Source organism: Anolis carolinensis, chromosome 2, assembly GCF_035594765.1.
Source record: "Anolis carolinensis isolate JA03-04 chromosome 2, rAnoCar3.1.pri, whole genome shotgun sequence".
NCBI classification, from domain to species: Eukaryota; Metazoa; Chordata; class Lepidosauria; order Squamata; family Dactyloidae; genus Anolis; species Anolis carolinensis.
The window spans coordinates 214,259,856-214,370,345 of record NC_085842.1 but is presented as its reverse complement, the minus strand read 5'-3'; the positions used below and the strand labels follow the sequence as shown (position 1 = coordinate 214,370,345).

Here is a 110,490-nt window from a genome sequence, read left to right as displayed (position 1 = left end):
ACACAATGTCATGCAAATTAACACTTCATGGTTTTGAACTTGTGCAGAATTGTGTCAGGATCCTGCAGAGCTGATTCTCAACCGAAGGACAAAATGCTATGAACGATTCATTGAATTTTCTTTATTTTTAAATAAAAATACAGTGTATGCTTGTTAGCACAGAGATCAACATAACTGATCCTCAAGCATATGACAGCTTAGCTATACCAAACCAGATGTGACATTAAATGTGTGTTTGCATTTAAATAGTGGGAATCCTGTTGCTGACATATACAGTCATTAACAGGATATACACAGATGTTGCGCCTGCATTTGTCCTTTGCGGAAGGAGCTATCAAGAACCTTTTTCATGTAACGGGTCTCAGCTGATGAAACATAACCCCATGGTAATTCAATGGTCTGGGAAGGGCAGGGGTATACAAACATCATTCGGTTGCATTTCTGCAACCAGATGTATAAAGACGAAGTAATCCTTCCAAGCTCTCTTTCAAAGCTCACTATTATTGCGGATCACTTAAGGCAGGCAAAATGGAATTAAAGCCATGGGCATCCCACTACCAGTCTGCCTCCTCCTCATGATTGTCCCATTTTTAGCTATTAATGGATAAAACCTTTCAACAATTCCCAACTCTACAATGTTTCCATCACTTACCTTGGTTCGATGGGTCCCTGTGACATCTGTGTCAGTATGCTAGCAATATAGTGAACAGTGGCAGCAGGGGATGGGTCAGGATTATCCCCCTCTTGCTATTCCAAAGCTGTCATTTTTTTTATTTATTCCATATTTTATATTATTCTTGCCTCTTTTCACCCAAAGCTGAAAGCTCTAAAATAAAAAAAATGGAACTGGGGTTTTGTGGATAGGTGAGTTTATGAGGGTATGCAAACATACGATTGTGGGACCACAAATTGGCATAGCAGCACAATCATACAATTGAAGAGAGGTGTGATGCTGAAGGTATTCAATCTGATGTGTAGCCTAGCCACTATCAATGAAAGCACAACTGTAGTGGAATAGTGGAGTTTGTGTGATAAAGTCCTAAAACTCATTTTCATCTGAAAGGCGCACTGTGTCTGTACAACCAAAATCAGCCCAGAGCACCTGCCTTCCTCTCCTCTGGTGTTAATCTCCTCTCAACGTAATTTGCATTGTTGTCAGTCAGGTTGGGGGATACTGCAAAAGGGTCAGAAAATTGTATTTTCCAATGAGGATACAGGCATGCGCCCACCTACCGGGATATTATCAATAAGACTTACCATTGAATAGGCATGTAGAGAACCCTCTTGTAGGCTACTACACAAGAACCAAGCCAAGTTTGGGAAAACATGGCTGCTTACCCTCCTTATTTTTCGGAAGAGCCTGAAAACTTGGCTCTTCCAACAGGCTTTTGGCAACTGATTTCCTTAGTTTGAGATTGCCCTGTTTGTCCATTTTATTTTAATAGCATTTTTACTCCTTGCCGTATATAGTCTTAGGTGTATGCAGGCCTGTAGCGAGGGGGGGGGGGGGTCTTAGGGGTTCAGACCCCCCCCCCCGAAATTTTTCAGGTTATAAAAAAAACCCTGGTTTACTCATGAATTTTAACTGGTTAACCAAATCCCCATGCTAAATCTATGAGACGCAAAACATTAAGAGTCCCTCCAGGCACTATCTCAAGCAGATATTGACAGGTTTGTAGCGGGGGTGGGGGGTGCTAGGGGTTCAACCCCCCCCCCCAAATTTTCAAACCCGCCCCCCGAAATTTTTTTCTGGCTACAGCCCTGGGTGTATGTCTCCTCCAGCACCTTAATGGGATAATAGTCCCTGGTACCTACCTCTTTCCTAATCTGTACTGTATAAAACTATTTGCACTTTTCTGGCCCACTACCCTTTTTAGGAGCCAACCCAGGTTTTTACCAAAGTGTGCTTATTGTTTATTGGCATGTGTGATTTTATTTGTTTATGATTTGTTTTTATTGCTGAGTTTTATATTATTGCCTGGGCTTGGCCCCATGTAAGCCGCCCCGAGTCCCCTAGGGGAGATGGGGCGGGGTATAATAATAATAATAATAATAATAATAATAATAATAATAATAATAATATTCCCCCTGTGTTCCAGTAAGTGCACCATCTATACATCCCTTCTTTCACATCCTCCTGCATGTGGGTTACAAACAGGGGCTACATGGCTTCCTTGGGAAGGGAGGAAGGCTTGGTCCAAAGACTGCCAGGTGCTGATCTCTCCTCTGAAAGTCTCCACTATTCAGATTTCCATACATTTTCCTATGTGGACAACAACTTGTAGTCGTCCCCCCCCAGCCATGATGGCTCAAAGACTCTAGAGCAGTGGTTCCCAAACTTATTTGACCTGCCCTTTCCAGAAAAAATATGACTCAGCACCCCCTGGAAAGGGGGGCATGGCTTAGAGGGGTGGGCGTGGCTCCTGCTCAAGAGGGCAGGCTGAGCCTCTCCCCTAGTCCAAGATGCAGGGCTGCGAGGGGAGGTGGGCGGGGCCACAAATGGGCGGCCAGGACTGGGATGGGAGGAGTTAGGAGCTCTGAGGCAGGGCTGAGCTTCTATCCCTGTCCTGCAGCGCCTGCCAAGACAGAGGAGGCAGGGCTAGAGGAGGGGGCAGGGCCTCTTCCTTAACCTCTATACCCCGTCCCTGTGTTCTAACAAGCGCCTCAGGGGAGGTATACAGAGGCTCAGCCCTGTCTTGCGCTCTTGGGAAGAGGCCCCGCCCCCCACCCCTAGCCTCGTCCTTTAGTCCTAAAAGGCCTCTCAGGAGAGGTATAGAGGCTCAGCCCTGTCTCGGGCTTTTAGAAGGAGGCCCCGCCCCCTTCCCTAGCTCCGCCCTCTGTGTCCCAACAAGCGCCTCAGGAGAGGTATAGATTCTAAGCCCTGTTTCGGGCTCTTGGGAAGAAGCCACGCCCACTCCTCTAGCTCCACCCCCTATGTGTCCTAACAGGCGCCTCAGGTGTTCAGCCCTGTCTCCAGCACTTGGGAAGAGGCCCTGCCCCTCCTCTGGCCCCGCCCCCATGTTCTAATAGGTACCATCACCGCCCCCCTGGATCGCTCCAGCGCCCACCAGGGGCGGTAGCACCCTCTTTGGGAATCACTCCTCTAGAGACTGTAGGGTAGGCATGGGGAAACTTTTTTGCCTTGGGACCACATTGCCGGGTCAGGAGGGAGGGAGGGAGGTCGGGCACATGCTGGGTGAGGGTGATTCAGGGAATGTCGTGTATGTAGCGTACCTAGATTTCAGTAAGGCCTTCGACAAAGTCCCTCACGACCTTCTGGCAAACAAACTAGTAAAATGTGGGCTAGACAAAACTACAGTTAGGTGGATCTGTAATTGGCTAAGCGAACGAACCCAAAGGGTGCTCACCAATGCGTCGTCTCCATCTTGGAAAGAAGTCACGAGTGGAGTGCCGCAGGGTTCTGTCCTGGGCCCGGTTCTGTTCAACATCTTTATTAACGACTTAGACGAAGGGTTAGAAGGCACGATCATCAAGTTTGCAGATGACACCAAACTGGGAGGGATAGCTAACACTCCAGAAGAAAGGAGCAGAATTCAAAATGATCTTGACAGACTAGAGAGATGGGCCGAAACTAACAAAATGAAGTTCCACAGGGATAAATGCAAGATACTTAACTTCAGCAGAAAAAATGGAATGCAAAGATACAGAATGGGGGACGATGCCTGGCTAGACAGCAGTACATGTGAAAAAGATCTTGGAATCCTCGTGGACAACAAGTTAAACATGAGCCAACAATGTGATGCGGCAGCTAAGAAAGCCAATGGGATTCTGGCCTGCATCAATAGGGGAATAGCGTCTAGATCCAGGGAAGTCATGCTCCCCCTCTATTCTGCCTTGGTCATACTGCGTCCAATTCTGGGCACCGCAGTTGAAGGGAGATATTGACAAGCTGGAATGTGTTCAGAGGAGGGCAACTAAGATGATCAAAGGTCTGGAGAACAAGCCCTATGAGGAGCAGCTTAAAGAACTGGGCATGTTTAGCCTGCAGAAGAGAAGGCTGAGAGGAGACATGATAGCCATGCACAATATGTGAGGGGAAGTCATAGGGAGGAGGGAGCAAGCTTGTTTTCAGACTAGGACACGGAACAATGGCTTCAAACTACAGGAAAGGAGATTCCACCTGAACATCAGAAAGAACTTCCTCACTGTGAGAACTGTTTGGCAGTGGAACTCTCTCCCCCGGACTGTGGTGGAGGCTCCTTCTTTGGAGGCTTTTAAACAGAAGCTGGATGGCCATCTGTCGGGGGTGCTTTGAATGCGATTTCCTGGCAGGGGGTTGGACTGGATGGCCTGTGAGGTCTCTTCCAACTCTATTATTCTATGATTCTAGGAGGGAGAAGGCCAGGAAAGGGCAGGGCAGGATCTGGGTCATCCTCAGGTTGTTCTTCCGGCATAAGGACAGGGCTGCTCACCCCATCCTTATACTGGGAGGAAGGCAAGACAAGCAGCAACTGCCCTGATTCTTCCTTCCGATTCTCGGGCTGTCCTTTCGGCATTATGCCAGGAGTAAGGCAAGACAGGAGGTGGCTCCAGAGGACTCTCAGACACCATGCGCCTTCCTTAGGTCTTCCTCCTGGCATAAAGATGGGGCTACTCGCACTGTCCTTATGCTGAGAAGAGGGAGAGACGTGCAGATGCTGAGAGCACGCCAGAGGATTCTCAGCTGCTGCGTGCCCTCCTCCCTCATCTTCTTGGTATAAGGATGTGGCAGGCCACCTTATCCCTATGCCAAGAGGACAAGCAAAATGAGGAGGGCCTGAGGTAAGCACCCAGGGGGCCGGTTTCAGCTTAGTTTGCTCATGCCTGCTGTAGGGGCTTTCAAAAATGCACTCAATTTTTCTCCTGATGTGTATATGTGCCTTCAGTGTCGATTTATGGTAACCCTGTGAACTTCGTTGGGTTTTCTTAGGCAAAGAATATTCAGAGATGGTGTTATCAGCTCCTTCCTCTAAAATATTGCCTGATACTCATCCACAAATTTGATCTTATGACCACATATGCGGATTATCTTGGCTTGAGTCAAGGTAGAGGACTTTCTCAGGTGATCACTCAGATTTTGTTTTGTTTTGTTTTTTGCAAGTTGGCCGAGCACCAAAATCAAATTATTTGATTATTACCATAGGTGGTGACTGAACAATTCATGTAACCAATACTATCAACAAGCCACGGGGTTTTTCCCGCAGACCACTAAGAAATATTCCCTGAATAAACGATTAGAGAAAATATGGCACCGTTTCAAAACTGGATATTTCTAAGATCATGTTTGGGCAGCTAAGTTGCTGTCCGGGTTTGAGGTTAGGACCTATTACATTTAAATTTCCAGTTCTAATTTGCTTTTGCTTTGCTTTTGGGAGTCACTGGACTTTTCAGGAATGCTGAATTTCAAGAACCAGTGCTATGGCAACTCTATTCTTCCGAAAATCAAAACATACAGGAGTAAACCAGGAAACAGGAATAAGACAAAACAAAGAAGAAAATACCAGTTTTAGAACAGCTTGTGTACTATTGCACATTTAGTAAATGAGGTGCTTTAGCAAAAGATGTGGTAATTAGGTAAGACGTGAAGAGGGCTTAGCACCTCCAAAATATTAAACATCTGCACCACAATAAGCCAGAATCTATGATTTACAACCTGTATAAATTATGAACATTTGCATTATTTCCATAAAGCAGTAGTTCTCAACCTGTGGGTTCCCAGATGTTTTGGCCTTCAACTCCCAGAAATCCTAACAGCTGCTAAACTGGCTGGCATTTCTGGAAGTTGTAGATCAAAACATCAGGGACCCACAGATTGCCTTAAAGTTATTTAATGCAAAGCTTTTAAAGCTATGAGTTGTAAGTCCCATTTGGAGTCCCTTAACTGAATGTGTAGGCTGTGAAATATTTGTTTAGCTTACCATCTAGTGGCTATTTGAGACATTTACATGAATCAATTAGCAACAATTTGCCAAAATGCTTCAGCTGAACTCCATTAAAAGGGAAAATCAGCCTAAAAAATCAAGATGAATTTGCCTGCAGGGAGAGAAGGGTTAATACCACGTGTTTGGATTTTTTTTGGTGGGGGAGGAGGAAATAATATGGATTGCATTGCATGTATGTGAACAGATCATGATAGGAACAAGAGGGAGATGGGTGTGGGTCAATTTCAGGCGCATAGACCGCTCTATCACCTGAGATCCTTTAAGTTGCTGGTACGATCTCCAAAACACTTCAGTGTGGTGCCCCATCTGAGGAGGAAAAAAAGGAGAGTGGTGGAAACTCCTTTCTTGAAAACGTTTTTAAAAAAATTTTATAAAGAATTTTATTAAATTTTTTATACTACATCAAAAGAGTGAGAACAACCAAGGTATAGAAAAGTAGGAAGAAGAGAGAAAGATAAAAGTCTACAATCTATAAAAATATACCCACAAAAAAAGATGTGACTTCCATTCCATCTTCTTGGATAATATTTTCTTATTATTCAATAATATTTTTTCTTACTAAAGAAAAAAATAGTAAAATTGTCTCTCGTAATCTTCATTTTCTCCAATTATCCAGATAGCCCTGAAGATCATCCCAATTTGTTCTTTTCATTATCTTGCCTGTATTTTTCTTCAACAAAAAAGTCAATTCGTCCATATCCCTTATTTCTCTTATCTTCTCCACCCACTCCTCAATTGGTGGGGCTGATGCCTCTTTCCATTCTCTAGCGAAAACAATTCTGGCGGAAGTTGTAATATAAGTAAAAAGTTTATCTTCTTGTTGAGTCAATTGTAAGTCTAAATCTGTAAATCCTAATAGATAGTACTCTGGTTTTCTTATAAAGTTTCTCTTTAAAACCTTTTGTGATTCTTCATGAATCTTCGTCCAAAACTGTTGCTTCTTTACAAGACCAACACATGTGATAGAAGGAACCAACTTGTTCTTTACATTTCCAACATTTATCAGAAACTGTTTTGTACATTTTAGCTAATTGTTTCGGTTTAGTATACCATCTGTGGAACATTTTTATCCAGTTCTCTTTCAAATCCGTTGCATATGTATATTTTAATTTTTTGTTCCACATTTGTTCCCATTCTTTCATTTGGACTGGTCTTCTTAAATTGCTCCTTTCTTGAAAACTTGGCCATCTGTCAGGGATACTTTTATTATGCATTTCCTGCATGGCAGAGGATGGACTAGATGGCCCATGTGGTAACTTCCATCTCTATTATTCTATGATTTCATAGAATAACCTGGTGGCACAGCGGTTTAAACCACTGAGCTTGCTGACTGAAAGGTTGGCAGTTTGAATCCGGGGACGGGGTAAGCTCCCACTGTTAGCCCCAGCTTCTGCATGTTCGGAAACATGCAAATGTGAGTAGCTCAATAGGTATCTCTTTTGCGGTAAGGTAACAGTGCTCCATGCAGTCATGCCGGCCACATGACCTAGGAGGTGTCTATGGACAATACTGGCTCTTCGCCTTAGAAATTGAGATGAGCACCAACCCCCAGAATTGGATAGGACTAGACTTAATGACAGGGGAAAACCTTTACCTTTAGATATGATTTTACTTGTTTTTTTTAGTGACCAGCCAAGTTATATTCACAAGTGATTGTTGCCCTCTACTGGACAATGACACAACGTACAACTTGACATGGCTTTGATATGCAAACTACTTATACAACATGCATACCCAGGGTCCAGGGAATATATGTTGTTGATCTACAACGCTCATCAGCCGAGCTAGGATATCCAGCAGTGAAGAATGTTAGGGGATGCAATCCAATGTCATCTAGCAGACCACATCTTTCCCACTATTATCTTAGTAAAGGTAAAGGTTTCCCCTGACGTTAAGTCCAGTCATGTCTGACTCTGGGGGTTGGTGCTCATCTCCATTTCTAAGCCGAAGAGCCGGTGTTGTCCATAGACTCCTCCAAGGTCATGTGGCCAGCATGACTGCATGGAGCGCCATTACCTTCCCGCTGGAGCGGTACCTATTGATCTACTCACATTGGCATATTTGCGAACTGCTAGGCTGGCAGAAGCTGGAGCTAACAGCGGGTGCTCACTCCACTCCTGGGATTTGAACCTGGGACCTTTCAGTCTGCAAGTTCAGCAGCTCAGTGCTTTAACACACCGCCACTGGGGCTCTACTATCTTATGTGCACATAAAAACTTAGTTCTAGTTCTGGACCAGCATTTTTGTGTGTGTCAGGAGCGACTTGAGAAACTGCAAGTCACTTCTGGTGTGAGAGAATTGGTCGTTTGCAAGGACGTTGCCCAGGGGATGCCTGGATGTTTGATGTTTTACTATCCTGTGGGAGGCTTCTCTCATGCCCCTGCATGGGGAGCTGGAGCTGACAGAGGGAGCTCTGTCCTTGAGTCCGGGAGAGGGGGTGAGCTGGACCAGCATAATATCATAAATCATATCATAATTCTGGACCAGCATAATATCACATCACATCATATCAATGTGGATAAGTACAAACCTAATATATCCTCAAATATTTTCTAATATATTTACAGTAAAGTCTCACTTATCCAACATAAACGGGCCGGCAGAACGTTGGATAAGCGAATATGTTGGATAATAAGGAGAGATTAAGAAAAAGCCTATTAAACATCAATATAGGTTATGTTTTTACAAATTAATCATGAAAACATCATGTTATACAACAAATTTGACAGAAAAAGTAGTTCATTATACATTAATGCTATGTGGTAATTACTGTATTTACGAATTTAGCACCAAAATATCATGATATATTGAAAACATTGACTACAAAAATGTGTTGGATAATCCAGAACGTTGGATAAGCAAGTGTTGAATAAGTGAGACTCTACTGTACTTTGTAATTTCCAGGTGAGTATATGGCCTAAGAAAACGCTATTAAATTCAAAAGGCTGCCATGTGTTGGCAGGTGACTTGAAGGCATATAAACAAATGCAATTATTGTATCTAGCTAGTAGGTAAAACACATGTAAACTCATATATCAATGCATTCAATGTGCTGCATATTTTATGTGATGCTATATAGCACCAGATGTAATATATTTTCTTTGTTTAATAGCCAATTAACATATTTTGCAAAAACTGGCTACCAGTATTTAAAACACTTTAAAATCAGGACAGTAAATAAAGAGCAACAACACCCAAAATACAGGGGAATTCCATACAGGAAACAATCAAGGCCAGCTAACACCTCCCAACAAAGGATTCCCCCAGACAGGAAGCAGGCTTTGAAGTTGCAAGGCCATTCAATGCTAGTCAAGGTGGCTAACTGCACCATTCACACTTGACTCAAACAGACAAGAGTCTGGATATTCCGTAGATATATAAATCCCACTTGCCTAGTTTCCAATAGACCTCACAACCTCTGAGGATGCCTGCCAGAGATGTGGGTGAAGTGTCAGGAGAGAATGCTTCTGCAACATGGTCATACAGCCCAGAAAGCTCACAGCAACCCAGTGATTCTGGCCATGAAAGCCTTTGACAACACATTTATTTAGTTGTTGTGTGCCTGCAAGTATTTCCTACCTATCATGGGGTTTTCTCGGGCTGAGAGTATTTGATTTGTCCATGATCACCCAGTGCATTCTGCCCTATATTCAAAGCTCTCGGTGTAAGTTACTTTTATCTTTGTTGTAGCCAATGTTTTGGAAATTAAGCTAAGCACAATTGTATTGATTCAGTAACTAAAAAGATAGGTAGGAAGAGAAAGAACTCAAAAATTGAAATATACCTGTGGCTAGTTATTGAATGGAGCCCCTGTGGTGCAGTGGGTTAAACTGCTAAGCTGCTGAATTTGCTGACCAAAAGGTAACTGGTTCAAATCCTGGGAGCGAGTTGAGCTCCTGCTGTTAGTCTCAGCTTCTGCCAACCTAGCAGTTCGAAAACATGCACATGTGAGTAGGTACCACTTCGGTGGGAAGGGAACGGCACTCCATGCAGTCATGCCGGCCACATGACCTTGGAGGTGTCTACGGACAACGCCAGTTCTTCGGCTTAGAAATGGAGATGAGCACCAACCCCCAGAGTCGGACATGACTAGACTTAATGCCAGGGGAAAAACCTTTACCTTACTTTAGTTATTGAATAGGAGAATATGGATGGGGCACAGATTTTGGGAGGAGTGGAAAGTATGTAGGAAAAACCTGCCCCTCTCCATTTGTTTTGTGAATGGGAGCATTAGTCAATTGAAGACAGCAGTTTATTTAATAGCATGCTGTTCCAGATATTCAGCATTCAGACTGAGTAATCAGGCACCAAAGCAATCACAATCCCTTTCTTTCCACACCAGCCTAATTCAAAGGCAGCTGGAAAGGCTGGCTGATAAGAGTAAAATAAGATCATAATGAACAGACTTTTAAAGATAACAGAAGCGATCAAGACAAGAAAAAAGGTAGTCACGGGAGAATAATAGAAGAAAGCTTCAACAGGGTTGGCCTACATATTACAGGTAGCTACTAGCTAGGTATCTCGCTTGGGATAACTCAATGAGCTTCAAACATGGGGAAATCCATCAAAAGAGGAGAATGAAACTCACCTGAGGCCCCATATACACCCATATAAAGGACTTTGAACTGGATTATCTGGCAATGTAGACTCATATAATCCAGTTCAAAGCAGATAATGTAGGTTAGGTTTTCCCCTGAGTCCAGATGTGTCCGACTGGGGATTGGTGCTCATCTCCATTTCTAAGCCGAAGAGCCGGCATTGTCCGTAGACACCTCCAAGGTCATGTGGCTGGCATGACTGCATAGAGTGCCGTTACCGTCCAGCCGGAGCAGTACCTATCGATCTACTCACATTTGCATGTTTTTGAATTGCTAGGTTGGCAGAAGTTGGGGCTAACAGCGGGTGCTCACTCCACTCCCCGGATTTGAACCTCCAACCTTTAGATCCTCAAGTTCAGCAGCTCAGCGCTTTAATACGCTGTGCCACCAGAGGCCCCGTATAATGATTTGATAATCAGGATTATATGGCAGTGTAGAAGGGCCTGAGTCTCCTCCAAACCCTTGAAACTAATATGTGCAGGGATTCCTCTCCTTCCTCAATTGCCCTGTGTAGTTGCTTCCCTTTCTATAAATCAAATGGAAAAGGCAAAAATGGGTAGGCAATATGGTATTCCTGTGTGCTGGGAAAAAATCTGGGTTGTAAAACACATGCAACATTAATCGGAGGAATTAAGATTTTAAGCCAGGACCTGTTTGCTTTATCTCCGAAAGGCACATGGGAAAAAGAACTCCCTGTTAAGAGTTATGTCTAAGAGCATTATCGCATCATAACAGAGAGTTATAGAGATGCAATACTCCCACGGATGCTTCAGTCTTATTGTGAGAAATTGTCATTCTCTAGGCATCACTAGAGTGGCTGCGGTGGCTCAGTGGGTTCAACCGTAAAGCTGTAGCACTTGTTAACCGGAAGCTTGGCGGTTCAAATCTGCGAGACAGGGTGAGCTCCTGTTGTTAGCCCCAGCTTCTACCAACCTAGCCATTCAAAAACATGCAAATGTGAGTAGATCAATAGGTACCACTATGGCAAGAAGGTAATGGCATTCCATGCAGTCATGCTGGCCACATGACGTAGGAGGCGTCTATGGACAACGCTGGTTCTTCATCTTAAAAATGGAGTTGAACACCACCCCACAGAATCAGACTCAGCTAGACTCAATGTCAAGGGGAAACCTTTAGTTTTACATGGGTATTGCTACATTGGAGAATTGTTGAACATTTTTTCCATACACTGGAGACACTCCATTAATAATCCCGTCTTCTTGGAACAATTCAATAAGCAGTTCAGGTGTGGGTTTCTCATAGCATTTTCTTCCATGAATGATCCATTAGTGGACATGTGTGGATTCCCAAGGAAATCTTTGGTAGAGAAGCCCCAGACCACTTGATTTTGGCTTTTTATGTAGAGGACACAATTTTATGATGCCATAATGTATAATGAGACATGAACATCCATGGATTTTGGTTTCTGCAGGAGATTCTGGAGCAACCTTTTATCTACTTTTAAGCACAACATCACTTTGCTCAATAGGTGGAAACTCAGCAAATATGTTTCAACCCATCAAGGCATCGCTATGCCTTGGAGCATCACCATCTCATTGGCCCCATCTACACTGCCATATAATGCAATTTGAACTCCATTATATGGTCAATGTAGACTCATATAATGCAGATTGAATTTATTGAACTGGATTTTATGAGTCTACACTGCCATATAATCCAGCAGCTGTGGTGGCGCAGTCAGTTAAACCCTTGTGCCAGCTGAACTGCTGACCCAAAGGTTGGGTTGCTATCCTGAAGGATGCCGGTTCGAATCCATGAGATGGGGAGCGCTCCCGTCTGTCAGCTCTAGCTTTCCATGCGGGGACATGAGGGAAGCCTCCCAGCAGGATGGTAACATATCCGGGCGTCCTCTGGGCAACATCTCGGTAGACGGCCAATTCTCTCTCATCAGAAGCGACTTGCAGTATGTTTTCAAGTCCCTTCTGACACAATAAAAAAAAATCCTGGTCAATGCAGTTAACTTGCATTCTGAAACTGCATTATATGGCTGTGTAAATGGGCCATTAGAGGATGTCTTTATTGGTTTTCTTGCTGCTTCTGTTATTACTTCTTCAGCTGTAAGGTGAGCAGGCAAGTGGGGGTGTGGTTTCTGAATCCAGATGATCTACTTTGAACTGGATTATATGGCTGTGTAGACTCATATAATCCAGTTCCAAGAAGGTAATCTGGATTCAGAGACTGGATTATATAGCAGTGTAGATCTAGCCTAAATATATATAAGGAGGACCTTTATTTATTTATTTATTTGCAGTGTTTATATTCCGCCCTTCTCACCTCAAAGAGGACTCAGGGCAGCTCACACAACATACTGTATATACTTGAGTATAAGCCTAGTTTTTCAGTCCTTTTTTTAAGACTGAAAAAGCCCCCCTCGGCTTATACTCGGGTGAGGGTCCTGGTTGGTTTATATTTGGGTCAGCTTATACTTAGAATATATGGCACATTTATTATTTTTCTCTATTATTATTGATATTATTGCATTTATTATTTTTCTTTATTATTGTTGCTACTATTACATTTATTTTACTTTTTATTATTATTATTATTACATGTATTATTTCACTCTGATCTTATTATTATTGCGTTTATTATTTTACTCTATTTATTATTACTTGTATTATTTTCCTGAATTTATTATTATTATTATTATTACATGTATTATTTTACGCTATTATTATTAAAAGGATACATAAGCACATTTACATTGAAGAAGATGAGAATAATGATTTGATCAGAGTTGGACAGTCTTATCTTAAATTTGAGCTTTATGTAAATATTCAAAAACATTTAACCTACTGATGGCTCAGTTAATGTAATTTTATTGTTATCTATTTTTATTTCTGAAATTTACCACCCTCAGCTTATACTGGAGTCAGTGTTTTCCCAGGTTTTTTTGTGGTAAAATTAAGTGCCTTGGCTTATATTCGGGTCGGCTTATACTCGAGTATATACAGTATATATGTGGCAAACATTCAATGCCATTTATGCACTGACAAGACAGACAATTGTATATAGATAGAGATATATAGCACTTTTAACTTCCTCCATGTTTACAAGTCTCACTTAGTGCCGCTCATCCTTATGTTTTATTGCTGTGTTTTAACTTTGTCTTATTAATGGTTTGATTTTAATCGTATATTTTAATTTTTCATTTGTGCATTTTCGGTATTTGATGTTTTTGTATGTATACTTGTTTTGCATTTGTAAGCCGCCCTGAGTCCCTCCAGGAAGATAGAGGCAGGGTACAAGAATAAAATAATAATAATAATAATAATTATTATTATTATTATTATTATTATTTAGGCTTTTCCCATCTTTGGCATCTCAGAGGCTTGTGCTTGGTTCCGGCTATAGGGGTACTGTCACTCCATCTCCCTGCCAAAGAGCTTTGTTTATAAACTTCCTCCTTGATCGAATTGCCAGCATTTTCTGGCATTTCCTTATGGGTGCCTTAATATCTCCCCACTTTAAAGTGGTATCTATTTATCTACTCACATTTTGCTTTCGAACTGCTAGGTAGGCAGAAAGTGGTCTAAAGGCCAGGAGCTCACTCTGACTCGGGCTTTGAACTGTCAACCTTTCGATTGATAAGTTTTACTCCTGGCCTTTAGCCCAGCTTCCTCCAATCTAGTGGTTTGAAAGCAAAAAATGTGAATAGATACATAAGTACCGCTTAAAAGCGGGGGAGGTATTTTAAAGGAAAAATGCCAGTGATTCAACAAAAAAGCACACACACACCCGCCCGCCCCTGTGGCCGGGTGAGAAGGGCGGAATATAAATATTGTAAATAAATAAATAATAAATAAAATGTTAGTATGGAAGGGGATCTTGTAGTATTTTAATTTCTAGAGAATGAAGTTGGTAGCATAAGCTTTTGTAAAGTAGTGGTGCATCTACTCACTGTACAATTAATGGACTTTGATTCTTCTTTATCTGCCATGGATCTATGCTATGGAATCCTGGGAGCTATAGTTTTACAAGGTTTCTAGCCGTCTCTGACAAAGAAAGCTAGTGCCGTCACAAATTACAAATCCCATTATTCCATAGCATTGAGCCATAGCAGTTAAAGTGGTGCCAGTCTGCATTAATTCTGCATCTTTAATCTACTTCACAAGATGCATTTTAAAATGTCAGTTTCTCTTTCCCCTTTATTGTTCAGCTTGCTTCAGTTGCTACAAACCCAATTCAAAATATAAAAGTGGTTTGTGCTCAACGCAAATTTTGCCCTTCCCCAAAGGCTCAGGCAAAAGCAAACATGCAGTCACAGAGTATATGCACTCTTCCTCTTTAATAACTTTAGCCTTCTTGCCCACATTCTGATCTAACTTAGTCACATGCGTTCCAGTTTCTACCTGTGGAATATTTTTCTGTTCTTTTAAAAGTTTTATTTTGCTGCAGAGCATATTTCCTCTCAAGGGTCATTAAGAGCAGTTAAAAAACAGAAATCACTCAACCTCACCTTTTCGCTGCATGTGTTTAGTGTGTTGTTGGCCATGCAATATATTGCACTCTTTTAAGGAGTGTTAATTTTTTATAGCTCGGTGGGTTGTTTCCTGATCAGTAAGAGCTGACCTTTACTCAGGACTGGAATCATGTCACCATCATACTGTGCCATATAAAGGTTGCTATGCTCATGAACCAGTCCTAGAACAAACAACACCTTCTTGAACCCTGACTTGGCATCACCTGTAACGGCAAACCTTCCACTTCTGTTTTCATATCCCTCCCTTCCCTCCCTCATAAAATTGTACCGAGAACAAGTTTGGCAGCTGAAACAGTGGCTTAGTTTCTCTGTACACACAGCGGTTTCGGTTGAATTATCCAGCTTATTTTAGCCAGGTCCTGAGAAGAGGAAAAGCAACAGACGCGGCAAGTGTGTCCACAGCAGGACAGGCAAAAAGCAGACAAATGTACAGGTAAATGTTTCTTACTCTTTAATATCCGTAGCCACATCCATTTCAGGGTTCGGGGAAGCTTCTTTTAAGGCATCCTCAGTTCTCCTGAAAAAAGGAAATGGGTCATGAAATACAAAAACTCTTTACTACGTTGTGATCTTCTTTGGCGGTGTGTAAAATAAGAATGGCAGCACTGCTACTGTGCAATTTTTGCTGGTTTTGTGCGGCTGGAAGAAAGCATGAACTCAGTGGGTAGCGCAGGAGTCAAAAGCTCGTTCCTTTTAATACTGCGGAAGTAGGCAGAATTCTTTTAAAAAATGAAGAGAATTGGACAGGCACCCTATCAGGTCTAAGTTTAGTCTTAAACATTATGCAGTCACAAACAACAAGCTTCCTTGACCCCTCATAATATAATAATTTATTTGTTTGACCAGTCATATGACCATTTCAAAGTGCAACATAAATAAAAACAAGGCAAAAAGGATGGGAGGACAGGCAGCTAACCATCTGTTTGCCGACAAAATCTTATTTTCCTGATTCTTCTTTCAGGAAATGTGCTCTTTTCTTGATAGCTTTTAGGATAAAAAGACTTACTCTAATTATTTGTCCTTGCAGAAGATCATTTCTGTTGGGGGACCTAAAATTAGATAGTAATGGATGTAAATAACTGTGTCGAAGTTCGGCATATGCTGGGCAGTCAATCAAAAAATGTTCAATATCTTCCACTATTTGATCTCCCCAGACACAAAATCTCCCATTTCTTGGGATGTTACAGTAGTGACCAGTTTCATCATAATACCGAGTTGTTCAAACCTGGCCCTGGTATATATTCTTCTTAAGGGTAACGGAACTGGAATAGTCAAATAGTGTTCTAAATGAGTATTCATTTTGTGGGAGGCTAAAAACGCTTCCTTGACCCAACAGGAGCAAGGAGTCTTTCAGAATAAGAGGGAGAGAAAGTGCATTTTGGATTCCTGTCTATTTCTCTGTCTTAGGGGCAGAAGCCCCTATTTATATATTTGGTGGTTTAGTGGAGCACCCTTTCTGGATCACACATTTCCTACTGAGAGCTCAGGACACCTAAAAATTTTATAGCAACATAATTTGAAACCACAAATTACAGTACTACATTATGCACAATGCAGCGATTAAAAATAGTGGAGTGGTTTTTGAACATATTTCTGTTTCCAAAGGATTAAACAGGGTTGCCTTCTTTCACCTCTTTTCTTTGCTCTGGCTACGGAAGCTCTTGCTAACTTGCTCCAAACTCACCCAAAGATTATGAATGTAGATATCAACAGTCTATTTTTAAAAACTACATCTTCGCCCCGGTGGCGAAGTGCGTTAAAGCACTGAGCTGGAGACCGAAAGGTCCCAGGTTCAAACCCCGGGAGCGGCGTGAGTGGCCGCTGTTAGCTCCAGCTCCTGCCAACCTAGCAGTTTGAAAACATGCCAATGTGAGTAGATCAATAGGTACCGCTCCGGCGGGAAGGTAAGGGCGCTCCATGCAGTCATGCCGGCCACATGACCTTGGAGGTGTCTACAGACAACGCAAGCTCTTTGGCTTAGAAATGGAGATGAGCACCAACCCCCAGAGTCAGACATGACTGGACTTAACGTCAGGGGAAAACCTTTACCTTTACCTTTTTTACATCTCTTTGCTAGGGCAGTTTCCAGAGAGTAAGTAATCAGATGAGGTTTAAATATAATTTTTAAATGCTGTAAAGTGGATGTCTCAAATTTCAATTTAAGTAAAACGAAAGTATTAGCACTAACTATGTCATCCAGAGATAAACCCACCCTACATTCTGAATATAATCCATGGTATTATAGTCGATATAGTACTTCTGTAATAAAATCCATTACATTGAATTAGAGACATCTCAAGCTTTTTAAATATAACAACAAACCTTTGCAAGTGCAGGAAGAGTTGAAATTATCTTTGCAGGGTAAAATAGCTCTCTTCTCTCGAAACCGACTTAGGATTTCTTTTTTATATAATTGTTTTCATTTAAATAAAATAATACAAGACCTACAGTATATATAAACAAACTAACCAATTAACAAAAATAAAGTTAAAAACACTTTTTCTAGAATAAAAAAATTACTTCAACTGTCAAACGTTACCTTCATTCAACCTACATTATCTAATGCAGTGATTCCCAACCTGTGGTCCATAGACCACCAGTGGTCCCCAAGAGCTAAAATATGGTCCACAGCCTCACTCTAACTACACCATTGCAAGGAGAGTGACTGGTTTCACGAAACCCTTTTATAGTGCCGAGGCAACTGAGATGTCGGGAGGGGAGAAGCTGACTATGCACAAAAGGCGCGACAACAAGCCTCCTGACTGTGGCTTCTCCTCCTCCCCCTCCTCCTCCCCCCTGAGTGGAGCCATTCCATGTAGGGCCTGGAAGCGGGAGCACCTTGGTGTCTTTGTTTTTAGGCCTGTCCCTGGGGTTATTTGGGGTGCTGATTCAGAAAATTGCATTGGATTGACCACATGAGCTCCAGATTATTAAATATGGTTTTCTGTGGGAGAGCAGATGGCGACTACTGGGTGGCATATGTTCTGTATGAGAAACTAGAGCTGATGTGGTCTATCCAATGCAATTTTCTGAATTGGCACCCCAAATAACCAAACTGAATCTAAATTTGACCAAAAACTGATTTGTAACCCTTTTGGTACTAATGTTGGAGAGTGGTCCCTGGTCAAAGTGCACCCTGGTCAAAGTGGTCCCTGGTCAAGTGGTCCCTGGTCAAAAAAAAAAAAAAGGTTGGGAACCACTGATCTAATCTGAGGGCTTTACATTCTTTGTCTGATGGTTATAGTCTTGACACCCATTAACCAAAAACAACCATTGATACATCCTTTTCTCCACATAGTAACACTCTTCTCGTCCAAAAAAATCATGATGGAGGTCTAACCCCATCTTTGGTGGAGGAACACAATGAAGGGTCCCAGTCTTTCTTTAAGTTGGTTAGAGACCTCTCCTTGATTAACACAATAAGTGTATCAATTTCTGCAAGTTCACCTATTTTCATAAGCAAACCGTCTTGTGTCGGAATCACTGAGTCTTTTTATCTTTGAGCATAGATCATTCTTGCTACTGTTGTCATGCATAGAAATATCCTTCCACATTTTCCTTTCTTAAAAAAAGCTTTGTGTGGTGAGCACAATAAGGACTTTCTTATAAAATAAGGATTTTCTTATACTTATTCCACACTTGTAATTGTGACCTCCTTATTAAAATTAGAGTCTGAACGAATAAATGCCTTTGGCTGTTTCCTTAAAGAAAAAGACTGGGGGTTGGTTGCTTCCCTAAGGCAATGTTTCTCAAACTGTGCTCCTCCAGATGTTTTGGACTTCAGCTCCCACAATTCCTAATAGCTGGTACACTGGCTGGGATTTCTGGCAGCTGAAGTCCAAAACATCTGGAGGAACACAGTTTGGGAAATACTGCTCTCAGTGGTTCTCAACTTGTGGGTCCCCAGGTGTTTTGGCCTACAACTCCCAGAAATCCCAGCCAGTTTACCAGGGGGTTGAAGGCCAAAACATCTGGGGGCCCACAGGTTGAGAACCACTGCTCTAAGGGAAAGAAGGTTGTGAGGTATTTATAACGACTGCACCAATTTGTAAAGGACTAAGAACGACTAAGGTTCTTTCAGGCAGGGGAATCTTTTTATCCCACCACTGCCACCAATTTGCAAAGATGCAACCACCAAAGACTCAGAGAGGAGACCTTTTGAATTTTTTCCCCTTCTTCTTCTTATTCACTTTAGATGGTAACACAACTTGGTTTATAATATATGCAACAGAGGCTTAGATGTTGGAGGAACAATAACAAGTTTATTTAGGCACAGAGCTTAGTGGTTACAATGTTGTTTCTCAAAGGCACTTTTATTAACAGTTACAATACTAGAATGAGGTGAGTCAATCTCCCTAAAGTGTCATTTCTTTTACTTAAAGTAGTTAGAACTTTTTCCTCTGCTACTTTTAAACCGCAGTCACCCTGTGATATACGATCACAGATTCTCTGTTCCTTACCAGGACACAGACTACATTAAATAAGTCACCAAACTTATTTTAAACTGACTCAAAAATGAACAATTGAGTCTCCTTGATCCCCTCAACCTAGGATCAATCTTCCCTGTGCCTCATCAGAGCACAGACTGACTCCCCTTTTTTAAAACTCTGCACTTCTTCAACAAAACAGCAGTTGGCTCTGCCTACTTCTCCATGGCAACCAGCCTCTGAGTGCTGAGATGCAATAACTGTAATACTTCCCCTTTTAAAACACAAACACACAATTAAACATATCATCTGTAAACCAAAAAATCATACTTCATTACAAAGGTCTACTACCAGAGTGCCACTTCTAAGAAAGTCCTGCCATATTTAGAAGACATGTATTTTTTATAAATAGTTATAGAGATCCCTAGAAGCTTAGGGATTGCTTGATGGCTAGGTAGAGACAGGTGGGTCTTGCAAAATGCATATTCTCTGGTACTACTAATCTTTTTGTTTTGTTTTTCAGATGCAGAAGAACATTGGATGTGTTCTACAGTGGTCATGGGGCGACAGATAAGCCTGTCTAGCACTCCATCCCAGCATCCAGTTAAACACAGTCATAAATTTTCAGGTTATAGGGAGTAGTAGCTGCATGGCGGGTTCCTACTTTGGGAGGTAAATAAAGGGCTTCCTGAGAGCAGCAGCAGTATTTTTACAACTCTCTGTCTCCCTTGCCTGGACCCACCAGCATGCGGACCCCAACGCCCATGATTGTGGGCATTGTGCTTGGCCCCTGTGGGCTTGTCCTAAACCTGACCAGCACCCTAGCTCAGACCTGGAGGACGGTCAGCCTCATCCCCGGGGAGACACAGGACCTGATCCAGCACCAAGGCATCTGGCAGTTCTGCAATGAGTACCAGAGCAGCCACATGAACAACTGCTTTAACATTAAGGACACACTGGGATACTTCTCCCAGCTGCCTGTGCAAGTGGCCAAGGGACTCATGCCTGCCTCACTGGTGGTCACCGCTCTGGGTCTAGTGGTGGCTTCGCTGGGAGTGCGCTGTTGGCAAGACCAACCCCATCACTTGCTGGGTGGGCTGGGTGGGCTGCTGCTCTTCATTTCTGGACTGCTGAGCCTTATTGCCATCTCTTGGTACAACCATGAGCTCTACGATCTGCCTGCCCCCACAGGCAGCACATTGGCCGTGGGCTACTGCCTGGTCCTAGGGTACCTCGCTAGCTGCATGGAAATTATTGGGGGTCTCGCTCTGACTGTGAGCTTTGGCCAGTGTTGCAAAGAATGCAAACTGAAGAAAGCTACTAAAGACACCACTTACCCACCAAGCAACCAGCAGGGCCCAGCAAGCGTGGCAGCCATTAGCTCCCCCTCCATCATAGATGGCAGAAACACGCGCATCTCAAGCTGGAATACAGCACATAACTACCACAGCAATTTCCTGGATGTAATGGAAGATGAAGTGGGCAGTCAGAGTCCCAGCAGGTTTCCCTGTGACTCAGATCTGTAGCCCTAAACCGGGAAATTTCTACAAATGGAAGGCAAGGTATGAGCTGCCTGTGCCTGAACAGAACAGCAGCCAGGAATGATCACCTGAAAGTGTGACATTTTCCTACTTCTACAAACAAAAACAAATATTTCCTGAAATATTTGTTTGACAGTGAATTTAGCTGCCTGAGAGGATAATCGTGGATTCTTCATCTTCGGAAGTCTTTAAACAAAGTTTGGATGGCTATTTTGTGGATGCTTTCGTTGGATATTCCTTTCCTGTATTAGACTGGAAGGCTCTTCAGTTTCCATGATTTTATTTTTGATTATATGTGATTATAATTGGAGAGTGGTGCAGTGGGTTAAACCCTTGTGCTGGCAGGACTGCTGACCGACAGGTTGGCGGTTTGACTCTGGGGAGAGCGGGTGAGCTCCCTCTGTCAGCTCCAGCTCCCCATGTGGGGATATGAGAGAAGCCTCCCATGGGATGGTAAAACATCAAACATCTGGGTGTCCCCCTGGGCAACATTTTAGCAGAAGCCAATTCTTTCACACCAGAAGTGACTTGCAGTTTCTCAAGTTGCTCATGACACAAAAAAAGTGGTTGGAACAGCTGGAGCACTGAGATTCTTGATGCATCTATTTAAAGCATTTCCCAATCAATATTGTTATGTCATTAAGATGTTTAAAATTACTACAATAAAAATATGAAGAGTTTTCTTTATCAAATTGTGTAGCCAGCTATTTGAGAGTGTTACAGCATAAGCCCCTCAAAGCACCAAATCACATCTGATCTTGAAAGCTAAGCAGGATTAGCACTGATAAGTACTTGCAAGAGAATCACCAACAAATCCCAAATGCTACAGGTTATAGATCAGAGGAAGGAATTTGTAAGACTACTTCTGAGTATTACTTGCCTTAAAAAAACCTTAAGAAGTTCCCAGGATTGCCATAAGTCAGTGGTGGGGAACAGACTGTGCTCTAGAACCATGAGATGCAAAGCCAACCTTAAGAAATGGGGCCACCAAGTGGGGTCCACGACATGCGAGGGCGGAGAAGAGCAAACCACAGACTACTTACTACAATGCAGTCTGAGCCCTGCCACATGCACAATGGAGGACCTTCTTACAGCGACACCAGAGGCACTACTACTGGTCGAAGGCCATTTAGTATCATGCCAAGTTTTTAACTTTGTTTGTGTTTTTAAATACTTTACAACTGTACCCTCGGTTCGCATTTGATACGATAAAAATAAGTGGTGGGGAGCCTTATTTGCCATTTGGATATATATAACATCATTTGTAGGCTAATAAATAACTTTATTGATTATAAACAAAAATAATTATAAAGTTAGATATTATTATTATTATTATTATTATTATTATTATTATTATTATTATTATTATATTATGACACAGCAAACAAGATAGATATGCTGGATTTCGTATCACAAAATCACAAGTCGAACACTTCCCAAGTGTCTAGGACTGTGTGATGTATTTTCGGATGATGCGTGCAGATCCCAGAAGGGTGGCCTTTTGCAGTTGGCAGATCGTGATTTTGTCAATGTCTATTGTTTCCAAATGCCGGCTGAGATCTTTTGGCACGGCACCCAATGTGCCGATCACCACCGGGACAACCTGCACTGGTTTCTGCCAGAGTCTTTGAAGTTCAATCTTGAGGTCCTGAGAGCAGCTGAGTTTTTCCTGTTGTTTTTTGTCAATGCGACTGTCACCTGGGATGGCGACATCAATGATCCAAACCTTTTTCTTTTCCACAACTGTGATGTCTGGTGTGTTGTGTTCCAGAACTTTGTCAGTCTGGATTCGGAAGTCCCACAGTATCTTTGCGTGCTCATTTTCCAATACTTTTGCAGGTTTGTGATCCCATCAGTTCTTTGCTGCTGGCAGGTGGTACTTGAGGCATAAGTTCCAATGAATCATTTGGGCCACATAGTTGTGCCTCTGTTTGTAGTCTGTCTGTGCAATTTTCTTACAGCAGCTGAGGATATGATCAATGGTTTCGTCGGTTTCCCTGCACAGTCTGTATTTTGGGTCATCAGCTGATTTTTCAATCTTGGCCTTAATTGCATTTGTTCTGATGGCTTGCTCCTGGGCTGCAAGGATCATCATCATCATCATCATCATCATCATCATCATTATTATTATTATTATTATTATTATTATTATTATTATTATTAAAATCAAATGAAAGTTCCAAAGACCACATGACACAGGCAGCTGCCTGTGTGCAAATAAACAAGAGCAGAAGTTATTAGAACCCTATTATTCACTGGGAGAGAGAAGGAGAGGGAAGTCGTGGTCCCACTGAGTTCTGCTTTGGTCAGACCTCATCTGGAATACTGTAAACAGTTCCGGGAACCGCAATTTAAGAAGGATATTGACAAGCTAGAACGTGCTCAGAGAAGGGTGACTAAAATTAAACCAAGCCCTATGAGGAATGTTTTTTGGAACTGAGTATGTTTAGCTTGGAGAAAAGAAGGCTGAGAAGAGACAGATAACACTTCTAAAACTTGAGGTCTTTCCTCTATATTATTCTTAGTTTGAGATACCATTTTTGCAAAGATTGTTAAAGGCACCAAATCCGAATTAGTAATTGGTTAGTTTTGGGCTGTAAATGGCCCCTATGCTGGACATTTCCCAACCCTGCCATAAGCCATAAGACTTGTAGGTGCACACACACAGTCTAATACACTTTTCACATATATTGAATTACAATTACAGCATCCCTAGCTGGCCATCCCTAGCGTGTAAACATGAAGGAGAGAGCACCTTCCATTTGATGAAATCCTAAGGCTATTTAATGGTTTTTATGGCCAAACAGAGATTCAAACCTATTCTCCAGATTCATAACCCAACAATCCAAGCAATGTGCCATGCTGGCTTCATATAATAGAACCCTTTCATGTAATTTCATTACATCGTTGTGACACAAATGGATTTTCTTTCTCCAAACAGACTCTGGGAATTTGAAATATTTTCGAGGGGTTGGTCCTCCTGTGGCTCCAGACAAAGTATAATAACCTTAAGATTGTTTCTCAGGGTGTGACTCAGGACATGAATTGTTTTATTTGCAGGGCACATAGTGCAATATATGAAAAACAAATGTATTCTTTGTATATGGGACAAAACCAGTATTTTGCAACTCCTTGAATCCTACTCTTACAAACAATGCATACTTTCAGCTAGCCCTCCAAGTATTATATATTGTACTATCTCCACACTCATTTTCTCAGATACAGTCTACAGAAATCATGAATTAGGTTGGAATACATGCAATATTACTTTACGTAAGAAAACCGGCTGGAGGGACTACTGCAAAGCCAGCCTTGAGTACTGTAAGAGGAGAGATTAATACCGAAACGCTCCTCCTATCATATTTCCCCGAAAATATGACAGTGTCTTACATTAATTTTTGCTCCCAAAGATGTGCTTGGTCTTATTTTCAGGGGATGTCTTATTTTTCTATGAAGAATAATTCTATTGTTGAACAAAAGAAATTAACATTTATCATGTATTGTACAGTGAGTGTCAACACAAACCAGCATAACCAGACAAACTGTGAATCCTATCAAGAATTTCTTGTTACTACAGTAGAGTCTCACTTATCCAACATTCGCTTATCCAATGTTCTGGATTATCCAACGCATTTTTGTAGTCAATGTTTTCAATACATTGTGATATTTTGGTGCTAAATTCGTAAATACAGTAATTACTACATAGCATTACTGCGTATTGAACTACTTTTTGTCAAATTTGTTGTATAAAATGATGTTTTGATGCTTAATTTGTAAAATCATAACCTAATCTGATGTTTAATAAACTTTTCCTTGATCCCTCCTTATTATCCAACATATTCACTTATCCAATGTTCTGCCGGCCCGTTTATGTTGGATAAGCGAGACTCTACTGTAGCATTATTTCCATGTACAACAATCTATGGTATGTACATTTACCAATCCTGCATGCTCTGGTCTTCTGTTTGGCCGGCATGCTTCCAAACAAAAACGTTGCCGAGTCTTACTTTTGGGGGAGGCCTTTATATTTAGCAATTCAGCAAAACCTCTACTAGGTCTTATTTTCAGGGTATGTCTTATTTTCAGGGAAACAATATGTGCCAATACACTACATAACTGTGCTTCAAGATTGGCTCCCTATTTGCTAAGGCAATATCTGTACTACACAATCATTTCAACTCTCTTTTCCTTTGGAATTGACTTTTGCTGGATGGATAGAATTCTATGAGGGCTCTCTGTTCAGTTTTTTGCAGAACTCCTCAGAATTCCCTTGAAAGAATAAATAGTCAAGGTAATCTGATAGTATGTGTAAAGAAGTGTGTTTTTATTTTAGTTTACAGATGTCATGTTTAACTGCATTTTAAAAGTCATGTTTAACTGTGTTTTAAAAAGGTGAGTATTAGCGTTACCAGTGCGTGGGGGATAGTAGCCAGCTCAGCATTCTGAGGCAGGTTGCCATAGTGACGAGGGCGGAGCCAACCGCCGTTTGGAGAAAAAGGAGGGAATGTTTTAAAAAGCGGTTAGTCTGTGTTCTGTTGAAGCACAGGGAAGGCTGATTCTCAGTTGGAGAATCAGGGAGAGTCAAATGTTTAATTTTGAGTCAATTTAAAATAAGTTTGGGGACTTATTTTATGTAATCAGAGGGATTACAGGGAAGACTGATCCTCAGTGTAGGGATCAGGGGGGCTCAAATGTTTGATTTTGAGTCAAGTTTAAAATAAGTTTGGTGACTTATTTTAAGGTAGTCTGTTTCCAGATAAGGAACAGATAGTCTGTGATTGAAATTCACAGGGTGACTGCAGGTTAAAGCAGTAAAGGAGGAAGTAGTATTTTAAAGTTTGAAACACCTCATTCTAGCTTTGGAACTGTTAACCAACTCTCTCAGTAGCCAGTGGCTACATCTTCTATAGTGGTGGCAAGAGTTGATAATCCTCTTAGTGGTGGCCGCATTATAAACATCCATACATCTGGTGGCAGCTTTTAAATAAAACATCTTTAATAACTGGTGGCAGCGGATATAAAATATATAATAAATATAATTAATCAATTGAAACTCCTCCACATCTCCACAATTGGTGTCAGTGGTGGGATTTTAAAAAAGATTTCTCCCCCTTCCTGACATCTTTGCAATTTGGTGGCAGAGGTGGGATTTAAAGATTCCCCCTGCCTGAAAGAGCCTCAGTTGTTCTTAGTTCTTTACAGTATGCTCTATATTGGCCCTTAGAGGATTGAATAGTGAGTTTTAACCATGTGTGTGTGGATGCCTTCTTTAAAGAAGGCATGTAATTTGGTATATGCCAAAGAACTCAGCTCATTGGTACCCATGCCTTTGGTGTGAGTGAGTGTAAATTTCTTTGCCACCATTTAATGTATGCATGGGGAAGCTAGAGAGGGCTGTCACAAAGGATTTCACAACAGCAGCAGCACCGTTTAGATTCATCAAGTATTTTGTGTGCGTATTTTTCTGGCTCAATACAAAAATAAGGACATTCAGACATGACAAAGATGTATAAATTTCCTTCCCTCTTTCACCTTGAGTCCCTTCCGCAGGTTTATTTATTTATTTATGTATAGTATTTATATTCCTCCCTTCTTACCCCGAAGGGGACTCAGGGCGGATCACAATGTACATATACATGGCAAACATTCAATGCTATTAGACATACAACATACAGACAGAGAGAGACACAATTTAACATTTTCCAGCTTCTGGTTTCATGAGAGTATGTTCAATTCCGGCCACATAGGGAGCTGCTGCTTCATCATCCACTGTGAAACTTGAGTCCTTGATGCTGAGTGTTCTGCATCCAACAAGCTTGGAAACAGAAGTATTTTAGATTTTCAGATTCTGAAATATCTGTATTTGCACACACACACACATAATATTTTGAGGACAGGACTCAAATCTAACCAGAAACCCATTTGCTTGAAATTACATAGGCTGAAGGTAATTTTATACAATATATTAAATAATGTTGTGCATGAAAGAAAATGTATGCACACTTAGAAACATCAGAACACAAAAGTGTCACCATGTTATGAATGGAAATGCAGTGAAATACAGTGTAAATTAAGGGGCTTAACTACCCTGCAGGCACCAGATCCCATCTGCTCTTTGGAAACTAAGCATGGTGAAGTTTGGTTAGCACTTCAACGAGAGACCATCAGGAACCCCAGGTACTCAGATGAAGACAATGGCAAACCACTTCTGTATATTTCTTGCCTATGGGCTTACCATTAATTGACTTGTATGTGCATAAGCTAGGTGAAGGTAAAAGTTTTCCCCTGACATTAAGTCGAGTTGTGTCCGACTCTGGGGGTTGGTGCTCATCTCCATTTCTAAGCCGAAGGGCCAGAATTGTCTGTAGTCACCTCCAAGGTCATGTGGCTGGCATGACTGCATGGAGTGCATGTATACACACTGCAATGTAATAACCATGGAAGAGAAGTGTCAATTAGGCAGATAACCAGATGTTTCTGGACAGTGACTTAATAATAATTTACTTTATTTATATTCTGCTCTATTTCCCCGAGGGGACTCAGGGCAGATTACAGAACTCACATATGGTAAGGATTCAGTGCCATTATACAATTAACAAGGACAGACAATACACCAACAGAGACAAAGGCACTTTCCATCTTATTGTCGGGATCTTGGAGGCTGTGCTCGACTCTGCTGTCATTCCATCTTCCATGCTGAGTAGCTTTGCCATTCTTCTACGTCCTCCCGATTGATGTCCTTAAGGGTGCCTTTTTAATTAACTCCCTGCTAAAAGCAATACCTATATATCTACTCGCATTCCTGCTTTTGATCAGCTAGGTGGGCAGGTGAGCTGGGGTGATGGTGGGTGCTCACCCCAACCTGGGCTTGAAATACTGACCTTTCGATCAGCAGGGTTTCCTGCAGCTTAGTGGTTTACCCCGCTGTGCTAAGCGTGCACTTAGTGTTTATTATCCTTGGCTGGGTTGACTACAGCTGATGGCACTTGTAACTCAACATCTGGTAGATTGCATGGCTTCCAACCCTCTCTTGAATTAAAACATGAGGCCAGTCCTTTCAACCCAGAGAAATAGACTGTGGAGTTTTTTTTTTAATCCCCAAGGATTGCAGCTCTTAATCGGCTTTAGATGTTTTAATTAAAACAAAATGTTACAGTGACCATTATTCTTCCGTTGCTATTAGATGAGTTTGCTGTTGACAGCATTATGAAGTCTTGAATGCAGAAGACACCCCTCCCCAAGTTCTGCTTCAGACCAAATTATCACCACTAGGGGAAAAAAGAAGCGACAAAAAATACGCAATTAATAATTTATTAAGTTATTTTACAAATCTGTGCCTGGGATTGTCTTCAGAGGAGGTGATAGTTCCTGTGGGAGAGAGAAAGGTCAAAGTTTAGGGACATCACTAACTAGACCACTATTTTCCTTGCACCACAAATAGAAAACAATCCGTATCAACCATCTAGCTAAATTCTTCAATGAAGATTTGTTGCTAAGAAAAATGGCCTGATTTAGCCCACTTTTTGCCATCCCCCAACATTTTAGTACTTCACTGGATCTGATTTTCAAGGTGACTAAACATTGTAGTTTTGCTAGATCTTCATTTCAGGGCATGTGGACTAATATTACCGTATATACTCGAGTATAAGCCGACCCGAATATAAGCCGAGGCACCTAATTTTACCACAAAAAAACTGGGATAACTTATTGACTCGAGTATAAGCTGAGGGTGGGAAATGCAGTCGCTATGGGTAAATTTCAAAATAAAAATAGATACCAATAAAATTTCATTAATGGAGGCATCAGTAGGTTAAATGTTTTTGAAGATTTACCGTATTTCAAAGAAAAATAAAACTAGCTCTATAAGTTAAAAAGTAGGGGCAACAAAAACAATATGGTATCAACAATAAACTAATAATAATAATAATAAAAACTTCATTTGGATCCCACCCTATCTCCCCATGGGGACTCAGGCTGGCTTCCAACATAGTAACAGGCAAACATTCAATGCTTATATAAACAATGCAGAGCTAGATATAGATCTATAATTATAGATACTAATTTCACATATGCATTTCCCCCTGAAACATTTGTAAATCCCCTGTGTGTGTGTGTGTTTGTGTGTGTGTGTGTGCATTTTCCCTACAATATTTGTAAGCCATATATATATATATATATATATATATATATATATATATATATATATTCATATCTATCTAGACATGTCTATATATATTTGTGTGTTCATTTCCCCCCTGTAATATTTGCAAGCCCTATATATAGGTAGGTAAGAATATATTCATATCTATCCAGACATCTCTCTTTATATAGATATTTGCAGAGACTTGCAAACATATGAGGGTAAATTCATATACAAAAATAATGTATATGTATGGCTACAGATACACAGGTACATGGATCTATATGTATAAAGGATTTGCAAAGACCTGCAAACATATGAGGGGAAATTCATATATAAAATTAATGTATATAGATAGATACATGTATACATAGAGATGGCAAAAGCTTGCAAGGGGTTAATGCCTATATATCTGTAGGAGAGTTTAACAAATATTTCAGGGGAAAATGCTTTCATAAGATTAATGAATATATATTTTTCTTCTTCCTGACTTGCAAGGGTGTCTCTCTTTTCAAAACATTCCCTTGATTAAGAGGAGGGAAGCTTTGCAAAAGAAAACACACTGATAAGTAAAAAGAGAGAAATAGATCACATATTGCAAGCAATAGCCTGCAGGCTCTGTTGCTGGCCTTGACCTTGACCCGATTATAAGCCGGGGGAGGCTTTTTCAGCTCATAAATAAGAGCTGAAAAACTCGGCTTATCTTTGAGTATATACAGTAAATACTTTTGATTACAGAGTTTGCAAAGTGTAGTCCTCCAACTGCAATACTTAGTATTCCTCACCATTGGCTGTGCTGGCTAATGGACTAAGCTGTAGTCCATCTGTACTTTGTGGATCCCTACTTAAATAGGAAGTGATAATATGTATGCAAGAACTTAAGATTTTCAGAAGTATACACACTTGGAGATGGAAGATAAGAACAAGGGCTGAATGAGATGCCCTCACCTGCTCTGGATTATATGCTGCATTAATACAGGTTTCATCTTCGACGAAGTTATCTCCCTCTGGTTCATTATCCTTTTGGTAACTGGTCAGTCTTCTACAAGATCCTGTACTTGAAGTCCTATGTAGAAGCAAAATAAGATACAGGACATATATGCTGGTTGCAGCTCAAATACTAGGTTGAAGCTGGTGTTGTAAAGCTATAATGTTTGCTGTAGTGCCAGGTACATCACTAACATGCAACTTCAACCATGTATTGGCACTTCCATTGTTAAGAACCCTTCTAACCGCACAAATTGCCAAAAGTCCTCACTGAACTCGTTTGTGCTCAGAGCTGCAAATACAAGTGTGTAATTATGCACCCAGCATGAAAGCCGTAACATTCTACAAACCTATTTTTGCCATTCAAGCTCAAAGCTCAGCCAAAGTTAGAATTAGCAGAAGTATTTGAATAGGCAACATTCCTTTCAGAATTAGGTTTTAAAGTAGGAGAGTGTTCTTGCTCTTAAGTAGACTGAAAACTGGGAAGGCTTCTGTTGGAAATAGCAACCTCTCAAGCCTCTCACTATTTGTTAATGTATATATTTGCTAACCTGTATTCCTGCCAACCTAGCAGTTCGAAAACATGCAAATGTGAGTAGATCAATATGTACCGCTCCGGCGGGAAGGTAACGGCGCTCCATGCAGTCATGCTGGCCACATTACCTTGGAGGTGTCAACCGACAACGCCAGCTCTTAGGCTTAGAAATGGAGATGAGCACCAACCCCCAGAGTCAGACATGATTGCACTTAACATCGGGGGAAACTTTTACCTTTACCTATTCTATGTGTATGTTGATTTGCCAGTTTGAATTACCTCTTTGGTGTGGGAAGAGTTATAGACATATGATTGTACTGAGCATGTGCAGACTCAAGACTCCATTTTGTATTCAGTATCTGTTTAGACTTCAATGGGAGAGGTCTTGCATCAGACCTCTGTGGAGGTGGATGCATATATGTGTTTGGACTTCAATGAAAGCAGGTTGCTATTTTGCACTTCAATAGAGAAGTATGCTGTTTAGAGACTTTAATAGATATGGTATGATTTATGGACTTCAATGAGTACAACTATACTTAAAGACTGTGGACTATTGATTAAAAATTATTTCCGGTGTACACAACAGAGAGAAGCTACATCCTATCTGTAACTGAACTTCAGTAAGAAAGGTATAGAACCTTCTATAGAAGGCTATGACCTGTTTGTAGAAGCTGTAAAAAGATCCTCGAGTATCTCAATCCCTAGAGGCTGTCGCACAAGCTACCTACCAGGCCTAAATGAAGAATCGCTAAATCAGCTACAGGAATATCTCAGACTATTTCAAGAGAATCCATACAGCGATGAGACTATAGTAGCAGGCCAAAATTATCTACAGCTATAGCTAATGCTAAGAAAGACCACTGGATAGAGCTGCTTGAGAATCTTAATATATCCAAGAGCAGCCAAAGAGCCTGGCAATTGCTGAGATGCCTGGATAGTGACCCTCTGGTCAACTATGGACATGCAAACGTAACACCAGATGAGATAGATCACCATCTAATTCATAATAATAATAATAATAATAATAATAATAATAATAATAATAATAATAATAACAACAACAACTTTATTCTTACACCCTGCCCCATCTCCCTGAAGGGACTCGGGGCGGCTTACATGGGACCTTGCCCAGACACAACAATATAAAAGCAAAAGCAAATTACTCAACAAGAAAACATCAACATTGATAAAAACAATAATAAAAGGTCAACATACAAAATAAAATGTTAAAAACATGAGTTGAATTCACGGATCTGGGCCAAAGTGCAAAATATGTCAAAGTCATCAAGAAGGGATAGTTACGTAGCTGATGTAGTCAATAAAGTGCTAAGTATAATACTGAGAATGGAAAAACCAACCACAGCAGAGTAAAGATGAAAATGAACAGGGTGCCAGAACTTGAAACCCACCAGGTGTCATCTCTTCTAAACCTGAAAAAACTCAGAGAAGCTATCAAGTGATGTAAAAATGTAATTCCCCTTTCTTTGTTTGTTAGCCAATGTAACTCTAGGTTATTTGTGGATCCAATGAAATCTGTATGTCCATGTATTTCTTTGTGTAAAAATGTAAACTTTCTGATACAGTGTTCCCTCATTTATTGCTAGGGTTAGGTTCCAGGACCACCTGCAATAAGTGAAAATCCACAAAGTAGGGACACTATATTTATTTTAATATTTATACATTATTTTAGTAGTTATACACTATTTTAAATCTTTATCAACCAATCATGTGCAGATAAACCACCTCCTTCTCCTCCTGTTGCCGCTTGGGCTCCTTTTCTCTCCCTTTGGCTTCTCCTTCCTCCCTTCCTTAGGCTGAAAATTGTAATTTTTTATGATTTATAATAGTTTTTTAGAGTGTATTGAAAAATCACAAAACAGCGAATCTGCGAAAAGTGAACCGCAAAGTAGTGAGGGAACACTGTATACGCTGTCACACTGATATTGCAATAAAAAGAACCTTTGTTCAAAAAGTATTCATGACAGCATCACATGTTTCTGGCTTCTGTTTTAAGAAATTACAGCAATAGTAGTTTTTCTTCAAGATTCTTCCTAGTCCTTCAAAGGTTAAATATAGGAAAACAGGTTCATTCATTGCAAGACAGCACATAAAAAATCCCTGTTGACATCCAAGTGTTCCCAAGTATGTTCAGAGTCCACACTGACAAAATGATAAAATCAGAACTTACCTTTGGCGGATTCGTTGCCTTCTCAAGTAGATATAGACCCCTGCTGCAGCCATTGCAAGCAGCAAGACAGCAAAAATGGCCAAAACAACAGAGCCAGCTGTATGCCTCCTTTCCTCTTCCTCACAGTAGTCTCCGCTGTACCCCAACATGCAGTTACACTTCGCCCCGTTGCCTTCCACAATGCAGTCTCCCCTCATATTGCAGGTCTCACTGTTGCAAGGCTCTAGATCGCTCTGCATGTTTCCCTGCACCAGAGAAGGACTTTTCCATTTCTGTGTTGTCAATGATGTGGTCTTGCGTGCTTTACTTGGATGGAACGCATGCGTTATTGTCATAATAGCACGTGTTGTAGTGGTACTTTTTTGTTTTGTCACTTTTGGTTGTATGTACACCTTTCTAGTGATAGGTTTCTGAGTGACGGTAGTTTTGGTAGGTGCCAATGTTCTTCTATTGCCAATAAACTTGTTGGTTTGCAACACTGTCGCCCAGGATAAGGTTGTGGTCAGGGGTTCCTTCTTGACAATGTAGTTGCCTGCAGGCAGAATAGCATGAATTTAGATCACTTACAGAGCACACCATGATGACTGGCCTGATAGTCCATTGAAAACCAACACAGCTGCAAGAAGAATCTACTGTTAAAAAGTTACATTATGTACTTAAGGCAGCATTCAGATAAGCTTTAAGAATAGTTTTACCATGCAAAAATTTCTACTGACCCAAATGAGTATGTTTCATTCCAGATTCATACCTGTAATGGTACTTACATCTATCTACTACAGCAATTCTCATCACTGACTTGGACTGTTTCCTCTAAGGAAATTTTGAGAAAGGCAACTTGATAGTTCTGAGATATCTGGCTCCTGTGTGTAATATTACAAGTGCTAGAATTCCTTTGGAAGAGATCATGACATATTAGGTAAAGGTAAAGATTTTCCTCTGACATTAAGTCTAGTTGTGTCCGACTCTGGGGGTTGGTGCTCATCTCCATTTCTAAGCCAAGGAGCCGGCGTTGTCCATAGACACCTCCAAGGTCATGTGGCTGACATGACTGCATGGAGCACCATTACCTTTTTGCTGGAGCAGTACCTATTGATCTACTCACATTTGCATGTTTTCGAATTGCTAGGGTGGAAGAAGTTGGGGCTAACAGTGGGAGCTCACCCTGTCCCCCGGATTCAAACCGGTTTTGGTCAGCAAGCTCAGCGGTTTAATCTACTGCACCATCCGGGGGGGGGGGGGCTCCATGACATACTAGTTTTGTAATATGCACCATGGGCATCAGTTTCTTTTATTAAAGAAATTTGTTTGCAGTGCAGTTTTTCTGCATTAGGAGAACATGCTGCTTCAGTCCTCTTAAAACCTCAACCCTAACTGTCAGAGCTCTATGCAATGGGGAGAAATTTTCGGTGAAATAGTGGCTGATCTTAACATATCTGACTCTCTAGCCATTGTTATTTATTTACTCCATTTTATCCTGCCTTTCTCACCCCAAAGGGGACTCAAAGCGGCCTTACAAAAAGGCAGTCATTTTATGCCACAAACATACTACAGTAAAATAAACAAATACATTAAAACCAAAAAATTAAAACATCAATATTAAAATCACGTTGTCCGAAATCATGATCCAAGGCCGTTCCATTAGTCATGTTTGAAATAAATAGATAAACAGGTAAGCTGGGACGGAACCGTTTAAAAAAGTGGTTCTCAACCTGTGGGTCCCCAGATGTTTTGGCCTTCAACTCCCAGAAATCCTAACAGCTGGTAAACTGGCTGGGATATCTGGGAGTTGTAGGCCTGAACACCTGGGGACCTACAGGTTGAGAACCATTGGTTTAGGACTTTATAGGCGAAAGCCAGCACTTTAAATCCTGCTCAGTAGCAGACTGGCAGCCAGTGGAGCTGATGTAGCAAGGGGCTTGTGTGTACCCCCGCTCCGGTGAGAAATTTGGCTGCCGTTGGTCCGTTGAACTACTTGAAGCTGGTGGATTAGGGTTGTATGTGTATGAAATGTAAATCAAGTGTTTCTGCTGTTTTGCAAGAGTGTGTGTTTCAGCAATGAAACAGTTAACAGCAGGCTAGTTTGACTGACAGCTTGTTGTGACTGCTATAACCTATCAGGCATGGTTTCCGGCTTTGGAGGTCAGAACTTCCTTCGGACTGAGGAATGTGTTTTCTTATCTCTGTGTGTGTTGAGCTGTGTTTGCCGACCGAAGAGGCTATAGAAGAATGCCAGCTCAGAGCGATGGCTTTTGCTATGCTTTTTAAAATATGTATTATAAATATTGAATAAACGTTTGGACTTTAGACTAGAAATGTCTTTGAGTCTGACATTGAACAGGAATTGGTGTGGCAGTCGATAGCAACCAATACATCAGGGTGCTGGTGTGCAGAGGATCAATGGTGTTTGAAGAAACCCACCCGGCACGCACCCTGATCCTTACACGCTGACAGAAGCTTCCAAACAGTCTTCAATGGCAACCCCACATAGCTATTATATTATATCCTTCATCTATTATATGTGCTCTTTAGCAAGACTATGCTCCCAAACAACAATTTACTACTTTGGATCCACATGCAGGTTTTTTCAATAGGATTACTCACAATCTGTTTCATCAGAGCCATCAGGGCAATCAACATTACGATCACAGATTTGGGCCTTTGCAATACATTTGCTGCTGGACTTGCAGAGATGAAGCCAGCCTGGGCATTTGAAGGTTTTGGTGCAAGAAGTGCCATGTTCTAGGATGTACCCAGTGGTGCACCTGCATCTTCTCCCTTGTGGAACTGGCAAACAGATATGACTGCATCCTCCATTCTTCTCTGAGCAGCCATTTTTACCTAAAAGTAGCAAGAAGATGATGTTATATGCCTCGAGCTAATCTACCATTCCTCAAAATAGGATGGGCTAAGGAAATCCTTAGTGGTACAGTGAACTTGTGTCAGGCTATCATCGCACATCTCCCTTACCGCACTCCATTTTAACAGTCTAGACTAGGCCCAAATAATAGATAAAAGATAATATTTTCAGGAAGTTCTCAACCTAGCAAAACTGTAGGAGGATAACTTATCAGCCAAATTAAGTGACATGCTCCCATCAGGGACTGAGGTTGCAAGTCCATTCTTATTTTTGCATTAAGTTAAAAACAGACTTGAATTACGGGCTACATGAACACCAGATGGTGAAATTATTTCACAGTGTAGTCCAAATGTGTTTGAGTCCCCAGATAAATATATAGGTATGTGAATTTTAGGATAGATACCAAACACACGAGATTTCATCTGATATCAGAAGTTAAGCAGGATCAGTCCTGATTAATACTCAGATGAGAGATTACCAACAAATACCAGGTGTTATTTCAGAAAAACTTGCAAAACTACATCTAAGTATTCCTTGTTTTAAAAGATCCTATTAAATCCTTGTTATTGCCATATGTCAACAGGCGACTTGAAGGCATATGCACACACATGAACTTTACCTTGCTGGCTTAACTTGCTGTAAATCTTTATATCCACAAGTTTTTGGTTAACTTGAAACCACCAGCTTTCTTCAGAGTCCAGTTTACTGTGCCACACCCTTGTTGCACCTGTTAGGGAGAGAAAGGCCATTTATTCCTGTGTATGGAATTGCCATGTTTTATGTTATGGTATCTACTAGACTTTCTCAAGCCTAGCAACCTGCTATTTATTTGTATTTCTGGATCAAATGGATATATTATACCATACTGAGTCCCAACAGGGACACTCCACAGAAACTGTTTCAGTGTTCCCCATAAGAGCTTTGGAAATAAGGTATCATCCAAACCCCTGGAATGCTGGCCATCTAAGTGTTTTAGTGAGCCCATAATCCTTGAAATTTGACAGTTTCATTTCATTCACATGAGCTGTCAGGGATTGCAGTCAAACATTGCTGCGGTGGTGCAATGGGTTAAACCCTTGTGCTGCTGAACTGCTGACCTGAAGGTTGGCAGTTTGAATCCATGGGACGGGGTGAGCTCCTGCTGTTAGCCCAAGCTCTTGCTAACCTAGCAGTTCGAAAACATGCAAATGTGAGTAGATAAATAGGTACTACTTCAGCAGGAAAAGGCAAAAAGATGCTCCAAGCACTCATGTCGGCCAAGCAACCAGGAGATCACAATGCAGGCTTCTGGGCTTGGAAATGGAGAAGAATACCACCCCTAGAATCAGATGAGCACTGCCTCCAGAGCCGGAAATGAAAGAAGAAGCCTTTGCCTTTGACTGTGTATGTGTGTCTCATTGTAACAAGGCATTAAATGCTTGCCTGGGTTTGTTTATATACTGGAATCAGCTCTGACTCTCCTTGGGGAGAAGAGCAGAATATAAATAAAGTGTTATTGTTATTATTGGATATCAACTACTGTCTGCATAGTCAATGGCCAGGAATTCTGGGAGTTGGAGTTCAAAACATCTGCAGGGCACTAGGTTGGGAGACAATGGCCTATCACCACTAATAATAATAATAATAATATTACTTTTATTCTTATACCCCACCTCATCTCCCCAAACTCGGGGCGGCTTACATGGGGCCAAGCCCGAACAGAGTGATGCTCCTGCCTTAAAATGTTTTGATAGAGTTAGCATATTGCAAGCCTGCTTACTGTTGTGTGCGACTGTTGTCCAAATGATGATTCCTTCCCGTACTGTGAAGAGTGTAAGACCGTGCAGGCGTCTCCGAAGGAGGCTGTATTGGGATCCATCCATACGAATGCTTTCTATAGTACCTTTTGCTAGAGGAAGTAGAGAATGTGAGCCAAGTTATGGTAGGAATATGGTGTAGTTAGATAATACTTTCCCAATTGCTTCTTAGCAGCTAGAACAAAAATATCCTTGACATTAAATCTCACAGCACATTAAAGACTAATATTTGTAGAGAGATTTGGACTGCAGAGAAATAAGTCTTCCCTTTGCCCATTTCCATTGACTGTTCTCTCAACTAGAAGCCATCTTTTTATATATTTTATCTAGATCAGTGGTTCCCAACCTTTGGGCCTCCAGGTGTTTTGGACTTCAGCTCCCCACAGTTCCTAACAGTTGGTAAGATGGCTGGGATTTTGGGAGTTGAAATCCAAAACACCTGGACGCCCAAAGGTTGGGAATCACTGATCTAGATGCAATTGAATTTTCCAATAGAAACATAAACATTTGACACTATGGGCTAGACCAGATCTTGGTAGTAATCATGTTTATGTTGATGGGCCGGGCTGTGGCGCATGGGCTGGGCTGTGGCGCAGCTGGCTAGTAACCAGCTGCAATAAATCACTACTGACCGAGAGGTCATGAGTTTGAAGCCCGGGTTGGATTAAGCCCCCAACCATTAAATAGCCCAGCTTGCTGTTGACCTATGCAGCCCCGAAAGACAGTTGCATCTGTCAATTAGGGAAATTTAGGTACACTTTATGCGGGAGGCTAATTTAACTAATGTACAACATCATAAAACTGCCAACAAAACATGAGGAAAGGAATGAGGAAGTACAGCCACTAGTGGACAGTGAAGCAACAGCTCCCCCTATGGCCGAAATCGTGAAGCTGGAAAAAAAATGTTAAATGCCTCTGTGTCTGTCTATATATGTTGTTTGTCTGTTGCCAATGAATGTTTGCCATATATGTGTTCATTGTAATCCGCCCTGACATTTCTTTCAGAGGATGTAGTCACAACTTAACCACTGTCAAACCATCCAAAGGAGATTTTAAAGCCAGCACATTAAGAAATTAGGAAGGTATTTTCACCATCAGTGAGAAATTAAATTGTAAGACACATCCAGATGTTTTAGACCAGGCTTGGCAGCCAGAAGCCAGAAAAGAGCTTTTATTCTGAAAGTGTATGAAAGATATTTTTTCAAACAGGACTAGATGGTCGAGTCTTAATTCCAGCTATCAGCAGGTAAGGCTCAACAGTCAACAACACAGGCAGAAAAGTCTGTAGCTTATGTAGTCAATGGAATAACAGAAAAATATGTTAGTTGGTGGCTTATTTCTGTTTCCCAAAAAAAATTGATATTCAGGTCAGCACAGTATGGGGGAAAAGGTGTTGGAGTGTACCTTCCTTTCCACTGTAACCTCTTCCGGACAAAGCTCTCTAAGGCTTAACCAGTATACAGTTTGAATTTGCGTCATCTCAGACTGAATAAAAATTAAGCAGGATGTAATTCAGTTGGGCCCCTGGTGGCGGCACAGTATGTTAAAGCGCTGAGCTGCTGAACTTGCAGACCGAAAGGTTCCAGGTTCAAATCCCGGGAGCGGAATGAGCGCCTGCTGTTAACTCCAGCTCCTGCCAACCTAGCAGTTCGAAAACATGCAAATGTGAGTAGATAAATAGGTACGGCTCCGGTGGGAAGGTAACGGCGCTCCATGCAGTTATGCCGGCCACATGACCTTGGAGGTGTCTACGGACAACGCTGGCTCTTTGGTTTAGAAATGGAGATGAGCACCAACCCCCAGAGTCGGTCACGACTGGACTTAACGTCAGGGGAAAACCTTTACCTTTTAATTCAGTTAGTCCCCTGGTGGCACAGTAGAGCCCACGGTGGCGCAGTGGATTAAACCGCTGAGCTGCTGAACATGTTGACCGAAAGGTCGACGGTTTGAGTCCGGGGAGTGGGGTGAGCTTCCACTGTTAGCTGCAGCTTCTGCCAAACTAGCAGTTTGAAAACATGCAAATGTGAGTAGAACAATAGGTATTGCTCTGGTGGGAAAGTAATGGCGCTCCATGCAGTCATGCCGGCCACATGACCTTGGAGGTGTCTACGGACAACGCCGGCTCTTTGGCTTAGAAATGGAGATGAGCACCAACCTCGAGAGTCGGACACGACTAGACTTAATATCGGGGGAAACCTTTACCTTTACTAATTCAGTTAGAATGGATGATCATACCATTCAGATGCTAGGAACATGGCCTACTTACTTTCGTCTGCCCAGTACAGCCGGACTCCCTCGTCCAGTATTGTCAAGCCAACAGGAGTCTGGGCTCTCTTCCAGAGGACTCTCCTTCCACTTCCATCCATAGAAGCACATTCAATCATGGGTCCAGGCATACCGTGCTCTGTACCCAAGTCAGCAAAGCACATCACTGCAGATGGGGGATGCAGCACCACAGAGGTTGGCTGGGAAAGCCCTTCACCAATCACCATATGTACATATCTGCCATCTGATGTTGCTACGTGGATGGCGGGGCGGGTGTTGTCAATCCAATAGATGTTGCCACTGATCCAGTCTAAGGCTAGAGATATCACAGTGCCCCCAACAGGCAGGATTGTCTTCAAGGAATTTCTCCCAGCATCCTTAATAGCCAAGACTTTTATAAAGCCACTCGCAGACTCTGAGAAGAAAAGAGCTGCATCGCGTACAGAGTAGTCCATGGCTCTCATGCGTGTGATGTTGATCAAGGGAAGAGAGTTGTGATCAGGTAGACCTATCTGCCCCATTACAGAGGGCAATTTCTTAAGGTAGACCTAGAATTAGGTAGAGAATGAATACTTCAATTAGAGTTCTAGTATATAAGTGGCTATATCACTAACTGACCATTCAATAGGCAATTCACCTAGCAGTCTTTAGAGGACAGATTTTGTCAGAGAAGCCTTCAGAGTATGAGTCTAGTGAGCATTTGTAGCGTTGAAGACTGAACTTTTTCTCACATACTGCACAAATTCTCTTTGCACTCCTTGGTTAATGCAGCTATTTTATAATATATGGATTAGTGGATTAAACCACTAATCTGTTGAACCTGCTGACTAAAAGGTTGGTGGTTTGAATCCGGGGAGGGGGTGAGCTCCCACTGTTAGCCCCAGCTTCTGCCAACCCAGCAGTTCAAAAATATGCAAATGTGAGTAGATCAATAGGTACCACTCCTTTTGTCGGGAAGGCAATAAGAGGTGTCTGCGGACAACGCCGGCTCTTCGGCTTAGAAATGAAGATGAGCACCAACCCCCAGAGTCAGACACGACTAGACTTAATGTTAGGGGAAAACCTTTATAATATACACTTTCTCTTCATAAAGAGAAGTATTATTATTATTATTATTTATTTAATACATTTGTATCCCATCCTCCTCACACACACACACACACACACACACCCCTGGGGGGGGGGGGGGGCGACTCAGGGCGGCTGAGTCTGTCCATTATTATTATTATTATTATTATTATTATTATTGACACAAAGGCATAGTATGACATAGCAAATGAGAGATATATGCTGGTTTTTGTATCACAAAATCACAAGTCGAACACTTCCCAAGTGTTTAGGAGTGTGTGATGTATTATTATTATTATTATTATTATTATTATTATTATTATTATTATTATTGTATCTATAAGAATGTATAGGCATTAAATTTAGTTAACAGAGTTTAACTGTTATGATTGAGCCTCATGGCTCTGTTACTGACAGACGTGGGCGTAAGACTCCTCGGGAGTCAGATACTCTCGAGGAGCGAGAGAGAAAAAGACTGCGAGACATATTTGCAGCACCATCTGACGAAGAATCTTTCGAAGGGTTTACGGAGAGAATGGAGGAGGGGCTGGTTAGCTCAGAGGAGGATGAGATGGATTGGACTCGGGTAAGGGAGGAATTGGGTGCCACTGGCCATGATGGGACAGAAGATGAATGGGGACCTTCAGGATTAGACCCATGGCTTAGCTGGAGGGATGGGACGGGATCCACAGCTGGAGATGCTGTTGGGCGTAGTCAGAGGTGTTCCAGCTCTGACGAGGAAAGTGATGAGGAAACGCCCGGGTTAAGGAGGACAGCTGACAGTGATGAAGATTTGTAACTGGCATAAAATGGGGCTTGGGAGCAATTGCAAATTGCGTCGGGCAAGGTAATCTGGGCAAACGCTTGGGATCCGTGTGTGTGTGGGACGCTTCCCTGAAGACTTGTGTGCTTTCCTGTGCTGAGACGTAAGTTGATTGGAATCCAAGGTCAGACGGCGGGAGGGATTGTGTGGGCATTTGTTTGTGCAAACCTGTGCTTACTCTTATTAGCTTGACCTTCCGTCGTCTTTCTGACGGACGCCATCTCCTGCTTTGAGAACCCGGACTGAACTGACCACGGCTTGTCTTCCCCCCTTCTTGGACTTGGAAAAACTACAAACGTCTGCTTCTGGCTTTGATCTACGGAACGGAACTGGTCTACTCTACTTCTGCAATCCTTGGCTGAATTGCTCGTGTTGGAGATCCTGTCTACTGTGTGTGTGTGGGAGCGACGCAAGTTACTCTAAGCACAGTGCTGGCAGCAGAGAGGAATCTGCTGCCAATTAGTTGCATTCTTTGTATCTTTTGTTCCTTGGCTTTTGTTCTGTTAATACCTAGGCTGAAGCAAGCAGTTTGTTTTTACCCGGATTAAACTCCGGTTTAATCCGGTTTATCTTTTGAACATTTACTTTTGTCCCTTTTTGCTACTAAAGGCAAAAACTGCCTGGCCCTTGTGTTTTTACGGGCATTTTTGAGTTCTGTAATCTAATAAACTCTGTTACTTTGAATCTTGTGGCGTTCTGTCTTTGACAGATTGCCCGACGCCCATAAAAAGTTTATTGCAGCAATAAACCCGTCAGGAAGACGATGGATGAGTTAAGAGCCAAAGTAGACCAATTGCAAACGGCCTTTACCGTAAGCCAAACAGCTTTTGCTGTGAAAGGACAGGTTTTGACTCCTGAACGCTTTGACGGAACCAGGTGCAAGTTGCCAACCTTTTTGGCACAAGTGGAGCTTTATTTTTCACAGCTCAGTGTTCATGCTTTTCCTACTGACTCTAGTAAGGTGGCTTTTATTTTGAGTTTGTTGACCGGTCCCGCAGGACAATGGGCCACTAATTTAATTTTGGGAAATGACCCAGTCAAGGACAATTTGAATAATTTCAAAAAGTTGTTAACTGATACTTTTGGGGATCCTCTCCGCACGGAGAACGCTGGGTGGGCTCTGTATCGGTTGAAACAGGGAAAGGGGACTGTTTTGGATTACTTAAATAAGTTTAACCTGTATCGCCACCAGCTGGATTGGGGGGAAAATGCATTCATGCTTTTATTTACTGCCGGGTTAAGTGATATGCTCCAGGATGAATTAGCACGCTTGGAGCCGGCTGAAAGCTGGGACGCCTTAGTAGCTAAGGTGCTGCGTTTAGACGCAAGGTTCGAGGCTCGTAAACACTCAAAAGCAATGTGTGCGCCACCCATGCATGTAACCAGGGCACCTGTGGTGATGGGGGAAGAGCCCATGGAGCTTGGGGTCTTTAAAAAACTGTCTACAGAGGAAAAGAGCCGTAGGAGGCAGCTGGGCTTGTGTTTGTACTGTGGGAATGCTGGGCATTTTGCCAAAAATTGTAATGTGAAACCTTCCCAGCTTTCGGGAAAAGGCCAGCCCTAGTGCGACGTGAGTCCAACGCACTAGGGCTCCTCAAACAGTCAACTGAGGGGAGGAAGCATGTTTTCGTACCCATTACATTATCTGTTGGGGGAAGGGAACTTGTTTCTACTCTGGCACTGCTGGACTCAGGAGCTACGGTCTCCTATATAGATATTGAGTTTGCTAAGAAGCATGGCATTCCTAGAGTGCGCAAGGCATGCGACGTGTGGGTGGAGGGAGCAGATGGGAGACTGCTGGAGACTGGGGTGGTTAACCAGGAAACCTCAGCAGTAACGTGGGAGGTGCAGGGAGTAACGGGAACGTTTGTGTGGGATATTACGAGCTTGCCTAGATATGATGTGATCCTGGGGATGGATTGGCTAGCTGTAGTAAACCCACAAGTGGATTGGGCAACACGTAAAGTGATCTTAAAGAGGCAGGATTGTTGCACTTTAAACGTTACTCATGCTGATATGGAGGGAGTGCCTGCTGAGTATGGGGAGTTCTCTGATGTATTTTGTAAAAGAGAAGCGGACAAATTACCACCGCACAGGCCATATGATTGCGCCATCAAGCTGGCAGAAGGTGCGAAACTGCCAGCAGGGAGGCTGTATGCCTTGACTGTACCGGAAAGGCAAGCTTTGCGGGAGTTTTTAGATGAAAATTTAGCCAAGGGGTTTATTCGCCCATCTAGTTCTCCAACTGCGGCACCAGTATTCTTTGTAGCCAAAAAGACTGGGGAACTTAGGTTGGTCTGCGACTATCGGATCCTAAACAAATACACCATTCGGGATAGGTACCCGCTCCCTTTAATCTCGGAACTGTTATCAAGGGTGCAAGGGGCTAAGGTCTTTACCAAGCTTGACCTGCGGGGGGCCTATAACTTAATCCGTATACGGGAAGGGGATGAATGGAAGACGGCATTTAACACGTGTTTCGGATGCCACGAGTTCCGAGTCATGCCTTTTGGGCTTTGTAATGCTCCTGCGGTCTTCCAGAGGTTCATGAACGATGTGTTCAGGGACCTAATTGACCAATTTTTAGTGATTTATTTGGATGATATCTTGATTTTTTCTAAGGACGAGAAAGAACATCGTCAACATGTCAAGCAGGTTCTGCACCGACTGCGGGCTAATGGGCTTTTCGCCAAGGCTTCCAAATGCGTCTTTCATGTGCCTGAAGTGGAGTTCCTAGGTCATGTAGTGTCAGGTAGGGAACTTAAAATGGACCCACATAAGGTTGACGCCGTCAACTCATGGCAGGAGCTGAAAACTAAGAAGGATGTACAAAGGTTCTTAGGTTTCGCTAATTACTACCGGGAGTTTATTCCGAATTTTGCAAAGCTCACGGTACCTTTGACGCAGCTTCTGCGCAAGAAACAGCCATTTGTGTGGGGGCGGGAAGCTCACGAGGCGTTTCTACAACTTAAGTCTAGTTTTCAATCGGACAACATACTAACCCATCCTGATGTTGACAAACCGTTCGTGGTAGAAGCGGACGCTTCTAGCTACGCGTTGGGGGCTGTATTGTCTCAGAAGGACTCCTCAGGGACCTTGCGTCCCTGTGGATTTTACTCGCGGCAACTAACACCCTTCGAGCAGAACTATACCATATGGGAGAAGGAGTTGTTGGCGATTAAGGTGGCGTTTGAGGTGTGGCGGCACTGGCTTGAAGGGGCACGGCACCAGATCGTGGTCAGATCTGATCACAAGAACTTAGAGCACTTGCAAACAGCAAAGAAGTTAAACCAGCGTCAAATCCGATGGGCTTTGTTTTTCTCCAGGTTTAACTTCAAGGTGCAGTTCGTAGAGGGGAAGGCAAACTTGCGGGCCGATGCTTTATCCCGCAAGCCGGAGTTTAAGACCAATGAGCAGGTTGTATGTCAGACCATCTTGCCTACTGCCTCTCTGTGTGTTGTAGATAATGAGCTCGGGTTACATGACCAGATCCTTGCGGCTCAGAGGGATGATGTGTGGACACAGGAGCAACTGATGCTGCTCTCAGCAGGTAACCGTACCATACTGCCGCATCTACAAGATCAAGACGGAGTATTGGTACGCAGGGGGCAGGTCTACGTACCAGTGGGGGCCCTCAGGTTGGAGGTGATTAGAGCCCACCATGACGAACCCATGGCTGGGCACTTTGGCAGATTCAAGACCGTGCAGCTCATTACCAGGAGCTATTGGTGGCCAAAGATGCGGCAAGACATTCTGCGCTTTTGTGACAGCTGCGCCGTTTGCCAGCAGAGTAAGACGCCTGTTGGGCGCCCTAGAGGGTTGTTGTCGTCTTTACCTGTTCCGGACAGGCCATGGCAAGTCATTTCCATGGATTTCATTTCAGATTTGCCTAAGTCTGGGGGTTATACTTGTATTTGGGTGGTGGTGGATTTATTTAGTAAACTGGCTCATTTTATTCCTTGTTCAACCATTCCGGCGGCCCCTACGTTGGCCTTACTATTTACTAAGCACATCTATCGTTTGCACGGAGCACCCGAGGTGATTATTTCAGATAGGGCTCCGCAATTTGTGTCACGCTTTTGGAAACATTTCCATGAGTGTTTGGGGACTAAGTTAAACGTTTCTTCAGCTTTCCATCCGCAAACGGATGGACAGTCGGAACGGGTTAATGGGCTCTTAGAGCAATATCTGCGTTGTTTTTGTTTAGACCAACCCACGGCTTGGGTGAAGTGGCTACCGGTGGCGGAATTTGCTTACAACAATGCGGTGCACACATCTAGTCAGCATACGCCGTTTGAGCTAACTTATGGTTTTCACCCACGGGGAGGTGTGGCGCCGTCGACCAATGTGGTCTCTTCGGACCCTGTGTACCGCTCTACGGAAATGGCTGCATTGCATGATGTTGCCCGTCGCTTACTGCTGGAAGCTAAGGCAACGCAGAAGACTCAGGCTGACCGCCACAGGCAGGCAGGGGAGGAGTTGGAAGAAGGGGATTTGGTGTGGTTATCTTCCAAACATATTAAACAGGCTGGGGGAAAGTTTGCGCCTCGGTATTTGGGTCCCTTTCCTATCGTTAAAAAGATTTCTTCCGTTGCGTTTCGTTTGCGTTTACCGTCTAGTTTAAAGGTCCATCCAGTCTTTCATCGTTCACTGTTGAAACTTGATACCTCTAGTCGTCGTGGTGCTATAGCGGAGGGTATCACTGCCACTTCTCCGCCATCGGGGGAGGAGGCCTTTGTGAGAGGGGATAGTGTTATGATTGAGCCTCATGGCTCTGTTACTGACAGACGTGGGCGTAAGACTCCTCGGGAGTCAGATACTCTCGAGGAGCGAGAGAGAAAAAGACTGCGAGACATATTTGCAGCACCATCTGACGAAGAATCTTTCGAAGGGTTTACGGAGAGAATGGAGGAGGGGCTGGTTAGCTCAGAGGAGGATGAGATGGATTGGACTCGGGTAAGGGAGGAATTGGGTGCCACTGGCCATGATGGGACAGAAGATGAATGGGGACCTTCAGGATTAGACCCATGGCTTAGCTGGAGGGATGGGACGGGATCCACAGCTGGAGATGCTGTTGGGCGTAGTCAGAGGTGTTCCAGCTCTGACGAGGAAAGTGATGAGGAAACGCCCGGGTTAAGGAGGACAGCTGACAGTGATGAAGATTTGTAACTGGCATAAAATGGGGCTTGGGAGCAATTGCAAATTGCGTCGGGCAAGGTAATCTGGGCAAACGCTTGGGATCCGTGTGTGTGTGGGACGCTTCCCTGAAGACTTGTGTGCTTTCCTGTGCTGAGACGTAAGTTGATTGGAATCCAAGGTCAGACGGCGGGAGGGATTGTGTGGGCATTTGTTTGTGCAAACCTGTGCTTACTCTTATTAGCTTGACCTTCCGTCGTCTTTCTGACGGACGCCATCTCCTGCTTTGAGAACCCGGACTGAACTGACCACGGCTTGTCTTCCCCCCTTCTTGGACTTGGAAAAACTACAAACGTCTGCTTCTGGCTTTGATCTACGGAACGGAACTGGTCTACTCTACTTCTGCAATCCTTGGCTGAATTGCTCGTGTTGGAGATCCTGTCTACTGTGTGTGTGTGGGAGCGACGCAAGTTACTCTAAGCACAGTGCTGGCAGCAGAGAGGAATCTGCTGCCAATTAGTTGCATTCTTTGTATCTTTTGTTCCTTGGCTTTTGTTCTGTTAATACCTAGGCTGAAGCAAGCAGTTTGTTTTTACCCGGATTAAACTCCGGTTTAATCCGGTTTATCTTTTGAACATTTACTTTTGTCCCTTTTTGCTACTAAAGGCAAAAACTGCCTGGCCCTTGTGTTTTTACGGGCATTTTTGAGTTCTGTAATCTAATAAACTCTGTTACTTTGAATCTTGTGGCGTTCTGTCTTTGACATTAACTGGGAAATACTAGAGATGTGCGATCCATGAAAAATGGTTCAAAAGTGATTACAAAAATGAGGGTTGCTGGCGTTTTGTTTCAAAAGTATAGTTAATGAAAATTCGTTACTAAAACGAGAGTAACGAAATTTCATTACTATTTCATTATAGTAATTGCACATAATTACTATAATTGGGGAAACTTCAGGGGCTCCTTTCTCCCTTATTTTTAAAGCTATTGGGGTGAAACTCGCTACAATGGTAGAACATATTTACCACTCTTAGCCCATCAAATTCCATCTTAACAACTTAACTCTAAAACAATACCTGAGTAATATTGGCTTGTGCAACCAGCAACAAGTATGCTGACTCCTTTAGAGGAATGCAGGTCTTTCCATCACCTGAAAGCACAAGTCCAATCGGACAGTGGCAACTTGCTTGCTTGTTTGGATTCAAGAGGCACAAGTGTGAACAGCTGGCATCTACACAAGGATTGATGGCTGCTGGCTGGAGGACTTCATGTATAACCTGAAATCCAAATTTCCTATGGTTTAAAAGCTTTGACAGAACTAGGAGGTCATCTCTGTGTTTACGCATAATATATACATTTGTTTCAAGAATATAGTTAGATCTGTTCTTTTTTTCTCAAGAATTAACAAAAGTATGGAAAATATTGTTTTCACAAAGCAGGTCTACTGCATCCACTATTCCATATATAAGCCCCACTTGCCTAGTTTCCAACAGACATCACAACCTATGAGAATGCCTGCCATAGGTGAAACATCAGGAGAGAATTATTCTGGAACACAGCCATACAGCCTGGAAAACTCACAGCAACCTTAGTGTAGGGGTTTTTTTTTATGTCTTTGATTTGTGAGTTGGAAAGTCAACTTTTAATATGTTTAGGTGGGGAGCAACAGGGCAGTTGGAGTAGAGTAGTGCTTGACTTGTTTGAATGAGAATGTTGCAATTGGTCACCTTGATTAGCATTGAATAGCCTTGCAATTTCAAAGCCTGGCTGCTTCCTACCTGGGGGAATCCTTTGTTGAAAAGGCTGGGTCAACATACTTTCAAGTAGTATTTTAAAGAATGGCTGGCTTAGTTGGAACAACTGGGAGTGAGAGAATGCATACAGTATTAAATAAGGGGATTTGTGTAAGTGTATACATTAGGTATACCAGTTGTGTCACTATCAATGGTAAGGTACTCTGTATCCAATTGCCGGCAGTGGTAATTGGTGGCTTTCATTTCAGCCAACAGTGAATTTGCTTTGGATATTAAGACAGAACTTTAAGGAACTATCCAAGGTCTTGAATGCTATCATCAAAATAGGTTTGCCATTTTAGATATCTTCTTTAATGAATAAAAACCAGAATGGGTTAACTCTGACATTAAAAGTTTACATTAAAAGTTGCTAAACAGAGTAGTCTCAGGTCAGGAAGGGGCAGAGAAATTGGCTCGCGGGTCATTCTTCCCAAGCCACAGACCTCTAGCTAGGATAGCGACAAGCTCTTGCTTCAGTGGCTAATTCATATCTAACTTGGGTATTATTATTTACAGCCAAGTCGGCTGTGCTTATTGCAACCCTGTGAATGAGAGTCCTCAAAGTCACACTGTTATTGACAACTCGGCTCAGGTCTTGCAGGCTCAGAGTCAAGGCTTTCATGGTTGAATCAATCATGATCCCTTGTAATGTGATCTTTTCCTAAAGTCTTCCACTTGGCCAAGCACAATTGTCTTTTCCTGTGAGTTTAATACTCCTACACTAAAAAAGTGAAGACAGTACCTTTAGCCCATATGGCTGCCCATGGCGCTTGATAATGACTGTTCTGTTTTTGCCCGTTCTTTTGTCTATTTTCTGTACTCTCCTGGTTATCATGTCTGACCAATAAATGTCATCTTCAAAGACAGTCAGTGAGAAAGGACTACGGATCTCAGGTAAATCAAAGACCTAGGGAAAACAATTCACAGCGTATGATGAAGATCATCAACTAACAACAGCTTAAAACGTTTAAGGGGTGTTTCTTCCCTCACTTGTCCTGTCAACTCTGGTCAGGCCGAGGGTTTTATGTCACAAAAAGACAACTACATAAGAAAACCCCCAAAAGCAAGATCAGGTTCTTAGGCCATAAGAAGAAGTTGCTTCTTTCTAAACAAAGAACTTAGCACTTGCCTGATTTCTAGTGTAGATTAGTGTTGTGCAATTGTATGAAATTGCTGTTTATTTTTTTAGTTTCATTCATTTTGTCTAATTTTCGTATTTGTCCCCATTTCCGAAAACGGGAGAATTTTTGTCTCACTTAGGAAAAATAAAAAAATTTCATGTCATTGGGAGCAATGGGAGGGCTTCCGAGGCTCGCACCCCACTCAGATTTAGGGCTAGAGGGGTGAAAATTGCCACACATTGAGTGCATATGGATCCCTTTTAGCCCACAAACTTTTAAAACGTTTGGGTCTTCCCCCGATTTCTAGCAATTTTTTCTTTTTATGAACAAAATTCCCTTTTCCTTCCAGGTGTCCCAGCCCTCTTAACTTCTGCAGCAACATGAGGAAATGATTACAGGCATTGAGGCCATGTGGTCTGAAAATCAAAGCAAGCACGATAACCGTGTGGCTTTCATTTTTGTGTCGCCTTACATTTCGTACGAAAATGTCGTCATTCGTTTCATGTCAACAAACGGTTGACACGAAACGATTGCATGAAGGAAACAAAAGAAACAATCTCTAGTGTGCGCACATCCTTAGTGTGGATAAGCTAACAGAGATACAATACCTTCACGCCAGTGCCATCCAAAAAGGCTGATCCAATGCAATGAAATTTGTCATCAGACCAGAAGATTCTCCAACTCAAGAAGTCAAGGGTGATGCCAGTGGGCCAGCCAAGTCCTCCATCAATTAGTATTTCTCTGCTGCTTCCATCCATCCCAGCTTGTTGTATTTTGGAATCACTCCCAATTTCACACCAGTACATCAAACTGGAAAAGGCAATATTAGTATTGGAAAATTAAACAGATCACATTAGCACTGCAATGGACAAATAGTTTCTTGAATGTACGCCAAGGTTCATATATTACATCTGACTGCTCTTTTAATCTACATGTCAGATTATCATTCATTGGCAGAAATAGCATGTTCCATTATACAAGTCTGGGAGAGCTTTGTTGCTAGATCAACCTGACGTGTTGTTAATGCTTGTTCCGACCATTTGTCTCTCATAATTTTTGAGGATTGCACATAGATTCTTTGGACATCTCCAGTCCAGAAATTAAGCGATTTTGCTCGATTTTGGATGATTCTATACATGAGGAGCCATTTCCCTAAGTGAAGTGATCTTAAATGAGGCAAAACTGCAGCCACAGCCATAAGAAAATGGAGGGAGACTATTGGGAAAAGTATGACCTGTTAAATATGTTGTCGAAGGCTTTCATGACCAGAATCACTGGGTTGTTGTGAGTTTTCCGGGCTGTATGGCCATGTAATAATGCTGTGTTCCCACCTCTGCAGGAGTCTACCTTATATCATGCAACTTTGGACAACTCTACATAGGGACCACCAAACACGAATCAAGGAACATGAAAGGCACTGCAGAATAACTCAACCAGAGAAGTCAGCACAGCAGAGTACTTGATGAACCAACCTGGACACAGCATATTATTTGAGAACACAGAAATGCTGGACCACTCCGACAACCATCATGTCAGGTTACACAGAGAAGCCACTGAAATCCACAATCATGTGGACAATTTCAATAGAAAGGAGAAAACCATGAAAATGAACAAAATCTGGCTACCAAGATTTTAAAAACTCTAAAATCAGAACAGTAAATAAAGAACAAGACTCAAAAAGCAGGGGAATTCCAGACAAGAATCAATTAGGGCCAGCTAACAGCTCCCAAAAAAGGATTCCCCCAGGCAGCTACCAGCCAGGCCTTGAAACTGCAGACCATTAAAATGCTAATCAAGGTGGCAAATTGCAACATTAACACATCCCTCAAGCAGACAAGAGTTCTTTCCCCCAAGCTGGACATTACACAGATACATAAACCTCCCCCCTGCTTAGTTTCCAACAGACCTCACAACCTCTGAGGATTCTTGCCATAAATGAGGATGAAACTTCATGTATTCTGCCTAACAAACGACGCATTACTTATCAATCCAGTTACAAGTAGATTTGAAGTAGTTTCTCTGAGCAGATAACACAGAGCATCTTTCTTATAATCAACAATCTAAAGTCTAAAGCATCTCGGAGAGTCTTAATGGCATCTGTACAATCTGAGAGTCTAATGACGTCTCATGGCATCTTCTGTTGTCTAAAATGGAGTCTCGGGTCTGAATAGTCTCAGATCTGGGTCACATGGTCTCCAGTCCCTCCCACAACATAGAGTTAAGGTATAACTGCATACCAACACACACATATACAATACAGTAAGCAATCTGAATTATATACATAACAAATAACAAGTATAGGAGGCTTGTAGAAGGTTGCTATTTCCAACAAAATGAGGCAAAACTGCAGCCATAGCCATAAGAAAATGGAGGGAGAGTGGTTTTGCAAGCAAACATCCTTTAAAATTTACAAATTTTTAAAAGGGAAGTTGTTTAGGGGATACATGCAAACCTTGAAAATAAGACCCTCCTTTAATACATATTACTGTCCAGTAAAGTAGAGTGCAATTCCAAGTAGTCCTCTATCTAATAGACCTAGATCTGACATTAGCAGACAATTCCAAAAGGCCAGATCTTTTACACATGACATCCATAAGAGTCTTACCCATCTAGTGGATGTAGAGCCAGTGAACGTGGCTGATCAAGGTAATCAAGAACCACAGTGTGTTCCGGATTCCCCTTCCAGGTACCATTTAGTTGCGTGGCCAAGATCTGCCCTGCTGTCCCATCAGTCCAGTAAAGATTCCGACCTATCCAGTCCACTGCTATGCTGTCAGATTTGATTCCTACAGGAAACAAAGGTGAGCTGACTATGATCTACGTACTAATACAATACTTGTAGCAATGGTTGGGAGATACTAGGGTCAAGACACAGTGGCAATGAGAGCATAATAAAAGAACACCAAAGACGTTTCCTTCACTAAATCAAGTGGCAAGACTTGCTGGTGAAAGGAAGACTCCCAATAGCAGGTTTCCAAGAACTGATCCACTAGCCCAGTTTTACTACAAGCCATTTGCCTTTTACCTCTCTTTAATGACAGAAAAGCCTCCACACAACTAGTTAAAAGTCAGTTAACAAAGTTAGGTAATACTTTAAATACCAAATGGAATTCTCCCAAATAAGTCTTCTGAAGAATCTTTAAGAAAAGCCAAGATGTCATAGAAGAGTGTTCATTAAGTTATATTGAAATCTTGTTCCCACCTATTTGTCTGTATCAGAGCTTGGGAACATATGGGCCTCAAGATGTTGCTGAAATGCCCTCCCATTATCCCTGATCATTAACATGCTGGCTGGGACTAAATTGTGTGCTGAATATCATCCTGGTCTACAGAACATCATAGAGCAGTGGTTCTCACCCTGTGGGTCCCCAGATGTTTTGACCTTCAACTCCCAGAAATCCTAACAGCTGGTAAACTGGCTGGGATTTCTGGGAGTTGTAGCCCAAAACACCTGGGGACCCAGAAGTTGAGAACACCTGTCACAGAGAAAGTTTCTGAGTAAGGGCAGCTCATGAAGGGAAAGCACTCCTAGTCCAGGTTTCTTTGAAATTCATGATGAGCACCTGAGTAAAGCTCATGAAAGCAGGACAGCCTGGTGTGTTGATGAATGGACATGTCAATACTGGCCAGTAACATGAAGTGAGCACTGATCAAAACTGTATATTTTACCTTGCTACATCAGATAATCTCTCAGAGGAGCATGTGGAAAGGTTTTTCTAATATCTCAACTAATGCAGGTAGAATTTGTTTTTTTTTACTTTCTGATTTATCCACTATTACATTTGAAGTGGAAGTAGATTTGCTAAACTCTGAAGTAATAGACTTTGGAAATGTGTTGTTGAAGGCTTTCATAGCCAAAATCACAGGGTTGTTGTGTGTTTTCTGGGCTGTATGGCTATGTTCCAGAAGTATTCTCTCCTGACGTTTCACCCACATCTATGGCAGGTATCTTCAGAGGTTGTCAGGTACCTGCCATAGATGTGGGTGAAACATCAGGAGAGAATACTTCTGGAACATGGCCATACAGCCCGGAAAACACACAACAACCCAGACCTTGGGAAGTTTTGTTTTGGACTACAGCTTCCAAAATATCCTAGGGAGCACACAACAATTGAAACCAGATTCAGATTTAGAGCTCGACGGGTAGACTCTTTCATCAAGATTTCCATACAGGTTTGGGTCAAGCTGGTCTTATTCCAAGCCACTTTGTTCTCCTCAGAGTGCCCGAACACAAGAAGATTGATGAAGACTCACCTTTTACTAGAGTCCCCCTTTGCTTGGATTTTGTGTTCATCCATTTAATGCTTTCTGCATTAAGGTCCATCCAGAAAATCTTCTGCTCCACCAAATCATAGTCAATGGAGAAGATAATAAAGTTCTTGTCAGCTGTCAATATGACATTCTCTTTCATGTTCCTTAATCCATACAGGATCAGGTCATACTGAATGGCAACTAGCAGCATTGGCTCAGAGCCTACAAAGACAAGACCATTGTTATGTTATTGTTTCACATCTTTTCAGCACTTTCCTGAATAAAATGCTGGCATGGGACTGAAGACACTGCTAGTTATGATGGTGGTATATTTGCAATTCTAACCTCCCATCATGTGAACCAATTCATAATTAACAATACAGAAAGTTAGCAATCCAGGGAATAATTTACCCCTTGCCATTTTCTATTTATTATTACTTGCCGTGCTCAGATTACACAAACCAACAAGTATTTTTCATCAGATATTTTAAGTCATTCTTATAGCTTTTTTTTGCGCTGAATTCAGATATGTGTTTATTTTTTCTCTATCACATGTAGTTTTTGCGATGAGGCTAATAAATAAAATAATTAATGCATTTACACACTGATATCAGATTCTATTGATATCAGTGTGTAAATGTATTAATTATTCAATTAGCCTCATCATAAAAATTACACATGATTGAGAAAAATTATACTCAGGTCTGAATTCAGAGCAGAAATCTCTAAGAATAATTTAAAATTATATCTGATGAAAAATACTTGTTGGCTTGTGGTTAATTAGATTGTATTGATATCAGTGTGTAGATGAATTAATGATTTGATTAGCCTCATTGCAAAAACTACATGTGATATAGAAAAAATAAACACAGATCTGAATTCAGCACAAAAAATTATTTATGGATGACCTAAAATTATATGTGATGAAAAATATTTGTTGGCTTGTGTTACACGAATATGGTGTAAATTGTGCAGACTTTACAGTAAAAAGGTAAAGGTTTTCCCTTGACATTAAGTCCAGTTGTGTCTGACTCTGGGGCTTGGTGCCATCTCCATTTCTAAGCCGAAGAGCCAGCGTTGTCCATAGACACCTCCAAGGTCATGTGGCACAGAGCGCCATTAACTTCCCTCCGGAGCAGTACCTATTGATCTACTCACATTTGTATGTTTTTGAACTGCTAAGTTGGCAGAAAGCTGGGGCAAATAGCAGGGGCTCACTCCGCTCCCCAGATTCAAACCGCCAACCTTTTGGTCAGCAAGTTCAGCAGCTCAGTGGCTTAACCCGCTGTGCCACGTCGTCTGCTATAATGTATCAGTCATCATAGTTTTAAAAGTTGACATGATGGAAAAAATTAAGATTGTGCTACTGTAATTTCTGATGATTGCAAAAAGTTTAATTTTGTTGGCTTGTGTTATATCTAGATGTTTTAAGAGGGGTTGAAAAAAATATAATATAATGCTACCTCTGTAATAAACAGTGCTAATACTTTCATCAGACCAGATTTCTTCATTTACCTGGATTATAATCGTAAAACTGAAAGATTGCTTTCAGCAGTAAGAGGGTTCAAGTTATGTGATAAGGGACTCATCACACTAGAGTTTGGATCCACTTTAAATCCACTTTAGGGAAGGGCCTTTAAACAACTCAGCCAGACAGGCCCTAGGCCTCACCAAACTCCAGAATTCTGCAGGAGGCAGAAACCGGATTTAAAGTGGATCCATGCTCTGGTGTGATGAGGCAGCAAGAGTCCTTCCACATCTAAGAGCTTGAACTGTTCTGCAAATCTCCACTAGTTTGGCAGCACTGAAGCAAAGGGATTTCCTGTTCAAAAGACTATGAGTGTAAAAGCCTTTCATCCCACCTTCCTTCCTTCAGACAACTTGATTCACCTCATTTTCAGTCATACTGACGGATCTCTCCTGAAAATGTCAAGCTATCCACCTACAGATGCTCACCAATCACTTTGCATGTGTGGCCATCTGGTTCCAACAAGTAGCCGGGATGACAAGTGCAATGGTAGCCACCAATGGTATTGATACAGGTCTGGCTGCACTTCTCTTCTTCCAGTTCTTTACATTCATTGATATCTTTGCAGGAGCGCCTGTCACTTCTTAACCTGAACCCCTCGTGGCAAGCACATTTCTGAGAGAAAGACAAAGCATGACAAGAATAGTTTGGCTCTTAAGATTAGAGTCAAGGATAAGTCATTGTCCCCTTTGCATCTGGTTTCCCCCCACCCCATAGAGTGGCTTCCAAGGAACGTGATTTGCCTTCAGATAGTCACTATTGAAGGTTGAGGTCTGCTCTGCTACTAGTTCTACCAACCAAAAGACAGACTCCTAGTGGGATAAGGTAAAAGAAACAGATGTGGGGGCAGGGGAATAATAATAATAATAATACACCACTTTAATTATATTCCTGTAGAGCAGTGGTTCTCAAGCTGTGGGTCCACAGGTGTTTTGGCCTACAATTCCCAGAAATCCCAGACAGTTTACCAGCTGTTAGGATTTCTGGGAGTTGAAGGCCAAAACATCTAGGGACCCACAAGTTGAGAATGGCTGTAGAGTTTCCTAAGATCTACAGAGATATTTGCAGCAACACCTCAGCAAGCAAGAGTCCAAAAGTGGCAGGTTAAAACCCAGAATCTCAATCAGTGGCCGAGACTGGATGAGAAATTCCCTCCTGGGCACACAAAAGAATGGGTGACTTGGAAGGCACTGAACAGACTGCGCTCTGGCACCACAAGATGCAGAGCCAACCTTAAGAAATGGGGCTACCAATTGGAATCCATGACATGCGAGGGTGGAGAAGAGCAAACCACAGACTACCTATTACAATGCAGCCTGAGCCCTGCAACATGCACAATGCAGAACCTTCTTACAGCAACACCAGAGGCGCTCTGACACAATAAATAATTAAAATTATATTCTGCTTTATCTCCATGGAGGGACTCAGAGCAGATCTCAGTACATGTATAAGGCAACCATTCAATGCCATTTACAATATGACATACAATACACAGACACGGTAAAGCCCTTCCCTTTAACTTTACTCCTTTTAACTTGAGGATGTCCGGCTTTCTGAATTATAAGTTGCATCTAACAAAATTCATTATTTAGGCTTAAAGGGCGAGGATCTTGCATTTGACCAGAAGAGGGCAAGAAAACTATTGGGAATGGAGTTCTGAATGTTCATCTTCCTATCTTCATGCTGTTCAGCCCACTGAGAATTCTGCTACGGAGTGCAAACACACAATGGTATGTGTGTTATTGTGTAGCAACTCAGAATTGTATTTTTTTTCAGGGGGTACAAATTATTGCTATCTTCCATTTGTAATCCTTCTATAATTTTACTGCCACTTTTGGCTTTTTTTGCTATAAAAACGCTGTTGCTAGAGCCACAAAAAATACCCACAAAAAAGTGTAAGCAAGCCAATGTTCTATGCTGCAATTTAACGGCTCAGGTCCAGGCTATTTGACTGACCGTACCTTCTTCTACAACCCTGCCCAAGCCCTGAGATCTTCAGGAGAGGTCCTTCTCTCAGTCTCACCTCCATCTTAAGTTTGGTTGGTGGGAACAAGAGAGTGCAACTTCCTTCTCGGTGGCTGTCTGTTGAATCTGGAACTCCCTTCTTCCCAGGGAATTCTGTCCTTCTAGCATCAGGCTAAAACCTTTCTTTTAAAGAAGGGGTTTTAAAAGATCAAGCCAAGGAGTGAATCATAGAATCATAGAGTTGGAAGAGACCTCATGGGCCATCCAGTCCAACCCCCTGCCAAGAAGCAGGAAAACCACATTCAAAGCACCCCCGACAGATGGCCATCCAGCCTCTGCTTAAAAGTCTCCAAAGAAGGAGCCTCCACCACATTCCGGGGCAGAGTGTTCCACTGCTGAACAGCTCTCACAGTGAGGAAGTTCTTCCTGATGTTCAGGTGGAATCTCCTTTCCTGTAGTTTGAAGCCATTGTTCCACGTCCTAGTCTCCAGGGCAGCAGAAAACAAGCTTGCTCCCTCCCCTCTATGACTTCCCCTCACATATTGATACATGGCCCTCATCATGTCTCCTCTCAGCCTTCTCTTCTGCAGGCTAAACATGCCCAGCTCTTTAAGCCGCTCCTCATAGGGCTTGTTCTCCAGACCCTTGATCATTTTAGTCGCCCTCTTCTGGACACATTCCAGCTTGTCAACATCTCCCTTTGCCCAAAACACCTGTGGACACACAGATTGAGCCACTGGTCTATACACTATACCAGGGGTCCTCAGACTTTTTAAGTGGAGGGCCGCTTCATGATCCCTTAGATTGTTGAGGGGCCGAATGATCATTTGGAAAAAAAAATGAACAAATTCCTATGCTCACTGCACAGGTCTTATTTGTAGTGCAAAAAAAACCCAGAAAAAAACAAAACCCAGCAACAATTACTTATTTATTTATTTTTTAAAAATAGTTTTTATTAGGTTTCCAACTAAAACTTAATTAGGTTTTATTAGGTTTCCAACTAAAACTAAAACTACATTTATACCCCACCCTCTCTCACCCCGAAGGGGACTCAGAGCGGCTTACAAGTTGTATGTACATACAATATATTATATTATTAGCATAGCACAATATTAGCATTATATATTACTATATTGTACTATACCATTATACTGTAATATTATTAGTAATATTACATTTAATATACAATATATAATTAATATTATTATATTATACAATATTACTATATTGTATTATTATTATTAGCCGCCCTGAGTCCCCTATTGGGTGAGAAGGGCAGGGTAGAAATACTGTAATAAATAAATAAATAAATAAATACTATATTGTATTACATTATAGTATCATTATCAATATTATATGTATACACAATATATTATATTATTACCATATCATTCATTTACAATATTAGTAAATGAAGGAACACTACAATATTTAAAAATAAAAATAATTTTAACCAACATACTGTAAATTTATCAGGATTTCAGTGGGAAGTGTGGGCCTGCTTCTGGCCAATGAGATAATCAAGTAGGATTGTTGTTGTTGTGCCTTCAAGTCATTTCGGACTTTGGGCAAGCCTAAGTCTAAAACTGAGGGCGGGGGCCAGGTCAATGGCCTTGGAGGGCCGCATCCGGCCCCCGGGCCTTAGTTTGGGGACCCCTGCACTATACAGTAGAGTCTCACTTATCCAACATTCGCTTATCCAACATTCTGGAATATCCAATGCAGTCTGCCTTTTAGTACTCAATCTTTTTGTAATCAATGTTTTCAATACATTGTGATACTTTGGTGCTAAATTTGTAAATACAGTAATTACTACATAGCATTACTGCGTATTGAACTACTTTTCTGTCAAATTTGTTGTATAACATAATGTTTTGGTGCTCAATTTGTAAAATCATAACCTAATTTGATGTTTAATAGGTTTTTCCTTAATCCCTTCATATTATCCAACGTTCTGCCAGCCTGTTTATGATGGATAAGTGAGACTCTACTGTACTTCTATTTATGCAGGCCAAAATCTCATTGGTTTGTTTTGCTGCTGCATTACATTGTAGGCTCATGTTTAACTTGTTCCCCACAAGGACTTCAAGATCTTTTTCACACATACTGCTATTGAGCCAGGCGCCCCTCATCCTATATCTTTGCATTTCATTTTTTTCTGCGTAAGTGGAGTATCTTGCATTTGTCCTTGTTAAACTTAATTTTCTTAGTTTTGGCCCATCTCTCTAATTTGTTAAGATCATTTTGAATTCTGCTCCTGTCTTCTGGCGTATTAGCTAGGCTTCCCAATTTGATGTGTGGTTTTAGCCTTAAATACATTTTAACCACTTTTAAGAATTTTAACTGTTTGTTTTAATGCCATTGATATTTAATTCTACTTTAATATTTGTATATGTTTAGGTTTTAAATTGTATTGGTTTTATTGTAAGCCCCTTTGAGTCTCTTGTTGTAGATAGAAAAAGTGGGATATAAATAAACATAATAGTAATAATAATAATTAACCAACAGCATTAAAGCTGAATCTTGAAGCTCATGATAACTTTTGAGTGCTCCCAGTCAAAGCAAGATGGAACAATGTGGGTGGAACCCTGAAAGGAGCCGATCACCAATTACTTTTATACTTAGATAGAGTTATAGGCAGAGGGGGTTTTGAGTATTGTTCTTTACTTACAGACCCAGTGGGAGACTGGTAGCAGATCTGTGAGCATCGCTTTTGGCATTTTGCAGCACACATGCCGCCTTCATCCAGTCCACCTGGGCAGTCAGATTTCCCATCGCAGACTAGTGTGTGACTTATACAGATTTCACCACACTGGAATTCAGAGCCCTGGCACTTCCTGTTCCTGCCTGTGGGCGACACCAATGAGAACATCCAAGATTGTAACAACATCTGGAACAAAATGAAGTACTGTATATATTCGAATATAAGCCGACCCGAATGTAAGCCGAGGCATCTAATTTTACCACAAAAAAACTGGGAAATCATTGACTCAAGTATAAGCCGAGGGTGGGAAATTTCAGAAATAAAAATAGATACCAAAAATTACATTGAGGCATCAGTAGGTTAAATGTTTTTGAATATTTACATCAAGCTCTAATTTAAGATAAGACTGTCTAGCTATGATTAAATCATTATTCTCATCTTCTTCAATGTAAATGCCCTTATGTATCCTTTTAATAATAATAGAGTAAAATAATACATGTAATAATAATAATAAATACAGGAAAATAATACAGTAGACTCTCGCTTATCCAACGTTCTGGATTATCCAATGCATTTTTGTAGTCAATGTTTTCAATATATCGTGATATTTTGGTGCTAAATTCATAAATACAGTAATTACTACATAGCATTACTGCGTATTGAACTACTTTTTCTGCCAAATTTCTTGTCTAACATGATGTTTTGGTGCTTAATTTGTAAAATCATAACCTAATTTGATGTTTAATAGGCTTTTCCTTAATGCCTCCTTATTATCCAACATATTTGCTTATCCAACATTCTGCCGGCCTGTTTATGTTGGATAAGTGAGACTCTACTGTACATGTAATAATAAATAAAGTAGAATAATAAATGTAATAATAATAATAATAAAAATAGAGTAAAATAAATGTAATAGTAGCAACAATAATAGAGTACAATAATAAATGTAATAATAATAGAGTAAAATAATAAATGTAATAATACCAATAATAATAGAGAAAAATAATAAATGTACCATATATTCTCGAATATAAGCTGACCCAAATATAAGCCAACCAGGATCCTCACCTGAGTCTAAGCCGAGGGGGGCTTTTTTAGTCCTAAAAAAAAGGCTGAAAAACTAGGCTTATACTTGAGTATATACAGTACATCTTCCCAACTCTTAACCAGCCAGAAATAACTGGCCACCTTCTCTTCACATACTTTAAAACATAAGTTGACAGGCATAATAGGGCTTCAGGGATAGTGAGTGGAAGTAACTTATTAAGGTTAGGTAAAGGTTTCCCCTTGACATTTATTCTAGTCGTGCCCGACTCTGGGGGTTGGTACTCATTTCTCTATTTCTAAGAGCCAGCGTTGTCCGTAGACACCTCCAAGGTCATGTGGCCAGCATGACTGCATGGAGCGCCATTACCTTCCCGCCAGAGCAGTACTTATTGATCTACTCACATTTTGCATGTTTTCGAACCACTAGGTTAGCAGAAGCTGGGGCTGACAGTGGGAGCTCACCCCACTCCCCAGATTCAAACCACTGACCTTTTGGTCAGCAAATCTGCTGCACAGCGGTTTAACCCGCTGCGCCACCGGGGGCTCATTACACAATAGTTATTCACAATTCACTGCTTTTATTTCATAGTTTGGGATGATAGGTTGGGTAAGTGCAAAAAATATAAAATATTATTTTGCAAATTGTGCTATGAAATTACATGACAGCAAGGGCAGGCATCACCAAGACCTCCATGTGCTGTTGACTGGCAATTCCCACCATCCCTCTAATGGACTATGCCGACTGGGGCTCTACAGGAGCAGGACAACTTATTTGAGGTTGCTGTTGCTTCCAAGAACTGGGTATTACTTTACTGATAATAAAAGGAGGCTTCCTAGGTAGGGTGCAGATAGTACCCTAGAATGAGTCTCAATTACACTAAGAAATTTGAGTCTGAATAAGTTAATGGTTAAAATAAGTGGAAGGAACACTCATCATGCAGATCTTGAAGACAAGACAAGAAAGGGTAAGACAATATAAGAAGACAAAAGAAATCAATGCATATCCCGAAGGAAAATCTTCCAGTCTGGTTAGAGAAGATAGCATAGTTGGATGTGTCCCCTTTTCTTCCTTCCTATACTAAATAATATGATACCACCCGTTTGTCTTTGATGATGCAATAGACTGCTGAGTAGAACTGTCTAACATGGCTCCATAACATTCATACTATATGCTCTCTTGCTCCCCATCTCCCCTTTATTTCCAACCTCTTTTCCTGTTCATTTGAATTATTTTTCTTTTTTGAAAACAAAATAAAATTTATTTGCTTAAAAAATTAAACCTAAAATCAAATAACCAGTAGTAAGCAACAGTAAATATTTTGTTACTGTGAGTTTTCTGGGCTGTATGGCCATGATCCAGAAGCATTATCTCCTGAAGTTTCACCCACATCTGTGGCAGGCATCCTCAGAGGTTGAGAGGTCTGTTGGAAACTAGGCAAATGAGGTTTATATATCTGAAGAATGTCCACAGATGGGTGGGAGAAAGCTCCTGTCTGTTGGATGCAAGCGTGAATGTTGCAAACTTGATTAGCATTGAACAGCCTTGCAGCTTCAAAGCCTGGCTGCTTCCTGCCTAGGGGAATTTTTGTTTGGTGGCTGTTGGTAAATAAAGTAAATAAAGAACAACACTCAGAAAACAGGGGAATTCCAGACAGGAAACAATTAGGGCAAGCTAACACTTCCTAACAAAAAATTCTCCCAGGCAGGAAGCAGCAAGGCTTTGAAGCTGCAAGGCTATTCAGTGCTAATCAACAATCACATTTGCCTCAAACAGACCAGAGTTCTTTCCCCCTCACTGGACTTTCCACAGATATATAAATCCCATTTGCCTAGTTTCCAACAGACCTCACAACCTCTGAGGATGCCTGCCATAGATGCCTGCCACACCTGTTTCGACAGGCTTTTGAGTTCTGTTGTTGATGTTTTAAAAGGTGCTTTTAGGATGTTTTTTTAATATGTTTTTTAAGATGTTTTTTAAAGATGTTTTTTAAAGATGTTTTTAAGGTTTTTTTAAAATTGTTGATTTTAGCCGGTTCTTGTAAGCCGCTCTGAGCCCTAGGGGAGTGGCGGCATATAAGTTTGAAAAATAAATAAATAAAAATAAATAGATGTGGGTGAAACGTCAGGAGAGAATGCTTCTGGAATATGGCCATCCACAGCAACTCAGTGATACCGGCCATGAAAGCCTTCGACAACACAATAGCAAATATTCTTAGGAAAAAAATTTCACTAAGAAATTATCTCATTCCCATGTACTTTCTACTGCTTTTTTGGCCTTAAGAGTTAAGGGGAAAGGACACTCACCTGGATTTTAAATATATATTCTGTTTTTTTTATTTCTTTTCAGAATAGAATATCTGCCTTGCCAGCACCAATGGTTTTAGCAACCGTGAATCAAGGCAAGACATTTCCCTCGTTGCTTTTAAATGCAGAACACTGCCAGGGAGGTGAAACTTATTCTGCATTGGAACCTTTTTGTGCCCATAGAAACTCTTGCTAGGCAAACTATTGAAAAGGGAAGAGCTTACAGTTAAACTCGTCACTCTTGTCTCTGCAATCTGGCTGTCCATCACAGTGCCAAAGGCCAGGGATACACTCTATTAAACTGTTGCATCGCCACTGGTTGGCACTACATTCTTGCTTCAGCAACTTGCAGTCCTGCAAGGAAACAACATTCAAAAAAGTAAGAATTACATTTTCTTCTTTGCAGTCTCTTGCCTAGCAGGAATGGCTAAACAAATTAGAAATAGTCCCCAAAGCATTCAAATAAATTTGAGGATCTTGTCCCAGGAAAGAGTGGGTTTGCAAGGGGATTAGATTAGCAGAACAGCAATTACTGTAATTACACAGTTATTGTATTATAATCTCAAATTTGATCCCACGATACTGCCTACCTGGAAATCTTAGATTTCGTTAAGTTTCTAGCCCTTGCAACTAAGCAGCAGGGATCCGGACAAATTATGTAGACAGTGTATAAAGCCTCTGCAAAATAGCCAAGTAGACTTTCCAGTGACTAGTATCTCAGTTTCCTGGAACAGTTTGTGTCACTTGGTGCAATCATACATGGTACCATCCCCATTGATATGGTTTTGTACCAGACCATATCCCAATAGTAAAGGTAAAGCTTTCTCCCTGACATTAAGTCTAGTTGTGTCTGAGTCTGGGAGTTGGTGCTCATCATTTCTAAGCGAAAGAGCTAGTGTTGTCCGTAAACACCTTCAAGGCCATGTGGTTGACATGACTGCATGGAGTGCAGTTACCTTCCCGCCAGAGCAGTACCTATTGATCTACCCACATTTGCATGTTTTCGAACTGCTAGGTTCGCAGAAGCTGAGGCTAACAGTGGGAGCTCACCTCGCTCTTTGGATTCAAACTGCCGACCTATCGATCAGCAAGTTCAGCAGCTCAGTGGTTTAACCCACCACGCCAGCAGGGGCTCTGCCAAATCCCAATATTGCAGTTAAAATACCAGAAGATTTGACAAAAATTGGGACTATAAAAAAATTCATCAGCAGCTATACCAGCATGTGCTTGTACTGTGCAGATGAAACCATGCGATTCAAAATATAATTGTAACTGGCCAAACTGTATGTGAATTATAATGTTCAATAATTAGCACAATTCTGGGTATAGTGATAACAGTACATGTAAGATGGGCTTATAAAGATATTTGTATTTATATCTCCAGAGATATATTTTATTTTTAAAAATAATTTCTTCTGAAACGTTGTACAAATTTTTTTGCTGACAGCATTATAATGTCACCTTGGTGACATTATTCCCCTTGTGACGCACTGCCCTGGATGGAATTTATCTCTCTCTCTTTTTCCACACTGAACAGGATTATACAGAAGCAATAATATTATTCAACTTTAGCATCAAATCCATAATTTACCTTATTTATACTTTGCTTTCCTTCACACAAGAACAGCCAAATATTATATGAATCACTTCACAATATTAGTAATAAAGGTAAAGGTTTTCCCCTGACATTAAGTCTAGTTGTGTCCGACTCTTGGTTGGCGCTCATCTCCATTTCTAAGCCAAAGAGCCGGCGTTGTCCATAAACACCTCCAAGGTCATGTGGCCGGCATGACTGCATGGAGCGCTGTTACCTTCCCGCTGGAGTGGTGCCTATTGATCTACTCACATTTGCATGATTTTAAACTGCTAGGTTGGTAGAAGCTGGGGCTAACTTTGTGTTTTTAAATGCATTACAACTGTACCCTCGGATCACTTCTGACACAGTAAATAAATTGATACCTGTTCATCAGATTCATCTCTGCAGTCCACATCCCCATCACAAAGCCACTCCTTTAGGATACACTCGCCACTTCTAGGGCACTTGGCTTCATCCGAAGGGCACAGGTGTATTTGCGGGAGGGGACAGTCAGCTTCATCCGAGTGGTCTTTGCAGTCATGGTCTCCATCACAGTGCAGAGAGTAAGAAATGCATTGTCCACTCTTACACTGGAAATCCTGATCGGTACACTCTGCATGAACTGAACACATGACACCATATTTTAAGCCTTCATAACAATACATCAGAGGCAGACTTCACTAAATTATTTTCCAACAAGGCATACAGAAATGCCATACATTTTTCATGTAAACTGTAGTTCTAGATATGCCGATTATACAGGCATTTGGTCAAAGGGGATCATGAACTAATATCATATTTATGCTTTTGTCTTTCATTTCTCTGTCTAAAGGAAGTGTGAACAAATATGGAATACACGTGATTGGATCTGCTATGTAACACTGCAGTGTCCGTTTTTGGCAGTTTATGAAAACTGACTAATGGTTGGTATAATCTGGCCATTATACACCAAAATAGTATTTTTTCAGGCTCTGTGTTTTGTTTTAAGGCAATGCTCTAAGGCAGTGATGGCCAACCTATGACATGCGTGCCAGCACTGACACGCCTAGCCATTTTTGATGACACGCTGCTGCATGCAGATTGATTGGATGACTATGTCTTTTGTGGCCAAATTTGGTGTGATTTGGTCCAGTGGTTTTGTTGTTTACTCCATGGGAATTATGCACATTACATTTTATACTATTTTATACTATTATTATTTTATTATTATTGTAGTATATTATCATATTACTACTATTATATTATTATTATATTATTAATTGCTAATTACTACACTGAAACTAAAATAGAGAGAAATCAGCATGGAAACTGCAAGAGGTACCATAGATTGTTGTACATGGAAATAATGGTAGTAAATAGTTTTTGATTTATTGAATACAGTTATATATTACAACTAGCTGTGCCCAGCCACGCGTTGCTGTGGCAAAGTATGGTGGTATGGGAAATAAAGGATTGAGGAATTGGTGGTAGTTAAGGTAAAGGGTAAAGGTTTTCTCCTGACATTAATTCCAGTTGTGTCCAACTGCACACTGAAGTGGATTATATGGCAATGTGGAGTCAAGATAATTCAGTTCAAAGCAGATAATATAAGATTATAAATGGGTTATATACCTGTGTGGAAGGACCTTGAGTCTACACTGCCATATAATCCAGTTCAAATCTGATAATCTGTATTTTATAGGCAGTGTGGAAGAGGCCTAAGTGAGGCCTAACTGCCTGTCCCCTGGGCTGAGTGGGTTGCTAGGAGACCAAGTGGGTGGAGCTTAGCCTTTGAACTGGCAGCAATTGGATAAAAACAATTATTCCTCTCCCTCCAATTAGGACTTTATTTTTCTTTTCTTTTTGTTATATGAATGTAGAGGCAGGGATGAGGGGTTGTGCTGCCAAGTTTAGTGTTTCTGGGATGTGTAGTTTTGTTGTTTTTTCCTAGGCCGAAATTTCATTACCCTTTTATATATCTAGATTATATATTTTTGTTATTCAAACTATACATATTGTGAAATTATGGGTTTTTTCTCGAAGTGACACACCACCCAAGTCATGCTAGGTTTTTTGGTGAATTTTGACACACCAAGCGCAAAAGGTTGCCCATCATTGCTCTAAGGCATTGCTTGCATATAAAAACTATGGCAAGCTAAGGCAATCCCACCAAAACCCTATTGATCTTTTTCTGAGTATTCAAGTAAGCACAAGCCTACAGATTTCCCACATGATAACCTGTATGTAATAGAGCAGCTGGCATTATCCCACACTTGTTTAGAAAGGCAGCCTCCTGGAGGCATATCCCTTTACTAGGTAACAGCTCACAATTTGCATAGAAAGACACAGGTTTGTTCCCATTAAGACACTCCAATGCCTTTTATAAAGTGCCTCACCACAGTCACGTTCATCTGAATCGTCAGCACAGTCAGGGGTCCCATCACATATCCAACTTTCAGGCACGCACCGCGAGCTGCTATCACACCGCAGAGCACAATCCGATGTGGGCACCCAGCAATCTGATTCATCGGAGCCATCAGGACAATGCGATACCCCATCACAGTGGTATCTTTCGTTTATACATTTGTCACCACTCCCACATTTGAAGATTCCTATACAAAGCATAAATGGAACAAATAGGTTCAATATTTGGGCCTTCCCATATTCAATAGGGCTAGAAAAGGCAAGTAAACACATTGCAATTTCTAACAAACATAGTTGATAGATGATATTTTAAATTCTTTACAGCAATGGTTCTCGACCTTCCTAATGCTGCAACCCCTTAATACAGTTCCTCATGTTGTGGTGACCCCCAACCATAACATTATTTTCGCTGCTACTTCATAACTGTCATTTTGCTACTGTTATGAATTGTAATGTAAATATCTGATTTGCAGGATGTATTTTCATTCACTGGACCACACTTGGCACAAATACCCAATATGCCCAAATTTGAATACTGGTGGGGTTTGTGGGGGATGATTTTGTCATTTGGGAGTTGTAGTTGCTGTGATTTATAGTTCACCTGCACTCAAAGAGCATTCTGAACTCCACCAAAGTTAGAATTGAACCAAACTGGGCACACAGAACTCCCATGACCAACAGAAAATACTGGAAGGGTTTTGTGGGCATTGATCTTGAATTTTAGAGTTGTAGTTCACCTACATCCAGAGAGCATGGTGGACTCAAACAGTGATTGATCTGGACCAAACTTGGCACAAATACTCAATATGCCCAAATGTGAACACCGGTGGAGTTTGTGGAAAATAGACCTTGATATTTGGGAGTTGTAGTTGCTGAGATTTATAGTTCACCGACACTCAAAGAACCCTTTGAACCCCACCAATGATAGAATTCGGCCAAACTTCCCACACAGAACCCCAATAACCAACAGAAAATGCTGGAGGAATTTGGGGGGAACTGACAGTGATTTATGGGAGATTAAGTTCACCTACCTCTAGAGAGCACTGTGAACCCAAACAACTATGGATTTGGACCAAATCTGGCACAAATACCTGATATGCTTAAGTCTGAATACTGGTGGGCTTGGAGGGAATTGATTTTGTCATTTGGGAATTGTAGTTGCTGGGATTTATAGTACACCAACAACTGAAGAGCATTCTGAAATCCACCAACAATGGAACTGAACCAACCTTGACACACAGAACTCCCATGACCAACAGAAAATACTGGAAGGGTTTGGTGGGCATTGACTTTGTATTTTGGAGTTGTAGTTCACCTACATCCACCCTTCTCTGCAAAAGGGGTTCCTAAGACCATCAGAAATATGTGTCTTCTGATGGTCTTTGGCGACCCCTCTGGCACCCTACTCGCGTCCCCCCCTGGGGTCCTGACCTGCTTTACAAAATATAATGTCTGCCTTGCCAGCACCAATGTTTTAGCAACCATGAATCAAGGCAAACCATTTTCTTTGTGGCTTTTAAATGCAGCAGAACACTGACACTGAAGGGCCTGCCTCTGTTTCAGCAGGGCCAGGCAAAAGTTGCATGTATACTTGTAAGTACCGTAACTGATGTACCCAAGTTAAAGAAAGAATCCTAACCCTATGCTTGCAGGACAGAAGCAAGGATTCTGTGACACTTCAAATGTTCTGAACTTCAGGTCCTAGCAGACTAACCAGAATAGCTAATGTTAACAAATGCTGAAAGCTACAGTCAAACATCATCTGCAGGACAGCATGATTCTCAGTCCCTGGTCTGGAAGAACACTTGAATTGAGGCTTTGGAGCTTGTATCCTCAAATGCATATGAAGAGTACAATGGTGAAGTAAGGTAGTAACTGTCATTCACAAATAACCAAGTGTTGGAACTCAACCACTTCCTGTACAAACGTGTAGTCCTCATCAAGGACTTAAATAGGCAGATGAGTTAGTAGACAGGGAAAAGCCCTTGCCCCATTGGTCAGTCTTCCTTTCTCTCCTCCTTTCTTGTTAGACTTTGGGCCCTTCCAGGCAGGCCCTATATCCCAGGATCAGATCCCAGGTTTTCTGCTTTAAACTGGATTATATGAGTCCGCACTGCCAGATAATCTGGGATAAACAGAAAACCTGGGATCAGATCCTGGGATAAGGCCCTGATACTTCTCAGGAACATGCCTTGTTTTCTAAGCACACAGCAAACTCCTGAGTCCAACAGCTTAAGGTAAAGGTTTCCCCTGACGTTAAGTCTAGTCATGTCTGACTCTGGGAGTTGGTACTCATCTCCATTTCTAAGCCAAAGAGCCGGCGTTGTCTGTAGACACCTCCAAGGTCATGTGGCCGGCATGACTGCATGGAGCTCCATTACCTTCCCGCCGGAGCAGTACCTATTGATCTACTCACATTGGCATGTTTTCGAACTGCTAGGTTGGCAGAAGCTGGAGCTAACAGCGGCCACTCCCGCCGCTCCCGGGGTTTGAACCTGGGACCTTTCGGTCTGCAAGTTCAGCAGCTCAGTGCTTTAACACACTTCGCCACCGGGGCTCCTTCCAACAGCTTAATTTTAGCCCAAAAATTTGTCTATATCAAACCCCATGCCTCATGTGGTAGGAAATAACTCATCTGTTCCTTAAGTAGATCATGTAGGGGACATAATTTTTATCATTATCATCTCAGAGCACTTCTTGATTTTCTTACACCATCAAATTAATTTTGCTTATAATATTGGCATAAAGCATGCAAGAATGTAGTACCTGGATTACTACAGAATTCAGGACAGCCATCCTCATCTGACCCATCTGAACAGTCATCCTCCCCATCACAGATGTAGTCAAAAGATACACATTCTTTCCCATTTCGGCAAGCTGCTTCTGCCCATCCACAGAATATAGTTGTTGAGATCATAGTCTTCGTGGTATATGTACGAGTTAGCACTTTTGTAGTAGGCTTAGTGGTAGTAAGGGGGGCTGCTTTTGTTGATACTCTCTGTGGCGCTGCTTTGATAATGGTACTAGTAGTGGGTGATGACACAATGGTGGTCTTGGCTGCAGGAGCCGTGGTCTTGGCCATGGTTCTGGCCACAGAAAGGGTGGTCTTGGCCGCAGGAGGGGTAGTCTTGGCCACAGGAGGGGTGGTCTTGGCCGCAGGAGGGGTGGTCTTGGCCGCAGGAGGGGTGGTCTTGGCCGCAGGAGGGGTGGTCTTGGCCACAGGATGGGTGGTCTTGGCCACAGGAGGGGTGGTCTTGGCCACAGTTCTGGCTGCAGGAAGAGTGGTCTTGGCCACAAGGGTGGTGATCTTGGCTACAGGAGCCGTGGTCTTGGCCGCAGGAGCAGTGGTCTTGGCCGCAGGAGCCGTGGTCTTGGCCATGGTCCTAGTCTCAGGAAGGATGGGCTTGGCTGCAAGAGTGGTGGGCTTGGCTGCAAAAACAGGTTGCTCTGCAAATAGAAAATGCAATAGAATTCCAGTATTAAGCTTCTGTTTTTAGCAGACCAGTAGTTCATTAATGAATTAATATTCAGCTTCTAATATTTAAGGAAATGACATAGCACTTATTCCAAATGTTAGAAAGCAGTTTTGCTGGTGTGCTCCATCACTGGATAGTGCTTTTATAGTCTGTCACTCTGTATGTCTCATGATTTTGCCTGTGGTCCGCTAATTTTGTGCTACATTTTTGCCCATGTCCTGGGAGTATAAGAACGGAAATAGAACATATCTTAGCAAGCAAGATGGGGCTATGATGGCGCAGAGGATTAAACCACTAAGTTGCAGAAATTGCTGACTGGAAGATCGGCAGTTCTAATCTGGGGAGTGGGATGATCTCCCGCTGTTAGCCCAAGCTTTTGTGAACCTAGCAGTTTGAAAAATGCAAATGTGAGTAGATCAATAGGTACCGCTCTGGCAGGAATGTAATGGCACTCCATGCAGTCATGCTGGCCACATGACCTTGGAGAAGTCTACAGACAACGGTTCTTCGGCTTAGAAATGGAGATGAGCACCAACCCCCAGAGTCGGACTCAACTAGACATAATGTCAAGGGGAAATCTTTATTTTACCATGTTGTCTGACATGGTAGTTGTTAGGGTGGTCCAGCATTTCTGATGAACCGACCTGGACACAGCATATTATTTGAGAACACAGAAATGCTGGACCACCCTAACAACCACCATGTCAGGCTACACAGAGAAGCCACTGAAATCTACAAGGATGTGGACAAGTTCAACAGAAAGGAGGAAACAATGAAAATGAACAAAATCTGGCTACCAAGATTTTAAAAACTCTAAAATCAGGACAGTAAATAAGGAACATTACTCAGAAAGCAGAGGAATTCTAGACATGAATCAATCAGGGCCAGCTAACACCTCCCAACAAAGGATTCCTCCAGGAAGTAATCAGCCAGACCTTGAAGCTGAAAGGCTATTCAATGCTAATCAAGGTGGCCAAGTGAAGCATTCACACTTTCATCAAACAGATGTTCTTTCTCCTACCCTGGACATTATTCTACAGGTATTGTATATAAACCCCACTTGCCTACTTTCCAGCAAACGTCACAGCCTTTGAGGATGCCTGCCATACATATAGGCAAATGCTTTGGGCTTGTCCCAGTGTAAGCCGCCCCGAGTCCTTCGGGAGATGGAGTGGAGTATAAATAAAGTTTTATTATTATATTATTTTGTTATTATGCTTCTGGAACATGGCCATACAGCCCGGAAAACTCACAGCAACCCAGTGATTCCAGCCATGAAAGCCTTTGAAAACACAATGCTACTTCTCAAACCATTCTAGAAAGGGACTGGGCACTATTTTTATATATTTAAAAGCTTTTAAGAAACAAAAAATTGAATTAAGTGACAAGTTACTCATTGGATTGTGGAAAAAGTACCCAGAACGGATTACTGTACATTCCAATTTGGCTTACCAGTAATTAAAGTTGTGTTAAAGAACACCATTGCTTTATGCACATTGGCAACTTGAACAATAGAGGGCTCCATTGATCTTCTATTCCAGACCGTAAGTGCTGTTTCATTGAATGTCACCAGGTATGGTCCATAAGCAGCTGCCAGCCCAGGGGTCCATCTGTCCATCAGTTTATATGTTCTGTGTGTGATGAGATTCAAAACTTTGAGTTCTGTGAAAGAATGTAAGAAATAGTATTCAGTGTCAGAAAAAAAGTATTTCATAAACACACACAGAGACACACCCGTGTATGATAGCCCATCTAATACCTAGCAAAATTAAACATGTATTAACCTATTGATGCCACAACTAATTGTCATAGTCATACCTAGTATTCATCCTTCAAAACTTTAGAATCATACTATGGAAATACAGCATAATATAACAATAGGTTTAGATTTGAACTATGAGTAGAGACCCTATTCCTCAATACAGCATAAGATCTAAACCGTACTTTTGAAATAAAAAACTCCAGTAAAGACATTCTGTTGTTTTCCAGATGTGTTGGACTACAGATCCCAACAAAGCAATTAGTATCACATTGCATAATGCTTCCATATCGATAATCAGAGGATTTGAGCTGCCTTTATGTTTTAGCTCTAACCACATCTAAGCCAGTTAAACCGTAAGCTATAATCAGCACTGTGAATTATGGCTGCCCTAATCCAATAAAGACAAATAATGTGTGCATCTGCTAAACACAGCAACTCCCTTTTCTCCCTTATTGCGCATTAATATACCAAACAGAGTAACAGCATGCTAAATCATATTAAACATGGTGCAGGTTAAGTATCCCTTACCCGAAATGTTTGCGATCAAAAAGTGTTATGTATTTTGCATTTCAGGTCCCCTGAATTACATATACATAATAAGATACCTATTTACTTGAATCTAATGCTCATATTTTTGGGCTAAATGACCCTGACAAAATTAGGATGCGCATTAGTTTCACATAATATGGTAATTTTAGTGTAGAGACAAAGCAAAAGGGGAAGCTGCTTCAGAAGTACTTGGAGCTCCTATTCAATTGCCATGGCTCAATGCAATCCTGGGATTCGTAGTTTGGTGATGGCATCAGTATTCTTTGGCAGAGAGGGCTCAGGACCTTGTAAAACTACAGCCCCCAAGCCAATTAAAGTGGGTTCATTCTACAGCATTGGCTTTCTTTTCCATTGTTGGAAGCTGTGGTGTCCTAACACTTTTGATTTTAAAGAAGGTGTTCTAAGCAGGCAGCAACTGTAATGTGCACTTTTTTTGGCCAAATTACAAAGAATGCACTTTTTGCTGTTGCACATTACATTTGGCAGCAAATACTTTTTTTGGTTTCAGGGTTTTGAAAACTGAGGTGTACATTAGGTTTGACGGTGCATTAGACTCGGGGAAATATGGGTATTTTGGAGATGGGACTAAAATCTATATATAAAATTTATTTATAATTTATAGGCACATATAATAGTATTGTGCTTTTGCATAGAATCGCTATCTGTTTCTGTTTGTTTAATTCAGTGGTCCCCAAACTAAGTTTACTGTACATTAATGTGAGACAAGACAGAAACCTATTATCAAAGACCAGGCTCTGCAGCAGTGAAGTTTACTGTACAGCAAATGGTCCATAGTAACTACGCAGTTGAAACCAGCATGTACCAGATGGAAAGATACACTACCCATTTCTTTGGAAGTCCAGAAGAAGCTGCACGAGCCCAAGTCCAAAGCTGTTGAAGTATCTTCTGCCCACGTTTTATTCCACACTTCTTTGATATCCCTGCCATGCAGGTCCATCCTTTGAAGAGGCTTGCTGCTCTCCAGCCAATAGAGGGATGCTCTTTGCCAGTCTAAGAAGAGGTAGCTTATAAGACCCTTGGTTGCCACCTGATAGAGGATCTTCGTGATCATGCCTGCAAAACTAGTAACCTTGATCTGAGTTCTGCTACATGTTAGCCAGTATAGGTCTCCAGAAGGTATATCAACAGTGGCTCCACATACTAGGGAGAAAGAAAATAGTAAACGTTCAGCCGATCCTTTTTAACACTTAGCAGAGGTAGGCAGGGATCAAGCCTAAGATTATTCTTACTAAACACATTTTTTGCTTTTACTAAACCAATATCCAGAATCCCAACAAGCCAAGCACTACTCTACCCCAACTGCCTTGTTGCCCCCCTAAACATATTAAAAGTTGACTTTCCACCTACTAATAGAGTTGGAAGAGACCTCATGGGCCATCCAGTCCAACCCTCTGCCAAGAAGCAGGAAAGTCACATTCAAAGCACCCCCAACAAATGACCATCCATGCTCTGTATAAAAGCCTGCAAAGAAGGAGCCCCCACCACACTCCGGGACAGAGAGTTCCACTGCTGAACAGCTCTAACAGTTAGATTCCTGGAATCTCCTTTCCTGTCCAAATCAAAGGCATAAAAACAAACCCTACACTAAACTTCTCATTACTTCACTGAATGGAAACTTTTGCTAAAAAAAACCCAATAGAACTTAGCATTCAACTTTCAAACGTGTTGATCCTTTTCAGCAAGTTAAAAATGGACCACACTCTTTTAGAAAATTATGTAGAGTTCTCTTTCATCAAAATAGATAGTTTGCCAACCTGTCATTTCAAAAGGTTTTTTTTTAAATCCACTCTTCTTTTTTGAGAGAGGCTCAGCATTCTCCCACTTTTGAGCATAAAGCAATTCTGCTGCTAAATTCATATAATGCAACACATTATAATTCACCTCCATAATTTGTTCCTTTTGGTTTTTTTCGTGTCAGGAGCGACTTGAGAAACTGCAAGTCCCTTCTGGTGTGAGAGACGTTGCCCAGGGGACACTCGGATGTTTGATGTTTTACTATCCTGTGGGAGGCTTCTTTCATGTCCTCACATGGGAGCTGGAGCTGACAGAGGGGGCTCACTGGCTCTCCCCAGATTCGAACCGCCAACCTGTTGGTCAGCAGTCCTGCTGGCACAAGGGTTTAACTCACTGCGCCACTGGGGGCTCCGGAAGCCCCAATAAACAAATTCTATATTCAGGTAGATTCTATTTTTTTTAAAAAGAATTATCTTGCATCAATGTTTGCATCGAATTTTTTGCTTTTAGACTTTGGTATCAATATAATAGTACTTCCAATTCATATTTAGAGGTTGGAATTTTACATTATTAGATATGATGGCTATATTAGCTGGTAAAAATTATAGTTCAAGCTATTCCAAGCTATTTTCAATTTTATTTAGTAAGCCTCTTCTTTGTCCCTCATGCCCAACATTTACTGACCCAAACTTACAGGACTTGTGGGAGAAGAAGCAAGAACCATAACTCTGTACTGAATGTATGGCTCCTTGTGATAACATCTTGTTCAATTTATACTCCCTGTCTCTGAAGACTGAGCAAAGAGCTGCTGAATAGGAAGGGAAACTTTCAGCATTTCCACCCTGTCTTCCCCACTATCAGTTTTGAAAGCAGATCCAAATATGGAGCTTTCTCCCTAAAAGTTACCTTTAGTACTTATGAATAATTTTTTTGATTATACAGAATTGGCCTAGATGGTTTACTCTAGCACAAATTCTCAAGTCTCAGACAATATATATCTTTTCTAATCCAACTCAGAAATATGTTTTAAAATTTAAAACCTCTTTAAGCAGTTGTTTAGCACTCAGATAACAGCCCTCTCAAAGAATAGTGAATACTGTCCAAGATAGAGAAGACAAAATAAACCATCTCCTGTCCCATACATCCTAAGCAATGATTTAAAATTAAAAGAAGTCAGTTCTTCCATGTGCATATTTGTGTGGCCATGAAACAATTTCTCATCTCTTTTTAGATTGACCGTACTCCCATGCATGGGCCCACTGGCTTCCACCCACTTCCCTTTCATGCAGCTGAAAATTCTCACACAAGTACAAATTAGAGTAAGAAATTGGTGATTTTATGATATTATATATTATCTTTGATTAACAAGTTGCATATAATATATTAAATTAATTAGATGTTTTGGGTGATTCACTATCTTGCATTGACCTGCAACATTATGGCTAGATCTCATTTTCCTTAAAACAATCTTTTCAACATTGTTTAGTGAAACTTTATGGGAAGTGACAATAGTCAATGGTTGGCTATCCCCAACTCCAAACGTCTCTTAATTCATATTTGTTGCTCTATTGTTAGCATGAGGAAAAAGAAAAATTAAGTGCTATGTTCTTTTATTTTCTTTTGATATCAATACACGGAAGTTCACCTGCTGAGTCAGTAGGAATTACGAGTTTTGCCTTTGTCTCTTTGTCGAAGCGCATCAGTTCTCTCTTGTCGGTTGTCCAGTACATTAATCCCCTTTTCCAGTCCATGTCCTGGAAGTCAATATTTTCTGGCCATTTCAACATCAGTTGAGGCTGTGGTGGCATCATTCTCTCTGGGTGAACTTGCAGTGAGTAAATTTCATTTGAAGTTGAATACAAGACATTCAGTTCTATAGAGAGAAAACAGACATTGTATGAATAAGTTTTTATAATAGCGTTAGATGAAGTGCACCATGTTGTAGCTCAGTGTTTAGGTACCACAGTATTGTTCACCCTATGTACTGTTTTTACCAGGTAAGACAACAGCTTGGGCTTTTCCGTCGTACTACCCATTTGAGGCCAAGCTTTAGTACAGCAGGTTAATCACCAAGCTGCAATAAATCTTGCCAACTGGAAGGTTGAGAGTTCAAAGCCTGGGTCAGGGTGAGCTCATGACCTTTAGCCCAGCTTCTGCCTATCTAGCAGTTTGAAAACAAATGTGAGTAGATAAATGGGAACCGCATTAAAGCGGGAGGTATTTCAGCTTGGCATTTGATCAGAAAAAAGGAGGAAGTTTATGAACAAAGAAATCTCTTCGGCAGGGAGATGGAGCAACAGCACTCCCAAAACCAAGCACAGCCTCTAAAGATGCCGAAAGATGGGAAAGCCTACATATACCTCAGTCTGTTGTCTGTCTTGTTATTGTTATAATAAGCATTTAATGTTTGCCATATATGTGTTCTGTGATCTGCCCTGAGTCTCTTTCAGGGTGAGAAGGGCAGAATATAAATACTGTCAATATTAAGTACAGTAGAGTCTCGCTTATCCAACGTAAACAGGCCAGCAGAACGTTAGATAAGCGAATATGTTGGATAATAAGGAGAGAATAAGGAAAAGCCTATTAAACATCAAAATAGGTTATGAATTTACAAATTAAGCACCAAAACATCATGTTGTACAACAAATTTGACAGAAAAAGTAGTTCAATACGCAGTAATGCGATGTAGTAATTACTGTATTTACTAATTTAGCACCAAAATATCACGATATATTGAAAACACTGACTACAAAAATGCATTGGGATAATCCAGAACGTTGGATAAGCGAGTGTTGGATAAGTGAGACTCTACTGTAGTTGTGTAAAAATTAGCATTTAAGAACAAAATGGTATTTCTGAGTAATTTATGAAAAGATTTATCTAAGCACCCCCAGTTTAAATGCGAACTTACCTGCACATTCATCAGAAGGTAGGAGAAAAAAGCCCTCTGGGCAGGCACATTTGTATCCCTTGGGATGAACTGGTGATGGAAGGCAGACATGGCTGCATAATCCAGGAGTACATGCCGCTGTATTACCTTGTGGCCAAGAACAGAAGTTAGCCTTTAAAAGTCTTGACATCTCAGTTGGATTACTCTTACATATTCTACATGGAACTGGCATTGAATAATGCTTCAGAAACTTTAGCTTGTCCAAAATGTTGTGGCTGGTCTGCAGCTCTGGGTGTCTGACCAAACAATTCATAGCTTCTTATATTCACTGGCTACTAGTCTGTTTCTGAACATAATTCAAAGTGATGGTTATGACCTATCAGGCCCCATATACCTTTTGTCCAGCTTATCGGTATACTAGCATTTTTTCTCTGAAGCCTACTGGTGCTTTGAAGTGATGTGGGATGGCACTTCTCTCGGTCCCACCAGGTTCAGAATGATGTTTGGTGTTTCTGCTTTTACCGATGTTTCCAAACCTCCAGAAGTGTAGAGGTTTAAGTTGGGAGCCCTGCTGGTATCATTTAAAGCAGTGGTTCCCAACCCTTTTTGACAAGGGACCACATTGACCAGGGACCACTCTCCAACATTAGTACCAAAAGGGTTACGAATCAGTTATTGGTCAACTTTAGATTGAGGTGCTGATTCAGAAAATTGCATTGAATAAACCACATCAGCTGTAGTTTCTTATACAGAACATATGCTATCCAGTAGTCACCATTAGTGTTGTGCTTTTGTATGGAATTACTGTTCATTTTGTGTAGTTTTATTCATGTCATCTCATGAAAATGGGCTGCCTATACAACACAAATTTTCGTCTGGCTAACAAAAAACACAAACATTTTCATGCCATTGGCAGCAATGGGAGGGCTTCCGAGGCTCATCCCCCCCCCCCAATTTTTGGACTAGAGGGGTGAAAATCACCACACATGAAGGGCATTTTGATCCCTTTTAACCCACCAACTTTTAAAATGCTTGGTTCTTCCCCAGAGAACTATTGTTATTATTATTATTATTATTATTATTATTATTATTATTATTATTATTATTAATACCCATTGGCACACACCAGATGTAATGTGGAGGCTTTCCTCCCCCCGGCTCAGCTTAGTCTCCCACAGTAGCTAGCTAGCGTTCTTTAATATATATAAATATTATTACTAACACCCATTGGTAAACATCAGCTGTAACGGGAAAGCAGCCCTCTGTCAGTACCTGCTTATTGTTACAGGGCGAAAATGAAAGCAAGCACGATGGCTGTATGGCTAATCATTTTCGTGTCACCTCTCGTTTCCTACGAAAATGTCATTATTCATTTTGTGTAGACAAACGGTCAAAACAATAGCATGAAGGAAACTAAGGAAAAATTTTCATGGACATCTCTAGTCACCATTTGTTCGCCCACAGAAAGCCATACTTAATAATCTAGAGCTTATTTTCCCCGCATGTCTCATGGACATTATTTTAGATCTTGCAGTCCACCAGTGGGCCGCGGCCCACAGGATGGGAGCACTGATTTAAAGTGTGGTATTCGTTGCCTTCCTAAATTTGAAATATTGCAATCTTCAGCCAAAATTACAAGTTCAGCCAATTTTGATAGTTTAGGTAAAGGTAAAGGTAAAGGTTTCCCCTGACGTTAAGTCCGGTGATATCTGACTCTGGGGGTTGGTGCTCATTTCCATTTCTAAGCCGAAGAGCCGGCGTTGTCCGTAGACACCTCCAAGGTCATGTGGACGGCATGACTGCATGGAGCGCCGTTACCTTCCCGCTGGAGTAGTACCTATCGATCTACTCACATTGGCATGTTTTCGAACTGCTAGGTTGGCAGGAGCTGGAGCTAACAGCGGCCGCTCATGCTGCTCCCGGGGTTTGAACCTGATAGTTTACATTACCCTAAAAATCGTAACGGGGAGCAAGAAATTGCAAACATCTCCAAGAAGGGATGATGATTATGATAACTACTGCTGCTGCTGCTAATACTGCAGGCGCGGGGGGGGGGGGGGGGGGGTGATGTGCACCCTCCAACGTCTTCTAGGGAGCTTATGTAGGTAATAGGTCGACAACAATCTTAGAACTTTAAGAAGCCTCATGAGCCATCCAGTCATCCTCCTGCCAAGATGCAGGAAAATCGTATTCAAAGCACTCCCAACAGATGGCCATACAGCCTCTGTTTAATAGCCTCCAAAGTAGGAGCCTCCACACTCTGGGTGGAGCTGTTCAACTGCATTGTTGAACAGTTCTGACAGTGAGAAAGTTATTCCTAATGTTCAGGTGGAATCTCCTTTCCTGTAGTTTGAAGCCATTGTTTCACATCCTAGTCTCCAGGGCAGCAGAAAACAAGCTTGCTCCCTCCTCCCTATGACTTCACCTCACATATTTATACATGGCTCTCATCATGTCTCCTCTCAGCCTTCTCTTCTGCAGACTAAACATGCCCAGCTCTGATTGAAGTAGTTCTATCCATGTATTTATGATGGTGCTACTTTCAAATGCATACAACATGAAATATTGTGGTGGCAGAAAGGGGGAAAATAATATCTGCTCCTTGGTCACTTGCCTACTATTAACCAGCTAGACATTTGTTTACTTACTCTGAGGCTGCTGTAATTCATGCAGCACCGTGAATGCAGAGACTGAATGATTCAGCAGCACACTGACCCGTGGAGAAGTGTGGGATGCATAGATTAAGCGCCCTTTGTCAGCCCAGAAGAACCAGTCCTCAAACACGGCCAGCCCCAGTGGGTTCTGGTCTTTCATTAGCATCTCAGGAAAAGTGTATCTGCCAGTGCCATCAGTTTTTATGGTCTCTATGGACTGGAGGAGAACAATATCACATCAATATTCAAACATCACACTGAAAGAACTCACAGTAGTAAAGGTTAAAGTTTCCCCCTGACATTAAGTCTATAGTCGTGTCTGACTCTGGGATTGGTGCTCATCTCCATTTCTAAGGAGAAGAGCTGGTGTTCTCCATAGTCACCTCCAAGGTCATGTGGCTGGCAAGAGTGCATGGAGAGCCGTAACCTTCCTACTGGAGCAGTACCTATTGATCTACTCACATTTGCATGTTTTCGAACTGCTAGGTTGGCAGAAGCTAGGGCTAACAGTGGGAGCCCACCCCACTCCCTGGATTCAAACCGCCAATAATAATAAAATAATAAAACTTTATTTATACCTCGCCACCATCTCCCCGTGGGGATTCGAGGCAGCTTACATGGGGCAGAGGCCCAAACAACATAGGACAAATTATAGGCAACATAATACAAATCAAACTATAAAAAGATAAAACAGTAATACAATATATCAATTAAAACAAAAATACAGTGCCACCGGGGGCTCCTGAACTCTCAGTAGTTAAGGGTTTTACTTCTTGGTTACAGCTTTTGCCAACAACCTTATTTATTGCGAATTTTCATGACCATACTTTAGAATGCAACTATCCTTTCCTCAACTTCCCTACATAGCTCAGGCCAATTGAGCCATAGTCCAGGCAGGAAGCAGCCAGCCTTTGAAGCTGCAAGGCTATTCAATGCTAATCAAGGTGGCCAATTATAACATTCATGCCTGCCTCAAACAGACAAGAGTTCTTCCTCCCAACCTGGACATTCCAGAGAGATATAAACCCCATTTCCCCTTTTTCCAACAGATCTCACAACCTCTGAGGATGCCTGCCATAGATGTGGGTGAAACGTGAAGAGAGAATGCTTCTGGAACATGACCATACAGCCCGGAAAACTCACAGCGACCCAATTGAGAAGTGCTGCTATAGTATTCTATACACAGGTACTCCCAAATACTATGGCTTATATGAAAACCACATATTCATGATGGTTCAACTACAGTTAAGGCAATGCAAACTTTATGTCCAAAGTGTACAGTCCAAAGGCTTGTTTCAGAAATAATCCATGAAGAGATATTAGCAGACATAAGCTTCAATCATGGTTTCAGTGTTCACTTTAGATCCCCATTTTCACAGCCTCCTTTATACACTACTATATCTTCTGGATGTTGCTAGTCTGCATCTCTCATCATAATTCCTGTTGGCAATGCTGACCATGGCTGGTGGGAGTTGGAAGACAACATAATTCAGAGAGTCAAGGTGTCTCTGCCTTCAGAAATCTTCCCACTGTGCCATCTTTGTATATTATGGCCCACATTTTGTGCCCATTTTGCTATGCATTGTTTCACTTGTTTATCCTTCACTTTCATTTCTAATGGTAACTTGTATGCTAATCTATAATCATCATTATACAATATTTCAAATTATGATTTTGTTCATTTAAATCCCCATATCTTTTTGTCTGTTTTAAATCTTTCCAGCAGTTGTTGATAAAAAAAATACCGCTGCAGCTTTTATTCTGCATTTTTCTGTCTCCTCCATACTTTGCATTCTAAACTGAGCTCCTCCCAAAATTATGATGTCCTTATATATTCATGGCTTGTATTTGTTTTTGTTCTCTCAGAGATAATGCCTCACGGACAGAAATCCATAGAGGTATTCTTGAACATTATTTTGCTTTGTTTTCATTCAGTATCAATAATGATGTTCTCAGCATGGACCAACTAAAAACATTTAAGATGCCTGCAGATGGAGAAAGCAATTTAAAATGCTATTTGTACTTCTGAATAAGGAACAGGAGGCTCCCAGTCTTGTAATGCATTTAGCTTTGGATACTATATTGATCTTTAATGGAGGTATTCCTCTATTATTATATATAACCCATAATGGTACTCCGATAGAATCTGTAACTATGTCTTTTTAATGAAATGATAGGGAAATATGGTACCCCCCTCATCAAACATCTAGCACAAATATCAGGTATATGCCCTTCCTTGCCTAGAGCACGATTTCAAGGCATTCACACTGAACCATGTTTGGAGATGTCAATTGGGGCAAAATTCTGCTTGCCACAAGCTATTATATGTGCTATACTCACAATGATCTGTGCTATCTATATACACATAATGAAAGTGAAAATCTGTGTGTGTGTGTGTGTGTGGCATGGGTGTCAGCTCACACAGACAGCCTCTGGCCTCCACAAACAGGCTATAGTCCGCAGTGCTGAGGAACCACCAAGTCACTCCCTCCCAGGACATTGCAGGTTACAGCGAGCACAACCCAGTGTTCCTTTCTGTCTCAATTTGCATGACCCTGGCAATTGTCTCTCCCTTAACCCTTTCCTATCCTTTCCTATGGCACACAGGAAACAGAGGTATTGATCAGGAACTAAACATACTGAAGAGGTTTGGGGAGAATTCACCATGATTTATAGGAGTTGTAGATCGTGGGATGTATAGTTCACCTGCAATCTAAAAGCCCTCTGAACCCCACCAACGATGGACTTGGAACTTACTTGGCACACAGACCCAACATGGCCAACTTTGCATATTGGTGTGTTTTGGGTGTGATTGACCTTGGCATCCAGGAGTTATAGTTCACCCGTATTCAGAGAACACTGAACCCATCTGATGACAGATCTGGACTGAACTTGGCACACAAATTCAACATGACTAACTGGGAATACTGGTAGACTCTGGGGGTGATTGACCTTTATCTCTGGGATTTATAGTTCACCTGTATTCCTGAATCCTGAAGATTGCCCTGGGAATCTGGGAGTTGTAGTTCACCTTTATCCAAAAACACTGACAGATCTGGACCAAATTTGGCACACAGACCCAACATGGTCAACTGTGAATGCTGGGGGAGTTTTGAGCGGGTTGACCCCAAATTTTGGGGAACTGTAGTTCACCCACATCCTTATGCATTTTCTAATGGGAACATTCATAAAAAACAAAAGCAATTACTTGAGTTTTTTCCTAAGAAACAGCATATGGCCAAACTGATATTACCTAACATCCAAAAACAAACAAGGCCCCTTTCAAATAACCCAGGCATCGCCGAGTCCCCAAGCTAGTAGTAAATAAACTGGGCTGTATTTAGAAATCTGTTGTTGATTTCAGAGCGTAGATCTAGAAAAGAAGGATCCCTAGTAGGACAATGCCTAGCAGCTTGTTTCACTTAAAAGAACACGAGCTCTTGGTTGTAAGGGTTTACTTTTAGATCTAGCCACTTTAGATAGATACTTAAGGTTGATAGAAGAAGTGAAGATTTTAAAGACAACTACAAACTAACTGGTGTATAGTCCAGAACACCCCATTTAGTATTGAGGGAAAAGTTTTAATGGACAAAGTTTTAATTTCATATGGAGGTTCTTCATGCAGTTGAGGACAATCCACCAGAACACAATAAGAACAGTCATATAAAAATAATTTGGGTATGGCTTCTCCATCCTGGCACCCTCTAACTGTTTTGGATTGTAGCTCCCATCACCCTTAGTTGGCATAGCCAATAATGAAGGATCATGGGATCTATCGTCCGAAACATCTCAAGGGAGTTAGGAGACCCCCACTGCCCTTTTGTATACTTGGACGTACCAGGAGAGAGCAAGGCACATTTCCAGAAGCATATACTTTTGCAGAGTTCAAATTAGTTTGTGTGCCAATATATGTTGTAAATAGCAACCTTCTTCAAGCCTTCGCATGTTATTTGTTTATATATAATTCAGATTGCTTACTGTATTGCATATTGGTATGCAGTTTTCCTTAACTCTTTCTTGTGGGAGGGGCTGCAGACCATGTGATCAGAACTGGGACTGTTCAGGACTCAGACTCCATTTTAGAAATAGTATGCTTTCAGACGCCATTAGAAACAGTACAGTTTAGACAGAAACAGAATGCTTTAGAGAACAGAGACTCTATTAGACTCTCAGAACAGAGAGATACTTTGGACTGTTGATTATAAGATGCCCTGTGTTATCCGCACAGAGACTTCGAATTCTATCTGTAACTGGATTGATATGCAAAGTACCTGTATGTTGAGTAAACCCACTATGCTACTTTTAAAGAAGTCTTCTTGAGAACATGATTTAAACCACAATGTTTTAAGGGAGAGTAGATGTGTTTGGGCAATTGAAATAACACTTCTGAAATTCTGTGCTATCTATATCTATACAGGCATTGGCATTTCTTTGTCCCTAACAGTTCAAAGAGATATCTACGGTAGGTATATCAGTTTAAGAACAGAGAAACCTAGTTGCCTTGCATGAATAATAGTGGATATTTACCATTAAGGAGAAGGTTGACTCAAGTGAATTTTTAACTCTTCTCAGGGAGATTCCTGATTTTCCCAAAACGATGAATGCCATTTTCCAAAAGGTTATGGAGATTTCCATTTCCCAAAAGGTTATGACATTTTTCCAAAAGGTTGTGATTTCTAACAAGGTCATGCATTTCCAAATAGCATAATTCTCCAAAAATATGTATACCTACCTCCATTTTCATACATATACATGCCTATCATTTTCAGAACTGCTTTCCATGTTTGATGCAACTGCAAATCCACTGAACCTTGTACCACAGGACCAACATAGTTGTTTCTGAATTTGATGTGTTTTTGGTGCTCATACCTCTTTGTACTTGCTGATCCAATAAAGTCTACTAGTTATGTAATCCAGAGTCAACCCCACAGGCTCTTCCGTCATTAAGACTGCAAGCACGTGCCGATCAGAACCATCCATCCCTGCAGCCTCGACGACTGTTCCTCCTCTTTCAAAATTCACCCAATACATATATCTGTGACAGACAGGAGGTCAGAGCACAGAAAAGTGCTTTAAGCATTGCAGGAGCTGTGTTCCCAAAAATCAAGACCTTGGCAACCAACCATTACTTCTAATTTTACTTTTTTTCTCACAGCCTTATTCAGATGTCCAGTTACACAGTTTAAACAAACACATGAAGAGATGGAGAGCATGCTAGCACCTTCTTCCATGCAGAATGAGGTAGTTCTCAACCTGTGGGTCCCCCAGGTGTTTTGGCCTACAACTCCCAGTTTACCAGCTGGGATTTCTGGGCATCTGGCCAAAACATCTGGAGAACCACAGGTTGAGAACCACTGTCAGAAGGAAGATGGAGGCAAATGCAGACTCTCTTGTGTGTCTATTTGAGCTGAATAACAGAACACCTGAGCAGAGTTTGCATTAAAACATATCCAAGACATCTTTGCTAATCACACATTCAAATGCTTTTTCTAGCATTTCATTTCAGTTTATTGCTATGATTACTGTACTATTTCTAACAGCTTTCAGCCACTTTCTTCTTAATGATTAGTTTTTATTTTTTCATAACTCATGACATCCATTTAAAAAATCCACTTTGAAGAACTGCTAATGTAGTTGACTTGGCAGCTCTATTTAAAAAAACTACGCCCCATACAGAATAGCAGCTGGAATATTTCATTGCACTGATAATTTTAATGGTAGGCTTTCTGAAAGGAGATAGGTTTCCAAGTGGAGACAGCTTAAAATAGCTAGGGTTTTTGCTCTATTACATGATCATACATTCAGTGCAATAAAATGGTCCATTCTAGACAAATCCCCTCCTGGACCAGTTGCCACAGAGCTATTTGGCAGAGTGCGGTAGGTGCCTCAAGCAGTAGACTTTCAACATCATGAAAAGCAGGGAAGATTGGCATTCATCTTGGTTATTAATTTTTTACTTCCACAGACGGGAAAAGCAGGGGTGTCACTAGGGATGCAGACTAGAGTGCAAATCGCATCAGAGGGATTGACACTTGTAAATACAAGTTTGTGCAGTGTTTCAGCAGATTGATCCTTTTTTATGAAAATATTCCTAGAGATAGGCACAATCACAAAATCTTTTTTTGCAAGCTTAGTTTACATGTAAAAGGTAAAGGTTTTCCCCTGACGTTAAGTCCAGTTGTGACCAACTCTGGGGGTTGGTGCTCATCTCCATTTCTAAGCCAAAGAGCCGGCGTTGTCCGTAGACACCTCCAAGGTCATGTGGCCGGGCATGACTGCATGGAGCACCATTACCTTCCTGCCTGAGCGGTACCTATTTATCTACTCACATTTGCATGTTTTCGAACTGCTAGGTTGGCAAGAGCTGGGGCTAATAGCGGGTGCTCATTCCACTCCGGGATTTGAACCTGGGACCTTTCGGTCTGCAAGTTCAGCAGCTCAGCGCTTTAACACACTGCGCCACCACCAGGGGCCCAGTTTACATTTACTATATCCATACTTTCAGCTAAAACCCTATACTAAATTGTTTTTGGATCAATCTAATGCATATGCATGGCTTCAGATCACTTACCCAGTTTCAATGATGCTTCACAACATACACTTTGGTCCATACAGCCTGGAAAATGCACAGCAACCCAGTGATTCTGGCCATGAAAGCCTTTGACAGCACAGAGTTACTTTTCTTGCTGGTGATTTGTTCTTAGTGCCGATTTTATCTAATTTTCTAGTATTTTTGATTTGGTACAGCAAGACGTCCATGACGGTGTCCCCAGAAATTTACACACCAGGTGACACCAACTGTAATGAACCCACTGCGGAAAGTAGTAGTTTGGGGATTTATTTATTTTTTGCTTTAAATACCAGCTTGTATTTAACAGTATTGTATACTGCTAATGGATGGAAGTGGGGGTGGGGGTGATTTCCACTTGCTGCTCTGCTTAAAAAGAAGAGTATCTTGGGAATGTCTCATAGTCATGCTTGTTCTGATCCTCTTACCTGTTTTCTGGGAATACAATCAGCTGCTCAGGCACTATATTCTTCTCTAGGATCTTCATGTACCCTCTGCCATCACTCAACCCAGCAAAGATGGCATGAGGAGAGCTGCTGGTCCAATACAGCTGTCCAGTAATCCAGTCTACAGATATGCTGTTGACACCAGTGACATCTGCAGATGGCATTACAGGAGTTCAGATGTTTCATTCCACACTTCCATGGCTTAAAGCTATCTGTGAACTACCCAGTAGGTCAGTGGTTCCCAACTTTTAGGCCTCCAGCTGTTTTGGACTTCAACTCCCAGAAATCTCAGTCAGTTTACCAGCTGTTAGGAACTGTGGGAGCTGAAGTCCAAAACACATGGAGGCCCAAAGGTTGGGAACCACTGAAGTAGGTAACAGTATGTCAAGGTTAACCCATTTTTCATGGGAGTATATTCTCAAAGAACAGACCCATACAAGGAAGCAATAGAGCTTCCCTTAGGAGCATGAGAAGCAGAGGTCCTTGCACTATTTCTGGACTAGATTTTTCCTCTCATACTACAAACAATCTCTAAGTTACAAACATCAGACTTAAACAGGACTGACAACAGGAAGTGAGAGGAAATCTAATCCTCAGAAGGAAATTCACTCCTGTAAGAATTATCATGGGAAAAGGTCTCCACTAAAGCTTTACCAATCCTTGTTTCCACAACAACCCCAAATTTTCAAAATCCCGCTGTCACAGGGGCAGAAAGTGAGGTAAAATAAATATTATCCATAATTGTAAAAATGGCTGGAGTTCCACTTAAAAATGTACCTGTTGGAAACCACTGCAGTAGGTGATAACCTGCATACACATTCAGCTTAAGAACATTCCTACAGAACCTAACTTGTCTGTACTCTGAATTTTAGTAAACCTATGAACAGTAGAATACATCACTTTCACATTTAGCCCTAAAATTTGAATTTAGACAGTCCAAAGAGTAACAGCTCAATATTTTAGTCTTCAGATTCTCACCATGCCTCAGCCACTACATTACTATACCACAAGACGTCACACAGATGTTGAGAGCCCAGCTGAGAATCTCCCTCTTTTTGCTAAAGCAATGGTTCTCAACCTGTGGATCCCCAGGTGTTTTGGCCTACAACTCCCAGTTTACCCGCTGTTAGAATTTCTGGGAGTTGAAGGCCAAAACATCTGGGGACCCACAGGTTGAGAGAGCTCTGATCAATATGTCACACTTTTTAACTTTTAGTGAGAGAATTCTGCAACTCTTTTACTCCACAGCAAAACACAAACACAGATAATCTTATCTCCAGCTGCTAAGAAGATCTGCTGCTGCTTTCATGGATTTTGTTAGGCTGTTAAGTAATGCTCAGCTCTTAAGTGTTAAGTAGAGTCAATCTCATTTACTGAGTCTCTGCTGAGTCTCCAAACAGGGATATAGGTTTTATTCTTTATCTTCAAGGAACCCAAGGTATTGTGCATGGGTCTCCTAACTTTAATCCCACAGTCACTTAATTTGGGATAGAGCAGAGATAAAGATAAAGCTCAAGGTCCACAGTTCTGCCTGAACTACCATAGTTACCACTTCAGTGTAGCCTAATCCGTTTTCTGCAGCCATGGAGATAGGAAAGGATACCAAAGGATCAGATCTTAGCTTAGTATACTTAAAGTACACAAACAGCCTTACTTGGATAGAGGACTCTTTTATCTTTTCCAGACACATAGATATTCAACCTTTTCCCTTCATCAACCCAGTAATAGGCTTTCCTTGACAAGTCATAAGCAACAGAGCCAACTGTTGTCTCAGTAGGGACTAAGGTCTTCAACCGGAGAGTTTTGATATCCAGGAGAGCAAGATCATGATCAACGGCTAGTAGTATCTTTGGAGCACCGGCTGAAAGAGATATTTTTAAATTTAGCCCCTACACCCAAAACATGAGTCAGCTAATACAATGCTGTTAAATGCAGAAAATAGGGGCAACAGGTAGATATCTAAGTTCAGACTTTTTAACAATTAACCCTTAATAGCAGGCATATTTGGAATCTCTCTGCTTAACATAAAATGCATTAATGCTATACAGTGGGTTTGTCTATCTGTAGGGATTTCAGTTCCGGGCCCGGAAGGGATGGTCGATGTATAATATGATATCGGTTTGTATTTTTGTATATTATATTTTAATTTTAATGGCGAGTAGTTGAAGGGAAAGTGGGGACGGTCTAAAAATGTGTCATTTCCCAGAGACAAGCTGAGAGCAGGCGGGATGCTCTGGAATAGTGTTGTGTGAGTGCGAATGAGAGACATAAGCAGAGTGAAATTTGAGGACAGCTGGGAATAAAGGGGCGAGTGAGGAAGAAAAAGGGAATGCAAGTGTTTTGTACAGAGATAATACTACAGGTTGAGTATCCCTTATGTCAGTGTGGTCCAACTTTTAGTTACCCGAGGGCCAAGTAGACATGCCATGGATTATAACGGTTGAAGAGTGAAGCTTCAATATGGCCGTTATATGGCAATTTCTTAAAAACTTAAAGCAGTAAGAAGGGTAAACGTTTTATTTCCAAATGTTAAATTAAAATATTTTTCTAGTAAGAAGGGCAAGGGCCAACAAAAATGAATTGGTGGGCGTATACGGCCCACGGGCAGCGAGTTAGACCACATTGCCTTATGTAAAGGGTTCTTTGCTCCAGCTGTTACTATGGGTTTAGTCTTCGCTGAAAAGAACACGCCAAGATGCACAGCAGCTAAAGTTACCACATGTCTTCATTGTTCAGAATACAAGAACGTAGCAATACGCCCATGTATATAGGATCTAAACCAGGTGTCCCCAAACTAAGGCCCGTAGGCTGGATGCAGCCCTCCAAGGTCATTTACCTGGCCCCTGTCCTAAACTTTAGACTTAGGGCTGACCTAAGTCTGAAACGACTTGAAGGCACACAACAACAATCCTAATTTTGGACTATTTCATCATAGTCTGGCCCTCCACTCAAAACGTTTGAGGATCCCTGATCTAAACCATATATGTTTGTAATGAAGTGTGAATTTTTTTGGTTTACAGATGTTATGTTTAATTGTGTATTGTGTTTTAAAAGGGTCAATATTTCAGTTATGGCATCTCTGCACTCATGAGTTAGTTGCCATGGAGAAGTGGGCGGAGCCAACTGCCGTTTTGGTGGAGAAGTGCAGGTTTAAAAAAAGAAGCAGTTAGTCTGTGCCCTGATGAGGTACTGGGAAGACTGATCCTCAGTTGAAAGAATCAGGGAGACTCAATTGCTTAATTTTGAGTCAGTTTAAAATAAGTTTGGTCACTTATTTTAAGGTAGTCTGTCTCCTGATAAGGATCAGATAATCTGTGATTGTAATTCACAGGGTGACTGCAGTTTAAAAGCAGTAGAGAAAGAAGTGACATTTTAAGGAGTTTGAAACACCTCATTCCAGCTTTGCAACTGTTAATCAAAGTGCCTCTAAAGAGAAAGTTATTGTTAAGCTTTGTGCCTGAATAAACGTGTTATTGTTCTTTCTAACATCTCAGCTTCTGTCACATATATTACCATCAAGAGTAAACAAGAAGGAAGAAAAATAAAATTTAAAAGGTCTCCTCTCTGAGTAGCTAGTGGCTACATCTTCTCATAGTGGTGGCAAGCGATAATCCCCTTTACATCTGGTGGCCGCATTATAAACATCCTTACATCTGGTGGCAGCGTTTTAATAAAAACATCTTTATAATTTGGTGACAGTGGTTATATAATATTATAATATATAATATAATTAATTAAATAAAAACAACACACCTCCACAATGTTTAGTGAGGAAACCGATGTCCTCACTGTGGAAGAACATGTGGGTCAAGAATAGGGCTCCACAATTACCTACGTACCTATCGCCAAGACACTACACTTGGAAGGCCATCATACTCTGACAACAAGGGATCTCCTGTCTGTGGTTCTCAATCTGGGGTCCCCAGATGTTTTTGGCTTTCATCTCCCAGAAATCTTAACAGCTGATAAACTGGCTGGGATTTCTGGGAGTTGTAGGCCAAAAACTTCTGGGGACCCCAGGTTGGGAACAACTGGCCTAAGTAATACACGGTCTAAGCTACAACATCAATAAATCACCCAATGGCTTGGCCTTTCCCAAATACCAGAGCCCACCTCCTCCCACCTCAGGGTAATTGACTTTGTATGACTGTTTCATGTGTCCTTGCAGCATCGTGTTCTATCTCAGAGCTATTAGTTGAATGGTATGAGTGAGAGATCATGACACCTTATCAGAAATTATTGGGAACACAAATGTTTCAAATTTTGGAATACATACTATAACGGCAGGCCGGACTGGTGTGAATTTGCACCAAGCATTGTATTTGTATTCCCATCATTTCACAAATCATCAGCCTTTCTGCAACTTCATACACAACCCAAGTAATGAGCAAAAAAGCAGTGAGGCTTCAGAGAGAATACGAATCTGTGAAATGGTGAGAATCTACATCTACTGCCATTTAATAGATCCTTACATATCATTCATTCCCCACTTGTGATGTGTAGGAGGATATGAGGCTGGAGAGAGAGACTGAAGATCTGTGGGACAGAGCTCTGGAAAGCTTTTTCTACCACCACCTGCTTCTGACTTACAAATGAATGGACAGGAGCAAAGGCAGATGCAGGTGGCTGGTGGGAAAAATTGGAGTATACTGGGTTTCAGATATCCACGTATGAGAGGCTTAACCTATAATAATATTGAGAATTACATCTTGCAGTGACATGAGTATCAAGAGAGTCCTTCCTGTCTTTAAAGACCCATATCATCCAACAGGCTTACCCAGTCAGTTTTAATCATGAATTTTAAACTCGCATCTTGTGTTTTAATCTTTGTTCTGTGTATTTTAATATGTATTTTGTAGAAATATGTTTTAATATGTGTATTTTATGATTATGTTTTTTTAGCTATGTTGTAACCTGCCTCAAGTCCCAAGAAGAGGCAGATAAGAAATAAAATTATTATTATTAAAATAAATCCTTCCACTATTGCCAGTTCAAGCTCTGGAGAGAACTGCATATGGATACTAAAGTACCCTATATACTTGAGTATAAGCTGAGTTTTTCAGCCCTTTTTAGGGTTGAAAAAGCCTCCCGTGGCTTATACTCGAGTGTTGGTTCTGGCCAGCTTATATTCAGGTATATAGGTAATCAGAGTTGGACAGTCCTATCTTAAATTACAGTTTTATGTAAATATTCAAAAACATTTAACTTACTGATGCATCCATTAATGTAATTTTATTGGCATCTATTTTTATTTTTAGAATTTACCGGTAGCTGCTGCATTTCCCACCCTCGTCTTATACTTGAGTCAATAAGTTTTCCCAGGTTTTTTTGTGGTAAAATTAGGCGCTTCTGCTTATATACGGGTTGGCTTATACTCTAGTATATACGATACATGTGGCATGCTAGTTGTTTCTAAAGCATTCATCTGGTTGTTCTACATTAACATCCAATATGAACTAGTTAGGCAGAAATCTTGTGTGATTATGAAAACATGGCCAAAGTAGAATTGCTTTAACATGGTATTAGCCGGGGTTGCTTGTTGGCACATAACCTTGATCACTCTTATTTGGCATGTTATCTGTCACTAATCAGAATTTAACTTTGATTCCTCCCCATATTGGCCAAGAATGCAAGTTTGCCAGGTCTAAGCCAATATCTCTATTGCTGGAGCTAGCTATGGGCTCCGAGAAGAATGGCAATTTTAGGACATAGGATTTCTGGCCAGTGCTGCACATTGCCAACCCAATCTTATTATGGCCAATAATGAGACAGTATAAGCCCATCCTTTGGCCTCAATGAGCCTTTATGGCTCTTTTTCAGTGCTGAAGCTTTGATGAAGTTTAGGACTGGGGAAGCTGTGATCTTATGGATGCACCTGAATTCCAAATCCCATCAACTCCTGAAAGCCTGGCAACGTTGATGTGGTTCATAAGAATCTCGAGCATATATCTGACATGGGTTCACCAAACTAAAATCACAAGACAGGTTTAAAAGTTTAAATAAATGCCAGAGAGCTACTGACTAAATTGAATTTAATTGTTTTGTCCATACAGGCAATTTCCAAGATTTCTGCCCTCTAGGATTTCCAAAAGATGCACTCTGGGACATTTCCGATTACACCTGAACCTGCTCAAACAAGAACATGGACACTCACTTCTATAGAATTGATTCTGAGTACTGACTTTTGCAAAATTTGAAAAATCTTGTGTTTCTTCCTAAATCTATAATCCATGGCACATTTAAACCAATGGCTTACCTGTGGCCTCACACACAGTTTCACTGGAGAGCCGGTATCCTTGGACACAATCACAGGTAAAAGAACCAACTGTGTTCTTGCACAACTGGCTGCAAGGACTGAATGCCAGTGCACACTCATCTATGTCTGTAATAAACAAGCAGAGCAAGTGCCTTGAATGCCATCTTGGGAGAAAAGTGGAATATAATATATATACACATATACATACATACACACACACACACACACACACACACACACACATGAATAAAAGCTGCATTGCAGGATTTGAGGGATCTTAGAGAATGACCTTAGCACAGCAACGTTCAACCTCCCTATATCTGGGGGTTCATAATTTGCCGGCAAACTAGCTTCTGGGAGATGCATATCTAGTAGTCATATCACCACAGGGTTGCTGTGAGTTTTCCAGGTTGTATGGCCATGTTCCAGAAGCATTCTTTCCTGACATTTCAACCACATCTCTGGCAGGCATCCTCAGAGGTTGTGAGGTATATTGGAATATACCTCACATTATACCTCACAACCTCTGAGGATTCCTACCATAGATGTGGGTGAAATGTCAGGAGAGAATGCTTCTGGAACATGGCCATACAGCCTGGAAAACTCATAGCGACCCAGTGATTCCAGCCAGGAAAGCCTTCGACAACACATATCACCACAGTTTAAGAGTTTTTTGTATACACACTTTTTCTTTGTTTCAGAGCCAAATAAGTCACACTTGTTTGGGCCTAAACAAGAGATTGAAAGGGTTTCCATATACAAGCTTTCAGGGCATTATTTAGGATGTGTTCGGGTACCATTGGCAGGCCTGTAAAAAAAAAAAGCTTTGGGGATACATGTGGTCCACAAACTGCAATGGATAAAGGATAGGGATACTTCCATGATCAGCATACTTCAAGCCCTGCAGTAAAGTATCAAGGACACTATTACTACCTTATTAGATAATACTGCTTAGAAAACGTCTTGATAAGTCAAGAAAAGGGGCTTATATTCCATGAAGGAACTTTCTCATCCATTTAGGAGAGTTGTGCAAATGAAGTATAAAGGGAGAATACTTCAAATCTATATATATAAAAGAGTGATGGAATCGCGGCACCGAGCAAAGCAACTAAACTACGGGCCCCCCCAACCTCGACATTGGACAACACAACCCATCATCCACGCCTTAAGGTTGAAACAACACAAAATCACTTCACACACCTCCACATGGAGAGAACCCACAACGCCCCATCGGGAGCCATGCCAGGGAGGGAGGGAAACAGAAGCCCTCATGGCCGCCGGCAACAGGGAAGGCAGGCAATGGGAAAAAGCTGTCCCCTGGGTCCTAGCGCCCGCCCATCATCTGAATCATTTATCTCCACTCCAACCTTCTACAATATCCAACCCATTTTAATACTCTATATTTTAAATATATGCTATGAACCATGACAATCAACACAATCTCTCTCCTAATATTTTAACAAGCTTAAAATCACAACACCAAATAAAAAACACTCTTAAAACACGGGAATGCCAGACACTAAACGATCAGGGCCAGCGAACACCTCCCACGATCTGCCGTGCAAGACACAATCCAAGCACTCCCAACAGATGGCCACCCAGCCTCTCAATAATAATAACAACATCATACAATCCTAATGTTTGCAGAGGCTGACTATTTCTGTGGCCCTGACATGTCACATCTCTTTTTATGTTTGGAACCTTTAGAGTGTTTGCTTATCTTTTTCACATAGAAAAAGTATAGCTGTATACTCAGAGAGGCCTGACTCTACTGTACATACTAAACATAAAGCCAACCATACAACAGACATTCAATACCACCACTAACTCAAATTTCTCACCAACACCACCAGACAACGCCACAGCAACGCGTGGCCGGGCACAGCTAGTACACTATAAATGACTATAACTCTTATGTCAGAACTAAACCTACTGTTCTTTAGTCCTTGATCCTGGGTGGCAATGTCACCAACTGAATCCTAGGCATGGATAGTGCCACTATAGAACTGGAATATGTTGTGCCAAGTTGGTTGTACCCCATTATTTTGAATTCTCAGAAACCTTCACTCACTTCCTGACACCTTAAATTACCAAAGCTTCATTCTGCTTTAGTTCTAAAGTGAGAGATAGTACACCAAGTGAAAACCCTAAGACTACTACACCAGCAGCAAAGCTATTATATAATTAGAGCTCTGTACAATTTTCTGGCAATATCACCAGGGGACTCAAAGGAATGTCCAGCTGCCCATTAAGCTATGAAATGCAGTTTGCTTGTTATTCTTGGAAAAGATCCCACTTCCTAACTTCATTAAGCTCAAGTACCATGGTGTCCCAAGACTATCTGCAGTGTGTCCTCTCTGATTGAAGCCTACAGTTTTAGCAGACCCAATCCCAGTCTGTCACAAAAAGCACTCATTTTATTTTACCTGTACAGTTTTGACCATCAGCATGCAGATGCCAGCCAGGACCACAGGAACACTTCACACCCCAAGACATCTCGCTGCACTTCTCCATGCATCCACCATTATTCACAGAACATTTTTTGCCTAGAATAGCAAGCGTTAACTGCTTAGATCAGCATTCCTAACCTGGGGGTCACAAGGGGGTGTCAGAGAGGTTGCCAAAGACCATCAGAAAACATTTCTGATGTTCTTAGGAACCCCTTTGGCAGAGAAGGCTGAAGATCCCTTCACCTGTCCTTCCCTTCCTTTTTAGAATAAGACAGTGAATCCTCCCACCAAAAGCCCAGTTTGCCCAATTCTTTCATTGGTGGGGTTCAAGGGACTCTTTGATTGTAGGTGAACTATAACTCCCAAATGTCAAGGTCTATTTTCCCCAAACTCCACCAGTTTTCACATTTGGGCATATTGAGTATTCATGCCAAGTTTGGTCCAGATCCATCATTGTTTGAGTCCACAGTGCTCTCTGGATGTAGGTGAACTACAACTCCAAAAGCCAAGGTCAATGCCCACCAAACCCTTCCAGTATTTCCTGTTGGTCATGGGAGTTGTGAGTGCCAAGTTTGGTTCAATTACATTGTTGGTGGATGATTGTAGGTTAACTATAAATCCCAGCAACTACAACTCCTAAAGGACAAAATCATCTCCCTCCCAAACCCACCAGTATTCACATTTGGGCATATCGGGCATTTGTGCCAAATGTGGTCCAGTGAATGAATATACATCCTGTATATCGGATATTTACATTATGAGTCATAACAGTAGCAAAATTACAGTTATGAAAAAGCAATGAAAATAATTTTATGGTTGGGGGTCACCACAACATAAGGAACTGTATTAAGGGGTCACGGCATTGGGAAGATTGAGAACCACTGGCTTAGATGGTGTCAGCTATGTTATGTAGAACAGTATTAGAAGTGAAATATGCAAAAAGTGTTCATACCACAGGTGCTGGGCTCATCAGTGCCATCCAGACAGTCTTCCATGCCGTTACACACTAGAGATTCCAGAATGCATTTTCCCTTATCACAGTTAATCATTCCTCCAGGACAGGTAGCTATATCCAGGAAATCAAGTTAGTCAGAATTTTTGCTAAAGTGTAGTTTGTTCTCAACTTAGTTCCAAACAGAAGAATGTAACACATGAACAGAAAGCTATCTGAGACTACAGTGAGCCCTTTACATCTGTAGATTCAACTATCCATACCTTGAAAAGGTATTTCTTCAATTTTTTCAAAATAGACACTTGAGAATCCAGGTTTTGGTATCCCCTGGTGATCCTTGGACCAAATACCAGTGGATACGAAGGGCTCACTATGTAATAGAGTAATAAACTACAAGAAAAGAGATGGCACCTGAACTTTAGTGGAATACACTTGGTGGAATCACCGCCTATAGAATTAGGAGAAGTAATGGGTTAAAATCCTTGTGAACTGCTGACCTGAAGTTTGGGTTGCTGACCTGTGAACTGCTGACCTGACGATTGCCGGTTTGAATCCGCAAAGCGGAGTGAGCTCTCATCTGTCAGCTCTAGCTTGCAAGAACATGAGAGAAGCCTCCCAGTAACACATCTGGGCATCTCCTGGGCAACGTCTCTATAGACTGCTAATTCTCTCACACCAGAAGGGACTTATAGTATGTTCTCAAGTTGCTTCTGACACAATTTTTTAAAAACCCTCCTATGTAAGCTTTTAAATAGAGGCTGGATGACCATCTGCCAAGAGTGCTTTGATTGTGTCTTGCATGGCAGGGGGTTGAATTGGATGGACCTGGTTGTGTTTTAATTGTTGGGTTTTAATGTTTTTATTTATTGATGCATGTATACATGCAGCATTGAATTGTTGCCTTTGTAAGACTACCTTGAGTCCCTTTCGGGGTTGAGAAAGGCAGGATACAAGTATGGTAAATAAATAAATAAATGACTAATAATATATTTTTAATCTACTACATAATGGATACTTTGGAAAAGGTAAAGGTTTTCCCTTGACATCAAGTCTAGTCGTGTCCAACTCTGGGGGTTGGTGCTCATCTCTATTTCTAAGCCGAAGAGCCAGCATTGTCCATAGACACCTTCAAGGTCATGTGGCTGGCATGACTGCATGGAGCGCCATTACCTTCCCACCGCAGCGGTAACTATTGATCTACTCACATTTGCATATTTTCGAACTGCTATATTGGCAGAAGTTGGGGCTAACAGCGGGAGCTCACCCCGTTCTCCAGATTCGAATCATTGACCTTTCAGTCAGCAAGTTCAGCAGCTTTAACCCACTGCACCCCCAGGGACTTGAATATTTTATAACCAACAACTAATTATTTTACATCACTTTATACGTCATAGAATTAACCCAACTTTCCTATTAAATGTTGTCATTTCATCATCTAACTCCTACCACTGCAAGAGACCTATGCAAAGTGTTTCAAGTTAGATGAAAGTCACTGAATGTTAAATCACACAGGCCAAGAGGCACACACTATAAACCACACCACGTTGCTTACCGCAGACCTTTTCATCCGAGTTGTCCCCGCAGTTGTCAATGCCATTGCACTTCCAGTCTTCCATGATGCATACTTTGTTCTTACATTGCCACTGGCCAGCCAGGCAACTATTCAGGGGACAGTTTGCTTCATCTGAGCCATCTTCACAGTCTTTATGCTGATCACACATTTTCGATGGATCAATACACTGATCACTTTCCCGGCATTTGATCTTTTTCTCTGCACAAACTGCAATGATATCATAGTATTAGAAAACATTATTTCTCTTCACTACATTGATGAGGTTTAAACTATTGTCACTGCCACTAGAAAGACACATCTGTGAGTAGTTTAGGAAATTTTAATCTCTTATTTTTCTGTATTGTCGAAGGCTTTCAGGGCCAGAATTACTGGGTTGCTGTGAGTCTTCTGGGCTGTATGGCTATGTTCCAGAAGCATTCTCTCCTGACGTTTCGCCCGCATCTGTGACAGGCATCCTCAGAGGTTGTGAGGTCTGTTGGAAACTAGGCAAGTGGGGTTTATATATCTGTGGAATATCCATGGTGGGAGAAAGAACTCTTGTCTGCTAGAGGCAGATGCGAATGTTGCAATTTTTCACCTTAATTAGCATTTAATGGCCCTGTGGCCTCAAGGCCTGGCTTTTTCTTGTCTGGGAGAATCCTTATTTTTCTGTTTTTCTGTTTTGAGGAACCATCAGGGAGCTGCATGTGGCCTATATGTGGCTACATTTTCCCCGCTCTGGCCATGGAGTCAAGCAGGTTTCAGCACTTCGGCCATTTACATGTATGTAGGAAAAAAACAACCTGGATTCAGAAACTGCTCAGGAATATTCAAAGTGAGTATTTTAACAGCAACTGTCCTCCAGATGGTTTTAGGATTGCTGAGTGAAACTGTTGGCTTGAAAAATGGAAACTTCCAGACCCCAGTGTTGAGACAAACATCAGGAATGAGGCCAGAACTTGTCAGGAGCATGAGTTATGCCATGTTTGTATTTCCTTCATGTCTTCATTCGTTATGCGTTCTTATGTACACTTATGTATACTGGAGGATGACTGTCACCATGCTTTGAACATCCTGATGCATGTTTACACTGGCAGAGGCCTGTGAGGAAATCCTGGCAGATCTATTACATAGTTACAATGAGGAGTCGTTCTCACAAGATTAAAATGAAGATAGTTTGATTTAAGAGTCAATGGAGGAAAACCTGTGCAAGAGGGACTGATGTTGCATATTGACAAATGGGACGAAAGCCCACAAAATACTTGAATTGTGTTACAGTAGAGTCTTGCTTATTCAACATTAACGGGCAGGCCGAACGTTGGAGGGATTAAGGAAAAGCCTATTAAACAACAAATTACATTATGATTTTACAAATTAAGCACCAAAACATGTTTTACAACAAATCAACAAAAAAAGCAGCTCAGTACACTGTAACGTTATGTAGTAATTACTGTTTTTATGAATTTAGTACCAAAACATCACAATGTACTGAAAACATTGACTACTAAAAGGTAGACTGCATTGGATAATACAGAACGTTGGATGAGCGAAACTCTACTGTACTTAGAAGTGTATTGGGCAGTTACTATTTGCCAGATCCAACAACAGTGTAACTACGAACTCAGTTACCTGAAATAAAGTTTCTACATTTTGAGAACCATAAATTCTGAACCAAGCAAGCCTAAACTTGATGAACTTCAGTCAGAATATATCATACAGCAGTGTACTATTTCAGAGCTTGTGTCCTTGTCTTCCTCCAACAGTGAAGTTGCTACAGAAAGCATTAATCCCATCACACAAAATCATAGTAGTAGTAAAGCCATTTAGTGACCATTCCAATTTTGAGAATTTGGCAAGTGGGTCTAACTGTTGTAGCATGCCTACTGAACAGGTGTCAAGACATACAGCTTAGTTCTTAATATGTTTCCTTTGAAACATACCAGTAACACTATGTGATATGATTTTTGTTCCTGGGTTATAAATACAATTTCTTAATTGGTTCTAACATAAAACATGGGAAAGGTTTATTAAACTGCAAAAACTTTTTTTGTGGGACATCCTACAGCACATTTTGCTATAGTTTTTCAATGAATATCTCAGAGTTTCAACTAATTCAGTATAGTTTGTGGCAGCCACAAAAAGTTTCTGCAGTATAACAACTACTTCCAAAGTAAATACCACACAATTAAACAGGAAACAACACTTTCAAACCAGAAACAGATTTTTTTTTCAAATTTGTTACATAATGTAATTCAGTGAACTTTACTCCACCATTTTCATGTATTGCCTTGGTAGCAAAAGAGGCTGACACTCAGAGCAAGATTTTTCCATCCTATCTTAAGAGGAAACTCCTATACGAATAGATATTAGGACCTCTGCTGAATATCTTCTCTACAAAAAGTTATATACAGAAATCTCCGGTCTAATTAAGAATGGTATGGCTAAAGCAAAGAACAGGTTGAAAAGTATTCCATATAGATATGGGCTATCCCATCTACTGGATAATTTTGTTTTTAAAGGTTTTCTACATACCACAATTATTTTCGTCTGAGCCATCCATGCAGTCCTTGATGCCATCACAATGCCAGGAAGCAGGAAGACATTTTCCGTCACTGCACTGCCAGGCATTTGGGTCACCACAACATTCCACATCTGAGGAGAAGAATAAAAACCAACCAAGTACTTTTCACCAAAAGGTTTCCCTTTAGGTCTGAAGTTTTTGTTTGATTCAGCCTTGTTAGATCAGGCTACACTCCCCATGAATGTGCAAATTTGTAGATTGGGCGTTCTTCTGGACTCAGTACTGAACCCAGAGGCCCAGCTTTTTGCAGTGGTCATGATATTTGCATGGTCAAAGCTTGTGTGCTTATTTGCAATCATATTCTGGTCATGGTGGCACATGATCTGACTGCATCCCATTTCAGCTAAGGTGACATGCTCTACGTGAGGCTGCCTTTGTGGAGAGCATTCAAAAACTTCAGCTGGTATAACTAGGACAGGTGACAGACTATACAGCTACAGTATGTTTGGTTATATTTTATTTATTTCAAATTGCAAGGCACCTTGAGGATCACTTTTGGGGAAAGAATACCACAAACATCATTGCCTTTTACTAGCAATAGGTTGATCATCCAAGGGGATTCTTAACCTGGAAAGATATCAAATCTTCTATAAAATGTATGCTACAAAGGTGGTGAAATAATCTTAGTAAAGGAGTCCTTGTTGCTCAGTGGCAAAGCAGCTCTTTTTCCTTGGCTTATGACTTTGCCTTGTTGAGAAAACAAACAAGGGACCCTGTTCACATACAACACTGAATAAACTACAGGTGGAGCATTTCTGGTAGGTTTCATAACTCCTGCTAGTGCATAGAGCCAAGTAAGAGAGTGAGACAAGTAGCCCCACACTGTCTAAAATGTTTTGCATGTTTCAGGTTACTCATGAAACTCTTGCTTAAGGCAAGAGGTTTAGCTATGTGAGGGTGGTTTAGAAAATATATGAGGAATGTAAACATGAATTCACAAAGGGACTAGATTACTTTAGGACAGTGGTTCTCAACCTGTGGGTCCCCAGATGTTTTGACCTTCAGCTCCCAGAAATCCTAATAGCTGGTAAACTGGCTGGGATTTCTGGGAGCTGTCAGCCAAAACACCTGAGGGCCCACAGATTGAAAATCACTGTCCTGGGGCTAGGTGATCTGATGATATAGACTACTCTGCCTAATTCTATGGGAGACATTCAGGCCAGCTTGAGTGGGGAGCAAGACAGGAAGATAGCTCTGACATCTGCGAAAGTGAATCTATAGAGCTTTGCTCTGAAATTTAAGGGAACTATCCAAGGTGCTGAAATTTATTTTGAACTTACTCTGGGTAGTAGTGCAGCTGTAAAACTTGCACTACTACTGAGAGTAAGTTCACTATCCTGTTGACATCAAAGCTACATCACTTGATGAAAGAAATTCAGTCATGCAGAAGCAAACAGCACAGTGCTTGGAAATGCCTAACAGAAAGACAACTCTGCGCGTGAGGACAAATATTCTGGGCATATAGAATGTGACAAGGAGGCCACAAGATTCATTTATTACTTGAATCGGCCTACTGTAGAGTATGGGCTGCTGCCAATTCTATCCCCAAATGTGTATTACAATTCTCAATATTCTATCACTTGCTTCCAAAAACAACTTCAGAGCCCCCTAATACAATCATTAGTGTTTTACAAACTTACCACATTGCTCATCTGAGCCATCAGGACATTCTTGTTCTCCATTACAAAGCCAAGTCAAAGGGATACATTTATCGCCACAAACAGCTTGCAGAGAGGTGTTACAGGAGGCTCCATAATCTGGAGAAACAGGCACATGTTAACCAAAACCAAACAGCTGTATGTAAACCACACAATAGATTAAGAAGTGACCCACAATCAGTAGTGGACTGGCCAGGGTGTCAGCTTGCCTGATGGTAAGTGGGGCCCCTTAAATATTAGACAACATGTTTAAAATGTTAATGACCCTTAGTAGAAGTTGCAATATTATTACTGCATGCAACTAAAATTTAAGTTTCGTATATGCCTTTATTTTAATTTTAAATAAAAATAATAAAATACTTTATATTTAAGAATAACAATTCCCTGTGAAAAATCATTCTGATTAAGATTTTGTGAGGCCGAAGCATACATTATATAGGCATAGTGTTTTACTATTTCTTATAAAAATTAAATGATAGCCTTATAGTTCTGGGTGAACTCCCTTTGTCTCCCGACAAACAATATTTTTAAACCCTGTCCGCTACAAGACCAGGAGCAAGCACAGAGCTTCATGAGTTAAATGTGGGATGAAGGATTTCAAGGAGGAAAAAGCCCTGCTAAACATCAGCCACATAAAGTGTATTACACATGTATTAAATCCATGACCCATGGGCTAAATGCAGCCTACCATGTCATTTCATGTGACCCTCCAGATGCTGGACTACAACTCCTGTATTCCTCACCATTAAACATCAAGACTAGAGTTGATGGGAGTTGAGACACGGTAAGATCTGAAAGGCTGTAGTTTGTTCTGTTTGGTCAGGAGAGTGGGGTTTGAATTTAGACACAAACTTGTGTATATGAAGTCTGATTGTAAAATGCCCTTTCAACTTTCCTCCAACCACAGAGCCAGGGGTGCAATTGGTTTGCAATTCCCATAATCCCCAGTCCGCATGGCAGGTCATCAAAAGTTATGGCCGTTCTTGCTCAATAACATCCAGGGACATCTGCCCTTGCACTTTGCTACTCTGCTGCTGAATACACATGATCAGTGTGGAATACATCAAATAACATTAAAACAGTGGATGTGGCTCTTAATGAGACATGCTACATTATCACATGATATCTATGCCCAACACTGAAGAAATTATACTGTTTAACCAGAATTGCACCACCTGACATCCATCGGGAAGTAGCAGCCAATAATGAAAGATATTGATTGCCAGCTCATCCTGTTAGGATATCAGCTAGCATGCCAACGTCTTAAATCAAGAAACAGCTTTCTAAGATCTACAGAGACACTTGCAAAAACACCTCAGCAAGCAAGAGTCCAAAAGTAGCAGGCTTAAATGCAGAACCTCAAACCATAGCTGATACTGTGTGCCTCCTGGGCACACAGAAAACTGGGCAACTTGGAAGGCGTTGAATAGACTGTGCTTGGGCATCACGAGATGTAGAGCCAGTCGTAAGAAATGAGGTTACAAAGTGGAGTCCACAACATACGAGTGGAGAGAAGAGGCCATTTACTGCAATGCGGCCTGAGCCCTGCCACATGCATAACAGAGGACCTTCTTACAGTGACAACAGAGGCACTCTAAGTAGCCAGCTTCTGGTCAAAGGAAGTCTAGTATAATACCAAGTTTCTAACTTTGTGTTTTTAAATACATTATAACCCTCAATTCGCTTCTGACACAATAAATAAATCTGAGGACTCAAACTGAGTTAAACCTAAAGAGCATTGACAATTATGTAAAACAGCTACAGTTGCCGCTCTGTATCCACAGATTCTGTCTGTTGAAAATGGGATTGGCACTCCTGCTCTATTTCAACCTTTTTCAACATGGGCTTTGTCCAACCATGGTGGACTACAACTCCCATCATGCATGACAACACAGCTGCAGAATATCAGGTAGAAGGCAGCTCTCTACTTAAACCCAGCCTCCTTTTTCCCATAGCATCCATACAGGCCCTTCACACAAGCTATGGGTCCCTTTCCATAGCCAATGCCAATAGGAGCAGAGGGTTTCATTTCCCTATCCTAGCAAAGCACAAACTGGTGCTCTACAGGCCAATGGAGACTCCACCACAGACATCAGACGAGTTTTAAGGCCAAGAACAAGCCATGAGAGTAAATACAAGGATCCACCCAGAGGAAAAGTGTCCTTACCATACATCAAGGGAACCACTGACTGCATAGGGAAGCTGATAAAGAAACAAAACCTGCAAACGATCTACAGTCCCACTAAAAAAATCCAACAAATGCTACGTTCAGCAAAGGACAGAGAAGTCTGCCATAGCAGAGCACCTGATGAACCAACCTGGACACAGCCTAGAAATGCTGGACCACTCCAACAACTATCACGTCAGACTACACAGAGAAGCCACTGAAATCCACAAGCACATGGACAAGTTCAACAGAAAGGAGGAAACCATGAAAATGAACAAAATCTGACTAACAGTATTTTAAAAACTCTAAAATCAGGACAGTAAATAAAGAGCAATACTCAGAAAACAGGGGAATTCCAGGCATGAAACATGTTCTGTTTGATGTATATACAATACTCTCTCACTTATCCAACACTCGCTTATTCAACATTCTGGATTATCCAACGCATTTTTGTAGTCAATGTTTGCAATACATCATGATATTTTGGTGCTAAATTCATAAATACAGTAATTACTACATAGCATTATTGTGTATTGAACTACTTTTTCTGTCAAATTTGTTGTATAACATGATGTTTTGGTGCTTAATTTGTAAAATCATAACCTAATTTGATGTTTAATAGGCTTTTCCTTAATGCCTCTTTATTATCCAACATATTCGCTTATCCAACGTTCTGCCGGGCCATTTATGTTGGATAAGTGAGACTCTACTGTATTTAAATTTATAATTGTTATTTTTGAGTTCTGTAAGTACACCTGATGTTGTTTATTAATTTGATCTGTTTGTTACATTTTCACATGTATGTTTGGCATTGAATTTTGCCATTATTATGTTGTAAACCGCTTTGAGTCCCCCCCCCCCCCCCGGATGAAAAAAGCGGGATATAAATGCCGTAAACAAATCAGGACCAGCTAACACCTACCAGTAAAGGATTCCCCCAGGCAGGAATCAGCCAGGCCTTGAAGCTGCAGGCTTTTCCAATGCTAATCAAGTTGGCCAATAGCAACATCCTCACTTGCCTCAAACAGACAAGAGCTCTTTCTCCCACTTTGGATTTTCTACAGATACATAAACCTCACTTGCCTAGTTTCCAACAGACCTCACAACCTCTGAGGATGCCTGCCATAGAGGTGGGCAAAACTTCAGGAGAGAATGCTTCTGGAACACAGCCATACAGCAGCCCAGTCCTCACACTCCTTACAATTCATCCCCATTCACTGGATTGTCGCCTAACCCTTTCCTCCTAAACTAGCCCAGTCACCATAGACCAATTTCCAAAACTAGGCCTTATCTCTTCCTGGTGGGGAAGCCTACCTGTGGCAAGCAGCAAACACCGATTGCTCAAAGCGGTCAAACATAGCAGAAGCTGAAGCCTAAAGAGCCCCATGCCAGGAATACATGAAGGGGCGGGCCATGCACAGGACCCCTCCAACACAAACGCGGAGAGAGAGAAGAAATGCGATGGAAACCCATGCTTGGGGAAATGTATACCCCCCGCGCAAGAGCCCCATTGGATAGAAGGCAGGCTCCGGGAGCCAATCAGCGCTCGGGAAACTCGCGCGCCTCGGGGGCATGTCCCCAGCGCTCTCACCTGGGCGAGAGAAGATAAACAGGGCGGGAGATCAAATTAGTTTGCGATTGTAATCTACCAGCGCCTGGGAATGGTGCTTTTACCTCAGTGGAGCTTCATCCTGAATAGACTTGTGCTGCAGGACTCAAAGCCCCTGACTTTAAATAAGCCCCATCGAATGTAATGAGAGCTTGTCTGAAGCTAGGATGATGCACATTACAGTCTTCAATACATTTAAGGTGGAAGGTGCCGTAGAACACAGTTGGATTCCCTTAGGGCCCTTCCACACAGCCCTATATCCCAGAATATCAAGGCAAGAAATCCCACAATATCTGCCTTGAATTGGGTTATGTGAGTCCACACTGCTATATATTCCAATTCAAACTATTATTATTATTATTATTATTATTGACACAACGACATTGTATGACACAGCAAACAAGATAGATATGCTGGTTTTCATATCACAAAATCACAAGTCGAACACTTCCCAAGTGTCTAGGACTGTGTGATATATTTTCGGATGATGCGCGCAGATCCCAATAGGGTGGCCTTTTGCAGTTGGCAGATCGTAATTTTGTCAATGTCTATTGTTTCCAAATGCCGGCTGAGATCTTTTGGCACGGCACCCAGTGTGCCCATCACCACCGGGACCACCTGTACTGGTTTCTGCCAGAGTCTTTGAAGTTCAAGCTTGAGGTCCTGATAGCGGCCGAGTTTTTCCTGTTGTTTTTCGTCAATGCGACTGTCACCTGGGATGGCGACATCAATGATCCAAACCTTTTTCTTTTCCACAACTGTGTTGTCTGGTGTGTTGTGTTCCAGAACTTTGTCAGTCTGGATTCGGATAATAATAATAATAATAATAATAATAATTATTATTATTATTATTATTATTATTATTATTATTATTGTATGACACAGCAAACAAGATAGACATGCTGGATTTCGTATCACAAAATCACAAGTCGAACACTTCCCAAGTGTTTAGGACTGTGTGATGTATTTTCGGATGATGCGTGCAGATCCCAGCAGGGTGGCCTTTTGCAGTTGGCAGATCATGATTTTGTCAATGTCTATTGTTTCCAAATGCCGGCTGAGATCTTTTGGCACGGCACCCAGTGTGCCCATCACCACCGGGACCACCTGCACTGGTTTCTGCCAGAGTCTTTGCAGTTCAATCTTGAGGTCCTGATAGCGGCTGAGTTTTTCCTGTTGTTTTTCGTCAATGCGACTGTCACCTGGGATGGCAACATCAATGATCCAAACCTTTTTCTTTTCCACAACTGTGATGTCTGGTGTGTTGTGTTCCAGAACTTTGTCAGTCTGGATTCAGAAGTCCCACAGTATCTTTGCGTTCTCATTTTCCAATACTTTTGCAGGTTTGTGATCCCACCAGTTCTTTACTGCAGGGAGGTAGTACTTGAGGCATAAATTCCAATGAATCATTTGGGCCACATAGTTGTGCCTCTGTTTGTAGTCTGTCTGTGCAATTTTCTTACAGCAGCTGAGGATATGATCAATGGTTTCGTCAGTTTCCTTGCACAGTCTGTATTTTGGGTCATCAGCTGATTTTTCAATCTTGGCCTTAATTGCATTTGTTCTGATGGCTTGCTCCTGGGCTGCAAGGATCAAGCCTTCTGTCTCCTTTTTCAGGGTCCCATTCGTGAGCCAGAGCCAGGTCTTCTCCTTATCAGCTTTTCCTTCAATTTTGTCAATAATTATTATTATTATTATTATTATTATTATTATTATTATTATTATTATATTTTTGGACCACGCCTCCATCTCCCCGAAGGGACTCCGGGCAGCTTACATCCGTCAAAACCCAACAACATGTAGAGATACAGTTGTCCTATTACTAGCTTATATACAGAATAGAACAATGGTAACAGACAAAATATAATCATTACAGGCGCATGAGTAATGTACAAATGAAAACTGTTTACAACATTACATCAAACATTATATTCATGCTATATGTTTTTTCAGTAACAGATAAGTATATTCAGTTACTGAGTTCAACACTTTGAATTTCAGTATTGCCCCACGCAGATAAAGTCTTAGGAATGCAGGGTCAATGCAATAAACAACTGATAATTTCTTCTGTAAATTGTGGTTCACACTTTAGATAAATTCATCATTGTCCCATGCAAGTTAATGTCTCGGAGATGCGTATAAAGGAATGTAAAAAATAAAGGAGTGTAGAACAACAAGGATTCCTGGGGATTTTGTAACCCTCGTTTCTGGATCAGAATCCCTTAACTTGCATGGGACAATGATGAATAGTCCAGCAATCCCCCCACTTAACATGCTAGCTCTTCAATAATAACAGTAACAACAACACACCACTGTTTATGAAAACAACAGGCACAAAACAAGACCACTATGGGGATAGCAGAGGTCCCATCTACACGGCCATATAATGCAATCTCATATAATGCATATAATGCAATGTAGTTTCATGTAATGCAGTTAAATGAATCTAGGAGGCCCCTTCCACACAACTGAATAAAATCCCACATTTTCTGCTTTGAACTGGAATATATGGCTGTCATGCCGGCCACATGACCTTGGAGGTGTCTACGGACAACGCCGGCTCTTCGGCTTAGAAATGGTGATGAGCACCAACCCCCAGAGTCGGTCACAACTGGACTTAACATCAGGGGAAAACCTTTACCTTTACCTATATGGCAGTGTGGACTCATAACCCAGTTCAAAGCAGATATTCTGGGTTAAATGGTTGTGTGGAAGGGCCCTGAGTCTACAGTTCTCATGTAATGCAGTTTCAATCTGCATTATATGGCCATGTAGATGGGGCCAGAGCAATGGTGGCTACCACATCAGAATAAAGAGTGCTTACATTTATTTGGAGGAAAGGTCTTCACTATTTACAGATAACACTATATAACAAAATTTGCAAACTTTTCTGTTGCTGGTTTGAAAGTGTTATTTGCGGTTTAATTGTGTAATGCTTACTTTGAAAGTAGTTGTTATACTCCAGAAACCTTGTTTGTGTGGCTGCCACAAGCTAGGCTGAATTGGTTGAGAATCTAAGACATATTCATTGAAAAACTGTAGCAAAATATAATGCAGGATGTCCCGTAAAAACAAACACAAAAACTTTTTCCATGTTTTATGGTAGAACCAATTAGGAAATGACATTTATAACCCAGGAATAAAAATCATGTTACATAGTGTAATAATAACAATATGAAAATGTGCAAGGGTCCCTGTTCCTTTAATAGTTATTTGAAAGAGGGAAATTCAGTTGAAGCTTGACATGGAAACTTCACCTGCAGTGTTTCTCTTTTATTAGTTTCCTTCAGCAACAGCATAGTGGTATAGTGGTTTCAGCATTGGGTTGCTGCTCTGGAAATCGGGGTTCAAATCCCCATTTAGTCATGGAAACCCATTGAGTGATCTTGGACAAATCATACTCTCGCAGACCCAGAGGACTCAGTGACTGGATATGCTACATGTGAACATGTCAGCTGTAGGTGTTTTGCCATAACTTTTTCACATGCAAATCACTCAGGTTCCTTTCATACTATACTATTATAAAGTTATGATTCCACTTTAATTGTCTGGGAAACCACCTATGGAATTCTGGGATTTGCAATTTGGGGAAGGCTTAAGAATTTGCAGCCCAAGAGGCTTAATGTTTTCTGCAAATACAAATCCCAGGATCCCATTGGATATTTA

At 41.4% G+C, this 110,490-nt stretch overlaps 2 protein-coding genes across 2 annotated transcripts; one reads left to right on the top strand and one right to left on the bottom strand.

Moving 5' to 3' along the window:
• Positions 1–14,962: 14,962 nt before the first annotated feature.
• Positions 14,963–21,704, top strand: cldn23 (claudin 23). Its single transcript, XM_003224656.3, has 2 exons — positions 14,963–15,477; positions 19,995–21,704. Exon 2 carries the CDS (start codon positions 20,218–20,220, stop codon positions 20,995–20,997), a length of 780 nt encoding a protein of 259 aa, XP_003224704.2. The 5' UTR covers positions 14,963–15,477; positions 19,995–20,217; the 3' UTR covers positions 20,998–21,704.
• Positions 21,705–28,307: 6,603 nt separating this feature from the next.
• Positions 28,308–106,657, bottom strand: LOC100559210 (low-density lipoprotein receptor-related protein 1B). Its single transcript, XM_003224639.4, has 33 exons — positions 106,530–106,657; positions 103,031–103,147; positions 101,342–101,461; positions 98,810–99,037; positions 97,258–97,371; positions 96,282–96,401; positions 93,856–93,981; positions 89,254–89,460; positions 87,582–87,750; positions 85,455–85,620; positions 80,580–80,802; positions 77,953–78,078; positions 76,687–76,914; positions 74,130–74,447; positions 72,428–72,637; positions 70,266–70,946; positions 67,472–67,687; positions 65,480–65,718; positions 63,745–63,874; positions 60,137–60,312; positions 55,929–56,115; positions 53,976–54,194; positions 52,327–52,507; positions 50,330–50,531; positions 49,343–49,507; positions 47,884–48,084; positions 39,782–40,328; positions 37,479–37,607; positions 36,339–36,446; positions 35,464–35,700; positions 32,863–33,394; positions 30,101–30,218; positions 28,308–28,380 (listed from the first exon to the last, which is right to left on the bottom strand). The coding sequence occupies exons 1-33, from the start codon at positions 106,600–106,602 to the stop codon at positions 28,336–28,338; spliced, it is 6,858 nt and encodes a 2,285-aa protein (XP_003224687.3). The 5' UTR covers positions 106,603–106,657; the 3' UTR covers positions 28,308–28,335.
• Between the last annotated feature and the right edge of the window lie 3,833 nt (positions 106,658–110,490).

Coding starts and splice junctions, on each gene's coding strand:
- cldn23 (XM_003224656.3), top strand. CDS start 20,218: ATGCGGACCCCAACGCCCATGATTGTGGGCATTGTGCTTGGCCCCTGT.
- LOC100559210 (XM_003224639.4), bottom strand. CDS start 106,602: ATGGGGCTCTTTAGGCTTCAGCTTCTGCTATGTTTGACCGCTTTGAGC. Junction 80,803..85,454: donor GGATCAGCAAGTACAAAGAG/GTATGAGCACCA, acceptor GTTCTCCTCCAG/TCCATAGAGACCATAAAAAC. Junction 33,395..35,463: donor TGGCTCTGATGAAACAGATT/GTGAGTAATCCT, acceptor TTCTGCCTGCAG/GCAACTACATTGTCAAGAAG.